General features: G+C 36.1%; 5 protein-coding genes across 8 annotated transcripts in view; 1 reads left to right on the forward strand and 4 right to left on the reverse strand.

Annotated features, from left to right (window-relative positions):
• The window catches only part of LOC112055964 (PRL-1 phosphatase), a 36,986-nt gene extending 36,741 nt beyond the window's left edge, over positions 1 to 245 (forward strand). For all 3 annotated transcript variants that reach the window (XM_024096269.2, XM_024096267.2, XM_024096270.2), the window contains exon 6: positions 1 to 245. This exon is cut by the window's left edge and continues 1,226 nt beyond it. The gene's annotated coding sequence lies outside the window, so the exon portion shown is untranslated.
• A 217-nt stretch (positions 246 to 462) lies between these two features.
• Positions 463 to 11,580, reverse strand: LOC112055963 (deoxyribodipyrimidine photo-lyase). Its single transcript, XM_024096266.2, has 8 exons — positions 11,253 to 11,580; positions 9,871 to 10,035; positions 9,180 to 9,382; positions 7,689 to 7,847; positions 6,830 to 7,028; positions 5,514 to 5,706; positions 4,816 to 5,057; positions 463 to 3,465 (listed from the first exon to the last, which is right to left on the reverse strand). Exons 1-8 carry the CDS (start codon positions 11,491 to 11,493, stop codon positions 3,302 to 3,304), a joined length of 1,566 nt encoding a protein of 521 aa, XP_023952034.1. The 5' UTR covers positions 11,494 to 11,580; the 3' UTR covers positions 463 to 3,301.
• Positions 11,581 to 19,098: 7,518 nt separating this feature from the next.
• On the reverse strand, positions 19,099 to 34,423 carry LOC112055874 (uncharacterized). Its single transcript, XM_052881997.1, has 18 exons — positions 34,266 to 34,423; positions 33,482 to 33,526; positions 25,645 to 25,744; positions 25,011 to 25,184; positions 24,330 to 24,670; positions 24,075 to 24,096; positions 23,829 to 24,029; positions 23,229 to 23,419; positions 22,966 to 23,086; positions 22,442 to 22,625; positions 21,813 to 22,338; positions 21,476 to 21,662; positions 21,181 to 21,396; positions 20,869 to 21,108; positions 20,639 to 20,780; positions 19,985 to 20,192; positions 19,362 to 19,725; positions 19,099 to 19,290 (listed from the first exon to the last, which is right to left on the reverse strand). The coding sequence occupies exons 1-18, from the start codon at positions 34,421 to 34,423 to the stop codon at positions 19,099 to 19,101; spliced, it is 3,612 nt and encodes a 1,203-aa protein (XP_052737957.1).
• Positions 34,424 to 35,766: 1,343 nt separating this feature from the next.
• On the reverse strand, positions 35,767 to 45,413 carry LOC112055875 (uncharacterized). Its single transcript, XM_024096162.2, has 5 exons — positions 45,268 to 45,413; positions 40,198 to 40,395; positions 38,145 to 40,034; positions 37,937 to 38,067; positions 35,767 to 37,851 (listed from the first exon to the last, which is right to left on the reverse strand). The coding sequence occupies exons 2-5, from the start codon at positions 40,382 to 40,384 to the stop codon at positions 37,627 to 37,629; spliced, it is 2,433 nt and encodes an 810-aa protein (XP_023951930.1). The 5' UTR covers positions 40,385 to 40,395; positions 45,268 to 45,413; the 3' UTR covers positions 35,767 to 37,626.
• A 6,208-nt stretch (positions 45,414 to 51,621) lies between these two features.
• Positions 51,622 to 121,676, reverse strand: LOC112055873 (protein eiger). 2 transcript variants are annotated; one of them, XM_052882530.1, is made up of 8 exons: positions 121,074 to 121,676; positions 74,988 to 75,191; positions 70,680 to 70,806; positions 68,958 to 69,072; positions 59,535 to 59,628; positions 57,628 to 57,715; positions 56,440 to 56,594; positions 51,622 to 55,294 (listed from the first exon to the last, which is right to left on the reverse strand). In XM_052882530.1, the coding sequence occupies exons 1-8, from the start codon at positions 121,437 to 121,439 to the stop codon at positions 55,007 to 55,009; spliced, it is 1,437 nt and encodes a 478-aa protein (XP_052738490.1). In that variant the 5' UTR covers positions 121,440 to 121,676; the 3' UTR covers positions 51,622 to 55,006. The 2 variants fall into 2 exon arrangements, with proteins under 2 accessions (XP_052738490.1, XP_052738492.1); XM_052882532.1 differs by having other exon boundaries at positions 55,159 to 55,294; positions 56,399 to 56,594.
• Positions 121,677 to 140,067: the final 18,391 nt, after the last annotated feature.

Below are 140,067 nucleotides of genomic sequence, written 5' to 3' on the forward strand. Positions count from 1 at the left end.
TAGCCACGGTCTGCAAACTATTTCACAAATTTACCTTTGACTAATTAATATTATTAATGTATTGACGAAATTCTAATTAAATTGTATCCCAACAAAAAAAAATGATAAACTTGACTCACAGAATGTTCCAATAAAATAGCTCTTTGATATTATTTTTCTATTTCTAATTTTATGAAGATATCAAAATATATGATTGTGTAACCACGGAACAGTCACATTCATAAATAAAAATATTTATAAGCAAATTTATCGATGTTTGATTTAACGCCTTACCTTTTTAACCGACTTTCAAAAAGGAGGAGGTTCTACATTCGGCTGTATGTATGTTTTTTTTATGTATGTCCAGCGATAATTCCGTCATTTATGGACCGAATTTGAAAATTCTTTTTGTGTTTTGAAGGGTTTGATTCCAGGGTGGTCCCATTTTTTTTCATGGTTATAATAAAATGATAACTCAGTAGGTACTGAAAAAAATTTATTGGAGTTTCAAATGAGGTAGATCAATCGATGTTGTTCTTTAAAAAATGTTACAAATTATTTTCACAACATCATATTCAAAAAAATATTCTCTTGTGAATAACTATCACTTTACAAAGTTATTCAAATTAATATTCTGTTGTGAAATACTATCACTTCACAATGTTATTTATAAGAAAAACAGTTCAGTAAGGCGAATTTAACGTAAACGTTTTAGGACATAATAGGTAAGTAAGTACTGCTACGGCTAAAAAAAAATTAAACTAACTCTAATAATTTTGAAATACCAAAAATTCGATATTTCTGTAAATTAAAACACTTGAAATCACTACTGAAAAAAAAAATTAATCACGTTTTGATATTTCGCTTGACGACTTATATTTTTGACAACACTTAAAAATAGGTTACAAAATTTGCAAAAAAAACTCCAGAGTTTTTTTAAGTAAAAAATTTACAAGATGCTAGAGAAACGCACTTAACGATTGCTGTTACAATATACACGAATGTAATTACAAACCGTCAAGTCTACTAACGCGATGAAAATTCAACAAATAAAAATTTGTAAACAATTCGCTCGTGCGAATTGTTTACAAATTTTTGTAAGGATTAAATTAAATAATTTAATCCTTACTTACATACAACATAACAGGTATTTTTGTTTCTTTTCTTATTGAGTACATCATCACGATACAGTATTTTTATTTTATTACTGTTTATATATATGATAACAGTAGGTAGCCTATATGCTGCTCAATAACCTCTTCTATTCTTCAGTGAAAGTCCCATTAAAATTGGTTTAGCTGTACCAGAGACAACAGACTAACAAAGATTGACAAAGTCTGAAGGCCTAGTGGCAGTTTGATACTGTTACTATCGCGTTAACGTAAACGCTAATTTCTAAGGAATTTAAACAGTGCCATCTCGTGACAATACTGCACAACTGTTTCAATTCCATATAAATTCGCGTTTACGTCAACACGATAGTAACAGTATGAAAATATTGAAAAATCCCACTAGGCACCAGTGGCATGCACTAGTGCCCACATTAAAGTACTAAAAGATATTTTCTTAATACTTTTAAATGCAGATTTTCCCAGTTTGGTTAATTTTTCTTACTAGTGCATACCCTGATCGACAACCTTGGGCACGACACTGCTAGGCACACTGTATTCAATAAGAAAAGAAATACTAAAACGTCAACTGACTCTGAAATAATTCCTAGAAAACGTGCTTTTCTAACATAAGTAACACAAATTTTAAATTAAAAAGATTTAACACTAATAACACAACACACAAAGTAAAATGGACATTGGACTCGACTTGTGAAAATGTCGAAATATGAAATTCTTTAAAACAAATGTACTTAACAAACATACGTAAATAACTGTAATTCTACATTAGGTACTAATTAAAACTTATAAGCTATCAGCAAATTCTATAAATCTAGTAAAAACTATTGAGACAATCAATATAAATTTAAAAATAAAATCCAAGCATTTTCATAGATTTCAGTGATTTAAAAATATATTATGAAATACAATGAGATTCTAGCAGTTTCTAAAATATTGTTTATAATCTATTTAGATTCAAATCTTAAGTGTGCAGGCCTCGACGATCTCAGACCAATTATAGAAGAACCAGTCTCGTACGTAGTCACGCCATTTTCTGAGGAAAACGATCGTAAATATGGTATATATCATAAATTAAACTAGAAGTTTTTGCCCGTTTTTAACACCATTCTACTACAAAAAAAGGTATTTTTACGGAGCTCTTTAACCGACGAACACGATAACAACTATGAAACATCGATACTATAGAGACAGTCTTTATAATCGCATTAGATCATTGATCATATACTTTGACAGAAAAATAATGTCTAGCGAGGCGAGTCATATACAATAATTGGCCTGAGGCTACCATAGTTTATTGATTAGCAATATGTGTAAAATTCAGCGCTGGGATTGTTTGTGATGTTTCGTAATTTAGCAATGGTACTACAGATGGCGCGTTTAAAACTTAACAGTATGTTTCGATTATTTTGTTAACGCATCCAACTTACTCCCCAAGTCAATAGTTCGTAGAGACATTTATGTGTTACCGTACTGTATTGATTAGCAATATGTGTGTCGGTTTAAACGCTGAGATTAATTGTGTTGTTTCGAAATTTTGCAGTGGTACTACAGATGGCGCTTTTAAAACTTAACAGTATGTTTCGATTACACTTTTCTAAACACATCCAACTTACTCCCCAAGTCAATAGTTCGTAGAGACATTTATGTGTTACCGTACTGTATTGATTAGCAATATGTGTGTCGGTTTAAACGCTGGGATTAATTGTGTTGTTTCATAGTTTAGCAGTGTTACTACAGATGGCGCTTTTAAAACTTAACAGTATGTTCGACATTCGATTACACTTTTCTTAACGCGTCCAACTTACTCAATCGTTCGTAGAGAAGTTTAACTTCAACTAAAGGTACTAGCTACACCGGTATCACTATGCCGCGTACTTGTGCGCCTTGCTGCCACGCTGAACTTACGCTTGCAACCGTTCTAGTTCATATAACACATTTATGTGTTACCATACTTTATTGACTGTGTGTTACCATAGTTTATTAATTAGCAATATGTGTAAAACTCAGCGCTGGGATTAATTGTGTTGTTTCATAGTTTAGCAGTGGTACTACAGATGGCGCTTTTAAAACTTAACAGTATATTCGATATTACATTACACATTTCTTAACGCATCCATCTTATTCCCCAAGTTAATCGTTCGTAGAGAAGTTTAACTTTTTTTTTTTAACGAAAGCTACTAGCTACACCGGTATCACTGTGCCGCGTACTTGTGCGCCTTGCCGCCGTAGCGCGCCACGAAGGCGGGCACGCTGAACTTGCGCTTGCAGCCGTCGTAGTTCATGTAGCGCACCTTGCCGAACACGGCGCGCTCCGCCCAGCCCTGGTCGTGCACGCCGCAGATCGACCACATGCAACCTGGAAACATGAATTCAACTTAAATTAAAATATGTATTTAATTACGAGCAGGGTGGTATGTCTACGAAAAATCTGTTTAAAAAAAATCAATTGTTAATTATTCATAATATTTTGGACTAAAATGGTCAAGTCAACCAATCAACCAACAAAATCCAATCCAATAACCAGCTTAACAAAGGTCGTTTTTTGAAGTCGATTCATTATATTGGAATCCTCTGCTAATAGTCATTTTGCATTATTTTATGTATATAGATGACATCAATGGCGGATCCGTGGTTTGACTGTTACGTTATCCACGACTAATGACATGCGGCTAACATAGGTATATATGATAATATATAATAATAATATATTATTGACACCTGCCATCCGTCGGGAGTGACATATTTTTTTCAAACAAATAAATAAAATTAATTTAAATATATACGCTACAAATAAGCCAAATCAAATAGAAACAGTAAAATGAATTTGAATAACATTATAAAACATAGAAAATATACGACGAGTTGGCGGCCAGAGCACCAGCGCACGAAATAACATATCGTTGTCGACGTCGCCGTCGTCGTCTAACGAATTTAAGACCCCGCCAACATCTGCGGAGGATGAGACACCCGTGCGGACGACTCCTAAGGGTGTCACCACACGACGACGGCTACACCAACAACAACAGCAACAACACCAGCAGGACGTCGATGACATACCACTACCGGAAAGATTGGATCAAGAGGGGCTACGGGTTCCGGTGAGTGTTCCCGCTACCGGTGGTGTAGTGCGTCGCATGAGATGGTCCACTCAATGAGAGCGTCATGCGAGCGTAATATGGGGCGACAGAGGGGGAACTAACCTTACTGCGTACCGGTCAAGGATGTTGACTATGTTTCAGACTTTTGAGCCAACAGTGACCGTGACTGCGCAGCGACTATCAGATCAGGTGCGTGCAATCCAGCGACGTCATCTGCTGGATGAAGCTCACCTTGAACGACTGCGCTCTACTTCAATACAAATCGATATCATCCGTAGCTTACCTCAGCAAACATTGCAAACCAACACCCTAGAGGAGCTACAGGATGGTATCAATATGCAAGTAAGTAACCAGAATGATGAGTAACTGAGGAGAACTTTGGAGGATTCTATTGTGACATACAGGTATATGCCTCTTAATTTAAGACCAAAATTGCCTCGTTTACCTGTATGTAGACGAAATATGGCGTTAGTGGGGGTTCTAGATCAGATTTTAGGAGAATATCTCGTAACATCTGAGGACCTAAGTGAGAGAAAAAAAAACATATATTACATATAATAGGTACAGGCAAAGTCAGTCGGGTCAGTAGAAGTATAACATTTCCTTACCAACATATCCATTAGGGTCCCTCCCATCAACACTATAGTGATCGTTCAGATAGATGGCATACTTCAGCGCGTCCTCCGGGCTGGGCGTCCACTCCAGGATCTTCTTGCACCAGTACATCCGCAGGAAGCCGTGCATCTTGCCCTCCTTCACCATCTGTATCTGCGCAGAGTTCCACAGGTCGTCGTGTGTCTGCGCTTTGGATAACTGCTCCAGGGTGTATATGTGTGATCTTTTGTCTTTTCTGGAAAACATGTCATTTTATTAATCCCACTAATTGGACCCCATATTAATTTATCACTATCAGCCTATTTTAATGACCCACTATAGGACCATTCCCAACTTAAAATTCCCATTTACAACTTATAGAGGAACTATTTTAACATAGCCAACTTCCCCACTCTAAGCTGAGAATTATTAAGAAGAGTTTTTTTTTAAAAAAAAAAGAAAAGCCTGATGTAATCCAAAACCACATAGACTAACCATTGATTTTCAAAAGAGCAACTGTTGAGTTTATTGCCGGCTCTTCTCAGCCAATCCTGCCTTCCGAACCGCTGGGTACTATCACCAGTCTTCTCCACTTCCCTGTTGTGTCCCTTACCAGTGCTATAGCTCAATGAGTTAAGACCGTGACGTTTGGAAGTCCTTACAGGAGGCCTATGTCCAGCAGAGAAAGTCCACCGGATGGTGACGATGGTACCTGTGGATGTCGAGCGTCTTCTGCGCCCAGGCGCTGGCCCCCTGGATGCTGTCGTAGTGCTCGCAGTAGAAGCAGTAGTTGTCGGCCAGCTCGCGCCGCACGATGGCCTCCTCGAGGAACGCGTTCACGCTCTCCGTGTACTGCTTCTTGTACTGCTGCACGCATAGCGCCACCCGCTGGACTGATATTTGACCTGCAATTTAACGAAATACACGTTTATCGTTATCAACCTCAGACTAAATACAGAAGGACTAGTATCGCACCCAAATTCACGAACAAAATTTTCTGCCATTTTCTAAGGAAAACTAGCTTAGATTTCATACATATTTTATACTAAACTAGCAGTTTTTGTTCGTTTTTTACACCATATAACTACACAAAAAGGTATTTTTACGGAGGTTTTTAACCGACGGACACGATTTTAAACTATGAAACATCGATTCTTTAGAGACAGTGTTTATAATCGCATAAGATCGTTGATCATATACGTTGACAGAAAAATTATGTCTTGCGAGGCAGGTCTTTATCTAATTAGTCTGAGTTATCAACCCATGTTCGGCTCTCTGCTGAGCACGAGTCTCCTCTCAGAATGAGACGGGTTAGGCCAATAGTCCACCACGCTGGCCCGAAGTGGTTTGGTAGACTACACACACGTAGAGATAAGTATAAGAACATTCTCTGGTATGCAGGTTTCCTTACGATGTTTTCCTTCACCGTTTGAGACACGTGATATTTATTTTTTTAATATACTATAAAACACAGTCTTCCACAGTATCTGTCTGTCTGTTTGCGATAGACTCAAAGATTATTGAACGTATTTTCATGCGATTTTCAACAATAGATGAAGTATTTATGGGGAACGTTTCGGTGTATAAAACGTTTATTACATACTTTTTTTGCTGCGTAAACAGACATAAATTACAGTTAATTTAGTACTACGATTTTTTCATAGTTACACGGAATTGTAAACCTGACGCTCTATCTCGATCAAACGACTTAGATACTCGTATCTCGTGAAGACAAATGTAAACCAATAGCAGCACAAACGGAAATATCGCTCTATCTATGTATGCGACGAAAGAGTTGAGACTGGGACTCCTCCGCCGCCATTGGTTGACACTATGTTTATTTGTCTTTACGACATGTCGTCCGTTGCATGCTAGGCACAGTGAATATGAGGTTTTAATTTTAACTCGACACCTCCACGCGTTTTCGGGATTGGGATGAAAATGACTTGTCACACGGACAGAAAACAAAGTGATCTTACAAGAGATCCGCTATAACCTTTTGTAGTATGTGGAAAACAAAAAACATACCAAAATGGAACCACGGCGAGAGGTTACTCAGTGCGTCTAGCGTGGGGTCGTTCCGCTTGGTGGCGAATATCTTAAGGCGCACGTCGAGGAAGCTCTTCACCACCCGCGCGGCGCAGTCGTAGCCCGGCGCCGCCCACGTGACCGGCCCCACCGACTTGTCCGCCTCGCGGGATTCTATAGCCTCGTCCCAATCTATGGGCTATACAGGAAAAGGTAGTTATTCTAAAGACTATCATAATTATTTAAATATTTGTAAAAAGCGCGATCACAAGAAAAAAAATTAATAATTGTTTTTAAAACTGCTTTTAAAACTTCTTTACGCACGCTTGACTTGGGGAGTAAGACTTGTGAATGCGCTACGGAAAGGGTATTGGAACTGACATGCTGTTGTTTTAAAAGCGCCATCTGCAGTAACACTGCTGAACTACGAAACAACACAAGTAGGTCCAGCGCCAAATCAGAAGGTGTCCTGTATCAAAATTAGTTTGGGGGGCCCAAATGAAGGGTAAATTTCTCACATAAGAAACAAAAATGCAAAACAAAACATAGGAATTAGGATGTTTCCATTTTATGGGTGCTCGCTTAACCCAGGAACAAAAGAAATTGCTTTTTTACTTTTGTCATTTCTGGAGTGAAACTCTAAAGGCAGTTTTTTTTCCGGAAAGCACCAGATTCAGTGTGATTCTGGATTGCATTTTACTAATTTTTGCATTCACACTTAAGGGGCCTCTTGTAGTCTGGGGGCCCGTATCAAACGTATCAATGATATTTATTTAGTTTATTTATTTCCTACAGAAAAACAAAACTTATGCAAACAAAGTCTGTGGTGTTTACTACAAGAATATAATTGCTCAATTACCTCTGGCTCAAACTGACTGGTGTGAGGATGTTTGATGACGGGAGGGAACTCGGTGAGATACTCGTCCAACTTGGAGTTGATCTTGTTCCGGATGGTGCGCGCCGAGTACTCCTGCTTGTCGGACGCCACCCAGCACGGCACTATGTTGTGTGCGTCTACCTTCAAAATACATACATAAAATGTATACGTCTGTTTGTTGGTAAGACTTAGAATGAGTATCCAAAGCTGCTCTAATAGGATCTTACCAAATTTGGCTAGGCAGGAAGAAAAACACGAGCAGAGAACGGGGAGTGTTGATCGATCGTCAAGGAATTCCTTAACCCTACATCCTGTAGTCACAAGTTCAGGACTCTGCTCGGAGATTTTCTCTCTACCACGCGATGGACCCGGCACCCGCACGGTGAATTCATGGAATGCTAAGATATTCATCTCATATTGAACATATAATGCAATGCCTCCAGTTATAGAGCATCTAATTATAGGTAATTTTATGTATATTTTTATGTAATTATGCCTTAACCTAATCTTAATATATAAATGCGAAAGGTCATTCGTCACGAAATCTCGAAACCGCTTTATTTACAAACCTGAAATTTAGCAGGGAGGTAGTTTATAGTTTGTAGGTATCTACTAAGAACGGATTTTGCATATTTGCATAGGGCCGGATTAAAGAGGTCTAGGTACGAAGTGGCAGGCGTCCGCTAGTAGTATATATTAGAAAGTTTGAAGAATGGGGAACCTTAGACCTTTCCAGAGATTTAATTTTCTATCCCCTAACTTTGGACTATCGCCATGGTATATGTAAAAAGACACAGTTAATATTAAAAAAAGGACATAACATGAGTTGCTTAATTTGATGTTTCAAGCTTAACTCCTATAATATTTTTTACGAAAAATTGTAAAATCATTGCAAGCACCTTTGATACATCTATATTCTCAGATTTCGGATTAAAAATATCATACAATCAATGATAATAATCAGGATCAACAGCTAAACTGGCATGTCGCATGGCGACTTCGTTCGTAACACTCCCGATGTTCCGCGCGGGCCGGGGGCGTGTATCGATGAATGAAAACCCACGACTGATACACGTCACTTCCCCGCACGCATGATTTCACACCCGCGCAGTCTTTCCCTTTCCCTGTCGCCCGCATATCATGGGAGTGTTATTAACAAACTAACCAGACTATATAAGTATGACCCTTAACCACATAGGCTAATCTTTTTTTTTTTTTATTCTTCTTCAGGAGGGGAAATCCTCATGGACACCCTAAAGGGTAGTGCCGGACTCCTACCGGCTAAAACCCCTCCTATCGCCCTGTTAGCCGTGTACCCGCCTTTCAGCCTATAACACGGTAACATTTTTGTCTGTCTTAAGTTCTTGTTATTTTCCTCCTCTTTTCCTCCTTTTCCTTTTCCCTAATAATATCCTCAAGGAAATAACATAGGCTAATCTGAACTTAACTAACTTAACTAACTTAACATTATACCTGTATTAATGGTATATTCTTTTTAAATTTCTTCTTGGCCCCTTCCACCCACCCCATGGGAACCCTGAGGGGGTTGAAGTCGCACACCACGGCGCCTATCTTGTGGTCTATGATCCACTGCGGCAACGCGTCTGCTCCACTCCCTTCCAGCAGGTGGAAGGATATGTTTAACTTTTTGCATTCCGCTGCTACTTTTTCTAGACCTGCAAATAAATTTAAGTGATGTCTTTTACTATTGCTGTACTTTAGAAAACTTTTACAGGAGCGATCTTTCCAAAACTGTGATTAAATTTTACAAAATTAAATACTTAATTTGAACAACACAATCAAAGAAGTGTTAGTATTAGTTAACTGTCAAGGATGTCCTTAATCCTACACTATCGCTCACAAGTCCAGGGAATTGCGAGGAGTTTTTCTCTCTGCCACACAATGGACTATGGAAATATACTCTATACTGTCTGTCATTAAAAAATCTAAATATTAACATTCTGTTTCGCGAATAAACATCTGATCCTATTTTAAAATGCTTTGACCAATGGAAAGCTATATTATCAGCGAGTAACATAGGCTATTGTAACTCAGTATTCCCATAGGAACAGAACTATGCAGATAAATCTGTGGGTCTGCTGGTAGAAAATAAGGTCATTTTATTTATACTTACCCAGTCTGCTATAAAATAAATACCAATTACCTTTAATTAAAAAATGGAATTGTCTAACAGAGGCATCTAAATATTTGGCTATTAAGCAGAAGCAAACATGGAGCGGCACTTCATTCTTCAGTGCCAACTTCTGTGCAAACAGAAAAGCCCAGTTGTCTTGCACCCTGCTGTCTCTTGACATCCAATACACTATACCTGTCAAAAAAAAAAAACATATTATAGTCAGATGCAATGTTTATGACGTTTCCGAACATTGTGCGTTAAGCTGCGCAGTAAAAGATTTTAGGTGTCAGCCGCAACGCACAGGGGCGGCGGCAAGGCATTCCTCCGAGCACGTTTATCACCCACCCGCCGTCGCTTATGCGGCTTGACTTTACGTATGACCGGCGCCGTTTTGACGGCCTACGTGGCGCAGTGGTATGCGCGGTGGATTTACAAGACGGAGGTCCTGGGTTCGATCACTGGCTGGGCAGATTGAGGTTTTCTTAATTGGCCCAGGTCTGGCTGGTGGGAGGCTTCGGCCGTGGCTATTTACCACCTTACCGACAAAGACGTACCGCCAAGCGATTTCGTGTTCCGGTATGATGTCGTGTAGAAACCGAAAGGGGTGTGGACTTTCATCCTCCTCCTCACAAGTTAGCTCGCTTAGTGCATACTATACATCTGTTATGATTGGATAAACATTAGTTGATAGATAGATTGTCAAAACTGTTGTACTGTCAACCTATCTTATCTGCAATCTGACTATTGATCAAATACCTCAAGGAACTTGCAACATTTTCTTATCAGTGCTAAAATATAGGGTTGTCAGGTCTTTACTTATTATAAAAATTTTGTTTTAAGATATTATTTTATGTATTACATACTTGACTGGAAGATTAAGTTTCAGCATACTTCAGTACAATTGTATAATTAGAATATATTGAATATGAAACTTTAAAAAGTGTGCCACCCCTAAAATGATATTACAGTATGTTTCAAAGATTACACATTGACTTTTGATATACAGTACTGATAGCGACTCTCTATAAAGACTAATACAGTATGATTTATTTAAATTGGACTATACAGGCTGATCATAAAGATATATTGTGAATACAATTTCTATGTGTCACTCATATCAACAAACTATGAAGCCTTACAGTAAACAAAAGTTTAATGAAATCTTAGATGAAAATTGTAATGAAATTTTCTAAAAATCTCAATGGCCAGTTTTTTTTAAAGAAATAATAAAGAGGTAAAGTTTGTGAGGTTGTAAGGGATAATCTCTGAATCTACAGAACCAATTTTGAAAATTCTTTTACCTATAGAAAGGAATTCATTTACTTATATTTGTAAGTCTCAGTTTATCTCCGTATTCTAACAGGAACGGGATCTACGTGGATGAAACTGCGGGTAATTAATGTTTATACCTTCACAGCCGTCCGCAACCTCCTGCTCCTGTGATATTATGCGCACACGTTTTTTGTTAAAATTAAATGTTAAGATCGATTCAGCGGTCCCTTCCCGCTTCTTTTGTATTTGGTTCATGAAATCACTGATATTATTGTTTTTGCCTTCGGCAGTGGTCGTTGGCGCAGACAGTTTGAGCTTTTTCGCTGATGAAGCCATCTTCGTATTATAGTTTAAAAATCTTACAACACTAATCTTCATTAAACATCTTAATTTTCGAAACAATAAAAACAACAAATTTCAAAGGTTTTGGTGGGTTGTATTTGCTTTTGATAATGCTTTGACAGTTGACGTTGACATTGACACTTGACAGCCGGTACACACAAATAATTGTAAAATATTGCCATTAAAATCCCATGCCTACATTAATAGTCTGATAAATAATATATATTTATCAGATAAACGCTTTAGGTGTCAAAGGATAAACGAGCACAATATGTGCTCTTTAGTACAAAAAAAATTCTCCGTCTCCTATAAAAATGATTGAGGTGTCATTCAATTCGGAATTGAATAAACTTAGTTTTTGAAAAAATTGGAGGCACTCTTGCAAAAATTTCAAAAGTTATAAACAATTAACTAAAAATGAAAAGGGGTTCGGTTTTTGACTCATAACTCAAAAACAATTTGAGATATTTATTTAATTTGACAAAAGATTCAAAAAGAATAAGAAAATTTTCTAACAAAAACTGTAACCTTTAAAAGTCTATAGTCCACAACTTTAGGCTTTTTACACAACAATATCACTTCTCAAAAAGGTTCTTTTAGGGCGACACTTTTCGTTTTGATTCACATACATTATATTTTTAATAATAAGCTTTACGGCTCTGGGTTCTGGCCCTTTTGAGCCCGGATTCACAAACAATAAATTAATTATCTCGGACCAATAATAGAAAGACCTGCCTCGCAAGACGTTACCTCTCTGTCAAAGAATCAACGATCTATTTACCTATATAGAGCGGGGCATTTAGAAGTGTTTGTAAAGTTGAGCGGCTAACGCGTGTATAAAAACTAACAAACGCGTTAGATTGTTCGGTTGTATCGATGTTTCATTGTTGTAATCGTTTTCGTCGTCTAAAAAACTCCCTAAATATTCTTTTTTGTGTAGTAAGTAGTTCAATGGCATGAAAAACGGCCAACGACTTCTAATTCAGTAAAAGATGACGTGACGTTCAATTTGAAAATATTTCTATTTTATTTTTGTTATTCTTAACATGTTAGCCCTTGATTTCAGTCTCACCTGATGGTAAGTGATGATGCAATCTAAGATGGACGGTATGATTTCTACACGACATCATACCGGAACGCTAAATCGCTTAGCGGTACGTTTTGTAGGTAGGGTGGTAACCAGCCAGACCTGGCCCAATTAAGAAATCCTCAATCGGCCGAGGATCGAACCTAGGACCTCCGTCTTGTAAATCCACCGCGCGTACCAGTGCGCCACGGAGGTCGTCAAAAACATAATTATAATTTATAATAAATTTGTAATAAAAACAATATCTAAAAGAAAAATCGATTCTATTCTTCTAACGAACGAACGAACAGCAAAACATCGATCCATTAATTTAACGTTCTGTGTACAGATTATATTATTCTTGTTAAATATTTTCGATGAGTGAGTTTACCTCGTCCCCTTCAAAAAACGACAGGCATTTTGTTTCTGCATTTGGGTGCTATTTCATTTCCATGTCTAATTCGTCTATGTTAATTATTATATAGAGTTTGCACAATGTTGGGCAAAATTTGCCATTTCTATTTCTATTTCATGACAATATTCGTTAATAATGCTGTAGTAAAATGTTGAGCACCCCTGAGTCATATGTTTTTGTTTATTTACATTGTTTAAAATACCTACCCGATCTGACTATAGACAAATATTTATTTAACTAAATATTGCGCTGAAAATGGGGTTCCGCCGGCCGGACATGTCACCCCGCTAGGAAGGGTACCACTCGGATATTTTTATTTTTCGAGTAGTTACTAAATATTAATTTAAAAATCTAAATATCTATCTATAAATTCAGAATAAATTCAAGACATAGCAAAACAAACTACCGTCAACAAAAAAGATTTTCTTTGATTTTTCAAAGAGTTAGTGACTTGTAAACTTATTATGCTTCAGGTTTGTCCTCTAGATTACCACAAAGTATACACAGTAGTAAACACATGGTGCTGCCAGTCCACACTGTATTTGAGATGGATTTTTTTTTTTTTTTATACTGGTATCCCTGCTACCGGATCTGTAATCTTCATTACACATTCTGTGCGTCGCCGGGCTACACGTGCCTACGCGTCAGTTTTTTGTATAACGAAACAAACAGTTCAAAGATTACTTTCCTTTGTTAGTGTTAGAAAAGGGAAAACAAACTCCTTTATCTGAAGAATACGATAATATAGCAAGAAAAATTAAGAAATTGGGTAAGATACTGACGCGCGCACGACACAAAGAAAGGTCGTCCAAGTCTCCAAGAAGATTGTCCACCTCATCAACAGTGTCATCAGAATCGAAAAACTCATCAAGTCATCGCCCGCTTCATTGTCCGCATTGCAGGACATTAAACATTGAAGGTAAAATAAGTTCATATACCCTCATAATCTTTTTATGTCAATAGACATCATTGTTAACCTACGGGGTTATCACTTGAAAAAACGGATGTTTGGAACATAACATCGCGGGTAATCTACGGGATTATCACATTATAAATGACATGAGAAAAAATATGAACGTAACATTCGATAATTGCGTCTTAATAATCATAGCATTGCGGGTAGTCTTAGGGACTTTGCCGTAATTAACGAAAATAATAATATTGACGCAATTAATAACCTGCGGGGTTATCACTTGAAAAAACGGATTTTTGCAATATAACATCGCGGGTAATCTACGGGATTATCACTCTATAAACGACATGAGAAAAAATATCAATGTAACATTTGATAATTGCGTCTTATTAATCATAGCATTGCGGGTAGTCTTAGGGACTATCATTTTTACCGTAATTAACGCAAATAATAATTTTGAAATTATGATTCTTATTATGATTGATTCTAAGGGAATATCACACTACACGATATTAATCATTAGCATTAAGCATAGCGTGGCGGTCTCCGGGACTATCACCTTGTCTTAATTAACCCACGGCAATAAATTCTTGGCTAGTGGGAGGCTTTGGCTCTGGCACCCTACCGAAAAAGACGTACCGCCAAGCGATTTAGCGTTCCGGTACGATGTCGTCTAGAAACCGGAAGGGGTGTGGATTTTCATCCTCCTCCTATCAAGTTAGCCCGCTGCCCTCTTAGAATAGGGGAATAGAATAGGTGAAAACATATTCTGTTTGGTATTTTCTTATCATAAAAGGTGCCAATGCTTAAGGTTTTTCAACTAGAAAGTTGCTGATACCGCCAGTGAATTTCATTCGACTAATACGGTCGTCAATCCGGATACAGCAGCGCTGAAGTACCTACTCGTAGATTCGACTCGTAGAAGTCGACATTATCAGTACTTGACAATGAACTTCCTATGATTCTAGGAGAGAACCCTTCACAACCAAAGTGTTATAGCGATGTCATCCAGCTAGATCTGGCTATTCGCCTACAACACATAGCGGGGTCAGGTGCCAAAATATACGAGCAAGGAGGTTATACACGAATATTAAAAACTGCACCTTGCAACCTGGCACCAATGCTTAATCCGGAAGTGGTAGGTGCGACCACAGAGGCCGCACTTAAGAGATAAAAACAAACCATACAATAGAGCTACCGCAATATCAGCTAAGGAGCTGGCTGACACTACACTAATGTCGTCAGAACCAAAAATTACTGTGCCTATACAAATACTGTTGGATACCCTTAAATTCAGGTGTTCTAGCCATGATTCTATGGTATGAAGGAATTTACTCCTTAATACGCTGAAGTAAGATATCAGAGATCAACATCAATAAACTTCTCTTTGGTTAAGGTTTGGCTGAAAAAAAAAAAATAAAAGATCTGGAGCGGAAATGAAACTCGCTCCTATGAAGCTGTCCTCCACAAAGGATAAGCCATAAGGGGAACATAGAAACTGGTCTATTTCTCCTCAGAATTACAGGTTAAAAGTTACTCGGAAGACAAAGGAGCCTGCCTACAAGAATCACCACGCCAACTCTGACGTGACGACAGTTTGAACTGTCGTCACATGGTCGTCACGTCCGTCGCGACATCGCGATCGAAAGTCGAAACCACCAACAGACAGGGTAAGATATGCCGGCAGGCTTTCAAACTTTTATGATTGGTGGTCAGTGATGCTATTATAATGTCATAGATAAAAGGGTACCTAAAAGATGCCTCTTTTGAGTCAACGACTTTTATTGTTCCTTCGGTACATTCGAGTTCACCAAAACAGAGAAACGTTCCTGTAAGGCTAATACTTCCATGTCGGAAAATATTGATATACGAACGTCCTATCCATGATCTTACATGTAATAGACGCTATTACGGAATGCAAACTTTGCTTAGATCAACTTTTAATTCCTTCATTTTTAATTAGAAAACATAATGGGAAATATAGATTCATACTAAACTTCAAATAACTGAACAGATTTATTGACACCTCTTATGTTCAACTTAAGATTTATAAACAGCACCAAAGCTTGTTTTTAAAACTATTTTATAAGTCCTCTAAACCTGAGGGATGCTTAATTTTTGATTAGCATTAATCATAATAATAAAAACATATACACATGTAGGTATATTCGTTTTAAATTTGGAGAAAAACTAATAATTTAATGTATTTTGGCCGTATTACTGCGTCCGTTGTCTGGATCAAAATAATGAAAGCAGTGACCAATTTACTGAGATCAAGTAGTCACAATATATTTTGATGATATTTTATTATATCTAATAATAGCTTATACTCCCAAAAGGCCTTGGGGATTATTATCAGTACCTACTGTTCATCTATGCTTATAATAAATCTGTTGAGAGGTCAACTTAATAATGTTCGTAAGTTCCTGGGTTTCATAATCAATTCTCAGAACAGAACTACAAATCACTTTACCTGAGGAAAAGATTTTGAAAATTAAAAAGGAAGTCAATAAATTGCAAATATTAACTGTATTATAGCTGTAAGGTCATATCATTCGCTTGTTTATTGGGGTTACTTACTTTAGAATACCCGCCGTCCGATACGGATGGCTCTAAACAAACGAGAAAAAAGAAAAAAAAAAAAAAAAAAAACAAAAATGGAAATATGACAATATTTGAAAGATTACAAATAGAACAAATATTTGACCATCATCATTATTAACTAGTATTTAGTGGTTAATGATATTCATCAAACTGAGTTTTGTATAGAAATCTATAGCGAAGCCTCAACTACGGGTTGGGGAGCGGCCTGTGGAGAGGAACGTGCTAGTGTTATGTGGTCGGACACAGTACGTGAACGACACATCTATTATTTAGTACAATAATTATTTTTATTGGCAGCATTCCGGACTCGACGGAAAATTTTGCAAAGTTTTATCAAAATACTCAAATTATTCTTACGAATTCTCAGCTATTTCATACACTAACCGCATGGGAGGCGGTGAATTCCCAAACCTTACAACAAACAAGAAACTGTATACTGTAACTTGCATCTTACAAGTACATCAGTTCAGCAGACTATTATGTCGCAGATAAAGAACCACGTTGCGTCCATCCAAAAATTGAATGGGAACTATCATGATGCCAACCTTTTGGAAAACCAGAAACTGATTTATTCACAAGGAGGCTGACTAAAAAATGTGCAAGATACATTTCTTGGCATAGAGATCCTGACGCTTTTATTATAGATGCATTTACAATTTAATAGTTGAGTAAAATATTTGATAACAATGCAAAAAGGATCAATGATAGCCCCACTCTGGCTGACACAACCGTGGTACCCCTTATAAAAGAGTCTTTTTACTTTCAGAACCACTTATAATTAAACCACCATAAACGCTGTTTATCTCCCATTCCAGCAACCGAGATGTACATCAAGAGATTGCCCTGGTTACAGGAATGTTGTCTTCTCTTTCCGAGAACTCAGTAAGGCAATACAATACAAACCTAAAGAAGTGGTGTATATATTTTGTAAATACAGTAATATTAATTTGTATCTTGGTACCGTACCAAATGTTATAAGTTTTTTAATATTATTTTATGAATCAGGTTTGCAATATGGAACAGCTGTAGATCAGCTCTTTGACTAATTCTGGGCGAAGAAGTGGTCAATGATAACCATATTAAAACTTTAATGAGGGAGTTTATAGACTAAACAAATACAAAACTATTATACCTGGGAAACATTTATTATACTTACTTTTTATAGCAAATTGGTTCTCCAATGAATCATTGAGTTTCAAAAAACTGAATTAAAATATTTTCTATTTAATAATGATACCCGATTTAATCAAAAGCTCTCGTCCTGAAACATCTCAATTGATTCATCATCTGTATTGATTATTCCAAATTTTCCAGAAATATGTCCTGTTGGTACACTACATTTTTATTTTCATACAACACAAAGCTTGCGTAGTGAAAATAAACTTTTTATAAGACCTAGAAAGTCACAAAAATCAGTTGTGCTCACAGTGTGCCACGACTTCCAAAGCTAATGGGCTGAATATAAATTTAAATCTGATTATAAAATATGCAGGGTGGAGCAGTAACTCCCTAACATTTGAAAAATTCTGTAATAGATATATAACTAAGTATAATTTTGATAGTTTTGTACTTTTCAATACTGTTTATATTAAAAATAATGTTCTAATGATTGATCACAAGACCGATAATAATAATTGATCAACAATTTTAATAATTGTATCTTTTTTCCTCGGGAATAAAATTATTCACTGTGATCTAAAAGTTGATATTTTCACTCTCAACATCTACTGTGTATACTTTGTGGTAATCTAGAGGACAAACCTGAAGCATAATTAATGATTAAACGAACTTACCTGTACGTGAAGTTCTATCATAATTATGCGAAGGTTTGTCCGAATAGATTACCACCCCGCCCACCCCATTGTGCAATTTCCCGAATAATATATAAAGTCTATATAATTTATATATACAATATTTATTATATAATATGATTATATAAGAATTACTACTTGTCTAACTTAATTTCAATTTCAAATTTTGAATATCAACTTTAGTAACTGCATAAACTGCTCTGCTCTAAACTGAATGAAGATTACAGATCCGGTAGCAGGGATACCAGTATAAAAAAAAAAAAAAAATCCATCTCAAATACAGTGTGGACTGGCAGCACCGTGTGTTTACTACTGTGTATACTTTGTGGTAATCTATTCGGACAAACCTTCGCATAATTATGATAGAACTTCACGTACAGGTAAGTTCGTTTAATCATTAATTATATTTTTCCAATGCTCTGTTTTCATAAAAATCAACATAAAAAAATATACATCTATATCACTCAAACTCAAACTGTTCGTGCCGTGTTGCAAGAACCAGCTTTCTTGACTAAGGGCCCCGTATTGGTTCCAAACTAGTCGGCATACTCCGACCTAATATCACGTGAGTTTTAGCCAGTTTTAGCCGTGTTTCATAATCTAAGTCATGTAGTTTGAGACTGAGAAAAAGTTTTGATCTAATTAGCATACGTTAACAGGACTAAGAGGCCGTACTCTAGTATTTTAGCTGAGTACGAACTAGGCCTATCGGTTTAATGTGATTTGTAGCCATTTTAAATTACTAAGAAAAAATTAAAATACTGCGGTTGTTCTATCTACTAATATTTTAATTAATAAAAGGTATGTAAAACTGTTTTTACAAAGAATATGTTTAGCTGCTTTCATTGGGGCTAGCAAAATACTTCTCTTTCAAATAATAGCTACATGGGTGACAATTAGATCGAAGAACGTTAGAACTCATGCACTCGGATGAACAGAAGTAAACTTGTTTGCACCAATTGCATAAAATCTTTCCGCCTTTCAGTGGCAGGATACATTCAAAACACACGTCGTACTTTTTTGCCTGAAAGGAAAAAGTTTAACTATAGTATGTAGTGATCGTCATGAAATTATATATAGCGCGAAAACACTTACGTCATTATCTAATTCTGGCTTCACGTAAGACAGTTGCCATTGAAAAAAAGCTAATTTAAACTTTTTCTCAGACTTGTACTGTTTCAACAGCCGGCCAACGTCTTTATCTATAGCTGTTTTTATTGGTGTAGTAATCTTTGATGCGATAGCTAAGTCGCTGTTAAGTCGATCATAATTCTGCCACGATAAAAACACAACGATGCTCAGTAAATGCGTCATGATACGTTGGTCTTTGTATACCTTCTTCTTAGTATCAGATAATATATCCCATATTTCGAGACAACGTTGTGGGGAGAGCCATAACCCTGCACTTTTTAAATCTTGGCATGACTTTAATATAATTTGCCAGTGTCGGTGTTTGTATCTGAAACATTCAAATCCAATCTATCCAACTACTACATTGGATGAAACCTTCTCAAGTTTCCAGCCAAATTTCTGAAATATTTAAGTAAGTTACAAGTATCTTCTACTTTTGGCATCTAAATAACATTATCAACAAAAGAAGTTTTACGACAAGGATGAAATTTTACGATTGCTTTTGACTTCGTTGTTTTGTGTTGTTACTTTAATTTGCTATCTATGAAGCTGTGAACAATTCAGGGTCTGCATGTGGTCTTACTTACTTATCAATGGATACAATAAGATCTTTCATGATTTTGGCTTGTACCCATCTAACGTAAACGAGCCGTGCACAGTCGGTCACAAGATCAATCGCTTGTCTATAATCTTCGACATCATCCGCGCCTTTTCCAGTTTGTTTCATAGATGACTTGTTGCTTTTCATAGATTTATCACCTTTTTTACTAACTTTTGTTTCTGAAATTTTCCCTGCTGTAAAACGGTATAAAAGTATTATATTTTAGCACGCTTAGTGAAACATTTTAGCGGAGCTTTAAGACCGAAATGAATTAATTGATTATGAAACACGGCTAAAACTCACGTGATATTAGGTCGGAGTATACCCGACTAGTTTCGAACCCATACGGGGCCCTTAGTCATGAGCTGGTTCTTGCATCGCGGCACGATCCAAACTGATCGTGCCGCGAACTAGTCGGGCATACTCCGACGTAATATCACGTGAGTTTTAGCCGTGTTTCATAATCAATTAATATGAATAACACTCACGATAGTTTAAATTCAAAAAACCGAAATGAATTCTTAATATATGTATTTAAAATGTTGTTATACACATTAAGCCCATAATAAGTACCTACTTCAAATCAAATAAAAATGCTAACAACTAAACGAAATTGGCAAAGGCATAGGAAGTCTCCTACCAGGTGGATTAACAGCTTTCGAATGGGAGTTTTCCACTTCATTTAATGTTTGTTTGGCGAAAACAAAGAAATTCTGGAATTTTTCTTCACGATTCTGACATTGTAGCAATGGATCAGCTCCATATAGCAAAAGGTCTGTTAACTGAAATAATGTAATTATTTTGATATGAAAATGTCCTCAATTTAGAATGTATATATCATAGAATACACGTGTAGTGATGATTCTTTACCCTTTGCAGTCGTTCTACGCTCGTAATGTTTTTAAAGTATGGGAAACTAAACATTTTCAAAAGAACACTTTGATTACAATTATTTATAACCGCGTTTAGATTTATTTTAGGATTCTTTATAAAAACATTGAAAATTTCATCGGTTTTGCTCATCGCGACATCTAGCGCAGCACAACCTTTATACAATGCTGTAGGATTGCAATTGTAATCAAGTAATAGTGCCAATAATTGATGACAGATCTGTAATCAACAATTTATATCTGTAGTCATTCTAAATAAGTCCTGTAATTCTCTTTATGTTATACAACGTACATCATCTTCCATTTCGTTTTCAGTCTTCTTTGCTAAAACGGCATGAAGAAGTGTAGGTCCATCAATTTGTTCAGCTGTTAGTCCTTGGAGATCTTGTTCATGGACTAGCCTGTGCTGTGCATCAGCTCCGGACTCCAACAATGCTCTCACAATTTCAAGATTATCGTATGATAATGAACGAGATACAGCAATATCCAAAGGAGTGTAATTATATAGCTTAAAATTAACATAATATTATTAATTTATATTAGAAATCTAAATAACTAAAATAAATTGATTATATCTAATATCTTGCCTGATGGTAAATTTCGTTAATGTTTGCTCCATAATGCACTAAATGCCGTATCAAATCAGGGGAATTAGACATTACAGCTAATAAAAGAGCGGGATGTGGACATCGCACTAACTTTGGGTTAGCTCCGTCTGATAACAATTGCAGAATGGTAGACATTGCTCTTTGTAATCTACAATAATTACAAAAAAGTGAGATATTAGTGAATTAAAAAGTGAGATAGAATAAGCTAGTTGCGACTGTTTTTTAGACTGTTTTTTGTCCTCTAAGCGATTTAGTTAATTTTTATCATAGATTTCAATAATTGTTACATAAAAATATGCAATTATTTTATACTGACTTATTGGACTTTAATATATCTGTTTTAGTAATTGAAATTTCTTCATTTTCTATGTTTTGCCACATAATTTCTTTGCTTGTTTTCCTTATATCTCTCAATATTTTATTGGACTGTGACTTTTTTACACTCTTATCAGTCACTTTCTTGGGTTCGTCGTCGAAAGTGTCCATGTCAACTTCTTTAACCATATCGATAACATTCAGAATAAACTGTACAGGACCGGCCTCCGTTGATAATAAATTAACATCTGATACTGTAGTAGAATATTCACGGGCTATACTCTCATAAAGTTTCTTATTTTCAGAAAATAGATCATCTGATTTCAAAACATCTTCAGGAACGGTACTTTGAATAATTTCAGTCTTTTTTCTAGTTCCCGGTTGATCTTTAATCGATAGAAAAGACTTTATTTTTTTCGAACTCATTATTCTGTTACTTTTACTGGGACTCTTTGTTAACGCACTGCTTATACCAGAAAGGTGTTCACGTGTCATATTCCACTCAATTACTGTCAGTTCTACTGGCCCTATAAAAGTGCAGTACGTTTTGTATTCATACGTTTTCTAAAGTAACTATAATAGGTACATCATTTTACAATCAAGTTGAATTAAGAATTAAAAAAAACTAACCCTTAACTTGATCTATTGCAGCCGGTAATAAAGCTTTTAGCATTTCGCTAGGTGGTATATCGTGAACAATGCAGATATATTGCATTAAGGCCACTCCAAGAGGTGTACAACAGCTGTCATTGTAAGAGTCCACATTTGCACCAGCCTCCACCAGAAAATGTACAGTATCTGGTTTATCTCCAACCTAAAGTTTTGAAATATGGGTATTTGTAAAAGATAATAAAGATAATATTACAAGTATGAACAGTATGCCTGCCTTCCGAATCGGTCGTAGAATCTTTACAAATAGTCAACCGACGTTTCAAAAGTGCTTGTTAACTAAGGCTACTTAAAATAAATGAATTTAGAAATTTGACAAAAAATTTAAAGAAATACAGAAATATCTTTAATAGATCAGAGATCTTATCAATTTCTATATCAGGCAAGGAAATACGTATTGTACTTAGTTTGTATTAAGTTAATACGTAAAAAAGTAATTATTTGTAGGAAATATGATGTAAATTAAAATCATCATAAACTCTTACAGTAGCATACATAACCGCTGAATTGCCTCGGACATCAGCAACGTCTGGATTAACATGGTTATCGTTCACCAACTGGGCAACAACGTCGATATGACCTAAGAAGGCAGCCATGAGTACTGTTCTAAAAGTACAAAAGTAAATTTTATTATTTATAATAATCTCAAAATACACTAGTAAAGTATTTGGTCTGTCAATTACTTATTAGTAAAATAAAACTTACCGTTAAGTCACTAGCGGCAAAGCTTTATAAAAAATACTCTTACCTACAATCTAATTCGTGATTTCCAGCTAGTTTAAACTGTATTCTAGGTCCCGTGAGAATATACTTCAGATCTAATCTTTTATCACATCGCTGTTTCTCGTGTTTATAACTATGTTTCATCATATTTATCACCGTGCTATTGTTATTCCAAGCGTAATAGGTGTTTTCGTTATCAAAAGAATCCCGGTCATTCTAAAAAGTAACAATTTAGCTAGCTAACTAGCAAATCTTAATTTTAATGTCTCTTTTCCCATATCCCACATACGTGGGCTCAGCAAAATATGTCAATCTCCTCAATTCATCTCTATTACTCGTCAACTCATCATCCACTGCCTTTACACACAAGTCATCTTTCACACACTCCAACCATCTCTTCTCTGGTCTTCCTCTGGGAAATTCAAAATTCTTCTTTCTTCTTCTTCTTATTTGAGCTTCTTAAAAAGAGTTTATTTTTAAAACAAATACATTACATTTTTATCTGTAGGCTATCCAAAACCTTAACATAAGCAAGATTTAATTTGTAAAATGCACAATTAAATCATCTCGAATTTAACACAACACCTAAAATATGGCATATCAGTTTAAATAGTAAATAGTTCACTTGTTCCGGGCCCGGTTCCACTTCTTTTAAAGTGTATAACTTTCCTTTGTAGTAATCACGATCAAAAGATTCGGTATAGCAAAGAGGACTATCAAGATCAGTGCAATAACTGGGGTAGAGTTTTCTCCATTTCTCTGCAGCTATCAGCGGGTCTGCGCCGCTCTGTTTGAGAAGCTCAATGGCTTTGTTTGTTTCTCCGATCTAGAAATAATATACCAGTCATGAAACACGTAACAGTACTCCTACTTTTGGATTAGTTATATAGATCCTAATTATTCTCTCCTTGTTCTTATCCCACTTAAGTAGCAAAATATGTCATTCTCCTGGATCTTAATATTTGTTCTAAATATTCATTATCAGACTATTTTTAATGACTTACTACAGGGTTAGGTTAGGTCAGGTGCTTTAATGCGTTATAACAAAAATATATTGGGTATTGATAATTACCTGGACTGGCTTAACGTGTCCAAGCCACAGAGGTCCTTGGACACCTTACATCACCAAATTCCCAATTCTAACCTACTGAACATTTTTCGGAAGAAGAAAGCTTTAAATTTCATATCTCGACCAATGACTCGAAACCACCAAACCACTGGACCAAAGAGGCAGTTAACTATTGCAATAGTACTAACTTTTTCGATTTCTGTACATAACAAAATCCTGTGAGACTCCACAACAGTTCGCCCAATATTTGTACTAACAAACTCTGGCACAATGCTCGGGCCTTCAGGTCTCCAAGCTAGCCTCACTAACTGATTTCCACGCCACAGACCCACATCTTCGTGGGCATCAGCATGAGATTGTATTCCTGGGCCCCATCGTACATCATTTAAAAATAAACCCTGAAACAAAACCCTTATAGGTTTGTTAAGATTGACTTTCAAAATTTGACTGTTGTGGCTATTTAAGAGTAGGTATTTATTCGTAGAACAGCGATTATATCTGAGTTCTAAAATCTATGACTATTAATACTACCTAGTTACTTAGCTAGCTAGCTACTAGTTATTTTAACATAAACTCAGAGAACGAGTGATAACGTAACGCTATTAGAAAACGATTTTTGCATAACTGACAATACTATTGATAAAGAAAGATGAGGACGAATTCGAAAATTATACTGTCGAATTAAGATCGTTTACAAAAACTGATACAAATAAAGGAGGTATGTATGAGAGGAATTACATAAAATGTTCTTCCATCCGGAAATGACAGAGTTCCATAACCATGCATCTTGTTGCAATAGAAGTGTCCCTCGTACGTAATGTCCAAGTTTTCAGAGCCGTGGTACTGCCAGCGGTAGTCGCCCACACCGTGCATAGTGTCCCGAATAAAATGGCCATCGTAAGATTCTATTGACTGAAAATCATTTTTGAAATGAGATTTTTTTAACGAGGTCTTATTGTGGAAATAGTTACATTAGCTATTTCAGAAAAATATTCTAAGCTTTCTATTCGTTTATCACTAAATACTTAACGTTCGTAACGGAATTATTATCTTTTATTTCCTAGTCTGCGACTTAGCTCAGTTTTTTAGCATAACTAATCTCCTTTTGTTTTCCATGAAATTCTGGTTTCAGAATGAGGAATGTATTTACTTTAATAAAATTTAATAAATTGTGTAGTATTCCATTATTACATATTATGTAGGCTTCACTTATTATTATTTGGTTTATTTCCTAGTCTACAACTTTGCTCAGTTTTTAACATTACAAATTTCCTTTTGTGTTCCATGAAATTTTGGTTTAGCTATTACGTGGTTATAATAAGTAAATTTTGCGGATGTTTAATAAAATGTTTGAATAATAGTTTTGGCCTACCTGAGCTCCAGACCAATGGTATTCGCCTTCTCCACATTTCCTGTTTTCCTTGTCCTTTTCTCCCAAGTAATATTCTTGGTATTCCCAATTTTTGTCACGAAGAGTCGGCGGTGGTTGACAGAATGTAGTAAATTTATCAGATTCAGACATTGCTCAGTTTCAAAGCATAATGTATAATGTGTAATAGCTGACTACTTGAATTTAACGTTATTTTTAAAGCAATCTCCAAAATATCGACGTGAATCAGAATAATAAAATACTAGGACAATACATGTAATAAAATATCATTTTGATGTCTATTTTGTCAATCAAGTGATATATAGACGTTAAAATAGAGTTCCGAAGTTATTTCTGTTGCCAATAAATAAAAAATAAAACAATTAAAACTTCATTTGATGAATAATTTGTAAGCTAACAATCGGACTGGATATTGTTTGGTAGTTGATAAAATAAAAAAACAATTAAAACAAAAAACACGTTTAATTAGGTACTTCATACCTGGAATATTAAATTATTTAATCTAGGAATTTGTCAAAAAAATATAAAATGTTATAAAAATCAATATAAAATTAAAGAAAAATGCATTTGGCATTGATCCTTTTAACTAGCTTATTTACAGTTTCGTAATCTTATTCAATTTTACCTTTATTAATAGGTACTTTATTCTTTAGAATCCAGGTATTTATCAAAAAATATATGACTTTTTAGGCATAAAAGTAATATAAAATTAAAACTATTTGCAGTTTTCGGAAATATGAGCCGGTTATTTAGGATTTAGGATACAGCCCCTGTTAAACTATGTAAATAGGTACTTTACTCCCACGGTCCAACTCTCTTATGTTGCGATCATTAGATATATCTAGCAGTTCTAGCACATATACAGGTTGCTCGGGAGTAAGTCCCATAAGCTCAAGGTATTAAAGAGACCACTTATAGGAACCGATCTGCTTACCTAATATTTTATTAACTACAAAAAAATCCATTTTATTACACAAAGTAATTCAAGTAATACCATGTGACATACGCCTTTAGCTAACAAAGTTGCATTTTAAAGTATAAATACGTCATTTATAAGGGACATATTTTAAGATCGATTTACAAAAGAAATATGATTTACTCCGAAAATATTCATTTTAGGACACAAATGTTCCTTGAACATTTTGAAATAATTTTAGTTAAAAAATATAACCCTAGACTTATGGAAAATACTCCCGAGCAGCCTGTATACATTTTCAATAATCTTTATCCTATATTTATAATTTGTATAATCTTGTCTTTGCAATTGTTGACTTGGGTTTCTTAACAGCAACAGCAACAGCTGGATTTTGCGCTTTCAAAGTAAGTGTATTCCTGCAATTAGAGATGTCAAAGTCAGAACATGATTGTGTTGGAAATTAGAAGGTACTGTCACTCTAGCCATGTTACATAGCGATTCTTTTCCTACAATCACTAACGCTTCAAAAATTAAAATATGGTACGACTAGCAAACTGAAGTGGCAGTGGGCGGGCCATATTTGTCGCAGAACAGATGGCCGTTGGAGCAGACATGTTCTGGAGTGGAGACCACGTATCAGCAAGCGCAGAGTAGGACTAGGACTAGGACTCCAGCTAGGTGGTCCAACGATATCAAGAAGGTAGTGGGAAGTGGCTGGATGAGGAAGGATCGTGTGTGGTGGCACGCTCTAGGAAAGGCCTTTGTCCAGCAGTGGACGGATACAGGCTGATGACTGAAGACCAATTCAATATAATCGTTATGAATGTCCAAAATAAAAAAACTTAGATGTTGTAGGTACATACTTAGAAGTCGTTCAATTAAAATTGAAACAATCATAAACTTCGGAATTTGCGAAGAACCGAATTTCGCAGCTTGTCTTGTCGCAGACGTTCGCTACTTAAGAATAAAAATATACTTACCAACAAAAAGGCCGCAGCTAAAATCAATGCCTTGTGCTTCGGTTGCACGGTTTGTACTGGATATCTGATGTTTGTAGCGAAACTGACGAGGTCGCGATCCCACGCGTGGGTAATTCTGCCCACTTGGCGGAGAGAATCGCCAGTTAAGATCTATAATCAAATGTTTAATTGAATAATTGTTTGAGTAAATTCTATTTTATTAATAGTTCATCATCATTATCATCACCACCATCATCATCATCAATTCATCATCATCATCAACATCATCTGATGGACGTCCACTCCTGGACATAGGCCTCTTGCAAGGACTTCCAAACACAACGGTCTCGAGCCTAAGAAGAAAAAAATTACAACCGATCAAAGAACGAATTTAAGAAAAGAAATTCCTCAAATGACAGTATTTTAAAAATACATTGGATATTTCTACATTAACTTGTAAATGAACATAGTCGTACTTATCTTAAATAGGTACTATAACTAATATGGTCTTTTTTTTAACAGAAGAATATTTGCCATATCGTTTTTTATGAAATATGACCAATATTCAAATTCCCCTCCAACTAGTCGGGCAAGACTGTGCTAGGAGTGGGTACGACAATAGACCAACGGGGTGGGGATCGAACCACCACCCCTCGGTGATAAGTCCGACCGCTCTTACCGTTGAGCTATTGAGGCTTATGTGACTAATATATGAAACAATAGATGGACAAGACAAAAATGTCCAAAATCTGAGATCTTACTCTGTTAGCAATTAATCTCAGCTAAGTAAGTAATCTGCGGTCGATTCAGTAATTACTTTGATAGATGGCCGCAAAGTTCCCTCGCCTACGTAGTTAGTGAATATGTTATTGTCAGTCAATACTGTGATTGATTACAATTGCAATTTGCGACTGTAAAACCCAAGTGATTTATCACCACTGAATATCCGCTCGTTTATTATTTCAACAATTTATTCCATTGAAATTATTAATTCAGTACCATTTATTATTATGGTTATAAACACGAAAAAAATTAATCAACATTTAATAATCACGATTAAATAATAATACAAAAAAGTCGATGTGATTTTTGTCAAAAATCAAATCAAAATCAAAAATCCTTTATTTCAAGTAGGCTCAGTTTACAAGCACTTTTGACACGTCAGTTGACTATTTGTAAAGATTCTACCACCGGTTCGGAAGGCAGGTTCTGCTGAGAAGATACCGGCAAGAAACTCAACAGTTGCTCTTTTGAAAAAGTCATACAGTATTATAATTTACAATTGATAACAATTACAATTTCTTATAGCTTTATTTCCTATAAGAAATTGTAATTGTTATCAATTGTAAATTATAATACTGTATGACTTTTTCAAAAGAGCCATACAGTATTATAATTTATAATTGTTTTAATAATACTACTTTTTTTAACTAACGACTAATACTGACATTTTTTTAGGAATTCGGAAGCAATTTCCGTTAATTTATAAAAACATAACAATGTAGTGAAGAATGAACTGACGGCATTGCTTGACGCCTTGGTCTATTGGAATTTTAGAAAAAAAGAAAAAAATATAGTAGCAGTTAGACCTAAGCGTCTAATAATTTGTTTTTTTGTCTCTCATTTATTTATTTGTCATTTTTTAATTTTCAACAATGTTAATATAAAATAATATTGAAAAACTCTTGAAAATTTATAAAAAAAATAAACCCGCAGCGGGACATTTGAGTGCCCAAGCAACCGACGCGCGGTCAGGGCTATACAGTAAGGAAACCTCCTGGAGATGTCTCGTACTTTCTAAGATATCATTTTCATTATTGAAGATTATTTGGAGACTAGATTTAAACTTTTTATCACGATCAGTCAAGGACGTAGCCAGGATTCTATCTAGGGGGAGGGGGGAGGCCATAACAAGCTATACTTACTCAAATTAAGTAATTTTCACTTAAGTAGTCAAGGTCGTAGACAGGATTTTAAACAGAGGGGGAGGGGGTCAGTACGTACGTCACCAATGGTCCCTCCTTCCATCCTGTATCGTAATCTAACCTTAAATTCCGAGAGTTGCAAAGACCGACGTCGCCAGCCCGCAGGCCCTTCAATGACGTACAACACGGTGTCGTTCACGTCTCGCACCAGGTAGAATGGCACCACCCACGTCCACTGCTGCTGTATCCTCCCGATGTAGTCTCCCGGAGGAGTCACTACCTTCATTTCCTGTTATCAGATTAAAGGAAATAGTGTTGTTACATACTCGTAGAACCTAATTAAAATAATCATCAAACTTGACGCATAATAAGTGAGTTCGATAGAGTATTGATGGTTTAGTCACCTATAGGCAATGATATATTTTATTAAAGACATAGACATTATTATTAAAGCACTAGGACGTCAAAACGGAGGCGAGCAAAGGCGTCTATTTGTCTTAATTTCATTTAGTCGCAAAGTTGTAAACAACGAAGGTTTCTTTAATACATAACAATTCTTAAATAATGTTTACATTGCTGAGTTGTGTGATAATTTACCATAACGACAGGTTCTTAAACATTCAGTCGATTTATTTATTGACTTGATGACTCATCGTTCAGTTTTGACTCAGGCAATATAAAACTGTGACAGTTTCTGTTCTTTTTTCAAGCTATGCTTTTCACAGTAATTGACTGCAAATAAGTTTGATGGTGATCCAGAGTATGGTAAAACGAGTTTGCCTCTTAGTCCCATTTACTCTTAACATGAAGATGTTTTATATAAATGGTAGAGAATACGATAGCCGGAAGGACATTCTCAAAGTAATTCTGAGGTACATACGCTTGGGAAACCCGGCCATAGGATATCGATTACGTAGCAGAGCGCTACGATCTATGCTACGTCTATTACGTATCCTATTGGTTGCCCGTTCATTCTCACTCACACAGTTTCCTTCCCAGATTCGGAACTATCAAAACTATTATATTTGCTTATAATGTAGCTTTCCATTGGTGAAAGAATTTTTCAAATCGGTTTAGTGGTTTAAGCGTAAAAGTATAACAAACTCACATTCGTTCGTTCGTCATTTATAAAGTAGTTAATATTGTTTTCTAAGTTTTAGATCTAGTCTATAACTAAAAATATGTCTGTTTTTTCTCATTTACTAACCTGTAATCTACAAGGGAACAAACAAGATGCTGCAGCCAGGCGTCTATGCAGCACCAAAGCTTCTTGTCTTGTATTGTCATGGAGATGCATGACGAAGGCTCGACCTGAGCCACACAAGCACCGTTGTGTCTTATCCGATACCTCACATGCTATGTAGAGAGTTTCCCCTTGTGGGACCTTCACTATGTAACGGTTCTCCGATTCTACTGTTGCAGTTACTGAAATGTAAAATCATATTTTAAACTAAACGTGTTTGCTTAATGACAAGCTGTTATGTTTCTTTACTTTAAATCATTATTTTATACAAAAGAGATAGAGCATAAACAGTCTTGCACATGAATGGCCTCAAATTGATATCACAATAATTCTGTGATTTTTTAAATCCTTTAAGATAATAATAATTAAGAAGTCTATAAGAATTTTTTAATCCGTAATAGTTCTGAAATTCTTACAACTATTCAATGAATATGTTATTTATTTTATTTTGCTATTCTCCGTGAAAAATATCATATCATATCATAATGAAAAATTCTTTTTCTTGGCGTAACCGTCAACACGTCATCACAATATATGCAATACACCAAGTCATCCAGGACACTACCCTGCGATGTGAGGCATAACACTGAAAATGGCCCCAGCTCAGCATACGTGACCATTTGAATTAGGAGTTGTAGCGCTGATTTTCAACTGCAACCACAGATCGGGTACCGCCACAAACACTGCCAACAAAACCTTATAATCTAAACCAAACCTACACTGACATTTAAACTAAAAATGTTTTCTAACCATCAACAAGTTCCACAGTCTGTTGTATCTGTAGACTTGTAGCGCCGATGAGGAAGTCCAGGCCGTGCATGGGGATGAATTGCCCTCTCGCGGCAGTCGATTGCCACCCTGTAGTCGACACCGGAAGCTCGGCCCGGTCACCCTCTGTAAACAATATCAATGCAGCTTAGCATATAAACATAGAAGTGTCTGTTTGTGATTTCAAAATGAATGTGTTTTCTCAAGTCTTTTACACTTTAATTAAGTAAGTAGCTAAGTATCTTTACACGATACTAAAATACATGTTTTTTTTAAATTGTGTGACTGTCTGTTTGTCAAGGTTAATCTCTAGAACAGCCGAACTAATGGATTGGAACTTTCTTTATAGAAAACGTTATTGAGCACCATAAAGACATGTATTGAATATCCACAGTTACCAATTCATTCTAGCAGAGCTACTGCGCGTTTTGGTATTGACTTATGATAGGGTAACCTTATTTATTGTGGATTTAGATTTTCTATACAGTTAATTAGATTTCCTATCATTAATAAAAAGAAGGCCATGGAAAATACAATATTCCCTACGCTTCTGTATGGGTGTCAAACATGGACACTGACCAAACGAATTATTGACAAAATACAAAAATTCCAAAGAGCGACAGAGCGCAGCATGTTGGGCTTAAAACTCAGCGACCGTCAAAGGAACGTTGACATAAGGAATAGGACAAAACTAATTGATGCTGCAGAACTGGCGTGCAAACTAAAATGGCGATGGGCAGGTCACGTGGCGCGCACTAGAGACGGTCGGTGGAGCGAGAGAGTGTTACATTGGTGGCCGCGTGATCACATCCGGCCGCGCGGCAGACCGCACGCTCGTTGGAGAGACGATATCGAAGAGGTCGCAGGTCGTACATGGACGAGGCTTGCTGCAGACAGAGAGCGTTGGGTAGCGATGGAGGAGGCCTTTACCCGAAAATGGGTACCCAAATAAAACAATTAGAAAATTATCAACCTACAATAAATATTTATTATTTTAGAATTAAGTTTTGTTAATTTAATTTAGTTTTAAGTTCTTTATCCTTTTTAATTGTTTGTATTATATTATTTTGTATGTGTGATTTGGGAATAAACGGCTTATTATTATTATTATTATTATTATTATCATTAATATTTTTTTTTGAAACACGTTTCGTTAGTCTAATTCGTTTGAGTGTTTCGTTAGTCTAATCTAAAACAGAGAAAATAGTATAGGTACTTTAAATGTTTTTTTTAAATGTTTGTCTGTGTGAAAGATTTTCGTGCGGTTATTCACAGGTAGATTAGGTAAGTGAAACGACTAAAAAAACATATTAATTTATCCAATAAAAAACAGCATTTAATGTGGACGAAAACGCACTAATTTTAATAGATAACTCCGGCTTTAACAGGTATTAAAGTTTAATCAGACATTTGATTAGATAATTCTGTTTTTCTCCTAAATTGGGAATGAAAAAACTTTTATAATATCTATAGATAAATGCAATATAACATTAAATGCTTAGATAAAAACTTTCTTTCGCTCATGAGTTGAAACAATTACTATGACGTCAATCATTGTCTACTTTTGGAAGTCTGTTTGGCTTTCAATATATGGGTGGTAATGGTAAGGTTTACTGCAGTTGTGTGCATTTTAAGAAATTAAATATCACGTGTCTCAAACGGTGAAGGAAAAACATCGTGAGGAAACCTGCATACCAGAGAATTTTGAAGTCTGTCAATCCTCATTGAGCCAGTGTGGTGGACTATTGGCCTAACCCCTCTCATTCTGAGAGGAGACTCGAGCTCAGCAGTGAGCTGAATACGGGTTGATAATGATGAATGGTAAGCTCGGGGAAGGTGCACACTTCAAACTTGCACAGCGTTTGATAGAGACAGCTGACAGACTGCACATTCTGTAACGAAACAATTTCTATTGTACCTATTTGTGTTGACGGTTACGGAGGTAAGGTAGTGACGTACAGAGGTAATTTTTGTGTAATTTTGCATAACTTCTTACCTAAGGCTGGGGGTTGTATATTGATTACGAAGGGCATTGATCTCGTTGTATGACCCTCTAAAACAAAAACAAAGATGTTATGGTTTTTTTATATTCTAATTGTACTATTTAGCTATCTTAGGCCACCTAGTTGTAAAATGAAAATACATTTAACCGAACCTCACTTCTTAAAGGTTATTTTATATTATAGATATATTACGTGGCTACAAAACCACCGCAAAAAGTGATCCGAATTTAGCTACTGCATTGAGCGCACACATGCATAATTTTGTGTTTACTTACATTATATATTTTCTTAAGTATATATAGTTTTTACACTTCCTGAGCACACAACTCGACATTGTAGACAGTATTTAGGTATTAATTGTTTAAATAACGTTCGTTGTTTAATAACCGTCTATAAATGAAATTAAGACATTTATGACATTTATGCACATTTGTCCGCCTCAGCTTTGATGTGTTGGTGCCCTATCTTTAGTATAAAATATCGTTGAAGGTAGACAATGTTACATTCGGCGATAGAGATCATTTATTGCGCTACCTACTTTTTATAGGTATTATACGCCTGTAATAACACTTGCAATTTTATCATGATAGAACGAACGTTGATGATTATAAAAGAGCAACAGTTGAGTTTATTGCGAACTCTTCTCAACAGAAACTGTGTTCCGGACCGGTGGCAGTTTCTACAACTAGTAAAACTCGAAGTTTTAGAAGTTGTAACTTATACCCACTTGAAATAAACTAATTTTGAATTAGATTTGAGAAACACTGATATATAACACAATCAAAATACTTATCGTTCACTTTTTTGTCACCATAAGGATTAAAATCTAAGTTATTATCAAATAACAATGTACCATTGCAAATTTGTTCATTACCTTCAGTTGCTTCAGTGCCTTCAGATTCTACAGCTGAAGGTACGGGTCTATCGCCCGCTCTTCTGTAAGCCATGGCTGCTAAACCTCAAACACTGCTTAATAATGTGAAAAATCTTTAATTAAGATGTTCTTTGTCATTAGAACACGGCGATACTGTGTTATCGACACGATTCAATCGGCCGGCCTGTTATCAACTGATAAATGTTTGCTATTATCATTGGTGAACATGTTGCTGTGTATGTGGCTTAGTTCATGCAGTTTTAGGATGCCGTAATCACACAATAACATTTGGCTACATATCTTGGAAATGCGTTACTATTTAACCTGCGCTTAAGTGGGTTACCCACCGGGTAGGGGTAGGGTAGGGGTAGGGTAGGGGTAGGGTAGGGGTAGGGTAGGGTAGGGTAGGGGTAGGGTAGGGGTAGGGTAGGGTAGGGTATGGTAGGGTAGGGTAGGGTAGGCTAGGGGTAGGGTAGGGAAGGGGTAGGGGTAGTAGAAGGTCCGCTATTCTATACTAAAATAATAGGAAATGATGAATAGGAAAGATTTCTGACGTTGTAGGGGATAATCACTAGATCTACTAAATCGATTTTGAAAATTCTTTTACCAATAGAAAGCCACAATATTTGCGAGTGAGAGTTTATTGTGTAATTAAACTAATAAATTAAAGTGTAATTAGACTAGCTAATAAATATACAAAATATACCAAAGAGCCATTTACTTTATTTTTTTAGAGAGAGGAAGAAAGCTTTTATTTTTTAACTACGGAACCCTACTTCATTGTACGTTAATGCGAGCTTGACCAATCATTACTACATCTTATCGGATAGATTGAAAAAAATATCTAAAAAAATTGTGTGAGGCATAACCTAATTATTTACAACGCACTTCCGTTGTCTTAGCCAAGGGTTTTGCAGGTTAGGAGTCGAAATGTTGTATCAGGGCTACAAATAATAATTTATTGCGACATCTTTTACAAAATTCTCATCAGGTATTTGGGATGATTTGGCGATGTTGCAATCTCAATCAAAATTTGTTAATTTAAAAAACAATATTTTTTACAACAGCATTATTGACTTCCGAACTAACCGCTAGTTCGGAAGTCAATAATGCTGTTGTTAAAATAAACTGTAATATTATCTTGGAAGCCAGCGAATTCCCTATTTATGAGATAGCTACGTGATACTTACATATCTATCTTGAAAAACACATTAATCAGAAAAGTCGTTTGCCTGATCTCTATATTATCTTCTCTTCCAGTGTTGTCGATTTCCCTACCATCAAACTATCTGTATTTTACTCACTTGTGCACTAAATTGTCTCATGATCTTCTCGACTCGAATTTACGAAATTTATTTGAAAACCATTATTACTTGTCAACGTGCGTAGGATGAATGCGGATAAATAAAACAACAATTTCGAAACCATTTATATTAATATGTTATCATGAGCTTGAACATTTTACGAATAAAGTGATAACATTTAAGTTAATGCTTCCACTTGCAAAACTTCAAATCTTCATCTATTAAGTATAATGACTCATTAAAAGTTACTACACACGGGTAACATTTTAATTACTTTATATAAAGATCTCGTATATATGAATATAATAAGCTGGCGTCATAGGTATCTACGAATACGTCAAACTTTTTGTAATAGCCATATTTTGCTCGGAAGACATAGGAAATAGATAGCGTTTCTTTTCTGCAAATAGAGCAGGACAGGCCAATAAGAACCAATCTATAATGGGAGCCAATATGAAAGGAACACAGATTTTAATCTAAACAATTAATCCCTATCATTATGTGGTTTAGATGCTCTGGTAATTTGTTTTATGCATAATAATTTTCAATATATAGGGCTATTTATATTTGTATTATATTCAAGTATGGTATGAAATTAGTTTAAATTGTATGCAGTGATAAGTAATTTGTATGTGACTCCCATTTGTTCCTTCTCCCCTAACGTTATGAATACGAAATACTCGAAATTCTTTAGCGTTCTTCATAAGGATCTACGAGTCTCCGTCCATCTTAAGACGGGAATTTAGACTAAATTAGTTTTGGAAAGCATAATTTTTATTGTCCTAGTATAGTCTAGAGTGATGTTCTAGTGCTAATTGTGCTTTACCTCGTCCAAGCTTCTTTTCTTCTGCCAACAATGGTCTACAAAGTGTAACTCAATTCTCAGATTCTAGATTTGGTTAGTTCTTTATTTATTTAATTTTGTTTATTTCTAGTAATATAAGTTATAACTTGTTGACCATTATTGATAATATCATTTTATCACCAGAGTACGGCTTAGAAGTCATTGTCCAGTTTTATCTAACCTTAATAGGTTTTATCTAGTCTTCGTTAACTTCCCAAGCTGTATAGTTGTTAGTTACCAAATACCGTAAAACGGAATATATATAAGTACATATAGTCGTTTATTATTATATTTAACGACAATTTATATATATGTATAAATAAAATATTATGTAAATTTACTCGAAACATCAATTACATTAGATGATTTAAAATTACATATATTTTTAGAGTTTGCGTTAATCTTTTTCTTCCTTTATTATGTTCTTATAAATATCTCTATATTTTAATACATATATAGATTTTTAAAATTTAAACATACATTTATTTTATAGTTAGTTGTTATTAATATAATACTTAATCAACGTTGACACACTTAAAGAAACATTGTATATAATGTTAGTAAATATTTAACAACGATAGAGACTTTTCCAAACTCCCTTAAACATTACCTACTAATCCAAAAATCATCCCTTAATATTCCGACCCAAAATGTACATCTAACGTTTACTAGAAACTATCATAATGAGAATGCAAATAAATATTTTAAGCAATACGATTATCCAGACGACGTTGAACAGAAGAACATTTAACAATTAAAGCGTGTGAATGTCGCATAAGATTATTAACGATAGCATAGGGTAAGTATACGTTAGACGGATATCAGTTACAATAGAAAAGTTCAACCTATATGCGCTTATGGCTGGTTAAGCGCACATAGAGAAACAGAAATAAAAGTTAACGTCTGTGTCTAGGAATAAATGACATTTAGAAAAAATACAAATATTAAAATGTATTAAAAATTATCATGACTATAATGTTTATTCGTTAGATTTTTAATATTTAAGAGAGAAGCTTTTAACATCGAGATTTTAAACTCGTATCAATTGGGCTTCGCTTCCGTTTCGGTATATATTAATGAGATCAGTGAACTTGGCTCGTAACTTCGGAATCATCGGTTCCTTTTAATTTATCGTTGCAATGCTCTTTGCCATCCCAAATTAAGTTTCAACGTAGCCGGGAGACAGGGACTAGCTTCGCATTCACCATCCAGTTCATCCGCCAAGTTGTCGTGTAATTCTCTCAGAGCCATAAGTGCGGCACGAGCAGCTCTCTGGCAACTCATATCACCTTCGCAAGTAGAATCTGCTTCAGAAAGGAAAACCAAGTCGCAAGTCGTTGGCGGTGCCTCTCCCTGAAACCATTCATAAATTTAATAATTTGATAATTAAAACTACATATCGTAATATTTTCAATATTCAATTTTAGATATTACTTACGCAAAGGTAACAAATCTGATGCAAACTACACAAAGGCAGAAATAGTTGTCCACGATCTCCAGCCAATAAGTCAACACCGCGGCATCTTTGGACTATCTTTGCCAAAACTGGACATGCTCCAGATGAACTTACTGTAACAAACAATTACAACAGTTAGGTGTTTACTTTGAAAATTAATATAGTATTCGTATAAGAAGCTATTACTGACCAGTTGACATCACAGGAATACGATGTCGTCCACTGCCGCCCATGTATCCTTCTGAGAGTTGTTCTTCAATTTTTCCATTCAAATAATGCCCAGCTCCTTGCTCGTCTTCAAAGTCTTCGTTTTTCTCATTACTGTTGGCGAGTGATGGTATCTCATTACTCAAAATTACTTTTTCTTTTTTAATTGCTACTCTTTTGTCCTTGGGTTCACCTTGTTCAGGGGTGTTATGAGGTCCCACAGAAGTTCTTTGCAATTGCAGACTTTGTTTAAAATCCTTTAGGGCCTTTCGCATTTTTTCCAAGCTATAAGCTGCAGCTAAACGGGAAAGAAGCTTTTCTTTCATCTCCTGGTCTTCTTTTGAATCAGATTCTCCACCAATATTAGAATAGTGTAATGCTTCATCAACAATCAAGCCTTCCATATTCCTTAGTTTCTTGTCAATATTATCAAGTTTTGAGTCGTTGTCAGAACCCGAATTTCTCTTTTCAACATCACGAGTTGCAGGGGGTTGTATTTGATTAGTTTGTATTTCAGATTCTGTGTTGGGTTTAGGTTGCATAAAATTTCTTTTAGCAAAACTGTGCTTCCTGAACGAATTTAAGGGATATATAACTTCTTTATTAAACGTATCAAAGTATTGTTTTTTCAACCTATCTTCATTAAGATTGTTAACAAAAGATTTTTGTAGTCTTTTGTCAATACCAAAATAATCAGACCAGTCAATTGATTTCTTTTGAATTTTAATAGGTTTCTCACTTTCATCATCATCGTGGTCATGATCATGATGAGAGTGGTCGTGATTATGCTTGTGGTCATCAGAATGGCTATGGTCATGATTATGTACATGATGCATGTGTTCGTGCTCCTTGTTAGATATTATAGGAGGATGCATATTATGACTGTGTTCCTCATGACTGTGGTCGTTATGGTGAGTTTCATTAGTAATATCTTTGGTATGGTTATTACTTTCCATCATAAGTGTTGGTGGTTTAGTTTCGTGAGAACCCTCAACATATTCACTACTTCGCTTAACTGGAGATTTTATTATCTCATGGTCAGAATCTCCGAATATTTTTGATAAATCATTAATTATCTTTGGATCTGTTCCTGCACTGCTTCTAAACGTTTTAGAACTGTCATGTTTGGCGTGATCTGGGGCAAATCTTTTCTTTTGGCTATTAAAGTTATAGGGTCCACTGCTACGTTTTGATACTGGAAAACGTTTTTCTATAGCTTCGTATCCATATTGATCCTCGTCTGCTAAATCAGAAAGCCCATCATCGTCGAGTGGTTGAAAAGCAATAGCATACTCTTCTCGCATGTCATCTTTATCATCCTCAGGTACTTCATATGAGTTGTTGGGATCGATCGGATTCAAATTTTCTAATGGTTTTTTAATTGCTTCAGTATCAGTTAAGATTGACCTATCAAACTCTGGGTCTGAGCTGCGCTTACGTTTGAAAGCTATCGGGCCCCAGTTATTGGGATAACGCTTCTTGACAATTTTCTCTTTATATAACTTTACAACACCTTGAGGAGCACTCTCAGCGTTATTATTTCGAGCTTTGTTGTTTTTGTATTTTGACCAAAGTTCTCCTAAAAGCACAGCGTATTCAGCATCATTTTCTTCTTTGTTTTCTAATGCATTATTATTTTCCTCACCTTCATTTCTATCCATGAATAAATCACGAAGTCTGTCATTGTCTGAATGCTGGCTGCGTTCACGGAAAGGGGATTCTTGCTTAATATTGGGTCCGTTATAGGCTGAGTTTTTCTTTATTATCTTATACTCGTAAGCTTCCGAAGGCCTTTCATTTCCTAACACCTTTACTATATACTTTGGTGTCGGTTCTTCGTCCATATCTTCCACGTCTTCTGCATAATCAGGTTCTGTAAAAAGTATGCTTATGATGATCATTTCATTAGATTGACGATTGTATTTTCAGTTTTCGTAAAAAGTTATTAATACTGTAATTAAGATCCATTTAGTTATGATACAAAGTTTATCCATAGATTATTATTCGACATATATTGTACTAAGTTGTTAAGTTACCAGGATAGGCTTGTGGTGGTACGAATTCATAAAGCGACTCGTAGTCCGGCGGAGGCAGTCGTCCTTGCATGCGGCTGCGCTGCCGTCGCTGCAGCGCCTCGAGAGCGCCTCGCAAGGACCCGCCGCGGTCGGCCGAGGCGCTGGCCACCGCACAGGCGACCAACACCAACATCCACAACATCTGCATTTCGTTCGATCCTATAAAATACACTTACATGAATTCTTTACATTAAAATCATTGCAAATCTTACTATGTTTGGATGTATGTTTGGATGTTTGTTACTCTATAACGCCGCTACTACTGAAGCGATTTAGCTGAAATTTGGAATGGAAATAGATTTTACTCTGGATTAACATATAGGCTACTTTTTATCCCGAAAAATCCATGGTTTCGTGAGATTTGCGAAAACTGGTGATTTTGATGATATGAATGTTTGTTACTCTTTCACGCCTCAACTACTGAACCGAATTAGCTGAAATTTGGTATTAAGATATATTATAGCCTGGATTAACACATAGACTATTTTTTATTCCGGAAAAATCCATGGTTCCCGAGGGATTTGTGAAAAACTAAATTCCACGCGGACGAAGTTGCGGACGTCCGCTAGTTATAAATATAGTAGTGCTTATACAAAGGTGTGTAGGATATTTTTTTAATTTTAACGTAGAGGGCCGAGTGACAGGGAGAGGGAAAATATTTACGTGGATGTCACCTTCCCTAACTAAATCAACTCTCAATGATATCTCATTTGATAAATTATGATGATAAGTCCTTTAGAAGTTATAAGGCATCAGATGAACGTAACCTACACACCGTTCGAAATCAATAAGTTAATTATTATCTATCAAGGTTGTCCTGTCTGTCTGAACACGATAAATTGAAAGTCTATTTACTTAACGGATTTTCATATGGTTTTTAAAGGACAAAGAGATGTGAAAATTGACGATTAAGATATGACGATTAAGATATTTTAATAGATATTATGATAAAAATGGATATCAATTTGGAATAAAATAATATTTTTCCAATTAATAAAAATTTCAAAAGCAGAAAGTAAAAACTATTCAGCTTGTAAAATATCAAACTTGAAAAAAAAAACTGTTTAGATAAATTACGAAAACGGGTTACAGATTTAGAATCTACATCTGTAAATTGTTCTAGAATTAGTTCAACAGATGCGCCGCTATATCCAAACATTTAACAACAACAATCTTTATTTAAATAGCCCAGAACATGGAAACGGCAAATCATGTTAACATATTTTTGCCCAAGGGACGCCTTAATGTCTTGACCCTATTACCCGGAAGATGTTTACAGAAAACCGGATAATTCTCGTCGCTTCAGTTTAATTTCAGCTCGTTTTCTACATACATTATCATATTAAATGTCTACAAAGCACCACACAGGGTAGATACTTATATTGCGTACGTTATATTGCTGGAAGTTCTTCCACAAATGAAAATTTAATCCCTCAAAGTGGCGTCGTAAATTGAAGAGGGCTTAGTTGAGAAAGTATATTAAATGCAACTAGTCCTAGCATTCGGTTTCACCATGTTATACTAAGTAGATAATATTAATCGTAATGTATATATTTAGGTAAATAGAATTAAGTTTTAGATTTATAATATAGTACTAAGCTAGCGAATTAGGTGATACCTGTAAGGCTAGTTTAAAGTTATGATGATAATAAATAAATAAATGTTAATGACATAGCAAAAAAAATAAAGAAACTAAAAACATTTTCTTCTGAACGTCACCAGAATTTTACTAAAAATTTCGTGGTTTTAACAAAAAAAAAAACACTAATATCGGTTTATCCGGTTTTTTTATAAATATTAAAAAAATAAGAATTCCTGTACAATCAAAATGACTAAGAACTCTAACTGAATAAAGACATTTTGAGTTTGATCATCTGTTTGTAGACAAAGAGATTAGTCCTGATGCCCCGCCCCCGTAATCGTTAACTGGAAATTCATTTATATTCGAAAAAAAACTTTATTGATCCGTGATTTACCAAATTCCCAGATAAACCCCTATGCATATAGCCTAAGATATAGATCAAAATCACAAAATCGTAGTACCGACGCGGTTTTGTCTTGTATGAAGAATCTATTGGACCCCGATTAGATCAAGAACCCGTATTTAATGGCTATACAAAATAGAAACTTTTGGGACAAGCTTTGATACAATATTAATAGTAGTGTTGAGAGTAATATAACCATAAACAATCGGTTGTTCATTAGCACACGAAATTGTAACATTGGATGTCGCGGTATGACCTTGCCTAAAATTTGTAAGCCGATTAGGCTCGTTAAAAATTATTCAGCCTTTACCGTGTTACGTGTGGGACTCAGTGGGCCGATTAAGTATCCACTCATTAACCAATCCACGTAGAACTGATTTTTTTATCCATAATCGGTCTTAGAATATACTAACGGACGCCGGCGACTTCGTCTGCCCTTAGACCGCCTGAATCGCAAAATCCGTTCTTAGCGCGGATACCTACTATCTATAAACCTCCCTGCCTAATTTGAGCCTTGTACGTAGCGGTTTTCGAGATTTCGTGATGAATGACTTTTCGCATTTATATATTAAGATTTATCGCTACTGTTAATAGTTGAAATATTGAAAACAGTTGATTGCATTGTTAAATTAAGTATTTTCATTAAATTGTTTGGTTTGAATTTTATGTGTTGAAAGGTAAGACTAGTTACTTGGCTATAAGACTTGTATTATTAAAAAAAACATGTGTAACCTTGATAACCTCCTTTTAAGTAGGTCAATTGAAACAAAACAGCTACATGTTTTAGTACAACAAAAATAATGGATTCCTTGAATAAAATTTTACGTTTAGTTATCGCCTATCTACCTGTATCATATGGGATTGCAAATAAACATCAATTTCCTTGGTATAGTCGGTTGTAGACTTTTGTTTATAGAACTAGTTGTTATTTGTATTATTATATAGTTCTTGCTTATCAAACAGTTGTCTATGCACAAAATGCACAGTTATAATGGCCTCGATGACAGTGGCGTAAGATGTGTCAGCCAGGACCCTGCACTGGGCGGCATACGAAATGGGGCGGCAGTAAGCGCCACGATTTTGTCAATCTATATTGTTCATGTTTTGAGTTATATTTTTATAAAATGATTTTAAGCAAATAATTCGAAAACATTAATAGAGGGGGTGTCAATAAGGTAAGGCACCTGGTCAACGATCAACTGAAAACCAGCGCTGCATGCTATTTAAAGAGTATGTAGCATTGTGCCGAGTTGGGCCACTGGGTTATGCAACACATCGCAGGATATTGTCCTGACGATTAATAGAACAAATTGTGTTGTTGTGTGCTCTAATAATTTTCAATTTCTTTCTTTCTTTAAATAAGGGGGTGAAGTCGTGGGAGTCTGCTGGTTTAAAATACAGTAATTTGGAAAATCCAAATACAAACGCACGTGTATGCATAAATCTCATTAGAAGGGCACATTAAAATCTAGCACAAAAATAATAATTATACCTCTTCAATCATCATCATCATCATCATCATCATCATCATCATTATCAACCCATATTCGGCTCACTGCTGAGTTCGAGTCTCCGCTCAGAATGAGCGGGGTTAGGCCAATAGTCCACCACGCTGGCCCAACGCGGATTGGCAGACTTCGCACACGCGGAGAATTAAGAAAATTCTTTGGTATGCAGGTTTCCTCACGATGTTTTCCTTCACCGTTTGAGGCACGTGATTTAATTTCTTAAAATGCACACAACTGAAAAGTAGGAGGTGCATGCCCGGACCGGATTCGAACGGAATCACCCACCGGAATCGGAGGCAGAGGTCATATCACGGCTTTTTAATGCCTCCTTTGCGACCTCTTCAATGCCAGCAGTAATGTTGGACTCGCTCGGTTGATAATTTTTTCTCATAAATGTGTGAAGAAGCACATGAAGCATTTTATTATTAGGTACTTTGATTTTTATTAAGTTGTAAGACGTAACTTTTAAGCAATAATTTAAATAGGGGGGTGGGGGATGAACTTCCAGTCGGCCGCTGGTGCTAAAAACCCACGCTACGCTACTGTCGCTAAGATTGGCGATGACTACCTACTAGTACAGTTACAGTTTAACAGCGGTTTTGTGTTCATTAGCTTTGCCGTGTGATGTCCTGATGACGGAGGTGAAATACCTACATCATTGAACCTTGGACCTCTGGTACCTACTAGGAATTTTTATTCCGACTACGTACTCTCAAGTAATTTCTCGGAGATGGTTAGTTTCTGATCTTTGCCTTTTTAAACTATTTCTAAATAAATTATTTTTGACCGACGTTGATTGACGGGTCACCTGATGTTAAGTGATCACCGCCGCCCATGGGCCAGTCTCACGCCGAGAGGTTATAGGTTCGGTCTCCACCCGCTGGACAATACACATACCTACTTAAAAGATACGGCAACTCTCACCATACGTGTAACCATAAGTGCTTTGTTTATACACCCCTTGAAAATTAACCCAAGTTTTTTACCGATTCAGTGTACATTGTATCAAATTGTATGATATCTAGTAGATCTTATTTAGAATTCAATTTAATTTTCCATGGAATTTATTGAAACTTTTAAAAGGAAGAAAATTTTTATTAAAAGAAAACTCTCACTTACGAATAACTAAACTATAAATATATAAAACAAATTTATCTATAAGCAGTTAAATTTTTATATCGACTATCCGCAGTCCATAAAACCTTTTCTTTATGTCCCCACAGACCTAATAAAATAACGTTTGAATGATACATAATATATACCTACTTTCAACCTCACCCATAAGTTCAATTTAAAAATCGATACTTTAAAAGATTCCAAATGTTTCCAATCGTTAGGTATCTTTTAATTTTAGCAACCAAATAGTCAGGCCGATAAAATAGGTCACCGGCACCGCATAAAATACTCAATTTATAAACCTACTACATAATTTGAAATCACGTTTTTAAATGTATAACAAATAGTAGGTATCTGTTAATCATCCGGTAAAAGAGTTCTGTTTGTTTGGATAGCAAAATAGGTAGATAATGAAGCCTTACCTTACAGCATTTATCACGTCACAACAAACAAGGGGTGAGTTTCTCAGAGTGTGCGAACACTGGGGCGTCTGGAAAACAACTGGGAAATTCAGTGTTCGCAGGCTGCGCGGTGCTTCGTGCGCCGTAGCACTCGGGTTCCGTAGATTTTCAGCAGCTACGAGCTACAGAACTATATGAATGATACTGAAGGATCTCTGCGGGGTGGACAGCAGTGGGGGGGTTATATAACGGCGATCGATACAGGCAGAGAAGCCTAGGCGGCTTGCACAATGTTGCAGGTCGCGTTTTGTTTATTTTTATGGACGATCCGTTGACTTTATAGCTTGCAGTATTGAATTGGCTGCATTTCTTGTTTGTTCCCGCCTTTATTAATATTAGTAGCTTGTTAGAATTTTATATGTATTGAATGCCTATACCTACTGTTTTGTTCTGCCACTGGGGCTTTTTGTTGATTGCTTAAGTGGTAGAGGCGCCACGGTAACACTTGGATATTGTGGTGTGTGGCAAAAATTACTGAGCTCTGTGATGGAATGATAATAATAAGACAATGACGCTTCAAACTTTCTCTCTTCGCCAAATGTCATAATCATCATTACAAACCCATATTTGGCTCACTGTTGAGTGAGTGTGGTGGTGCTAAGCAGGTGTTGTGTTAATTTAAGCCGTTTCTGTAAGAACTACATGAAAGAACACTGGCTGAAAAACCTAAATCTTTTTGATATTCTTACATGGCTTGAATAAATACATCCTCGGGCTAGCACCTCCTTCAAACTGATCATCAGTTAGTACATGTTGCCGTGGAGGCTTGGCTCACTGAAAAATCTATAACCTCAAACCTAACAATTATCATGTTTACTCTTAAGTTATTGCGATTCGACTTATTTTCAAGTAATCTTATGATTTCGCAATCAAAATAATGTCCTGTTTTGATTTAATTAATAATAAGTCTCTCAAGTAATGATCACAGGTGACAGCAGTAGAAAAGAGACTCTTTAAGTTCTATGTTGAGATTTTGCTGTCGTAACGGTTAGCAAAATCTACGTTAATTATTGTGATAATATTAGAATCAGGTTTTCATGTAATTACGATTTAATTATTTACTGTCTAAATAAATAAGACTGTAAAAGGTTGATCACGCGACTCTCTCCAATAGCATCGTCGGTAGCCGCGAAAATGCCGCGTAACCGGTACGCTTGAGAGAGTGAGGCACCTTGCCCGCACTGTAGTCTGCTAGTTGAGCGTTTGAGTTCTAATCGCCTTTTTGAGATGGAATAGTCTTCTTCCATTTGTTAAGTATAGTGAAATAGAGAAATAGTGAAGTGTTAAGTAGTGTTATTAGGAAAAGAAAGTGATTAGTGACTTAGGTTATTAATTGGTTCAATTCTTTGTTGAGCAGCTTGAAAGCGTCATGCTGCTTGCCGCGTTAGTGATTTTGTTCGATAATGTTTCGTAATGAAGTAATTATTGGTCTTAAATTGTTTACTGTGGGAATGAAGAACATGTCGGGCAGGGTTGGTGAGTGTTTATGCATTTTAAAAGACGTCTTTAAACCACACCCTTGTCACAAGTCCTGGGACTTGCTCGATGTGCTTCCTCTACCACAAATAGTAAAATTAAGAGTAGTCTATTGAGTAAGCGATTAGTGAGTTTAAGTATTAGCGTACCTATAGTAACTGGCAGAGCCGATGACCAAGGTCGGGTCAGCGGTTTTGTCCACATTTTTATTAATGACTCTACGTTTTCTACGACATACATAATATGATAATTATATAGAACTTATATAATTATCATATGAACATAAAAATCATAAAAAAATACGGAATATAATGTGATTCCGTCCACTTGTACTATAATATACGCTAGGCATTTGACATTATTTCTTGGGCACCGTGTATTTGCGGGAGTTTGTGGGTAGTTTCACATAGTTATCAGTTTCACAAGCACTCAAGGCGACGTGCAGTGGACTCCATTAGTACTTGAGTAGTTCAAGTTCGTGGACGAGGACACAACTTTAGTAATATCTGTAAATTTAAAGTGCCAACTCTACAGTTGTATGATATTTTATGAACTTTGATGTTGGTATTACCTACATAATGTGACCTATTACTGATTTGAGTCGTTAACAGTCGGAGGATTGGAATAGATAGGTTTTGTCCATCATATAACTTTACATCTCAGGCGCCCCTGTGTATTTAGTGGAACCAAGACACTACTGACTCTAAACTAACTATTATTTTTACTACTATTCCCATTTTAAGAGAGACTCGTGTTCAACAGAGAGCCGAATATAGGTTATTAATACAGTTGATGATAACTGCTATAGTTCTGATTGTCGTTTCAGTTAATGGTCTCATAGCGAAAAGCTTTGACCAACACCCTTCGACCAACACCCTTCGACCAACACCCTTCGACCAACACCCTTCGACCAACACCCTTCGACCAACACCCTTCGACCAACACCCTTCGACCAACACCTTTCGAGCACCGCTGGATCGGATACATAAGGCAATTATTCTTGCTGGTATTGTCAGGAGGTCCTGTTAACGCCACAGGTGAGGTCACAGTTAATCGTTATCTTGCCGGCAAATAAAAAAATAAGAAGGAGTATCTATGTAATATCATAACCGAAATTTCTTTAGCAAAAGATTTCAATATCACAAATGTTTTCCCGAGCACTTTGTGTAATAGAATTGTACGGAGCTACAGAAGACTGAGACAAATTCAATTATACCACTTACCCGTTGAAGTGTATAACAATTTTGTTTTGCCAGAAATTGCGAGAATATCGAAGAAACATGTTTTATGTCGTGATATGTTAAGTATTCTTATAATTATAATACATCATGATATGTGACGGATGGAACGCGGTTTTTTCCTTTGATAATAATAATATTTTTAACTGTAATTCTTAATCGTAATTAGTCTCTATCTAGCTATGATACATAGTAAGTTATTATTTATTTCTACCTCGTCATTTTCGGGGTCATATTTCTGGTGGAACTATCGCAACCCAGCCCAGCCCAGCACTCGTTAATCGAGCTCTCCTGTTTTGTTATTGAGATCGCTTCGGGAACACTGAAAGCGTTACAACTCGAGGACTTATCGGTGGGTGACAGATTCCCCGTATCTATCACCCGGAGGTCCTTGTCAAGGAGGCAAATGACGGTCTTGAACGATCCGCCTGCGTCCGTTTCTCTTACGGCGGAGAGGATGAGAGTCCACGTCGACCTCTCTCAACCTTTCCGCCACCTCTTTCTGTGACATCACAATCTCACAGAAGGAGACCACAGCTTCCCAGGACTTCTCATTTTCCGTTATGGCTTTTATAACGCCTGGCAGAGATAGGTCTCGTCCGAACTATAACGCTAACCTAACCTAACCTATATCTAACGTAATCCTAATCTAACGTTAGTACTTGTACATAATATGTTTTCTGTGGTTAGGTTGACAACCTTTTAAGTTTACTTTTAGAGGTTATTTTAATAGCCTGGTTTTATTATTTTTAAGTTTTGTGTGATTTGATCAAAACAAATCAAATTCATTCTTTATTTTGCCAGAATATGGTACATGTAGATAATTTCATACACAGGTCATAAAGTTGATGCTTTAAAAGGTCCACATTTAGAGATAGGTACACTTAAAAGTCAATTGACAATGTTTTCTTGAACGAAAAGCTTCTTTAGGCATTCGCATCTAGCCAATACAGCTTAACATTTTGGAAAGTGTGTGAAAGGAAACTTACTCGTTGCCAGTTTATTAAAGCATGTTTTGCGGTTTCCCATTCTTGGCGACGGTATTTAATTATTACCGAAGACGCCGGTCGCCTGAGCTCGCGACGTCGCCTCCGTTTCGCTTCGATGTGAAGAATTTCCATCTACTTGGTTCACTAGGTGTAGGTAGGTTGGTATATTTTTCAAAAGAAAGTCGGGTTATTTACACCACCTAAAATTCAAGAAAGGCTGGAACAAACAATATTTTTTGTTGTAGGCATCGGTCATGGTTAATTACTACCCTACCGGCAAAAACCCGTATTCCAACTGATTTAGCGTTCCGGTACGATGTCGCGTAGAAACCATCATCATATCTTAAACTATAACCTATAGACCCGCAACACCTAACAATTTTTCACTCCAAACCTTAAATACTTCTGTGACTGTGTGAGCGTAAAAGCTAAGCTAATACCCTCGCCGACACGCACACAAGCGTACTTATCGTAGCGTAGCGATGCGTCAAGGGCTCCCATTTTGGGGCTCATAAAACGGCTTACGAATCCTGCGACTACACACTATCTATGTGTTACAAATCTATGCTCATAGGTATGGGTAGAATGAACTTGTACCTCTTCCAAGTAATCCCGCTTCTATCTTAGAGTGCATCGTCACTTACTATCAGGTGAGATCGCAGTCGAGCACTAACTTGTCATAGAATAAAATATTATCTTTGATTAGTCAAAGATTCACTTTTAAATCATTCAAGAAAAAAATTATACTTACTATATGAAATATATATCTGATAAAAAAAAACAAGGTGCTACTAAAGTGTGATAGGGATAAAAAGGGAATTTGCTTAGCTAGCTTGCGCCCTTACTATGTTGAAAACTCCATAGTTGCCACTTGCATATGGCTAACTCCGTCAGCCTTTATATAAAACTAGCTGACATCGCGCGGTTTCACCCGCGTAGTACCCGTTCCTGTAGGAATACGGGATATATAGCCTATAGCCTTCCTCGATAAATGGGCTATCTAACACTGAAAGAATTTTTCAAATCGGACCAGTAGTTGCTGAGATTAGCGCGTTCAATCAAACAAACAAACAAACTCTTCAGCTTTATAATATTAGTATAGATGACGAATGTCTGGCTACACAGGGTTGTAGTCTATAACAGCTACTCATATCTATGTAGTGTTTCATTAAACCGCAAATTCATGTTTACGTAAACAAGTCTAAGAGTAAACAAAACAAACTGAAGCGTATTATTGGGAATCTGTTCACCGAGATAAACGCGCTGATTCCCAATCTGATGAATAAACATTCAAATTTAAACGGACTTACCCGCCTATTATTCCAAAAAGCAACGCGGCCTACTGCGCTACTACAGTCTCGCGAGATGTTCTACATACGATGAGATGTAGCGAAGACCCTAAGCATTGTAGCCATGTGGCATGTCGATTCTCTTTCTACAGACGCTATCGCTACGAAAACTAAAAAAATGTATGGAAATGACAATCGAATGAACTGACGATGACGATTGTCATTCTCATACATTTTTTAATTTTCGAAGCGTATGCCATCGTAGAAATAGAATCGACGTGCCACATGGCTAGAGACCCGGTTAATTAAGCAGTTTGGCTTACTGCAATGTAACCTATGACATTTTCTTTTTGCTTCCGTTTTCTCCGCTACTAGCATAATTATCCTCAATTTAACATTTATAATTAAATGTCGAATTCATTAATTAATTCCAATCATCACTTGCATGAGTAGGTAGAATCTGTAGGTTCTTCCGAAGTCTGTTGTTCGTGGTTATATTTCTGAAGAAGCGTGATCGATCTTAAATCTCTTCTTTAATTTTACCATCCAGGTGAGATATCAGATGAGGGCTTGTACTTCATAAATGCATGCATGTACTGCCTACCCTGAGAATTCAGTAAAAACCAGTATTGGCGAAGAAATTTTCCATTTCTTACAATTTGTAAGTATAGTGCATAACCTAGCCAAAAATCTTGTGTCCAGCTTGAGCTTATAATAAAAAAAAAAAACTACAACTTTACAATATTAAGCAGAAGGAGCAAAAGCATTTAATACACTTCACTCACATGTTCTCTCTTTGGAGAAATGGCAGTTAGCACCCAGTCTGAATCCTCTCGTAGGCGTGTTCTTCTATGTACATTGTATGGCGTGGCCTCATTATATTGCCGAATCTAATTTCTACCGACCCCAGCCCATGAATACTCAAACATGAATAACTTTATTTTGATTGTTCCAAAATTACGAGTAAAACGCAATAAGGCTTCGATGTTTCGCGTGATTTAATGCCTAATTACATATTTCGATACACAGTTTTATCGCAATCCCTATTCTGTAAGGTCATGTCACCTTCAACAGGTCTCTGGTCAAAACTGTGATTTTTAGCGTAAGACTAACAGGCGAATGAGGAACAAGAAATATTGACTGCTTAATAATTTTCATTTATTGGTGATTAAAAAATGAATTTTAAAGAAGAGAATTTGAGTTTAAACTTGTTTTTTTTTTGTTAAAAATCCTTACACCGTTAAAAGGACATTCAGAGCTTTAGTCTTATAACTACTCTCCGATAAAGATGCACATAACTATAGCATTTTGTAAATAAAACAGTTATTTTTATTATAATTTTATTCTGACCATATAACATCAATGATCACAATGCAACAGGACATTAGTTTTTTCGTACAAATGTAGTAATAAATTATGTAACTCTAAGTGATTAATATCATTACAAACATCAATATCAATGGCATAACAGATCTTTAGAAAATATTGAATTTGATCTCAGTTAACATCTAACGATGGGTCACGATTGATATAACGAAACTACTAATTAAACAAACTTAAATATAACATAAAAGTTAAATAATTATGAAGCAACTGTATTATACAATACAACGTCATATGAAAAGCGCCGAATTATGTAAATGAAATGTACTAGTGTATGTAAAAATAATAATTATGCATTAAGCATTATTATTATTTTTACACCCAAAAAGTAATAATAATGCCATTATTTTGAATTATTTAGCATAATGCCAGAGGAGACTTTTTTAAAGACCACATTAGAAAATAGTGTCTAATAAAGCCTACAAAAAAAATTATAATGTAATTAAATTTACATCATTACTTTATAGAAAGTAATGAAAAAAAAGGAAAACACTTAAAAATACTTCAATCTTACCAACGTAATGTTGATATTTTTCTTGGCGAAATGTATTTTGCATAATATCAAAATATACACCGCGCTACGTTATTCGTCTTAAACCAAAATCCCACATAATGTACCCAATGTCTATTATCCATCAGTGTTATTAAAAAAAAAAACAAAGTACAATTCAAGGAGTTACAATTGTAATAAACTTTCAAAAATCGATTATTTTAACACATCCTGTATTTTCAAACATCTACCTACCTCCTCGCCGCAGTCACGTCGGCAGCCCGTCGGTCCCTTTGAGCTTTGAGGTCATTCACTTTAACCTATTTCTTTAAATTAAATTTTATTTTATTTACGGGTGTTAACCCGTACTAGACCTGTGTCGATCGCGATTGATCGAATCTCTGATACCCGATCAGTACTTGTGCGTGAGCGAGTGACGCGGCCGTAAGCGCCTCAAATAATCTGCGAACGATTTTTGTTCACCACACTGAATTGGACTTGTAACAATTATCTGGATCGAATACTCGTCGGTCAGTCGTACAACATCACTCTACAGAATAGCAACCTAAAATCCGATCAGTTCGGAATTTTAACGGCCTTCGTAGCGCAGTGGTGTGCGCGGTGGATTTACAAGACGGAGGTCCTGGGTTCGAACCTCGGTTGGGCCGATTGGGGTTTTGGTCCAGGCCTGGCTGGTGGGAGACTTCGATCGTGGCTCGTTACCACCCTACCGACAAAGACGTACCGTCAAGCCGTGGATTCAAATACTCCCCCTAATAAGTTAGTCCGTTTCCATTTCAGATTGCATAATCACTTACTACACTACCGTCAGGTGCAATTGTAGTCGATGGATTACTTGTAACGAATAAGAAAAGGGTTCCGATTCATGTCCTACGGATGTTCAGTTTAAGACTCAAGTAACTACATACTTTAAGTCGAGTCGTAACGATACACAAAACACGAAAGACCCGTGACCCGAATGATCGAATTATTAAGACCCAACCAATCACCTTGCGTTATAAGAAACGATCGAAAGATACATTTCTTACCTGTACCTATTTTTGGACATTGCCGACAATAGTTACGGGTTAGGCGGCGAGCGGCGTTATCAAAAAGGAAACCGCAAATGACTAGGGCTTGCTATTTTTTAAAATATCGGATTCTCGATATATCGATAATTTCAAAATAAAGTTTTCGGCTAAATGAAAACTTTTAACAATTAAGTATTTATTAAACTTCACTATTTTTTTATGTAACTAAATTGACAAGTAAATGAATACGATTAAACATGTTTAAAGTTTTGTCTGAGGGTAAAGTAGTGTATACTATCTGAATACATTACGTTTTACTTATTTCAGTGACATTTTCGATAAAATGCAATTAAATAAACTAAAATATGAAAAACGTAATAAAGTATAAATAAAGTAAAGTAGATTATGTTTGATAATGTTTTAGTTTAAATAATTTGCGAGGGATATAAAAAATTAAAACTTGTTAAAAATATCTAGTATCGATATCTACGTTTCAATATCGAACTATCGATATATCGTCCATAAAAATATTAGTAATGAATACTTATCGCTATTAAGTGATAATGTCGATATTTTGATATATCGATATTTTATTAACAGCCCTAGTAAAGACACTGCCGCCGACTAGGTGTATCAAAAATAGTAGGTATGTAGGTATTAAACAACAAAATTTCTGAAACTAGGTCAAAGTTCATTAACTTCTTATTTCCAAACAGAATGAAACAGGATGTTCTGAAGTTTTTTCATCAATTTTAATTTTTTTTTTCGATAGCGTGTGAATGTGCTTCAGCTTATTTTTAATATTACTATAGAGTTTCTCTTAATGGATACATACATGTCGCGGCGGATTATAGACGCGGCCGGTAGCACGGTGTATACTACTATTGAGATATTTAACAGTAAAGAAAAATTTGGAAAATGAAATTCATGATGAAGATTACAGAAATATATAATACCTATTGATTATATACCTAATGCTAAATTCTATGAAATAAACTCGATTTTCCCGAACATAAAAATTATTATTATTAGTATTAAAACACTTAAACATGAAATGAGTTATTTTCCCGTAATGGCACTTTTATGACTATAGTATAAAATATCACTAAACATTATTGTAAAGCTGAATTTCTCAGCTAGGCAAGAATTAATAGATGCGAACAAGTATATCATTTTATTGAAAAATAATACAATAGGAAACTTAAGCTAACTTATGCAGATACGCGTTATAGAATTTCAAATTCAGTCCCCATGGAAACTGAAATAGAGAGAAAGGCGATCTGCCGTTATTGGTACGAGAATCGATATCATCGGTCCCGCAACCTTATCTACTGAAATGAGTAATGGCCACCTACCAACTGCCATTGGTCCGTGACGTTACTACTAAAACTTACTCGTATTATGAGAGTGAGAAAGGCCGCATAGTTTTATATTTCATTCATTGCGGCGTGAACACTATGCTTCCAAGTTACGGTTCGAAGCATTCACTTCTTTACTTCAGCATTCGAATTCAGAATTTACCTGCTCCTATTAAAATGTCTGAACATTTCGAAGACTTATGTTAACATTTTTATTTAAGCTTTAATGACCCTTAAATACTTTCTATACTTAATTAATATTCGTACATATTCGTACTTTAAACAAAACTAATCATAACTGTAGAGATTTACAAAAATAAATACCAAATTCGGTGCGTAGCACAGTAATATTTTTTTTATAAAAAGATTTTGTACTGATGAATTTCCAGAGACCCTGTAATTTGACAAAGTACTTGGAAAAATATAACTTATGACGACTTATAAAACTACATTTCGTCGTTCGGTTCTTCGGCGTCGGCCAGCTTAATGAGACCTATGAAACTCTTCTCGGGCTGCATCAGCGAGTGTCTATCTCCGCCGGTGTTCCTCACAGCGAGTATGTCGCCTGCTCTCAGGAAGAGAGCAGCGGCAGAGAAGCAAGAGTTGGGCTTCTCCAGTCGCTCTAAGGAGTGTGAAGACTGCGCGCATTGCAGGAGAGTGTCCCGTCCCTCCATGTACCTGTTGCTTCTGTGCAGTACCCACGATATTATGTCGTGACTATCCAAATAGTATATCTGGAACAATACATAAGAAGATAAGTTAAGTCATCGATATTTCACTCTCAGTATTACAATACCCACTTATCTAAAATCCCGAATCTATGTACAGTAAGTTGGCTCTCATCGATTATAATGAAACCCCGTCGTGTCTGTTGGCTAAGAGAGAGGCGGGCGTGTAAACGCGGCTTTACAAGATGACGGGTTCCACAGGTAATGGTCTAAGAGTCCTTAAACCTAGACCCAGACCTTCGCCATTTTATAAAAGCTGAAAGTTTGTCAGCTCAGGCTCCTACCATAAGTCAGTACGGTAGCCAATAATGGAGATTGGACCATGGTGGCTTGGTGCGACCGTTGGAAGTGTAATTTTTTATGTTATATTCCCTGACAAACTATCAGCTTGCATAAAATGACGAAGGTCTGACTGTCGCTGACTCTCCGACTATAACAAATACCCCACGCTTCCGTTTTCTCCGCTACTAACATAATTATCCTCAATTTAAGATTTATAATTAAATGTCGAATTCTTTAATTAACTCCAATGATCACTTGCATGAGTAGGTAGAATCTGTAGGTTCTTCCGAAGTCTGTTGTTCGTGGTTATATTTCTGAACAAGCGTGATCGATCTTAAATCTCTTCTTTAATTTTACCATCCAGGTGAGATATCAGATGATTTGCCTACCCTGAGGAATGAGGATACAGTAAAAAAACCTTCATTTCAAAACCTAGAATTTGTAGACGGGTATCAAACTTCTGTTACTTGCACGTAGATAATGTAGACAGCTTTCACACGTCTGTTACCTGCACGTAGACAGGTTTCACGCGTTTGTTACCTGCTCGTAGACGGGTTTCACACGTCTGTTACCTGCACGTAGACAGGTTACACACGTTTGTTACCTGCACGTAGACAGGTTTCACGCGTTTGTTACCTGCACGTAGACGGGTTTCACACGTCTGTTACCTGCACGTAGACGGCTTTCACACGTCTGTTACCTGTACGTAGACGGGTTTCACACGTCTGTTACCTGCACGTAGACAGGTTACACACGTTTGTTACCTGCACGTAGACGGGTTTCACACGTCTGTTACCTGCACGTAGACGGGTTTCACATGTTGGTTACCTGCACGTAGACGAGGATGACGGGTTTCACACGTTTGTTACCTGCACGTAGACAAGGTAGACGCCGTTGTGGTGCACGTTGATGTGGCCATTCCTGCTGAGAGTGGGGCGCGCGTGCAGCGGCGACGCAGCCGTCCATGGCGACGGGTACCACACGTCGTGATGAGCGCCGTGCGCCACTCGGACTAGGCCGTTTCCTGGGAAATACATCATTATTTATAAATACGTGTATTTTTTCTATAGGGACAATTACACGTATTATTATCATCAACCAATTTTGATAGCCCACTATGCGACCAGGGAAAGGGAATTTAAAATGTAGACCAACTTTGCTCCAATTCGGAATTTGCTACGATCATTGCCAGATTGTTAACATTTTATCAGTCTATCATCAGTTAATAGTAGGTAATTGCGAATATCATTTTCCTTTTTCGGTTGAAGACGGTGGGAAAGGTAAAGACAAAAAACGGGAAAGACGCTTTTTACCATTTTCTTGATTATTTTTCGAATAATAATTTATTTCGTGGAATTATTTTTCAATTTGTTTTGTGGAGGGGAAAGCGGCATTTTAATTATTCTTCTTGGTAGACGGAATTAAATCGCTCGCGGCAAGTTATAATAAATCGAGCAATAACGTCGACCCCTCGCAGGGTTCCCATGTAGGTATATATATAATTTACACATTCGATGTATCTATGGATATAAGTACTATATTGTACTTTTATATTAATGTGTAATTATAAGCATTTTTCACACTATCAATAATTACGAGTACCTACCTATCTATATATCTATACTAATATTATAAAGCTGAAGAGTCCTCAATAAATGGGCTATCTAACACTAAAATAATTATTCAAATCGGACCAGTAGTTCCTGAGATTAGGGCGTTCAACCAAACAAACAAACAAACTCTTCAGCTGTATAATATTAGTATAGATTATTTTAATAGTTAACACATCAATTCACAAAATTATGGATAGCTCATAATCATCATCATAATTATAAACCCATATTCGGCTCACTGTTGAGCTCTTTCTGAGAGTCTCCTCTCAGAAAGAGAGGGGTTATATAGTCCACTTGGCCCAATGCGGATTGGCAGACTTCACACATGCAGAGAATTAAGGTTACCTCACGATGTTTTTCCTTCACCGTTTGAGACATGTGTCACTTGATTTCTTAGCTCATAATACCTATCGGTAAATGAAAAGTTTTTCATATTATTCATACCTTTATAGTGCTCGTGTATCTCGGGGCTGAGATGTGATGTGTTGCCATGGAAATGGGCGGCTATGAAGGCGCGCCGGGGGGCACCCCCCTACAAACAATAAACATATTCGGTATACACGTGTACACGTTATGCAAACAATACACATAATACACACTTTGATACAATACCAATATAATACGTATTGCTACCTCACATCTATACTTATAATAAATCTGTAGAGAGGTCAATTCTGTACATGAAATATATTTACAAAATAACTATCAGGGGGGGTGATTAGTGGTCGATATTTATGCCAAAAATGCAATCAGTAAAATTTTTGTCTGTCTGTCTGTCTGTCTGTATGTTCTTTATAGAAACAAAAACTACTCGACGGATTTTAACGAAACTTGGTACAATTATTCTTCATACTCCTGGGCAGGTTATAGTATATTTTTCATCACGCTACGATCAATAGGAGCAGAGCAGTGAAGGAAAATGTTGGGAAAACGGGAAAAGTTACTCCATTTTTAAGCTTCCATCGCCGTCGCATGGTCCCTACCATAGGGGTAGGGTAAGGATAGGGTAGTGGTAGGGTAGGGGTAAGGTAGGGGTAGGGTAGGGGTAGGCGTAGTAGGAGGGTTTCACGCAGACGAAGTCGCGGGCGTCCGCTAGTATTTAATAAAAGTATTTTGTATATGGCGCCAAAAATCTATAACAACTTGCCACAACAGCTGTCAAACAGAAGCATAAGCAAACCTACACTTAAAGAAAATCTTAAAAAGTTTCTAATAGTAAAATGTTACCACTCCATAGAAGAGTACTTTGCTGATGCTTCAAAAAATAGTATTAATTATATTTCTTTTAAACTTAATGTCATTAAATTTTAATTTAATTAATTAAACAATAAACATTTGTATACCTATTAATGGTGAAACATTGTTACCTAATACATAAGAACATCTTTGTATAACTAAATGTAATGTTTCTTGCAAATAAATGATTCTTATTCTTCATCTTATTCTTAGCACTAGCGGACGCCTGAGACTTAGACCGCGTGAAATTCAGTTTTTCACATCCTGCGGAAACCATGGATTTTTGGGATCCTATATCACAGCCTATATCATAGAATACATATGTAGAATGTTTAAAACTTTAAAAAGGTAGATTGTGCTTTAGTATCCTGTAAATCTATATCTCCTATCTATACTTATAATAAATCTGTAGAGAGGTCAATTATGTACATAAAATATATTTCCAAAATAACTATCAGATGATTTGTGATCGATACAATTATTCTTCATACTCCTGGGCAGGTTATAGTACTCGTAAATGTACTTTTACATCACGCTACGATAAATAGTAGAAGAGCAGTGAAGGGAAATGTTGGGAAAACGGGAGAAGTTACTCTGTATGGATTTTTAAAAGGTAACCCGATGGGAATCGGCCTGTATGAACTCTTCGCCACTGGTAAATCCTTATCGTTATTCATATTATGCAACTGTAATATAATATTTATTACGATAAGTACCTAACAGTGGCAAAGAATGGAATTTTGACATAGGTAAGCCTAAATAAAAGGAAATCCATACCAATACAAACTCCGGTTTCTCATACATACATACATACTCATTACAATAATGATTATGCTGGTACGAGGCTGGACCTAACATACATTAGACTTTTGGATTCCTTACAATGTTATCATATTACGTACCTATACCTAAATATATAATAAACTAATAGTTCTCGAAATCCTTCCAGCTTTACAATCATAATAAATCTCGTTAGTCATGATTTACCTTCACATTAGTTAAAACGTTAGTCATGAGTTGATCCTTGTTAAAGAGCTTTCATTTAAAATTAAAAAAAAATGTTGATAAGGGTAAGTACCTAATATTTTTAGAACTGAATACATGCAGATAATTACCTCATCATTACTGTTCCTCGCAGTTCTGGATACAGTGTGTAAAGCCATTTTGTTATGAGCATCGGCGTTCGGGGAGAATTTCTTTGTCTTGCGTCTGTAATAAAAATATTCATTAACCGACTTCCAAACAGGAGGAGGTTCTACGTTCGGCTGTATGTATGTTTTTTTTTTATTTTCATGTTAGCGCACCGGTTAAACCTTGAACTTCCCGGATTACAACGTAACCTTTGCACCGTTGAATAAAATAGCTTTCATTTAAAAATATATTGACTTAGGTAATAATATAAATGAATCTTTTTTTTATAAAAAAATATTTGTCATATCTTTTATAATATGACCAATATTCCCCGTTCCCCTCCAACTAGTCGAGAAAGACTGTGCTAGGATTGGGTACGACAATAATCCAACGGGGCGGGAATCGAGCCACCACTCCTCAGTGATGAGTCCGACCGCTGTGACCGTTGAGCTATTGAGGCTATAGAACTAAAGAAGAAAGAAGATACTTAAAAAAATCTGTATTTCACTCGTTTAAATAAGGACTAACTATTAATTGATGGCATCAAGTAATAAATCAATATCTTCGGTCAAAGTTTAGAGAATTCATGAGTAGACCCTAAATCAAAAGTTTTAAACAATCTAAACCAAGTTTCAAAACAAGTTATTCTCATTAATTTGCGAAATTCTTAACAGTTTCTCAAATTCGTTGGCCACTCCACCCATTTTGTAACAAAACTTTTAAGGGCTTGGCCTCTGGGTTGTTACATAGTTTTAATTATTATTATTTGTTACAAAAAATTTATATTATTATTTGTTACACGCTGGCCCAATGCAGATTGGCAGACTTCACACACGCAGAGAATTAAGAAAATTCTCAGGTTATGCAAACTTATGCAGTTTTACCTCACCATGTTTTTGATTCACAGGTTGAGACACGTGATATTTAATTTCTTAAAATCATAACTACAATTCGAAACTACACTCTCAGAATCGGAGGCAGAGGTCATATCCACTGGTTTATCACAGCTCGTTATTATTAACCACAATTTTTTTCTCTCATTTATTTATAGATCTTTTTTTTTAATTTATAACAATGTTAATAAAAAATATAATACAAAACACTATTAAAATTTATAAAAAAATAAACCTTCTCGGTGCGGGACATTTGAGTGCCCAAGCAACAGGTGGTCAGGGGTCCAGAGTGAAGAACCTCCTCACAATACCACATTATTATTAACGTCTGGTAATAGTGATTAAAGAGTTAAACATCAAACAAGAGTGGTGGGTGCCTTCAATAAAGAGGCCTATAGTGGGTCGTTAAAAATAGGCTGATCATAGGTAATGAGGTACAAGATGATGACGAATATAGCAAAATTATCCCCATTTCACAAAGGCCTCGAAAGTCGAATAATAATAATCGACTTATAAATCACGAGTCTGAAATAACTTTGGCACTGTTTACATTGTGCAACAATGTTTTCATTATAAAATTGAATTGTATTTTCTTAGAAATTACGCAGCGCTTTGGAAATAGGTATGATGTCGTAAGATAACCGAAGCTTTCCTTTTAAAACTTTATTTTAAGCGACGACATTGTCCCAAACCGCAGCTTATTGGAAGCTTTCTAGGGATTCGCGGTTTCAGCCGCGATCCGAAGTTCAAAGAAGATTTCATCGCTTATGCTTATTAAATTTTTACCAGACTAGCAAAGGTTGTGTAAATGTAGGCTTACGCATATCCTTGACACGTTCCAGCCGAGACAAATATCATGTAATGAGGTGACATGAATACTTAGATGGTTAGGTTTCGGCTGTTTAGTTAAATATATATATTTTTTGTATGTGATCTATCGACCACACTAAAAAAGTCCCTGCATTCTGTAAAGTTACAGCGATGCGACATCGCTCATTTCCATGGCAACTTCGTATTTAGTGAAATTTAATTTTTGGCATTCCATCGAAATGGCATAATCGTCGATTCATTCAATTAGGTGATCGACGATTATGTCATGTGTAAATTTTTTGCTTTAAAACTTTATTACACACGCTTCCGTTGGGGAGCAACGCTGGTGAATACGTTACGAAAAGTGTAATCGAGCGAGGCGAATGGACGTTAAGAGGGAGATCTAAAGATCTTTTACTTCAGTGGTGTGGTCTAAAGAAAGAAAGAAACAAAGAAAGAAAATAAGTTTATTCACTTTTTAGTGTCACAAGCAGTACATCCTATCTTAGATATTATATGACTGTCTATGACACCCTTAGCTACATAGATAATGTCAAAGGTGACACCAAACAGAAAGGGTTTACAGCTCAGCATTAGCCGTTCATCGCAGGAAAGCAATGCCCAGCGCTGATTTTCAGCTGAGACCCGGGTGACGTCACACTCACTAGTTACGCTTGATTGGTTACTACGCAGCATCTTACCGGAATGACATGTATATATTTATAGGTACTTAATAGTACAAATAATATGATCACGTGATAGCCCAGTGGATATGATCTCTGCCTGCGACTTGGAGGGCGTAGGTTTGCGGTCCGGGGCATGCACCTCCAACGCGTTTTTATTTAAGAAATTAAATATCACGTGTTTCAAACGGTAAAGGAAAAACATCGTGAGAAAAACTGTATACCTGAGAATTTTCTTAATATTCTGTGCGTGTGTGAAGTCTGCTAATCCTCATTGGGCCAGTACTAAGGCATACATATGGTACATATAGTACATGAAATCGCCAGGAGATATCTTTATCAGTATGATATAGGTACCTACCTAAATAAAAAATGTATAGGTATATGAGAAACTGATCTAGGACCTTTTCCGTAATATGAACTAGAAAGTAGCACCCACTCAGATGACGAATCCTGTGTCGATCGTGCCCACATTTTCCTTTGTTTCTCTATATCTCGTTCAACTACGAGTACGTAGGCGAAAGGAAGCATAGCCTATGATATATCACATCACACTTCATACTATCACGTCACACATCACACTAATATATAAATGCGAAAGTTTGTCTGTAACTGTGTGTGTTAGTATGTTTGCCTTTGTGCAGCATGTTTGTGTCCTTTGACATTAAGCGAGTCGCACGTATTCGCTAGATGTAGGCGGCTCAGTATCGTGATGTTTGCAAGTCCCTACTAAAGGCCTATGTCCAGCAGTGCAAGTCCATCAACTGATATGATGATGATGATGTGCAGTGGCTATTGAAGCGATTTGGCTGAAATTTGGAATGGGAATATAATTACTCTGGATTAACACATATAGGCTACTTTTCTTTCCGGAAAAATCCATGGTTGCCGCGGGATAGGTGAAAAACTGAATTCCACGTGGACAAAGTCGCGGGCGTCCGCTAGTATATTATATATTGATAATGCGTGTTGTAATCGGAAACCCGGTGAGACGGTAAGCCGTCATATCCTTTCATCAGATTCGACGTGGGACGTGATCGTGTGAGAGCATCTTGGGCTTTCTTTTGTCGGGATGTTGTATTGTACTCATATTACGTGGTAAAGGGTAAAAATAAAAGGTGAATGAAAGGTAATACGATCGTGGTACGATAGTGACCACGTCAATAAGTAGGCGGCTGACGTAGACTTTTATTTATAAAGTCAGCCACTGATCAAGTAAGCTCACATGCCTGCAGCGCTAATGGCTTGTCAGCCGATAAAACTGATCATGTGTTGGTCGCGATGTGAATTACATCATGCCGATCGCGACTAACGCACGATCAGTTTTATTGGAACATCAAGCAGGCATGTGATAATCAACTGATAGGATAAGAGAATGAGGATAATCTGATAATAATACTTTTTAATCCGCCCTGAAGACCCTGTTAATTCGACCCTGTTGCAAAATCGGTAAAGGGGCTGGAGTCTGGACTAATCACAGAGAGGTGGCGGTTCGATCCCCGCCCCCCGAACTATTACTGTACCCACTCCTAACACAGTCTTCTACGACTAATTGGAGAGGACTAGGAATGTTGGTCATATTTAAAAAATAAAGATATGGCAAATATTCTTTTAAAATTCTGCCAAATTTCATATTTGAAATTTGTTGTCAAGCGGTTTTTGTTGTTTCGTAAATCTTTCTCATTGAACTTTCAATTCCAATACTAAAATCTAGAGTTTTCAGAGTTGAAGCGTGTCCAATTTGTGGTGTAATCTAATAAATAATAATTATTGTGTGTGTAACCTAAAAATCATGTAAAAAATAAAAAAGTCTAAAAAATCACTTACATATCTGCCTATATACAACGTGTCCCAAAATTCAACGATAAGCGGGCGCCAAAAGATTGACCTGCTCATGAGCACTTAAGGAAAAATAATAAAAAAAATATACCTAAATTTTTTTTTTAGTTACAAAATAAATTTTAAAATTCTTTGAAAATTTACACCTTGTATGATATTTTGAACTACCGCAGCTACAATTTCTTAAATATGCTTAAGATTTTTTTTGTATCGGAACCTAAGTAGTACTACTATTCACCACAACTCTTAAAAACACCACAATGCCCGCAGTTTTTACACAAAAAAAAATCAAAATATTTTTTTTCCCTCAAATTTTTAAAGATTTTTACTTTCAGTCTACTTTGACTCATGGTCTTGCAAAAAAAAGTATGAACACCGCTATGGCAAGTTATTTTCAAAGTTGACGCAACTAATCAAGATTTCAAAATAGTATAATACCCTAGGATAACTAGTCACAAAAAAAAATATGCGTACCATTTGTAAACAAGAACCAAATTTCTTAATTGTTCTTGTTGTTAGTAATAAATTTTACTATGTTCCAAAAATGTGTTTGTTATTTTAATTACACAACATTAAAGTAAATGTTCGAATTGTTTTCCACCGGCATTAATACAGGCACGACATCGCCTTAAAAACGACCGTTTTATTTTTCGCGCATATCTTCTAGCATTGATATGTGCCGCAGCCTGAGTGATTTTTTGCCGAAGCTCGTCCAATGTCGTAATCGGTTTTGCGTAGATCCTGTCTTTGAGACAACCCCAATAAAAGAAATCCAGGGGGTTTAGGTCGGGTGATCGGGGTGGCCATAGGATAGGACCAAGTCGCCCGATCCAACGCCCCGGATACTCGTGGTCTAGGTATTGTCTCACAGGACGAGCGTAGTGAGCTGGGCAACCATCATTTTGATACCACATATTTTGAAGGTCGCTTAGGGGGACGTCTTCTAGTAATTCTTGCAAATCATTTTGTAAAAAGTTCAAATAACTGTCCCCATCTAAGTTTCCTTGTAATTCAAAAGGCCCAATCACTTTTCCATTTAAAATGCCCGTCCATAAGTTGACCTTAAATTGATATTGGGATTTGTCTTCTCTCATCAGGTGCGGATTCTCATTGCTCCAGCTGTGTAGGTTGTGAAGATTTAAATAGCCATCTTTCTTGCAGGTTGTTTCATCCGACCATAGTACTTTATCCAAGAACTGAGGATCTTCCCGATGCTTTTGAAGCATCACTCGGCAAAATGCGATCCGCAGTGGATAGTCCCGTGATAGTAACGTTTGTACACGTCTGTAATGATATGGGTGTAGCCGATGACGTTTTAGTATTCGATGTGCTGAACTTTTTGGGATTCCCGTAGCTGCTTCTATGGCACGCACTGAGGTAGTTGAATCAATGTTTATTTCATTGAGAACTTCTTCATCGCATTCCGATCTAGGTCTTCCAGCGTTTCTTCTAGCTGACGGCAAACGACCCTCCGAAAACGCTTGATGCACATTCATAAATACCCGATAATCTGGATATCTTTGAGCGTTTGGGTACCTTTCTCGATACAATCTGCTAGCAGCGTTAGCATTGCACCGACATTCTCCATAAATGAGATGCATGTTAGCGTATTCCATCGGCGTGTATGGTTGCGGCATGATAACGCTAAACAGTCCAAAATACACCAAAAGTCCAATTCACAAAACACAGGCACAGTCCAAAATAATGCCAGGTCAGTTCAGTTTGCAGATCACTTAAGTCCAGTCCAAAATGCAAAGCCAAAAGTCGTTAGTACGAGAGCCACGTCAATTGAATACGGAAAGTTGCGCAGTAAACAAAGGAGCAGAGCGTACTGACTTGCTGGGAACAGGATTTTCTTTACCTGCATCATTGTCATTCAACAAAGAACATCTGTCTATCCCTCTCTAACGTATACTTATCGCTATCTTTCTCTCTCTCTCTCTCTCTTATTTTTAAATGTTATCGTTCGTTCCATTAAAATTCTAGGAAATTGCAACGTATGACTCACATCATTTTGTGCATAAAGTAAAAGTGATTTCTAGGAGCAAAAACATTTTAGAAATTTAGTTCTTGTTTACAAATGGTACGCATATTTTTTTTTTGCGACTAGTTATCCTAGGGTATTATACTATTTTGAAATCTTGATTAGTTGCGTCAACTTTGAAAATAACTTGCCATAGCGGTGTTCATACTTTTTTTTGCAAGACCATGAGTCAAAGTAGACTGAAAGTAAAAATCTTTAAAAATTTGAGGGAAAAAAAATATTTTGATATTTTTTTGTGTAAAAACTGCGGGCATTGTGGTGTTTTTAAGAGTTGTGGTGAATAGTAGTACTACTTAGGTTCCGATACAAAAAAAATCTTAAGCATATTTAAGAAATTGTAGCTGCGGTAGTTCAAAATATCATACAAGGTGTAAATTTTCAAAGAATTTTAAAATTTATTTTGTAACTAAAAAAAAAATTTAGGTATATTTTTTTTATTATTTTTCCTTAAGTGCTCATGAGCAGGTCAATCTTTTGGCGCCCGCTTATCGTTGAATTTTGGGACACGTTGTATATCAAAATGATTATCAAAATCAAAATCAAAAATCATTTATTTTAAGTAGGCTCAGTTTAAAAGCATTTTTGACACGTCAGTTAACTATTTGTAAAGATTCTACCACCGGTTCGGAAGGCAGGTTCTGCTGAGAAGAAACCGGCAAGAAACTCAACAGTTGCTCTTTTTAAAAAATTTAAATCATACAGTATTATAATTTACAATTGATGATAACATTACATTACAATTTCTTATAGTTTTACTTTTTGTATGGAGGAAGCTGTTTCAATGGCCTTCAAGCGCTTTTATCTTTAAGGAACTCATCAATGTTGTAGTAACCTCGACAAAGTAAATGTTTTTTAACACATTGTTTAAAGCTATGCATTGGCAGGTCCATCACAGTCTTGGGGATCTTGTTATAGAAGAGTACACCCAAACCTACAAAAGATTTTTTTACTCTTTGGAGACGATATGCAGAAAGAAATCTTATCTATCCCAGTCCCCGAACAAAGGAAGCGATCACAAAAGCGGTGTTACATAACACTTAGTAAGTTAGTACCCGCCACCCGGTAGGTGTTATTATTAGTGAAGTATAGTCTAGGCTGAGCTTATCGATTTCGTCGCGTCCCGAAGTGGTTCATGTTACAGACCGTATTTAGTGTGAGGAGAGTAAGGTATCCGACGGATTCCGTAGAAGATTTTGTTACAGAACGAAATACTTTGTAAGCAGATTTTTAAGGGAGTATTAGGTTTGTGGTAATAGATTTTATACCATGTGTATGATGTAAAAAAGAAGTGCAAATAACAATATATAATCACAGTTTGTGGTGGACCATACATTTTATTATTTATTGGTGTCTAGCTTTAATGGTCTACCAATACAGAGTCAAATAATCAGGCTATTTATAGCTAGATACTTAGATAGAAAAGACAATATACCTCATTATAGGAGTATCTACGTCAAGACATGGTCCGGATTACTGATAATCTGGATGACTCTCATACTTATAATATACTAGCGGACGCCCGTGAGTTCGTCCGCTTGGAATTTAGTTTTTCACAAATCCCGCGGGAACCATGAATTTTTCCGAGATGAAAATTAGCCTGTGTGTTAATCCAGAGCAAAATCTATTTCTAACATACTTACACTCCTTCACACAAACTTTCGCCTTTATTAAATTAGTGTGATCTCACCGTCCTGATCTGTAGACATGACCTTAGCCTTAGCCACCCGTAACCATGACGACGTGGGGATAAAAATCCACCCAGCTTATGTACAATATTATTAAAAGTCAAGAGACGGTACAGTTTCTGAGAAGTTCCTCGAAATAAATATCTGACCACCTTCTAGCGATGATCATTTTGAATTTTAAGTAAAAGTTGTGAAAGCCAATGATTTTTTAGCACAATAAACGAGAAAAGATACACAAAATTTTCCTTTACCAAAATTAATTATACAGCCAATAAACAGTTATTTGACGAAATGTTTTTTTGTTTGGATAAGTATCTCTAAAAGAAATAAAAGTTATATTGAAAAACATGATCTAGCCATGAAATTCTCATAGTGAAACTCGATAGCCATTTGCGGTCGCATTCCATCATACTGATGCGTAATGAAATCGCAAACCTTCTAACAAGTATATACCTACTTCGCTTATAAGGATGACGTCATATTTCATTTTTTTCATATCAGCATATTGTTCGAATATCAGATATAGGATTTCGATGTACTTTCAGGAGAAAATTTGTTTGTAGTAAAGTATACATACAAGATGTTATAGTTCGTTGATGACACTCCTATGATATGCGGGCGTCGAGGGGAAAGACTGAGTGGGTGTGAAATCGTGCTTGCGGGGAAGTAAGGTACATGCATCATATTTTACAATTTAACGGTGATATATACAATATATAATTCGTGCGCATTAATTTGACACCTGGTTACCAAGCACAACCAAAGAAACAGTACAAAAATCATTTGAGCCAGCAGAGTAACGATGATTTGTATAACTCGCAAGTGCGAGTTTCGAATGCACCGCTATCTATCTCATTCTATAGTATCGTGTTAAACAGAGAGAGATAGAGGAGAATTCGAAACTCGCACCTGCGAGTTGTAAAAATATCGTTACAGAATAGCCTCGCAGGTGTCAAGTTAATCCGCACGAGCTGTACCTACGAATAGTATATGTATTATGTACATATGTTTTCTGTGGTAGAGCTTCGTTTTGGTCTAGTAGGTAACTGGTGTTATAAAAAGAAAGACGAAGGTATTTTTAAGACTAACCTAATAAAATTGCTTTTAAGGCTTTATAGCCTTCATGAAATATTGACCATATAGTTTTAAGGCTCCTTTTTCGTACCTACTCGTACTTATTAACTCCTTTCTGATAGAATGAACTATATTTCTTTGCTGAATAGGTATACTTATCTTTAATTACTGGTAAGTTAATGTGCATTGGGCTAATTCTAACGCACAGGTACATTGGTACCTATAGCTATTTACTTCTTACATTACATTCTGATTGGCTTACTATTTATTTATTTTTTTATATTAGACACTTATTGATTTTGATGAAAACGTATGTTCGGCCAAAATAAAAGTAGGTACTCGTTATTAAAAATAAATAAATTAATTTTACAATCCTTACCTCTCCTCCATTTTAGACATGACTTTCGGTGCAGTGAAGTCTGAAACGCTCTCGAGGGTGGTGTCGGGGAATACGCTGCGTTTTTCCCGAGGAGGCTCCGTCGACGGCAGGTGCGCTGAAAAATACACACACTCAAACTAAAACGTTTCTTAAGCTGATTACCTTTTAACAATTTTTTTTTTACTTAAATAAACAATTTTTTTTTGCGTTGCATGAACCAGCTCATGACTAAGGGCCTGTATGGGAGCGAAACTAGTCGCGCATACTCCAACGTTCAGTCGAGCATCACGTGAGTTCTAGCAGTGTTTCATTATAAATTTATATCTATTAGTACCTCTACACTAATCTATACTTATAATAAATCTGTAGAGAGGTCAATTCTGTACATGAAATATATTTCCAAAATAACTATCAGGGGGTGATTAGTGATCGATACTGATGCCAAAAATGCAATCAGTAAAATTTTTGTCTGTCTGTCTGTCTGTCTGTCTGTCTGTCTGTCTGTATGTTCTTTATAGAAACAAAAACTACTGGACGGATTTTAACGAAACTTGGTACAATTATTCTACATACTCCTGGGCAGGTTATAGTATACTTTTCATTACGCTACGATCAATAGGAGCAGAGCAGTGAAGAGAAATGTTGAGAAAACGGGAGATGTTACTCATTTTTTTTAGCTTCCGTCGCGTGTACAGCTTTTATGGTTAAAGATACATAGAAATCATGTATGACGGAAATATTCTCCTTAAAATTATCTATAAAAACACAACAGCATATATATATCGATCTTTTATGGTTGACTCACAATAACACGTGTAACTCCCGATAGCTTAGCAGTTCGGAGCTGTCTAATTATATCTGCCTACTCTTATGTTTATAACACTCATCACTCATCCCTAGCTAAAAAAGTTAACATTATTACCTATTCAATAAAAAAAGAATCATAAAAATCGGTAAAGAAACACCAAAGTTATACAAGAGATACGCTAAGCCATCGCGCGTGAATACTAATTCATGCTATATGGATTATTTTTGTGTAACGGTTGCCGCGCTCGATGCGACTCGCGGGGGGGGGGGAATAAATAAAGAAGGTAGGGTAGGGTAGGGGTATGGTAGGGGTAGGGCAAGGGTAGGGTAGGAGTAGGGTAGTGTTAGGGTAGGGGTAGGGTTGGGATAGGGTAGGGTAGAGGTAGGGTAGGGTAGGATAGGGGTAGTTGAAAGTTTACAACGACTTTCACGCGGACGAAGTCGCGGGCGTCCGCTAGTACTAAGTATAAAGAAAGATTTGTATTTTTGTATGTATCGAATAAATCCAAAAGCTACAGGATCGATTTGAAAAATCCTTTTAGCTACATACCTAATCAGTAAAATAGTCTATAGATTATTCCCGTATGGGAAAAACGCGAGTAAAACCGGGGAGTTCTGCTAGTTGAAGATATTTTAAAAATTTATATTGGAGTAACATACGAGTATAATCAATACTAAAGCTTTTACTTTATCGTAAGTATTTATAATATTTCTTATAGGTTTGTATGCCACCATTCATTACGGAGACAACACTAATGTTGTCCCCATACAAAACAATACAATGATCAGCATCTGGCTCGAATGATGTTTGTATTGCGTTTGTATGAATGTGTTTAGTAGCCAGGTATCAAGTTCATGCTCACGGGTTATAGAAGAGATCTTCAAAACAACGTAGATGAAATAAAAAAATCTTACGTATATCTTGGATCTCTGGGTTCTCGTTGAGTAGTCGCTTGATTTCCTTGATCTTGAGTTGCTGTGCCTTCGCCAGCGTCACTGTGAAGTCTTCCGGCTTCAGTCTCACCATGCTCGCAGTTCCAATCTTAAGAAAAATAAACAAATTAATCTTTACTAATATTATAAAGAGAGAGAGAGAGAGAGAGAAAGAGTTTGTTTGATTAAACGCGCTAATCTCAGGAATTACTGGTCCGATTTGAAAAATTATTTCAGGGTTAAATAGCCCATTTATCGAGAAAGGCAAGGAATAGCACCGTCTTCAAACTAATCAGCAGGTAGAATATAATAATATTATGTTGTTATTTTTCGCTGTTTAGTTTAGTGGGTACGGTTTTAGTTTTTGAAGTCGGTTATACTTTTTTTTTATTTTTTTGTTTTTCAAGCTACAGAAGCAAGGTAAAACGAAGTAATATTATATTATTATAAGTCACGTGGTAACAATTAATCGTGCGGGAGAACATTGTACGTGAGGCATCTTAGAACATGCTATGCGCGTTTGTTTTAATAACATCCAGAACTTTAGCTCGTAATCTATACTTATAATAAAACTGGTTAAATTTTATACATTAATTCGTAATTTGAGATTTTACTTATACCTTTTGTAACACCAAACATTACCTTGAAATAAAGGCCTACTAGCGCCATCTAGAACTTATAATAAAACTGTAACAGGTACACTTTTTACATTCTATAGGTACATTGAAGATATTTTGAAAAATTTTGTCGGGGGGCATTATGTAATCGATACTGAAGCTAAAAATATTTTTTTCGATTTTTTTTCTGTCTGCCTGCCTGTTCGTGTTTTTTGTTATTCGGGCATCACGCTGAAACTACTGAATGAATTCAAATAAAACTTTTGCTCGGTTTGAGACCATAATATGGAGAAGGTTATAGGATACTTTTTATTGCAAAATTAAAATAAGGAGGGGGTTAAATAGGGGTTGAAAGTTTGTATGGAAAGTCCTTCATTTTTAGAGTTACAGTGTTTTTACAGTGTTGTTGGTTGAATTATATTTATAATTCAACCCCTAAAGTGGCGAAATAGGGCTTCTATGTTTACATTGATTTCCACGCGGACAATGTCGCGGGCGTCCGCTAGTAGTATAATATTATTCCTATCACAGTTCCAACACAGTTAATGTTGCAATTTTATTTACCTAATTTAAGCTTAAATGACTGGTATATATAGGTTGATGTATGATATGCACAAATCTCGAGTGCAAGCTCGTAATAAATTAACTGGAAAATGTGCACAAAAATAAATAAATAAAGATAATTCGTAACGCGCGGCGTTATCTTAATGGGACCGTAAAACACCATTAAAACGTTACAAGTAATGGCTTTGGTTAGAATGCGTGATAAAAATCGTTTTACGACTAAATGATGTACTATAGTTCTAAAAAATGGCCAAGTGTGTGTCGTGCCTTGTGGAAAGTAAGGTTCCGTTACTCGAAGAAGTTTGTTTGACCTCCAATTACCATCTTTGTCTTTGCAGATCGATGTTACCATTGCAATGACATGACACTCATAAATATGTAAGTCTGTTCTTAGCGGATGTCTGCTACTGATAAACTACCTCCCTGTAAAATTTCGATTTTAAACGTCAAGCAGTTTTCGAGATTTCGTGATAACCTGTCACTCTCATATACAGGATGCTCGGGAGTATTTCCCTTATCTTCAAGGTGTTGATGAGTCCACTTATAAGAGCCGAACTGCATAACTAATCTTTTTAACTAAAAAAAAACTTTATGTTTTCATACAAAGTTACTAAGTCAAATAATTCCAACTATCCATGTAATACACGTCTTTAAGTAAAATGAAAATGAATTCATTACACCGCGGCTAGTTGCCTCAACTAGTGACAGGAGGGCTGGCCCATTTTTTGCGCAAAGGATCAGTTTGGCTGTCCAGCGCGGAAATGCAGCCAGTATTCTTGCCACCATTCCACGTGGGCATGATTTGTATAATTATTATAATAAGTTAGCTTTAGTTCCTTATTGTATTCTTTCTCAGTAAAAAAATGTATATTTTTTTATTCAATGACAAGTTAAGATGATGATGACAGTACTAGACTACATTTTTGTCGAGAGCGACGACCTCTGTGGTGCAGTGATTTTCTTGATTACTTCAGGACAGGCCTGACTTGCTCTTGCACTTTCTGATAGTGGTATGGATGCAGCCTGATTCGGACTTTGTCGATGTTGAAGAAATACTTGCAACTGGCACTCCGCACTTTACTAATTAGCTACTTCGTAATATGTATTAATAAATAAAGTTTCTCTACGTTTTTTTTTTTTCTTTACAAGTTAGCCCTTGATTACAATCTCACCTGATGGTAAGTGATGATGCAATCTAAGATGGAAGCGGGCTAAATTGTTAGGAGGAGGATGAAAATCCACACCCCTATCGGTTTCTACACGACATCGTACCGGAACGCTAAATCGCTTGGCGGTACGTCTTTGTCGGTTTAATGACGCGTATATGAGGAACACATTTTAAGATCTATTTACAAAAGAAGTATTATTTAGGTACTCCGAAAATATTCTTTTTAGAACACACGTTATTTGGACATATTTAATTAATTTTCCTTAAAAATAGAACAGTATGGAGTATATTCCTTAGAGTTATGGGAAATACTCCCGAGCCGATCACTCCTCTCCTGTATACAGATTTCAGTTTAATAGAACTCTGTAACAAGTACTCGAAATGCAAATAATTAGTAATTTAAGTACGACAAAACCTCCACAGCTAGTCTAGTTAAATATTTTATCACGAAATCCTTTACTGGGTTACACAAAGATCGATAGTGGCTATACGAAGCTGACTTGCTTCCCAGATAATCGGTTCTCAACGTAATCCAATTAGACAGGGATACTAATTGCCTCCAAGACGGCGATGCTGTGATTAGATTTCCCGCGTCTAACTGTATATCGGATTATCGAACTGACATCCAATCATCCTGTAATAATCAGTTTCCTCTGGATATAAATATTTATGTTCTAATCAAAAAGTGTAGCAGCGGCGAAGACTTTATACAAGTCGATTCCCATCGGGTTACCGTTTAAAAATCCATACATATTCATTATTGTAATAAATATTGGATACTAGGTGACGCCGCTCAGTTTCACCCTCCTGGTTCCCGTTCCCGTAGGAATACGGGGATAATATATAGCCTATAGCCTTCCTCGATAAATGAGCTATCTAATCTAACACTTAAAGAATTTTTCAAAACGGACCAGCAGTTCCTGAGGTTAGCGGCTTCAACCAAACAAACAAATAAACTTTTCAGCATTATAATATTATTATAGATTCCTAGTAGGTATGAATATGGGAAACCCTGTCACGCGGTATGAATTTCGTTTTCTTTGGGTTACCTCCGACAATATTCCAACATTCGCCACTGATAGACAGCTTCTTTCTACGAATCAATGATGTGCAGAAAGTTTTTATAGGTGAAAGTTGTAGAAAATGGAAAATTTCTCCTCGAATACTCCGTAATACTTTTTAATGTAGTGTTTTTATAACTATGAAGTTCAGGCTATTGGACTATTAAGACATGCAATAGGTAGACCTCAAACTGTAGGTACTCAGATATGAATTAGCGCCACTAATTTTGAAAGTCTGGACTGAGAATTTTCAAGTTTTCTTGGAAGTGGGTGGTGTTACACCCCCGTACCTCGCAGCGCACGTTAATCCCCCTTCATTATCATTATTATTATTCTGATACCTCTCCATGAAGGTCATCCAAATTGACTGATGAAACAGAAACGGAAAAACCTTATTAAATCTCTGTTCTGTATATCAATTTCAACCCATATTCGGCTCACTGCTGAGTCTCCTCTCAGAATGAGAGGGGTTAGGCCAATTAGTGCTCCACGATGGCATAATGCGGATTGGCAGACTTCACACACGCAGAGAATGAAGAAAATTCTTTTTTTTTTTTAAGTTTTTCCTTCACCATTTGAGACACGTGTTCCACTGGTCTGTATAACCATTCGCTGCCCGCGAGTATTTTATCGAAAAGCCCGTCTGAGTTGAAGAAGCCGACAGTCAGGGAATGCGGTTTTAATCTACAGTTGTGAGCCATTTTAAAAAAATCTTTATATTTCTCTATCGCGCGGAGCATGATACTGTGCTCACCTATTGCCCTAACTTTACTTTATATTTTTTTACATGTCATGTAACGGATACGATGGGCGACCGGTCGTCCATTTAGGAGTCAAGAGGATAATAAGAATTAAAAAAAAACATTAAATAATACTATACCTTTTCTCGCCTATTATCATAATCAGGGTACCAGTCGCCGCTCTCATCTCCATCGTACATGTCTTCATCATCAGCGAGCTCGTTGTCATCCTCCAGCACTGTCAGGTCGTGGAGCTTATCCAGAGACTCGGAGCCCTGGGCCTCTTTGTGTGGCACTATGGCGTCGTCAACTAAATTGACATCTTGGTCGTCGTCTGCGTATATCTAGAAAAGAAAAGAAAGTGAATTAGCAACTTGCTACTACGCTCTAAACTAAAAATAAATTGGTAACATTTATTTTTTTTGTTTTTACGATTTAACTAAAAAAGTGCTTGAACGATTTTACGAATAACATTTTTGCTATATTTTATCGCCGTATTACTCGTGAGAACGGGAATTACGCGAGGGAAGCCGCGGGGCGTCCGTAATATTTTAAATGTGAATGTGAGTTTGTTTTTTACGTTTTCAGACCCAGCTCACTAAACGGATTCTAAAAATTCTTTCTTGAACGATAAGCTTCTAAATACGATAATTTAGGAACCTGAGATACAGGTTTTTCAAACATAATTCAGGGTCCTCAGCACCATTGTAAAGAGACTTCTTTTAGAAATAAATTTCAAGCTAAGTTATCAGAGAGCAATAAAGACAATAATTTTATCCCCTTATTCCGACGGGAACGGGAACTATGCAGGTGAAACCGCGGCGTGCGCTAGTATATTATGTTTGTAAGCGTGCTATGCTACAAATTGCTATAATTAAACGACTAATTAATAAAATTTAAACATCCTACTTAACTAGGTTCATCAACACAAAAAATATTATGAGATCACAACAGGATAAAAAATATATCTTTACTAGATATATTATTTTATAAATATAAATATATTTATATAAATTAGAGTATTTTCTACCAGAGTTTCAGAAGAGTTGTTCGACCTAAATATGATATCACGTCTGTCACACCTTAATATTTTATTTAAGTGGCAGGAAAGGAATACAGCAAAACACTCTCAAAATGTTTCATCTTCATACAAGCATGACATGTGATATGACACGAGATTGATTACATCATAATAATATAGGTAAACATGTGGAAGAAATATCATTTTCGCATTCTTATACACATATATACTCGTATTAAATAGGTTTAGTGTGGACTTGTATACATATATTTTAAAACTGTATATTTGTATATATACTTGATATGTCGAAATATAAGTATAAATATATTAGTTAACACATACCTAGTTTTAAGCATAATAAGTTAGTTTAAAACACTATGATTTATAAAAAAAATCTCATAATTTATTACAATTATTTTTGGTATTTAGATATTATATCTTTTATTAAAAATATGTAAAAATATATTCAAATAAATCTAATTGCGCCTAACTTTTATAATATCTCTTATTAAAATGGTATCAAACAGTAGAATTTTGTAAGTAATATGCACATTAGATACATTAAAAATCTCGTCGTTTTATCGTGGTATATACCCGTTTAAATAAAAATCATAAGATGCACAAAACTCTACTAAAAAAAATCAAGATGAAATGGGTATCTTAATTTATAATATACAGTTAAATCGTATCATTTATAAGAACGAGTGCAACAAACAACCTAAAAATAAAAATCTGTGATCTCTTAATCCGAAAGCGAGGCAGACGCGAGGATATAAATGCTCTTGTGTTTTATTAGCTCTGTGATTGAATAGGAACATTTATTACGAGCAGCTGCATTATTTGATGATCGATCGCTTTTAAAACAGTTTGCCACTGTTTCATTTATTTATAGCGCTTTAAACATGTTATGACTTTTCAGAACATTCGTTTTATCGTTTCTGTATCGATTGAAGATATTTATATTCATTCATTTTTTTACGATTATTTGATTTCGCATATTTGAATGACTTCTTGCAAATTAAAGTTTGATAATTTTAAGCTTAATGGAGATCGTATCGGTATCGGAGAATGTATCGGTATGTCTCGTGTCATTAAACACGAAAATCTTCTAAGCAATGTACCTACCTACATTGAAATGGATAACAGAATAGGCCGTGAAAATACATTATAGGTATGTATTTCTTGTCGACATGATTGATTTCATACAAAATATCTTCAATAACAATGCCACAGTGCAATGGTTCAATGATGTTTGATTTATTATTCCTAGACCAATCATGACAAATACAAACAGTGAAAATTATATCTATACTATACTATAATATTATAAAGCTGAAGAGTTTGTTTGTTTGTTTGATTGAACGCGCTAATCTCAGGAACTACTGGTCCGATTTGAAAAATTCTTTCAGTGTTAGATAGCCCATTTATCGAGGAAGGCTATAGGGTATATATTATGGCCATATTCCTACGGGAACGAGAACCACGCGGGTGAAACCGCGCGGCGTTAGCTAGTATATTATATAATCACTACGTTTTAAATACTTTCGTGTCAAGAAATAGGTAATATCACGTGTTTTGTTACCTATGTGGTCCCAATCCTCTGAAATGACTTAAAGAACTAATGATTTTGTTTTGTATATTTGGTAGCTATGTCTAATAATAATGTCGTAAAGTAATTTTTTCACCCCACTTCCCATTATTTAATATTTTAATAGTATTTTTCTATGAAAGTATGGCAGAACAATATTTTCCAGGTCAGATAATAAATGAATGTTATTAAAACTATTGGTATGTATTTTCGTATCGAATCTAAGATAATTTTCGTTTCGAAATGAAGATCTTATGACGTCAGAAGAAAGATAGATTTCAGTACTTCGCCATAAACGTGCGTCATAATGACGTGGGATGCATAGCTCTGCTGTCATAGATTCTTCGAGCCATATTTAGGCAAAGGTATACCTACCTTCATTGGAGTAATTTGTAGACATAATATACATTGATAATGTTCTTGTAAATTAATGATTGTTATTTTTTATCTTATTTAATGATCAGTTGATATTAATGATACGGGACCGGAACCGAAGGTTTAACATGCTCTTGAAAGCTTGGGGGTGACACCACTAACTTTCGAAGTTCTATAGTCTGGAAAAATCGTTGATGAAACTCTCATGATATGCGGGCGACGTGTGGAAAGACGGCGCGGGTGTGAATTCGTGCGTGCGGGGAAGTGAGGTCAGAGGTGCTTCAGTTGTGGGTTTTTCATTCATCGCTACACGTCCCCCGGCCCGCGCGGACCATCGGCAGTGTTACGAACGAAGTTGCCAAGCTGTAAGAATTTTGGCTGAATTTTTTTAAAATAATTTATAGCTGAATATTTCGTAGCTTCACCCAGCGACCTTTAGAAAAGGCCAAGGCAAACGTTTTTGGACCAAATCCAGGACATTCTCACTAAAGTCAGAGAAAGAGTACTCTAATCGGACGAATTTGTATTAAAGTATTGATTAGAATGATAAGAGGCAAAGGTATGTAGGTTTTGAGCTTGGGCTTAGGGCTTTATTACTACTTTTTTTTACTACTACTTTTTTTATTAGGGCTTGGTCTTGCCTACCCCTATGAGAATAAAACGTGATGATATGTAATATGTAACATGTACCCACCTCGAGATCCGAAACCACAGCCAATCACAGCATTAATGAGTGAATGTCATCAATACAGTACCATATATCTAATTAAATGTGAATGTGAATGTCACCAATATCCATTTTAGTTTTTTGCTTTGATCATTTAGTTGCCAATATCGTAGTAAATAAGAAGAATTTATATTTAGGTCAAGAAGAAAAAGAAGTGTAACAACTAACGTGTAGATTTTTGACGGCCTCCGTGGCGCAGTGGTATGCGCGGTGGATTTTCAAGACGGAGGTTCTGGGTTCAATCCCCGGCTGGGCCGATTGAGGTTTTCTTAATTGGTCCAGGTCTGGCTGGTGGGAGGCTTTGGCCGTGGCTAGTTACCACCCTGCCCGACAAAGACGTACCGCCAAGCGATTTAGCGTTCTGGTTCGATGTCGTGTAGAAACCGTAAGGAGTGTGGATTTCATCCTACTCCTAACAAGTTAGCCCGCTTCCATCTTGGATTGCATCATCACTTACCATCAGGTGAGATTGTAGTCAAGGGCTAACTTGTAGAGTTTGTAGAGATTGATAGGTATATACATATTATAGGTATGTATGAAACATTCATACAAGACAAAACCCGGCATCCGATTCCAAACAGTTGTGATTTCTGCGAAGCTTTCAAGAATCCAATAAGTAGAAGTGGCGACCGAATCCTACTTATTTCGTTTACGACCGGCCGCCACGCGTTTATAACACTTCGCACAAACCTGATTAAATGTATACGATGTATATACAAAGAAAAGAATATATAAAGAACTATAGATTATACAAATAGCTGATGTGAAGCCAACAAAATTAAATATCACGTGTCTCAAACGGTGAAGGAAAACATCGTGAGGAAACCTGCATACCAGAGAATTTTCTTATTTCTCTGCGTGTGTGAAGACTGCCAATCCGCATTGAGCCAGCGTGGTGGACTACTGGTCTAACACCTCTCATCCTGAGAGGAGACTCGTGCTCAGCAGTGAGCCAAATATGGGTTGATAACATGAAGCCAACAAAGGACAAATTTGTATCGAAAATGCAGAAGAAATCATAAACTCGAGAATACAGGGTCACTCATTCAGAAACAGTTCGACATTGTGTTCTTTTTTGTATTATTATTATTATGCAATAGGTTGTTGCCTATCTAAAACACCAAAAACAACCACTAACCACGTAAGTTTTATTTTATAATCCACTTTAAAGTAGAGTAACGCACATTTCTCAACAAAAAGAGAAAAGCCTCTTTTTTTCGAAATCGGTATATTTTTGCCACATATAACCAAATTCAATTTGATAGCTAATGATCTCAACTATCACCCCTTAAAGGGATCGCTATACGTTTCCAGTGACCCTGTATATCGCGTGAATAAAATAAAAAAACAAATCAATACAAACATATGTCGTAATATTGTAACAGAGGAAAAGTAGCGGTCCATATTGTCGATCACTAGCCTGCTCGAGATGCCCTGTATGGCCACGCAAAGAGAATATAATGTCGACCAAAAGCGGCAGAGTTTAATAACGCTCTCTTTTTCGATCCATCGCAATGAAAGAAAGAGCGACATTTTCCAGTTCGTAATTATTGGTTAATTTTTATCTCTCTTTCATCTTGACATATGTCGTTGCAGCTCTTAAGGCCTATGTGTATTTACCAATGCTCCATAGTAATCAGAGCGTGTATTTTCTCTGGCAACGCATCAACGCACGAGGACGGGCGTTGGTCCTTTGTTTTTCGGGATCGTTGAACTTGCATCAAAATATTTGCTAATCCCGATACACGCAAGTCGGACACTAAATACATAACTCACGTCGGTGTGACCTGTTTGCGAAGGAAGCATATTTCTCGCTGTTATTTGATAAACACGCCCTAATTTGCCAAAACATTATTTCAGGAATGTATTCACGAGTGCAAAGGTATAATTTTTCACCATTATCTTTGCTTATTCACGTCTCACTAATGCGCACACTAGTTATCCAGGTTTCAGCGTAGTCATCAACCCACATTCGGCTCACTGCTGAGCACGTGTTTTCTCTCAGAATGAGAAGGGTTAGGCCAATAGTCCACCACGCTGGCCCAATGCGGATTGGCAGACTTCACACACGTATAGAATTAAGAAAATTCTCAGGTAGGTTTCCTTACGATATTTTTCCTTCAGCGTTTGAGACATGTGATATTTAATTTCTTATATTAACTTAATGTTCGAGGTGCATGCCCCGGATAGGATTCGCACCTATATCCTTCGGAATTGGAGGCAGAGGTCGTATCCAGTGTGCTATCATGGCTATGTATATTTATTACATAAACGTAATACCAATTTACATACATAAACGTAAATAGCAGTTGGTTACGGAATGTAAATACGAGTAAAAAATAATAAAGGTTATGCAGCGCGCAATTGCTTTTCAATTAAACGAAATTCCGACACGACGTGGAGAGCAAATGGCTCTAATGGATCGGGCGAGTGGATCGCGGATCGTTTCCTCATTCCCAGCTGACCTACAGCGGGATGGAAAACAGGGACGCATCTAACTAATTGAGTGCAGGTGTTTCGAACTGGGGCTTGTAAAGCTATATATTCACATGATCTTTATGACACTTGAAAATATTTTTGATGTGAAACATCTACTGGCGTGCCTTGGCAGTAAAATCTACATAAACCTACATCTGAAGAGCTTGTTTGGTTGAATTCGCTAATTCCAGAAAATACTGGTTCAAATTTTGAAAATTCTTTCATTTTTATAGCCCATTGATTGAGGAAGGCTAGAAGCTATTTAACAGTATATAGGCTTTACAATATAACGCGAGTGAAACCGCGTAAACACACCTACTCCACTCCAATGTCGTGATGGTAAACAGCGTCCCCACTACGCCGCCATTATGGTCGGACCCCTTTGTGTGTAGAACTGTAGATGTTTCGATTTTGCCGACCGTCCCGTGACGACTAACTTTTATGCGAAATATATTTCAAAAGGAATAAGCTTTTGTATAATTAATTATAAGCCAACGTTCATACACTTGGATATATTAGTAACTAACAGACGCCCACGACTTCATCCACTAGGAACTCAGTTTTTCACAAACCACAATTTTTGATGTGTTACAAATCTAACGGAAACCATGGAGTTTTCCGGGACGAAAAGTAGCCTATGTGTTGATCTAGATTAAAATCTATTTCAGCCTAATCATCCAATTTTCTATCCATTCCAAATTTCAGCCTAATAGCTCCAATACAGGAGGAACAAACATATACACTTAGGTACAAACTTTCGCCTTTATAATATTAGTGTGATAGTATGATATAAGAAGAGGGGATGAAATATTAGAAGAGTCCTTAAAAATAACATGATATTAATAATAGAAAAAAAAGTATTTTCAAAATCGGTCTATAAATGACGGAATTATCGCTGGACATACATAAAAAAAAATACATACAGCCGAACTTCTACGTTCGGCTGTATGTATTTTTTTAAATTTTTTTTTATGTATATCCTCCTCCTTTTTGGAAGTCGTTTAAAAAGATCAAAATAATCAAATTCGTTTAATTCAAGTATACTTTGTATAAAAGCACTCGTTTGTAAGAAACGTCTATTTTGACTATTTGAGTTCAGAAGGCAGGCAGCTGTAAAAGCTGTCTAAATAAACAAAGTATTGTTACGAGTTAGTAATGATTCCGTTTCTCTTTGTTCCTGTTAACCAACCACCAGGACACCAGGAGACATATACAAACGGCGCTGGGTTTTAGTGGGAATTCCTACTGTCAGTGTCATTAGGAACCCACTTAAATAACCCCCAATTTCCGAATGGGCAATTCTGTGAATCTATATTAATTAATATTATAATTATAAAGCTGAAGAGTTTGTTTGATTGAACGCGCTAATCTCAGGAACTACTGGTCCGATTTGAAAACTCCTTTCAGTGTTAGATAGCCCATTTATCGAGGAAGGCTCTAAGGCTATATATAATTCCTGTATTCCTACGTTAACGTGAACCACGCGTGAGAAATCGCGCGGCGTCAGCTAGTTCTGAATAAAAAACCCTTCAATTTTTTTTAGAACTTCAGAACTCGGTTATTTGTCGAACCGAAAAAAGGTTCAATATACATAAAAGAAAATACAGATTGTTATTTCCTCGAGAAATCTTGCAGGCGACAGACTTCTTATTTGATATTTATTATTATACCATTTATAAATGCTATATGAAAAGAGCCTTTGAAGTATCACAGAAATGCGAAACTAATTTCGTTCGAATGCGAACTTAGACCTCTCATTTCCATCCAAAGCCGCACGCCCACACGTCTCATAACGTAAGGGTTTGACTAGGGCTATCACCGACAGAACGAAGATAAAACTTTGTTATTAAAAAACTTTTTTAATTAAGTTCCTATCGAACTCTCATCAGTATTGAAAATTAAAAGCTTGCCTTATAACAAATAAATATCTCTTGAAATATTATGTTCAATGGATAAGCAAAATAAAATATGACGTCATGGAATTTTTAATATAGATAATAATATAGTACATCTTGATCTGAACTTACTTATATGACTAAATATAAGTGAGTTTTCTTATTATAGTGAAACTTTATAAATTGAACTAAATTCCACCTGAACAATCGAATTCAGCGATCTAGGTTATCGTCAAATAATATATTGTAGATGCTTTGTCCTATAGGTATTGAAAGATATAGGATATTCTCAGAAGATTTAGATCTGAACGGTCGTGAATTCAACTACTTTATTTGTTTCGTTATCTCATTATTATAAAGGCGAAAGTTTGTGTGTAACTACCTACCTATGTGTGTTCCTCTTTTACGCTGTGGTTACTAAATCCATTTGCCTAAAAATTGGAAAAGAAGAAATTTTTTTCTGGATTAACACATACTATTCAGCCCGGAAAAATCCATGGTTCCCACGGGATTTACGAAAAATTGAATTTGATGCGGAGGAAGTTGCGTCCATTAGTCTTTTATAAAAAAATATTTTTGAAGATATTTTGCAGATTTTATTATGAATTGAAAATTTATATCTTTTTTGTTTTTTTTGTGAGATTTACACATTCAATTCTGATGAGCAGATTAACGCTGTTCTGCATTCTTCTGTATTTCCAGATTTTTTCCATTATTTTTTTTATTCTGATTTTGGTTATACACAGAAATGACTGTTTAATTTAGAGTTTTTTTTACAAAATATTAATGTGAGTGAACAAGTGCAGACCTATGGAAGTGAATTGGTCATACCTTTTACCAGAAAACAAATACGTTTCATCTCGAGAATTTCTCTGGAGAAATAAAAGTGAGTAAATTTACAGTTCACTTCACTTTTACAAGTCATACCTACATTTTCCTTAAGAGATAAATTGTTCGTATTAATCAAAGTCAAGGCAGATTAAGGCACATATACCAAAGACTATACTATAGATATGTCACTGAAACTGAGGCGGCCAATAGTGGCTAATTGTCTTAATTTCATTTAGTTGCATTGTAAACAACGAAAGTTATTTAAACAAATAATAAGTACCATAATATTGTCTACAATGATGAGTTTTGTGTTCAAGAAGTGTAAAAACTATTTATCATCATTATCAACCCATATTCGGCTCACTGCTGAGCCCGAGTCTCCTTTCAGAATGAGAGGGGTTAGGCCAATAACGCTGGCCCAATGCGGATTGGCAGACTTCACACACGCAGAGAATTGTGAAAATTCTCTGGTATGCAGGTTTCCTCACGATGTTTGTCCTTCACCGTTGATACACGTGATATTTAATTTCTTAAAATGCACACAACTGAAAAGTTGGAGGTGCATGCCCCGGACCGGATTCGAATCCACACCCTCCGGAATCGGAGGCAGAGGTCATATCCACTGGGCTATCGCAGCCTTAAAAACTATTTATACCTAAATATAAATAGGTATAAGTAAACACAGTATTGAGCATGTGTGCTCTCAGTAGTGTGGCTATCTAATAGTAGAAAATCTTTGATATATACAATGTTTACCGAAAATCCGTTTTCCACAGTCCTTATTCATATTTCATGAAACAGATATCCCTAGCGGTGAAGTAGGTAGGTGCAATGCTGAATCGAATAGAAAACGCTTTGCGCTGCATTCTACCGCCCACGGGACATTCATGTGAAAGGGCGTGAGATACGAGAAATTCATTTTATTTTCAGCTTGTATTGAGTTTATTTCTGTACTTTATTTGATGTTTATTTTCAGCTCTATATCAAGAAATTCTAATGTAAAATTATAGTAGATAAATCTACGAGTGATTTATCTAACTTAAAATAACAAGACATGGGGATCGATTGCGGGATGAAACCTGTATTTATCAAATGGTACATTATCAACCCATATTCGGCTTACTGCTGAGCTTGAGTCTCCTCTCAGAGTGAGACGGGTTAGGCCAGTCCACCACGCTGGCCCAATGCGGAATTGGCAGACTTCATACGCAGAGAAATTAGAAAATAATCAGAGGCCTTTTGTTCTCTGGTATGTAGGTTTCCTCACGATGTTTTCCGTCACCGTTTGAGACACGTGATATTTAATTTCTTAAAATTCACACAATTGAAAAGTTGGAGGTGCATGCCCCGGACCGGATTCGAATCCACACACTCCGGAATCGGAGGCAGTGGTCATATCCAGCAGTGATATGACCACTGCCTCAATGGTATGTTACATTACCTACAGCATTTGTGAGTGTTGCATATTTTCAGACTTGTCGGGGATTCAGTCCAGGTTGTTGGACTATAGTCGTAACAAAGTACGAGTATTTACTACTTATTGCCCCCCATATTCAAATTTTACCTATTCACGATACATCCCTGTATTTGGGTCACAAATGATATGTGTACCAAATTCCAACTAGACTGATCCAGTACATTTGGAAAAAACAGACAGACCTTAAAATGTGCGCAAGTGATATTAAAATGGTTCCGGTTTTGTACTACGTACGTTCGGAACCCTAAAAAGGACTTTCATATTAAATGAAATGTGCTATTAAAGTCAACTTACTCATATTTCGATGAGCCGCCTTGATGAGCAAATTCTCTACGAAATTTAAAATAAAACTGTAGCTTTTTTTTTTTTATTGTTTTCGACTTAATATTAAATATTCCAGGACAGGAAATTTTTATTTACAAATGGATAAATATTTACACGCTTTCTATTGGAGTAAACGAGCCTGCGATTTTGTGTTATCAATTTGTGGATACGAGTATCATGTCTCCAGATGGCAGACATTTCGTGGCAACCCTTCCTTTCCAAGAAGGATCTTTATCATTGACTCATTGTCAGTGTTAGTGAAGTTTGATTGGATATTTCTACACGAGGCCGGAGAAAATATAAGATTATTTGAACAGTCGAATGTCTAGAGTTCTACATGACAGACCCTTGTAACCTACAGTACAGGACACATGAAATCTACTATCCGAATGTTCTCACGGTCCCCAAATTCCTCAATTGCCTGCTGTACTTGCCAATGGTAGTAGCATGGGTTTCGGTAAAAAATAAGAGTTTTCTTATAAAAATAAAGGTAGTACTTGGGAAGGTATCTCATGTGGTCTCAGGTTCTGAGGTAGAGGCCTTATTCTGCCTCCGATTCCGGAGGGTGAGGGTTCAAATCCGGTCCGAGCAATTCAACTCCAACTTTTCAATTGTGTGCATTTTAAGAAATTAAATATCACGTGTCTCAAACGGTGAAGGAAAACATCGTGAGGAAACCTGTTTATCAGAGAATTTTCTTAATTTTATGCGTGTGTGAATCTACCAATCCGCATAGGATAAGAGTAGTGGATTATTGGCGTAACCCCTCTCATTCTGACAGTAGACTCGAGCTCAGCAGTGAGCCGAATATGGGTTGATAATGATGATGATGATTATTTAAATGTCGTTATCTGAATTATCTTTTCTATAGGATTTCAATTTGTGAGATCCGATTTCTTCAGGGTTCGTAGAGAGAGTATCTGTTAACATTTATACCCACCCAAACATAAAGTTGGAATTTAGGTTATTGGTTACGGAATATATTAATGTTTTCCACACAAATGGTAAGTGTTCGCAGTCCTACGCTAATATTTACGTAACAATCCAATTTCACCGGTTCATAATACTTACTACGTTTTAAAGATGGCGGAGTTTATTTAGGCTTACCTGTATTAAGTGTTTATCGTCTACGATTCTGACACATTTGGAACAAGAAAAAAGAAATGAAATAGTTTTAAAAAAAACTAGAACACCATTCATTCGGTTTTCAGTAAACTATGTTGAGGGAAAAGGGAAATACTAATGTGTTTAAAATCGCCGTACCTTGCCTCTGGGTGACCGGTGAAAAATTAAATTGTGTGTATTTCAATTATTTTATTTATTATAAATATAAGTTTAATTTATTATAATTTAATTACTAAGTAATAAGTATCAACTATACTTTGAAGATTCATTTATTTCTAATGTATTGTAGTGAAATGTATTAGAAATAAATGAATCTTCAAAGCTTTTTTTAGCATTAAGCTATGGCTATGGCTAACGTGTTTTAAATGCCTCGTTCGTTCACTAGCTTATGCCACTGTGACTCCGGATCTTAAGTTTTTTTTTTGTTAAAAAAAATCTCAGTAAATATTTGGTGGTTTACACCGCGTTCCATTAGTGTTAAACAATATTACCCTAAGCCTGCCAATCCGCATTAAAGCAGCGTGTCTCTAAGCTCCAAATCCTCTTCTATGAGGGTAAGGCCAGGCCTGACCGTTTAAATAGTCTCATGAGAAAAAAATACAATAGGAAACATACACTAACTTATCTTAATAACTATACACATCTTGCCTACGTGGAATGATGGCAATAATACTAGCTGCATTCCCGCGTTGGACAGCCAAACTGATCCTTTGCATGAAAATTGTGCCAGCCCTTCTGCCAACAGTCGATGCAACTAGCTGCGGTGAAATTATTCGGAGACTGTTTTTTTTTACAAAATAGGATGTCTCTATTATAGATAGAGTAGTATTATGCCCTTTTAACCTTAAGGGTACATTTATATCTATTTTCCATTGCATCGTAGTTATGAAAGTACGAAATGTTGGTAAATTGCCGGTATTCCTGCCACGTCGCATAGCGTTGAGGCACAAATATGCATCTTTCATTGACTTAACTCCCGAGAGCTGCCGACTGAATAATAATTGAGTTCAGGGAAACTCACTCCACAGGACTGGCTGTATTGCATGAAACTCGGAAAATTATTTACAGCATTCAGGAAATAAATTTACAATATCTTTAAAAGCTTTTAAAGTGTTTTCGTATTTTGTTGTCTTTCATCTGATATGTGGTCCGACATGTTTGTAAGTCCGCCATATTATATTTTCAGATTTTCCGATTTAAGTCAATTTTACTTTTAATAACTTGACAAAAGCCTTCAATATACGGTATAATGGGGCCGCTTTCAAATCCAGATATCATGTGTATGGTCTTTAGTCGATCACCATTTTCATACCAGCCGAAGCCTCACGGTTTCACCAGCAAAGTTTTCTTTTCCATAAGAATACGAGGATAATATAAAGCCTGTGACACTCACAGATAACGTAGCTTTATAGTGGTAAAAGAATTTTCAAAATTGCTTTAGTAGTTCCAGAGATAAACAATACCATAAACTTTACATCTCTATAATATTAGTATAGATTTATTTAATTGATATACACTACGCTTAACTTACCACCCTTTATTAATAAGGTCGTGCCCGCAGGATATCTCTACTTCAATGCATCTCATGATAAATGTGCTCGAGTATAATAAGGGTCGAGCCTTTTCACCCAGCAAAGTGCACCCTTTGTAGTCGCACTGTCGGGGTCTTACCCAAGTACCCAGTACCCACTTACTACGAGTAACAACTACATTCAACTAGTTTAATGCTGACAACATAATCCTTAACAGGTTTGTTGCGATAAATCATTCCAATACAATTGAATGGAGTATGTCTGAAAGATTTATGTCCATATTCGTTTTTTTCTAATTGCGTACACAGACTATAGAAAAAGGGGATGATTTCCCCCACAGAAACGGAGAGGAGGTTCATATGCTGGTTGGCTGGCTTAGTAAGGTGATAATATTGGACTAAATATCGGATCTGTTCAAAAGAACCAAAGTCACTGACATAGCTCAACGAGTTGAGAAGTTGCAGAGGCAATGGGCGGGGCACATAGTTCGAATGTATAGAAAAATGTATTGTTTAGTTAAAAATTAAACTTTAATGTACTTAATCAAAAGGAATAAAGTATAAACTGAGTATAATTGTATAATTAACAAGTACTCCAACAACTAAATTCTAAAGAAAGTAATCTGCTTCTGTTTAATATGTCCTTTCAACCAAATCCTGTCCACCGCGGCAAATCTCAACCTACGAGTCTTCAAAGCCTACCAAGGGAAAAGATTATTTCCCTTGGTTCGAAAACGCACCCTTACTGCCAAGTTTACGAGGATGCCTCATAATCATAACTCATAAAGAAATATCACACTGCCTGAAAAGAAAGACCCTTTCATAATCTTCGTGACAAACAGAAGCTCGCCTAATGTAATTTTTCTTAATTTATAAACCATTAAAGTGATAAATGTAAGTAACAAAAAAACCGCTCACTTTACGCAGATGGATGCTCGCTTTGATCTCGACGCGAGGTCGCTCACTTAGCAGCTAATTGAGCGAGCGAGTCGTGCCGGTTGATGTTATCAATGTCTGTGGCTTTCGCTTGGCTTTTTACTCCGTGATAACGCATATTTTTTATTTTACATTTTTTTTAACTCTTTCCCTTATGCCTTAGTAATGAAAAGCTGTTCCACGGTGTTTAATTGAAGGAAGATGTGAACACATTTCAATGCAAGACGTTATACACTTATTACGCACGGTGACAGTTTACGTCACCGCTAACACAACACGCAGTTGGAACACAACAATGTTGCTTGGTCACAGAAAGTAAGTAGGTACATTGTCGAGTTAAGTACGGCTGTAGTACTTGTAGGTCTCACTTAATCCAATCAAAACATTGTATTCAAATCTATACTAATATTATAAAGCTGAAGAGTTTGTTTGTTTGTATGTTTGATTGAACGCGCTTATCTCAGGAACTACTGGTCCGATTTGAAAAATTATTTCAGTGTTAGACAGCCCATCTATCAAGGAAGGCTATAGGCTATATATTATCCCCGTATTTATACGCAAACAGGAACCACGCGGGTGAAACCGCGCGGCGTCAGCTAGTACAATATAAACATTCATTATCAGTCTGTTTTCACGGCTCAGGGGCAAGAACTCCCTTCCTATTAAGAGGGTATATGAAGTTTAGACCCACCACACCTAGTTAGTGGACCTAGAGGATAATTTTATTTCAAAAACCACACTCACAGGGATCAACGGTTTAACGTGCACTCCGAGGCATGAGGTATAATTTTATTAACTTATTAACTTATCGATTCCGGACAGTGAAAACTGAAAATTTCTTAAAAGAACGAAAGTTCAGAATATTTTATACTCCTACTGGTCCAGGTCTCGAACCCGATACCTCGAGTACCAACAGACCAACGAGGCAGTTAAATTGAGGAGAGGATCATCATCATCATCAACCCATATCCGGCTCAATTTTTAGCACGAGTCACCACAATGCGGATTGGCAGAGTTTTCATTTATTTATGTTTATGTATGCCTATTATATGTAATGAGTCAATAAATGAATAATACGTTAAATTTATCTTAAGCAGAATAAAATCAATGTTTCCTGTGCAATGACGTTTTCAATGGACTCATGAAACCGCAACACGCACTAGGCCAGCGCAACAACAAACTAATAGCTAATTAGTTTATTTATATAGGCTATATGATGTGTCATATTTAATAGGCTGCCGAAAAATATAAAAGAAAACAAAAGTGCATATAACTTTAAAAAAAATATATATTTTACTCTAAGTCAAGTGATGCCAGCATACATCTATGTACAGTGGTATATACATCTATGTATGTACAGATTTTCCAAATATATTTTATTTTTATTTGACAAAGCCATGGCGCTTCAGTGCTGTCGCCTACCTATGCCCCCAGGGGCCCCTTTGCATTGGCGTATCTAGGATTATTTCTTAGGGTCGGCCTAGCCCCTCACATCAAGTCTATTATTAGTATAATAATAGAATTCCATATCGGTAGCCTAGAGTCCTAGGGTCGGCATAGGTCTATTCTGCCTATTCTAGGGTAGGCACAGCCCACCCGCTATTTAACGGCCTCCGTGGCGCAGTGGTATGCGCGGTGGATTTACAAGACGGAGGTCCTGGGTTCGATCCCCGGCTGGGCCGATTGAGGTTTTCTTAATTGGTCCAGGTCTGGCTGGTGGGAGGCTTCAGCCGTGGCTAGTTACCACCCTACCGACAAAGACGTACCGCCAAGCGATTTAGCGTTCCGGTACAATGTCGTGTAGAAACCGAAAGGGGTGTGGATTTTCATCCTCCTCCTCACAAGTTAGCTCGCTTCCATCTTAGATTGCATCATCACTTACCATCAGGTGAGAAGATTGTAATCAAGGGTTAACTTGTAAAGAGTAAAAAAAAAATACGCCTATGCACCTTTGCCCCCACATCGCTACGCCAGTGCAATTTGGTGTTTTAATATTCTTGTATGTTCTGTTTCTGGCATTTCACACTAATAAAGTTATTATTGAAATGCAAATTAGTGAATATGTTCTGTGTAGTGGTTTGCGGCGAGGTGAGCACAGGCGGCCGCCGCGTGAGCATAATTACGTTAACCCACATATGCGACTGAAATAGAATCGCTCGCGAATGTTTCGCTTTAAAATTCGGTTTTGGACTCCGATATGCAATCTGCACGACCTATTTTAGGAACGAATGTAAACACGCACGACGTGATTGGAAACTTGATGACGGCTAATGAAAACATTACTTGTACATCAAACTTTCGAATGCTCAATTAAAATTCTTGTGTTGTTAGATTACAAGCAATCCTTCGCTAGGAGCCATTAAAGTTCTCTTTAAAAAAAATACGGCGTTTCTCGAAGAGTTGCCAGGAACCTAAGTGACTGACAACATGAAGACGGGACATGATTTCTTCATCATCATTATTATCAACCCATGTTCGGCTCACTGCTGACCTCGAGTCTCCTCTCAGAATGAAAGAGATAAGGCCAATAGTCCACCACGCTGACCCAACGTGGATTGGCTGTCTTCACACACGCAGAGAATTAAGAAAATTATCATGTATGCAGGTTTTGTCACGATGTTTGTCCTACACCGTTTGAGACACGTGATATTTAATTTTCATGATTTAAAAAATCCGAGATAAATAGAAAATAACACGCTTCACACTGGACCCTTGAACCAAAGCCACTAAAGTCCAAACCCCATAATTGGCTACAGTACTTAGCTTCATAAGGACCATGTCTGACAAACAACATTCCTAAAATGAGGCTGGCTATCGAAGGCTCTCGGTCTAAAAGACCCATCAAATCAAATTCTTTTATTTCAAAGACTTGGTTATTTAACTCAACGTCAAGTTTGTTGATTTTTACGGACTCCACGATTCGGATGGGGAAGGTAGATTAAAAAATAAAAGAAAACAGCTTTAGTCTCGATTTCTCAAAAGTCTGTGGGCGGTGGCATAATTCCTTTTTTTTAGCAGAGTTCCTGAGTATTCAGTAGTCATAAAATTAAATTTTAGTTTGATGTGTAAATGGGCTTGTTAATAAAGAGCGACTTCAAAAGCCGAAGTACAGTTTAACAAAGTATTAAATTTTTATTTGTACACGTGTTCTGAAAACAGTATCTTCATTACTTTTTTGAGCCCAATTCATTACAGAAATGCTTTCGAGGTCTTATTTTTTAAACCTTATTTGCTCAGATGTTTTGGATAGATTTTATTACGCCATTATTTTTAAAAATGAAAGTTATCTAAACTAATATTAGAAACAGTAAAGTTTTGTTTGTTCGTTGCGAATAGGTTTGAAAACTAGGCACTGTATCGATTTTAAATAGTCTTTCACCAATAGAAAGATCGGGCCATATTTTATTTTATTCCTGTATCTTAAAGGGGAATTACGCAAGTGATATCGCGGGGCGTCTGCTAGTATATAGAAACAACTGAATCATTAAATCATAATATTAATAGGAAAATAACAGTAATTATGCCATTAACATACACGTCAGATAAATGCACTGCCTAAGCACGTATTACGAATCTGTATTAAAAATAATTTTAGATTTGCCTGGTTAAATCGGTTAGGTAATTAAACGCCGGCATAAAACAACTAGCCAAAACATTAATAACAACAATTGCCCAGATATAGCCTACCTCAGTTAAAACCTTGTTTGCGCCAATTCTAATATAAAATAAAACAGAAAAGTAACAGATTTACGCTTACCTATCCGATATGTTTATGTAATAAAGTAAGTTATTTATAAAAATTATAAACATACAATTATGAATAGCGTAACACAAATATTTAGTTACATTCCTACTAGATATAAATAAATAAGATTTACGAGCACCAAGCGGATGTGGCCCGCAATAAACATTTTGCAATCCAAATATAAACACGTACGACCTTGAACTATATATTATAAACATTTAGAACATCTTTAATGACTAGAGGAAATATGGTGTTTTAATTTACTAATTAAACTTTGCTACTACGGCTATTAAAATGACAGTTTATTGGCATGTTATAACTCAATTTATAGAATAAACCGTGTCAGAAGTGGGATCGTATAAATATGACGGGAAGAAATTCGATCGTAACTGGTATAAGTAATATGTACATAATATTAAACATATGATCACCGACTCGTACACAATGGCGTGCTCAAGGTTTTAAACCAATGTATGCAAAATACATTTTTTTTTTAACAAATTATAGAAATGAAAAAAAGTGTATAAACCATCTATGAAGCGCACCACACTGCTCGTAGATACATGAGTCGATTCGCTTTGATCTGTTTATGTAATGGGTTTGTAACCTTAAGTACATACTACCTATCATAAATGAGTATAGAAAAACTCACAGATGTTTGTGTTTTCAAAAGACATTTGCATTCAACAAAGGACTTTATTCAGAGAAACTGTTCACTATGAATCGAAAACATTTAGACCGTAATCCGGAATATAATCTCGGTCTAACCATCCAAATATAAATAAAACATCAAAATAAAAGCTAGTTATTTATGCGCTTTGGTAGTTCAAAGGAAAGCTTTGCCATAAAAAAATACTTTAGATCCTTCTGTTTATATTATAACAGATTCTTAGATAAATATTGTACATATTTGGATCAGTGTAGGCGACCTAACTGGACTAGAAATTGTATATAGTTTACAGAACCACAGAACGTTGCGTAGGTTCTAATGGGTGTTTGTTTCAACTTTGAAATAGGTAAACATTGCGGTGGGCAGAGCTTAAAATTATCTCGATATTGGTTTTCAGTTTATATTCAATACTGTTGCGTCAGCTCTTGTTTTACGTAAGTAAATTGTGGAATATGTTTGATTTTCATAAACAAGTTTCACAGTCATAAAAATGCTTACAAACACGATTACACACACATCACGAATTCCAAAAAGTGGGTAGTTTACCCTAGTGCTTGAACCATCAGCAGGCGAATTCACTAACTTTGACGTATGTTAGTTGATTCAGGTGTAACAAATGTCATCAGGTGCCAACCCTTGGTGGATATCATACAGTAGGTAGATAGCATTTCTTAGCTGATTTGATGTTTATTATATCATTGATTTTAATAGGTTGTAAATGAAGACGAAATTAGTGAATAGAAATTAGTGAAGACGAAATCAGCAGCACAATGAACTTACTGAAACTAGTAATGTATACAAGAAATTAAAAAAAAATGTCCTTATGCCACCTACACACTATGCAACTTCCTGTTTAACCTATTTATACACGACAAATGACTAATGCTTAAGTGGGACCACCTGCACCCAACATAGTGTAAAACGGGATAACGTAAGAACTATAACATTCATCAAAATCTGGTTTCGTACCGCCAAGCGATTTAGCGTTCCAGTACAATGTCGCGTACAAACCGTCAGAGGTATGGGCAGGATAAAGTATCACTTCTTCCTCCACTTCCTCAGATGATATCACATTTAAGGGATAACTGGTCATTAAAAAAAAATTAAAAAATCTGTGCGAGCATTTATAAACTAAAGTGGAATATAGAATCTGATCTAGGTTAACTTACATAATATGTATTCTGTGGTACATATATCAATGAATGAACACTTTTATGGCCAAAGTCAAACTTATTTTGATCAAGTTTGTATTGCGGCTTCACCTAAAAGATTACGTTCTAAACTTTGATTATAGTGAAAAGTTCTAAGTTATTTATTAAAATTTCACTTTTTATGTTATCACTGATATAATATTGTTTTTGTTAAAGTTAAAGCATTAAATTATAAGCAAATAATATAACAATTGTAACCTGTCGTTGTTACCTGAGAAACGATTTTTTACCACTCACTCATAAAACAATCGTCCATTTAACATTAAGCTTTTCATTGTTGTGTTACAGTTGAATTTCATTAAAAATCAAACTGGCAGTGTTTTTAAGAAAAAAAGTCAGGTAGCTTCATTTAGATTGTGAGATAAAGAGATTGTTATGTATTTTTTGTAAAGCAAAGTCTAAATATACCACCTGTCCAGTGATGCTTTCATATTGTTATATATCTATCTTAATATATAAATGCGAAATATCGACAACCGCATGATGTACAAAGATGAGAATTGGCAGTTTATAGAGAGTAGACATCCGCTAAGAACGGATTTTGCGACAGGGCCGGATTAAGGAGGTCTAAAGGCGGACGAATTCGCGGTGTCCGCTAGTTAAATATAATTGTGTATTTAAACCTAAAATTAAAGCCAGAGATCCTCATTTTAGGATGTAAAGTGCCTTTGTCTGATGAGAAGAGCCCATAACCTCAAATTATTAAGCTTCTCGATTCTGAGCCCATAATAAGCAAAGCCAAGCTTTTTTCTTAAATGTGTTTTCTTAAATAAAATATTGTACCTATTAAATAAATGTAATTCAATGATTTATCATGATGATGGTGTAACCACTTCTAATATCCTTGATGTTACCACTTTAAATTAATGCTAATTATTAATATATATGTTTCATTTTATAATATACTTACGCCATTTTTTGTTACCCGTCCTGAAGGTTACCGTCAAATTACCCCAGGGAATTAAGACCGCCTTTATACAGTTCAGTATAATAAGCCTTGAAAATAAATTGCTTTAATACCTACTTATTTTGATAAAATTAGGTATATACAAGTAATATAATGTGTTCTGTGGTATACTCGACTTACTTTGACATTACTAACTCTATTGATACTTTTTAGAGCTTTCGCATAATTAACTACGTACTCATAATTGGTATGTTAACGAATGTACGAGTGATAATGTCTGTTAATTACGTTTTAAGGACTCTGTTAAGGGCAAATTAAATAAAACAACGAGGACCTGATTAGCCAGACATTCCTCATTTTCAACTGACGAAATCCGCAAAAAAGCTTATCACTTCGACGAGGACTTTTTTTATGTATGAACACTTGTAACTTTTTAGAGTAGTCCGATTTTGATAATTATTTTTTTATTAGAAAGAATATAACCTCGAATATGGTCCCATATAAAGTTGAAAAAAAAATCCAATTCTAAGGGTAGGAAAACCGCGGGTCCTTGATTGTATACCCATACAAATTATTTATAAAGTGAAACCACGCATAAATTTTTATGGTGTAGTTCAATTTTGATAGATATTTTTTTAGGGCCTCAAAGTAAGCTCCATACTAAGTTGAAAAAAAAGTTTCTACCCAAAGAGTGGCGAAATAGGGGTGATATATTCATTATTAGCCGACTACGCACCGATTCACCGCGTAGTTCCCGTTCCCGCAAGAACACAGGGATATAGTATAGCCTATAACAATCACAAATGATGGTGCTTTCTAGTGATAAAAGAATTTTCAAAATCGGTTCAGTAGATGCAGAGATTTCCCTTTAAAAACCACGAACTTTACACATTATCACACTTCACACTAATATCACACTAACACACTTCACACTAATAGGTATTATAAAGGCGAAAATTTGTGTGTAAGTGTGAAAGTGTGCAAGTGTGTAAGTATGTTTGTTCCTCTTTTACGCTGCGGCTACAGAAACGATTTGGCTGAAATTTGGAATGGAAATAGATTTTACTATGAATTTTACTATTTTTCATCCCGGAAAAATCCATAGTTCCCCGGATTAGTGAAAAACTGAATTCCACGCGAACGAAGTGGCGGGCGTCCGCTAGTTTATAATATTAGTATAGACAATATAGGAGTACACATGTAGCGTATAAAGTTGTACATGTTTCTCATGTCCCGCTACAAAGTCGTACCTAAGGGTTAATTATAATTTGACGACGCGGAGCACGCACCCCTCTAACATCACTGCCAGACATTTTCCACTTCGTCACGTTTGAGTTCTCGACATTCACTCAAAATTACCTAAATTTAAGCACCCTGTAGGTTTATTGGAGGGTTATGACCGAAACTAAACACGCATAACGAACATTCACTCATTATCTACGAGATAGCGCGTTTATTCGTCTCAAACTGCCACAGCCAACACATGAAATATTATTTTCTTCTTCCAATAAGACCATTTTTCCCTTGTGGAAGAAGTGGAGGGGTCCACTAAGCGGAAAACATGTGCACAAAAGTGATAGACAACCTAGTAGCCGGGAATCGAATTCTGTGCCTCTCGAACTTTCTGTCTTAAACAAATACGGGTATGGGCGTTATTGGTAAAGTAAATTAATAAAACAACTCTATGACCTCTGCCTCTGATTCCGGAGGGTGTGGGTTCGAATCCGGTCAGGGACATGCACCTCCAACTTTTCAATTGTGTTCATTATAAGAAATTAAATATCACGAGTCTCAAACGGTGAAAGAAAACATCGTGAGGAACCTGAATACCAGAGACATTTTTTATTTCTCTGCGTGTGTGAAGTCTGCCAATCCGCATTGGGCCAACGTGGTGGACTATTGGCCTAACCCCTTCTCATTCTGAGAGGAGACTCGAGCTCAATAGTGAGCAGAATATGGGTTGATACTTAATGAATGAATTATAGTAATGTTTGTCGAACCCTCAATAAGTTACCACGGGGGAGACTACAAAAGCTATAGGTAGCCCAGGAAAACTTGGTTTAGAATTCCATATTATGCTAATATTACGATGACAGCGATAATGATAAATAACGCCCTCCCTGTCGTGGTTTTCAATCCAGATTGTAGAAAGAGAATCGGCGTGCCACATGGTTACAGGACAAGGTACCAATGTTTGGCTATCGTAGGCTCTCTGTACATATATACATATATATCACAAGTAGAAAAAGAAATAATTACTTACTACAATTTAATTCAATTTAAGGATTACTAAAGTTGATAAAATTCATAAAATTGACTTAAATTGATCACCAACTAATCGAACAATTTGTAATCTCCATATAATGGAATCGAGTCAAACTCCTGGGAGTCAAGCAATTGAATACAACTGGTCTAATTCATTGCAATCAATGGTAATGGAACAATTGCATTCTGCAATTATACATTCAGTTAATAGTCTGTTTTTAGAATTAAACGAATCGCAACTAATTGAGTATTCACAGAGATCGATATCAAGACTCACGTGATACATGAACATAAATAGCCTTTTTAACCGACTTCCAAAATAAAGGAAGTTTCCAATCTATAATATTATTATAAAGCTGAAGAGTTTGTTTGTTTGTTTGATTGAACGCGCTAATCTCAGGAGCTACTGGTCCGATTTGAAAAATTCTTTCAGTGTTAGATAGCCCATTTATTGAGAAAGGCTGTAGGCTACTTATTATCCCCGTATTCCTACGAGAACGGGAATCACGCGGGTGAATCCGCGCGGCATCAACTAGTTAGTCGCATAAAATTTTTATGTTTAAGGGATACGTACTATATAAGGACAAAGCTGCCAATTTCATAAATCTGCCAAGAACCCCCCTTAGTTAGCTGAAAAATAAGTCTTCTATTTGAAAACAGAACGCGAGTTTTTTATAGTTCAAGAACAAAAGTATTCCTGATTCCTAACTAAAAGAAAGATTAAATTCAAAGAAACTCGACCTCAATAATTTTATCGACTCTATGAAAACACACTCGTGAATTTAGGTCGACGGAATATTTTTGAATAAAGAGAATTTATTCACAAAGCGGGCTTTTATGAAATAAGTTAAACAAGCTTCTATCTACGCAGCAATGCGTCGCTAATCTGCTTATATACTTTTTAATGTACGTTAAAACCTTAGACGCCCGTGACTCCGTTTACCTGAAATTCCGTTTTTTTTTTTTTGCAAATCTCACAGGAACCATGGAACATTGCGTTTCAACTCATCCCATAACTTAGCGTATGTTATTCTACTCTGATCTGTGAAGCTGCATGCATATTTGTTTAGTATTTACGGAGATTAGCATGAACAGGCAGACAGAAAAACTCTCTTAAAAGCGACATTTTGTGTTCTCCTTTTCTTGGATCCTAAAATTATGTAACGAATTGTACTCGTAATATCCTTATAGCTTAGACATGAACGAGGATAATAATGTAGATAGGTATTCTGTCCTCGTTTCGACCGGCAATGGCCCTGGCTACTGAAGCGTCGGAGATAATATCAAGGAACCTCTACGTGCAGTTATGTGCTATGTGTTATGTCCAATATCGCCTCCGACGGATTCGCACTTTAGGAGCATATTTACAAAATAGAGGTAAGAAAGCCTTCCATTTATGTGTACGGAAACGTAGAAATGAATACACAAAATGACCTAACTGCTAACTTCCATACCATGTCATACCATTTTACGGCTTCCGTGGCGCAGTGGTATGCGCGGTGGATTTACAAGACGGAGGTCCTGGGTTCGATCCCCGGCTGGGCAGACTGAGATTTTCTTAATTTGTCCAGGTCTGGCTGGTGGGAGGCTTCGGCCGTGGCTAGTTACCACCCTACCGGCAAAGACGTGATTTAGCGTTCCGGTACGATGCCGTGTAGAAACCGAAAGGGGTGCGGATTTTCATCCTCCTTCTAACAAGTTAGCCCGCTTCCAACTTAGACTGCATCATCACTTACCATCAGGTGAGATTGTAGTCAACGGCTTACTTGTAAAGAATAAAAAAATAAAAAAACCATAATCATGTAAATCATGGAGATCTAACTTTTCCATGTATTCTATCTCGATAATATTCAAAAATAACATTGATGATAATATCTACTAATGAAAATGAAAATGGAATGAAAATCTGTCGTTTCCGAATTTGGATTTTGTATGTTTTTTCCTCTTCTTTGATGCCAATAAGTTATCTTATGGTATATTGTATCGTCTAAAGCGTTAAAACTCAGCTAGAATATCCGCTGTAATTAAACACGTGACTTACGTACGGGTATCTATATCCGTAATGATATGAAATAAAACTTAACTGCAGACATTGTATTACATATTTTATTGCTATAATTAAATAGTTAGTGATTGTTTGTATATGTAATAATTTAGTTTACAAGATAAACAGTGTTTGCAAAGATAAGACCGACCATTTTGTTGACTATAATATGTTGATGTATATTTTCTTTATGTCCAAGTTCGCGACAGCCGTTTATTTGATAAAGATCGCGTGTAACAGCGACAACTCGCGCTGGACATCTAGTTACGTAAACCTTCAACGTCTCTGAGTAAATTTTACCGTTTCGTTTTATTGACCAAACAAAATGTGTACTATACATACAAATGCAATAAGATATTCTTATTTGTTATACTCATAATATCATCATCATCATCGTTCGTTATCAACCCTTATACGGCTCACCCCTGAGCTTGAGTCTCATCTCAGAATGAGTGGGGTTAGGCCAATAGTCCACCACGCTGGCCCAACGCGGATTGGCAGACTTCACACATGCAGATAATTAAGAAATTATCTGGTATGCAGGTTTCCTCACGATGTTTTCCTTCACCGTTTAAGACACGTGATATTTAATTTCTTAAAATGCACACATCTGAAAGGTTAGCGGTGCATGACCCGGTCAGTATTCAAACCCACGCCCTCCGGTATCGGAGGCAGAGGTCATATCCACTGGGCTACGGCTTCTTCATCATCATCAGCTTACTTTTATGGAACACTGTTACTTCTCAGAACAGGAGCCTTAACTATGTAGCACGTTGATTCTCTTTCTACATACGCTAACGCTTCGAAAACTAACAAAATGTATGGTAATGACTGATACGATCGACAACTTGATCACGTGACCTGTCGGTAGTGAATGCCATTCCTATACATTTTTAACTTTCGAAGCGTTTGTAGATAAAAAAATCGACGTGCCACATGGCTACAAGGCTTTAGCTCTCCTGTGGAGTTTGAAACTCATGCAAATACATACAAAATGTTAATGACAGATTCGTTTTTTTATCGTTTGACAAGTTAGCCCTTGACTGCGACACACCTTATGAGTGATGATACAACCTAAGATGAAAGAGGACTCACTTGGAAGAGGCACATATTTATTCTACGGTGTACCTGTACCTTCGACGGTACCTATTGACTGGCACCTACAGCTTATGGCGCTCAAGACACGAGGGCGTTACACAAGCAACTTTATAACTCCAGGCAGCTACTGAAAATTACTTCGAAAAAAGAAAAATTTGCATCATTGCACGGATACCGGCTAATGATGATGATTTTAACTGAGAATCAAACAAAGGATCTCTGTTTTATAAAGCTAGACATTCACAATACACCAGAGGTCGTCGGACTTAAGTAGATAATATAGAAGAAGTAAAAAGTTAACGCATAAAATCTTAAATCCGGTTGACATTATAAGGCGACGTTGACATCATCAGGTCATCAGAGTCAAACAAAAAAATTTTTTATTCAATTCCATTTAAGCGTCATAATAATGTCTATGTAAAATATTGAAATAAATATAAAGGTGGGTATAATAAACTAACCACGACTTTGACTGTAAAAATATCTAATATCTTGTTCAATTGTCACACTCTGCCCGTGAATAATAATTTTTGCCAAAGGTAGCCGCTAGAGGATGATCAAATCAGAAATGAGGAGATCCGCAGAAAAACCAAAGTCACTGACATACGAGTAGCTCAGCGAGTTATGAAGCTGAAGTGGCAACGGGCAGACCACATAGTTCTAAGTGCTAAGAACATGTCGTGCTCTTACTCTGTGTATGCCTTTCCATAGGAGTAAATTTTACAAGTGTTCATTTGTTGTACGTGCTATTAAGCTATGGAATGCACTCCCAGTCGACATTCGGAAATCCAAATCCCTTGATATGTTTAAAAAATCCGTTAAGACATATTATCTTAGTCACTAGTTACATATTTTATTTTATTAGAATATTTATCATACGACATAATGATATATTATATATATTAGTTTATTTTATGATATTTATAATTATTGTATAATTTGTGTATTATGGTTTATGTATTAGTGTGTAGTTATTTGTATGCCATTCCCATGTATATATGTACATTATTATTACGTACACACCACCTACAGTTGTCCTAATAAGTTCCTAAGCCTAAGGTTGCCTGGAAGAGATCGCTACTAAGCGATAAGGCCGCCTTTTGTATTCTACTTTTTCTGATGTTTCTGTTCTGCTTGTTTTCTTTTATTTTTTGTGGTGTACAAATAAAGAGTATTAAATAAATAAAAAAATAGTTCGAAGAGCCGATAAACGTTGGGGTCCCAAGTTTTGTATTAGTTAAAGCAGTATTGGCTAAAGCGCAGTAAATCACTGGATGCTGGTGACCGGTGTTTGGAAGACCATGCAAGAGGCCTAAGTCCAGCCTTGGACGCCCATCGTCCATTATATCAAATGCACTGCACACTGCTATGTGTAGATTTTTGGGTATTAATAGATTTTCCCTTGGGCTATTATGTATTCTGTCGAAAGCTACATATGTAGGTATTTAAACGTTATTGTTGTTCGGTTAGCATATCATGCATCCGGAACAACTCAGAATTAGTGCGGCATTAGCTCAAATGAAGCATGATTCATTGACACGGAGGCAAACAATAGACTGCATTAGGCAGTAGGCGGCAGTTTATTGTGATGCGGGCGGCCGCTGGTCACTTTCAACCTCAGACCAATTATAGAAGGACCTGTATCGCACTCATAGTCACGAACAAAATTATCTGTCATTTTCTGAAGAAAACGAGCTTAGATTTGGTATATATCTTATACTAAACTAGAAGTTTTTGCCCGTTTTTTACACAATTCAATTACACAAAAAGGTATTTTTACGGAGCTCTTTAACCAACGAACACGATTACAACTATTTAACATCGATACTATAGAGACAGTTTTTATAATCGTATTAGATCGTTGATCATATACTTTGACAGAAAAGTAACGTCTAGCGAGGCAGGTCCTATACAATAATTGGTCTGAGCTTTGAACTTATAACACTAGCGCGTCATGTATACGCTTTATCTCTTATCGTACTATTTTCCTAAGACTCTGGATTGTACCTACCTACGTTAATACATCCTACGGCTTTTTAATCTTGGAAGTTATACTGAAGATTGATTCTACTCGAATATATTTTGCGTAGCTTTGGTGAGAATGCAATATGGTACAATGGAATTGAGAAAACGGTAGCTGCGGGATATTCCAAATATTATCATATTTCTGTTGGAATCTAATTACCTAATATGTATCTACCTGTAATTATTATTTAACTTTATTTTTTTTAAACTAAGCATTAAGAAATCATGAAAAGGTAGAAAGTGAAAACTTTAAACGACATGTGGCGCAGTGGTGCACCCTGCGTTTTGCATCCAAAGTCCTGAATTCGATTCCCAAAAGTGTGCAAAAAGATATTTGTGTGATAAGCATGATTGGGTTGATTTATATATTAAATAGGTATAATGCTCAGCTATCTTAATATCTAACAACACAAGCTACGCTTAAGTTGGGGCTGGATGGGGATATGTATATTGTCCAAATATATTTATTTATAATGAAGGCAGGAAGCCCAGCATTGTCTACATCTGTTCCAATAAGGATTAAAATGTTTTCAGCTAGGCTGCTTCTTCTGCTAAGTTGTTTAGCTCCTTCAGCTCGTTTGAGTTACGTCGGAAGCAGCAATGTGGAATGTCCCATTCGATCCATTGCTGCCTCATTTAAGACGCGGAGTGGTGTTTTAGTGGGTATTCTGGTACTGGCCGGCGAGTTCCACATACCTTCCCGAAGGTACCGCGGCGTCTCTTCCGCGACACCGTCGGGAGGAATGCGTAAAAGCATTTCCCAGCGAGAAAAAAAAGGCAATGCTTCTTCACACGCGTTTTACGTACGCCAGTGTAATCTTAATAGGATCTGTGCGCGGTATCATGTAATCCGGGCTGTTAACTCGATTGTCGCACCGACCACCGGCACAGTGCCTCCTGCGATGACAATCACAGGTCATGACCCGGTGACTCAGCGTGACAGATATCTGAGTGTTCGTAGAGATGCGATATCGTTTTTACGACTAATCCAATTAGGATTCTTTGAATATTTTATTTATGTGTGCTATAAAATGATAGCTAAGAAATCTAAGAAACAGATGATGAGTAAATAAACTAGTGATTATTATTTGCTTGATCCTTTCGTGGCGCAATATGCGCGGTGGATTTACAAGATGGTGGTCCTGGGTTTGAACTCCGGCTGGGCTGATTGGGGTTTTCTTAATTGGTCGAGGTCTGGCTGGTGGCCAAGCGGTTTAGAGTTCCGATACGGTCATGTAAAAACTGAAAGTGGTGTGGATTTTTTTTTTTATTCTTTACAAGTTAGCCCTTAATTACAATCTCACCTGATGGTAAGTGATGATGCAATCTAAGATGGAAGCGGGCTAACTTGTTAAGAGGAGGATGAAAATCCACACCTCTATCGGTTTCCACACGACATCGTCCCGGAACGCTAAATCGCTTGACGGTACGCCTTTGTCGGTAGGGTGGTAACTAGCCACGGCCGAAGTCTCAGACCAGCCAGACCTGGACCAATTAAGAAAACCTCAATCGACCCAGCCGGGGATCGAACCCAGGACCTCCGTCTTGTACATCCACCGTGCACACCACTGCACCACGGAGGCCGTCAAAGTTTTCATCCTACTCCTAACAATTTAGCCCGTCCATCTTAGATTGCATCATTACTTACCATCAGGTGAGTTTGTAGGCTAGGGCTAACTTGTAAAGCAAAAAAAAAGAAATAAGCTCTAAGACTCGTCCGCTGAAAGATCTTCTGCACACTGTATCTATTAAGAAATCTACAGTAATAATACCACAATCAGAATATGTTATCCTTTTTACATAAATTTCGATTAAATTATAGGTAGCTATGGTGTTAAAGTACTGTCCATGTGGTAGCTACTAGCAAGTTTAAATATCAAGCAAAATCCTGTATTTAATGGCACAATAATTTAATTTTTTTATTACTTCCTCTGACTTTTCATCAGATTGGACGATATTATAAGGTTTTTGGCATTTGGCATTAAGCTGTAGGTACCTAATTATTGAAGGTACAGTCGTCGTCAAATTAGCAAGTTTCTACAGTTGAATCCTGACAATAAATGTAGGTATGTCTGATTTTATGATTTCATATGATTTTCATTCAAACGATGTCGTTCGTTCGATGTAAATAATCTTCAAGATCTTAAGAATGGAATCCAATTAATTTAATTTGAAATGAAATCTATCGAAGAAAACGAAAAACGAAAAGAAGTCATAAAAAATTACCTAAAAGAAATGTTAATATTCACGACGCCCACTTGACTGGTGGTAGGAATAATATAATGTTAACATTTAGATAAAATACTTCATTTCAAGTTTTAGTTATAGACTAGAGATTAGACAGACATTATCCAAAGGTCAACCACCATTATGACATCTACATCGAATATTCTAAAAGGATCCGCATGGTCCTTTGTGCTCTAAGTCTCTACTGAGGATTATATTCATAAAAGTATTATTATCTTTATTATAGAATTTAATATGACTATAGATGAAAAAAGTCTTTGTTCTTTTTAACCGACTTCCAAAAAGGAGGAGGTTCTACGTTCGGCTGTATGTATGTTTTTTTTATGTATGTCCAGCGATAATTCCGTCATTTATGGCCCGATTTTGAAAATTCTTTTTTTGTTTTGAAGGGTTTGATTTCAGGGTGGTCCCATTTTTTTCATGTCAGGATTTGATGATGGCATCCTGGAGAAATCGAGGGGAACTTTCAAAAATCGTAAAGACGGCTTGTGCGTTTGTTGGTGTTTCCATAAGGTATTTTAAACCACTACAATTTTTTGAAGGTCTGGAGTTGGTCTGATGATGGAGCCGAAACACAGACAATGGAACTCGTCAACGATTTACAGCAGTTACCTTTTGTTTGGGCTTGATTAATTTGTATTGATGAGAACTTTCCAGTTCCAGGTGCCAATCCAGTGTCATGTTTTAATTAAAGCCGTTTCTGAAAGAACCACAGAAATTTTGTAATTTAAACGGCTTGAATTAAAACATCACTGGCTTGGCACCGCCTTTATCATGACCAGTTTGCGGACTCTACGATTAGGTACCTAAACTGTTTCTTACGCAATTCCCAATACTTATGTGTATTTAAATTGTTCATTTTTAGGCCCACACGTTGAGAAACTCTGCTGAGGTCGTTGAGCATGGTACTAAGGTCATCCAGAGTCTCTGCCATAATGACCACATCGTCGGCAAACCGTAGTTGAGTGATGTACTCACCATTGATGTTGATGCCAAATCCGTTCCAGTCCAGAAGCTTAAAGACGTCTTCCAAAGCGGCGGTAAATAGCTTCGGGGAGATCACATCTCCCTGTCGCACTCTTCGCTGCAATTGGATTGGTCTCGTAGTCTGATCCTGTATACGGACTGACATAGTGGCGCTTTCATACAAACACTTCAACACTTGGATGTACCTGTAGTCGATCCGGCATCTCTGCAAAGACCTTAGCACAGCCCAAGTCTCCACCGAATCGAAGGCTTTCTCATAGTCCACAAACGCTAAGCAAAGTGGCTGGTTATACTCTTCGGTCTTCTGTATAACCTGCCGCAGCGTATGAATGTGGTCTATGGTACTAAAGCCTGCTCGGAAACCGGCTTGTTCGGGAGGCTGGAAGTCGTCAAACCTACATGAACATGAGCAAGACGAAGATCATGTCTAATGCTCATGTAACGCTCCACCCAGTTATTGTTGAGGACTCTGCGCTCGAAATTGTAGACGCCTAGGACACACAGTCCAGTTAGGAAGGTCCAATTTCGAGAAAGAGGTAAATCGCCGAATCCAGCTCGGCTGGGCCGCGTTCGGAAAACTCCGCGACATCTTTTCGTCCGAAATTCCTCAGTGCCTGAAGACGAAAGTCTTCGAACAGTGCGTGTTGCCAGTGATGACATACGGATCCGAAACCTGGTCGCTAACTATGGGCCTCATTAGAAGGCTCAAAGTCACTCAGCGGGCGATGGAGCGATCTATGCTTGGAGTTTCTCTGCGTGATCGAATCAGAAATGAGGAGATCCGCAGACGAACCAAAGTCACCGACATAGCTCAGCGAGTTGCGAAGCTGAAGTGGCAATGGGCAGGCCACATAGTTCGAAGAGCCGATGGACGTTGGGGTCCCAAGGTGTTGGAATGGCGACCCCGCACCGGAAAGCGCAGTGTTGGTCGACCCCCCACTAGGTGGACAGAGGACATCAAGCGGATTGCAGGAAACCGCTGGATGCTGGCGGCTCGAGATCGTTATGCTTGGAGGTCCATGCAAGAGGCCTATGTCCAGCAGTGGACGTCCATCGGCTGAAAATGATGATGATGATGATGATTTAAATTGACTGTGTTACATTTTGCTGTGATAGGAGAATCACTAGTACAGTACTATTATGGATCATCATGCTAAACTTAAACCTATCACTTCCCAGGGAGACAATTCTACATTGATGTATCAATCTATATAAAACCAATAAAACCAAAATGTGTGCTTGAAAATCAATTTTAAATAGGTACTATCATTTCTTACTGAGTAAAACTATAATAGTTGTATAGAAATAAAACGTAGAAGTAAATTAAATAAACCTGCACTTCAATGATCTTAACATCCGACCGATCGATCCGACAACCTTATTCTGAATTCGGCTTTTATTTACTTCGACAAAAATATCACCAACATTTATGTGGTGGAGATACCTCGCTAGCCAATTACTGGCGTTTTTCCAATGGACATTTGTAAACTCGTGGCGAACAGGTCTATATTTAATTCAGTTCGGCCAATATGTGCCACTACGCTGTAACTTCGTGTCGTTGGACGATTCAAATAGTCCAATCGAAAAACGTGGACTGATCTCCGGAATGACGCTACGTTTTGCGACTATACTATGTTCACTGGTACTAATTAACTCGAACGCAAAGAAAAGTCGACGAGTTATTTCTCTATGCACGTTTCATTTTTGTTAGAGTGACTGATATTTTCCTCAATGGTCGAGCAAATGAACTTCAGGCTACAAACTTGAATAATAACATAGCTACAAAAATATACTTAATTTGTGCGCTGTGTGACCGCATAATTCAATTAAATCCAAGTTAATTCCAACTTAGTTTACAAGCACTCTTGAAACATCAAGTTAGTATCTTTATGAAAAGGCAGATTCCCCTGAGATGAGACAGTAAGGACAGCATTAAAATACCTTCTTAAATTTTCAAATTTAAGCAATTGATTTATCTGCACCGTTTTTTAGTTGAAGTAGACATCAACGTAATGTAAAAGTTGATGACGCCAGAGTTCCCGAAGCCCATTTTTATCGCTGCCTAATTTCTCACGGTGTGGTCTGAACAACATTATATTTTAATAGCTTGTTTAGATTTTAGATTCCTAATTACGGTCGCTAAATGGAGAGTCATAATGAGTCACACGTGGTAATGTTGTGTCAACACATTAAATGTTCTTTGTATCTATAATAACTCATTCATTGGGGTAATCACAAATACGTACGTTGGTACCTATTTATATACAATTAATGTTTCTTGGTATACTTTATACGTTCTGTAACCGTTCGTTTTATTGTAATGAAACTTTGGTAATTTGTTGTCTATGATCCCTGAATAATAATAATAATGAATACTTGGAACTATTTTGCAATAAGTGGCTCTCGAGAATTTCTTAATATTTTCATGTCACTGAATTGCATATTCCCACATACCACCTACATTCATGCATTTAACCTAATAACGACGTGGAGGTTTTGCAATATCCAAACACTCCCTGCACTGTTTCGTAGATGATCAGGTAGTAAACGCTAATTTGGACCCGAAAATGTCTGTTACCTATCACTAGCTTATAAATTAGTTTGATATTCTAATTAAAATTGTAGGAATATAATGTACTAGCTGACGCCACGCGGTTTTACCCGCGTCGTTCCCGTTGCCGTAAGAATATAGGGATTGTATATAGCCTATAGCCTTCCTCGATAAATGGGCTATCTTACATTGAAAGAATTTTTCAAATCGGACCAGTAGTTCCTGAGATTAGCACGTTCAATCAAACAAACAAACAAACAAACTCTTCAGCTTTGTAATATGTATTAGTACAGATATCTTTACCCATACTTTGCATTTACCTACTTCTAAATTATACAATATCAACATTGTGAATAATACCAGGAAGAGTGAATTCAACTTTCCAGAATCGATCGTTCGTACTGAGGACTCGTATTTGTAGAATAAGTACACACTTTATTTGTTTAGTTGTGGTTATCAATCCGACCCTTTGCGTTAATGATAACGTTTTAACTTAAAACTATCTTCTATTTTGGTAGGTAGCTCTACATTGAATCAACAGTACCCATGTTCTATGGTAAATACCGAAAATTTTCTTTATAATTATTATGAAAACGCCTTTACGATGCGATACAAGCACTTGCGTGCTTAATTGGTGTTGAAAGCATGACATCAAAAAATTTTAATAAAAAAAATTCAACCGACTTCCAACTCAAAAATTAACCTAAACTAAAAAGCAAAAAATAACATCTTACCTATGTGCTACCTTCTGATCAGTTTGAAGGCGGTGCCAAGCCAGTGATGTTTTAATTCAAGCCGTTTAAATTACACAATTTCTGTGATTCTTTCAGAAACAGCTTTAATTAAAACATGACACTGGATTGGCACCGCCTTCAAACTGATCAGAAGGTAGCACATAGGTAAGATGTTATTTTTTGCTTTTTAGTTTAGGTTAATTTTTGAGTTGGAAGTCGGTTGAATTTTTTTTATTAAAATTTTTATTTTTTAATTTTTAGTGTTAGCACACCTACTGAGTGTGCACTGACTGACCTCCGTCTTCATCACCAGACCCCCTATGCAGTCACAATCCATATGGGTGGAAAGTTCTCATCAATATAAAATTTATCAAGTCCAAACACAAGGTAGCTACTGTAAACCGTCGAGGAGTTCCCTTAACTCTCCTTCATCTTCATCACCAGACCTCTAATACAGTCATAACCTATCCAGGTGGAAAGTTCTCATCAATACAATATTATCAAGTCAAAACACAAGGTAGCTACTGTGAACCGTCGAGGAGTTCCCTTAACTATCCTTCGTTTTCTTCATCAGACCCCTAATACAGTCACAACCCATCTAGGTGGAAAGTTCTCATCAATACAAATGTATCAAGTCCAAACACAAGGTAGCTACTGTGAACCGTCGAGGAGTTCTCTTCACTGTCCTTCGTCTTCATCATCAGACCCTTAATACAGTCACAACCCATCTAGGTGGAAAGTTCTCATCAATACAAATAAATTAAGCCCAAACAAAAGGTACCTGCTGTAAATCGTGGACGAGTTCCATCGTCTGTGTATCGGCTCCATCATCAGACCAACTCCAGACCTTGATAAAATTGTAGTGGTTTAAAATACCTTATGGAAACACTAACAAACGCACTAGCCGTCTCTACGATTTTCAAAAGTTCCCCTCGATTTCTCCAGGATGCCATCATCAGATCCTGACATGAAAAAAATGGGACTACCCTGGAATCAAACCCTTCACAACAAAAAAAGAATTTTTAAAATCGGTCAACAAATGACGGAATTATCGCTGGACATACATAAAAAAAAAAAAAAAAAAAAAAAAAAAAAAAAAAAAACATACATACAGCCGAACGTAGAACCTCCTCCTTTTTGGAAGTCGGTTAAAAATCACAAACTGTCAACAAATTACTTACTTGAATAAAGTTTGCGATAACTATGTTCCTAATTTAGGTTAGGGCAAGTGATATCTCTAATTCTATTAACAATGATGTTACTGTATATACCTACTTATTAATTTCTCGAACAATAATGATAATTATTTAATTACTTTTACTACTTTCAAAGGTATAACTCGGGAAAATATCATAAGGCAAGTAATAGCTCATTCTTTTTAACCTTTATTTACTCGTACTCGTAGTTATTAGCGGACGTCTATTAACTGTACACTACCTCTCTGCCAAATTTCATCTTTGTACGTCAAGTGGTTTTCGAGATTTCGAGATGATTGACCTTTCGCATTTATATATACTATGCACAAAAATTAAGGGAGCAGAAAAATAATCCAAATTTTTGGGGAATTTTCAACAGGCTGTAACTTATACAATAATGGTCGTACAGCAAAAAAATAGAAAACAAATTGTAGCTCTAAGTGTTTAGTTTTTGGATCTGAGTTTGAAAATTTTTTTTTGAAAATATTTTTCGAGTAATCATAAGAAAACCAACGAAAAAAAATTTTTCGAAATTTTTTTGGGTTTTTTTTTTAATTTACGGACGTGGAAAAAAATTTTTCGACTCAACCTCCATATGGACCGAATAGCTTGTTTATTCAGATTTAATTTCGTTTTTTTTAAATCTCGATACGAGCATTTCTCGCTGAGATATCGATGTTTGAATGGAAAAAGATCATTTTGTCTTTGATTACCAATATCTCAGCAACCAATGATCGCACAGAAATTTTGAGGTTGGTTTTAAAAACTTGAATAAATCTTCTACAAGGATTGGCAATTGAATTTTGAAGAAAAAAAAATTTTTTTTAATCATTACATGAATTTGAAAAAGCATCCAAAAAAGGGCTTTTTGTCGTTTTTTGGAAAATCAAGCGCCCAATCAAAAATATTGCGGAAACCACTGACGTTAAGTGTGCCTTTTACTGTTCAATATACCCACAAAAACCCTACAAAGTTTCAATTCAATCCAGCCAACCGTTTTTTTTTCCCACTTGATCGATTTTTTTAAAAAATTAAAGGAGCAAGAATTTCGCTCTGAAAATGTCATAATTTTTTTTTTTTCTTTCATTTTTCAAGTCACTAAGAATTGAGAGAAAAATTAAAAAAAAAAAAATTTTTATTTTTGATAAATTATGACATTTTCAGAGCGAAATTCTTAATTTTCGTAATCAAAGACAAAATGATCTTTTTCCATTCAAACATCGATATCTCAGCAAGAAATGCTCGTATCGAGATTTAAAAAAAATGAAATTAAATCTGAACAAACAAGCTATCCGGTCCATATGGAGGTTGAGTCGAAAAAATTTTTTCCACGTACGTAGATTAAAAAAAAAACCCAAAAAAAATTCGAAATTTTTTTTTTCGGTGGTTTTCTTATGATTACTCGAAAAATATTATCAAAAAAAAAATTTCAAACTCAGATCCAAAAACTAAACACTTAGAGCTACAATTTGCTTTTTATTTTTTTGCTGTACGACCATTTTTGTATAAGTTACAGCCTGTTGAAAATTCCCCAAAAATTTGGATTTTTTTTCTGCTCCCTTAATTTTTGTGCATAGTATATTATATTAAGATGATAAGTACATTGAATTTTATGTTGGTTGGTTGGATAGTAGATAAAATCTTTTTATTAAATAAAAAAGCTATCGCAAAGGATCAGCCTGGCTATCCAGCGCGGAAATGCAGCCAGTATTCTTGCCACCATTCCACGTGGACATGATCTGTATGTAGTTAGCTTATGTTCCTTATTGTATTCGTTCTCAATAAAAGTAAAAGCTATAAATCTATAGAATATAATATTGCTTTCATTAAAATGAATGGAAGCAATCATTTCAGAAGTGGGATCTCTATATTCTATTGTCTAAACACCCCTTCCAATAAACCTCGTTTGATGGTCAATAGGTACTTCAATAGTAACGAGTAATGTAACTGTTGTCGAGTTATTATTAGTAATTTGTAACTGGATTAATCAACACAATTGAATGGTTGTTTACAAAAGCTTTTCTGGAAACTCGATTACAAATAACCGACTCTTATACCTACTAAAGTCGAAACATTTAATGGTTTGTTTCGTCGGCATACTTTGTCCATCGTAAAAGATAATAATATTTTGCTCGCTCGTAAAACTACTTACTAATGTTTTTGCGTTACACAGAAAGCTATTTAGATAGTTACCTATGGATTTTTCCATTAACAACATCTAAAATTGAATACATATCTAAAAACTAACGTCCTATGAATAACATACAGAATACGGTGTTTTATTTAATCATTAATTTACACCATACAGTCAATATGACGGTTAATAGTTTCAAGATTTAATAGGTACTTATGATTAGCCGGTGTTGTCTTAATTTAAGCCATTTCTGACATTGCCATATGAAACAACTGTCTGCAAAATCTAAATCTATAAGATATTCTCACATGGTTTGAATTAATTCATCACCGGATTAGCACCGCCTTCGTACTGTTCAGCAGGTAGAACATATTATGATGTTATTTTTCGCTTTTTAGTTTACTGGGTACGTTTTTAGGTTTTGAAGTCGGTTGTATTTTTATCATTAAATTTTTTTTCCTTTTATTGTTATTTGTTCTATGTTATTTGCGTTAATTATTTGCTTGATAACAAGAAAAAATATAAAAATTCTTTATTTAGTTTTAGCTTAGTCTTGCTAAAACTAAATAAAGAATTTTACGATATTTTCAATTCATTTAAACCAGTAAAATATTAAAAATATCATATTATTGACTTGTGAAGCTGTAAGATTTGGAGTAAATAAAGTTACGTGTACTTATGGGTACCTATATAAAATTTGGCAATCAAAATCGCTTGACCAAAAGCAGCAGCGGACGTCCGCGGCAGGACGTAGAACCGGTCCTGTTCGCACAAACCGGTTCGGATTGTAAACAAAAACGGATGCAGCACCCCGCACCCCGCACCCCGCGCCCAGCTTCGTTACGTAACGACAGAATAATATAGTAAGTATAACTCAACAGTAAGTAAAGATTTTAATCCGAAATGAAGTGTGTTGCCTCGCTAAATCACCTTAACTCGGAAACGTAAGAAAAATTAGGTACTATTTAAGACATGGTGGCTAAAATGGTCTTTTAAACATTACCATAATTTCCCTTTTCTTGCTATTCAGTGAAAACTGCTAAGAATGTGCAGGAGAATAGTCCATTGGGTGGAAATCGAACCTATACTATAGCATTTCTTGATAAGTATCAAGTTGGTAAGTAACAAACAAAGAAATTAGAAATTAAGGTAGAAAACGTTGTCATTTTATAATTTATTTATTTTAAATGATGTATGGTTCGATTATAAAATGTTAAAATATGTTACCCATACCTAATTGTTCTGAGCTTATTAATCAAATTTATTTTCATTAATTTAAGACCAAATTAATTATTATTAGGTTGAAATGTGATTTTTACCCTCATTTTAATTGTTGGTAAACAATACTCATCAATAAAGGCTGGAGTATAGGACATCTCAGCTTTAAGTCCGGCCTTTCAAATGCTATTGCTACTTAAAAGGCTAGCTTTTGTCAAGATTTTTAAATAAGCTCATGCTCGATCACAATCACAATTTAAACGGGAATTTTAGATTTACTTTCTAGTGCAATTTTCAATTCGTTGATAATTTATTACGTATGCCAGTTTGGTAATACCCAGTAAAGTCTAAATTAGTTCTCGTCTAGCCTAATGACTGCGGTCAGATATCCAATCATCAAAGACGTACCACCAAGCGATTTAGCATCTTTCGAAATCAGCTGGTGGAACTGCTTGCATCATCACCTAAAACGTATCGGCATTTAACATTTAATTAGATCGCAGTCAAGTTATTGACAAATTAAAAGAAAGAGATATAAATCCTACATAGAAATAAGTCAATAATACTAGCGTTATCTACAATATGAAACAGATTCTGAAAACTCAGTATTTTATGTTTTATTTAGCTGAGTACACAATATATACTAGACCTATTCCACATAATATCTCAAACACGAGAAATTATACAAAAGCGGAAGCGTAATCCATGTTTAGAAATACTAAGGCGGAAAACCTATGTAAGTAATCAGATTGAATTACCTGTTGGGAATGAGAAAACATTTTCTCGTGAGGGCGTGAATACACTACTTGTACGCTTTACATATAGATTTGCTACAAATATTGTGTTGTTATAAACAAACCACATACGAACAACGTGGTATTCCATCCCTATACCTAACCTCTCCTATACCTCGCTTATGCCTAACGGGAAAAAACAACAAAGTATAATTTTCGCAGAATCAATTTAAAATTGAATGTAATATCAATATCAATATTGACACCAAACAAAGCTCAAAAATGAAACATAACAATCTCTACCTTGCTACTTACAACGTACGCAGTCTATCTTCACACGAACGCCTACTAGAGCTCGATACAGCATTAAAAAGAATTAAATTTGACGTTATTGGTCTATCCGAAACTAAGCGCCTCGGGAACTCAATTGAGGAATACAGGAATTTCATACTGTTCTACATAGGACAAACACCCGGGCTTCATGGTGTCGGCTTTATAGTAAAAAAATACCTTAAAGAAAACATATTGAATTTTAACGGATTGTCTGAACGAGTAGCTATCCTGAATCTCTCATTTGACAAATTAAAACTATCCATTATTCAAGTTTATGCACCAACGGAGGCAGCGCCTGATGAAGACATCAAAGAATTTTACAAAACTTTAAATACGGCACTCTCGATGTCCAACCGAAATGTTATAGTCATGGGCGACTTTAACGCAAAAATAGGCCTAGCAAAGTCGGGAGAAAATTCGATAATTAAATACGGATACGGTACCAGGAACGGCAGAGGAGAAATGTTGATAGAGTTCGCATTTGAAAACAACTTGCCCATCTTGAACACTTTCTTCAAGAAAAAAGACAAGCGCAGATGGACCTGGAGATCACCGGATGGCTCTACAAAAAACGAAATAGATTTTATACTATCAAATCTCAAAGGCAATGTCACTAACATCGAGGTGATCGACTTACCGTTCTCGTCAGATCACAGACAGGTTAGAGCAACCCTGCAGCTGCAAACAGCACATAAAAAATCAAGAAAAAATTATGGCAACCAACCAAAAAGTTCATTACTACAGGATGACGAGATAAAAACTTACCTAGAACTTCTTAATACATCCATCAATAATTTAATGATAATTAACGAAAATACAGTTCAAACATTTTACGACAAACTAATCCACGCTATTACCACGAGTCAACAACTGGCATATAATCCAGCGAACCAATCAAAAAACAAAATTATAAATGACCGAACTATGGATTTATTAAAAAGAAAGTATGAACTACAGAAGATCAAACCTAAAACTAGAAGTATGAAAAATGAGTTAAGCGCTCTTTACAAACTTACTAGCAAATATCTCAAAGCAGACTATGAAGAACATAGAAAAAATATAATAGAAAAACACCTAACAAGTAATAGCAGCATGAAAAAGGCCTACAAGGAACTCAGAACTCACAAATCATGGATTACGAGCTTACACGACTCTAATAATATGGTCCATAATCGAAGAGATATACTTAAAATAGCGACAGCTTTCTATAAAAAACTATACAGTGAGAGCCGTGTAGAAAACGTTACGCACATGAACGATATAGCCTATAATGAAGAGCCATCGCATACTGAATATATTCCCTTCGATATAACTGAAGTTTTAAGCGAAATAAAGAAGCTGAAAAATGATAAAAGTCCTGGTTCTGACAAAGTATCAAACGAAGCAATAAAAACTGCGGGCTTATGTCTAGCATGCCCCCTGACAAAATTATTTAATGAAATTATAGAGAAAGGTGTCGCCCCCAGACAGTGGACAGAATCTACAATAATACTGCTATACAAAAAGGGAAACCCACACAACATTTCCAACTACCGTCCAATAAGCATACTACCATGTCTTTATAAGCTCTTCGCCTCTCTCATAGAGAAAAGAATAAAAGGAACAATAGAGTCGAGTCAGCCAATAGAGCAAGCAGGCTTTAGATCTGGATTTTCTACAATAGACAACATACACGCAATCGAAATATTGATAGAAAAATTCCAAGAATACCGGAAGCCGCTCTACATAGGCTTTATTGATTACAAAAAAGCGTTCGACAGCTTGACTTACCAGGCTATATGGAAAACATTGCTAAACTTAAATATAAACCAAGAATACATAAAAATACTGAAACATCTTTACGAAAATAGCACAAGTAAGATCCAACTAGAATCAACAGGTCCACCATTTGCTATTAAACGCGGTGTAAAACAAGGTGACCCCCTATCTCCGAAAATTTTCATAGCCGTGCTCGAGTCAGCCCTAAGCACTCTACAATGGAAAAATATTGGAATATACATTCGAGGAAAGTACTTGAGCCATCTGAGATTTGCCGACGATATAGCCATTTTCTCAGAAAGTAGTGCGCAAATGAACCTCATGGTGAATTCACTGAACGAAGCAAGCAAAAAAGCAGGATTAGAAATAAATTTTAGTAAATCAAAAATAATGACTAACCATATAGAAACTCCAATAATAGTAGAAAACACGCAACTGGAATTCATAAATAAATATATATATTTAGGCAAACAAATATCCTTTCAAAATGATAGGAACGAAGAAGAAATAGAAAGGAGAATTAAATTTGCATGGAACAAATTTTGGAGTATGAAAGAAGTATTGAAAAGCCAAATGCCTATGAAGCTGAAAAGTAAAATAATGAACACCTGCATCCTACCTACTTTAACTTACGGCTGCCAGACTTGGAAATTTACCAAGAAGGCTAAAACAATGATTAGGACTTGCCAAAGAGCTATGGAACGAAGCATAACTAATATCAAAAAAAATCACAAAATCCGTCACTCCATCATCAGGCAGAAAACAAAAATAATCGACGCCCTAACCTTCGCACTTAAAGCCAAATGGAAATGGGCCGGACATGTCGCTCGACTCACAGATGACCGTTGGACTGTCAGAATAACGAAATGGCCGGGACCTAAAGGATCACGAGGCAGAGGCAGACCACGTTATCGGTGGGTCGACGACATCATAAATTTTACCGGCAAAAACTGGCTACTGAAGGCAAAAGACCGATCAAAATGGCAGCACCTGGAGGAGGCCTTCACCGTAAAGGGTTCTTCATTTAAATAAAAGGGAAGATATAATAAATAAACATTTTAAAATTGTAAAATTACTTAATTTATCAATTAACAAATTAAAATACTTATTACCTAATTAATTGTAAATAAGAAGAAATAAAAGGCTTTTTTATTTTTTTTTTTTATTTATTTATTTTAAATTCAGATATATGGAGTTTGGATCATGATTACTGTCACAGGCGAGTTTTACAGGTCCTGATCTGACGGATAAATTCTCTAAATATTTATAGAAAGATTTTTTATGTTTTCTTCGAGATTAACTGAGTACTCTTCTTAGGACACTTAACTTTATTGCAATCTTAACTTTCAATATAAACTCAAAGCCAAAGAGTTAAAATTTTCATTACCGAAAAAAGTTCTGTTCCTGTAGGAAAAAAATATTAAGACGAATGTCTTGCAAAATATTTTTAAAAAGTGATATTTAATTCCGACGAATTTACGGTCAAAATTTATGTTCGTAGATAAGAGGTCAATGACGTAGATACATTTGAATTTGAAGAAAGCGCTCAGTTCAACATTTGTTCCTGCCTTCGTCATCTCAGATTCGTTTCTGAATCTAGCCTTCGTGTACTTACGAGTAGCCAAGTAAACAAGCATTAGGCACGTACTATTTTGAGCAAAACTTGCGTAAAATCACACACGTATACAAAATAATTCACCGCCAAATATTTACTGTTACGTCGTTAGCAATTGGCACGGCTGAGTAAACTCCTTTAAAACATGAAATGTGAATATTATTATTTTGTTGAAAATAAAAATAGATGTTGCCACTTTGCCACAAAATATAAAATCGATGTTGACGAAATTGGCAACATAATATTATGGTAACTTGAATAAAAAGAAAACTAGGTATTGTATTCTGTGACAGAGGCGAAATGCGAGACTTACCTAGCTTATACCTTTTAAAAACGTGAACCATTATTAACTTAGCTCAAGGTTAATTGATACTTCTTAGTTTACTAAGAATGCTTTAGCCGATAAATTTTCGAGCCTCGATGTTGGATTGCGAACAACAAATAATTTGAAGGAAAATTTGCGAAATTAACGCTTCTTTGAACTTTTTACAAAATGACTTGTGAAACAGTTATAGCTTTCTTAATTATTTTAAATACGAAAAAACCTATTTCGTGTGTTTTTACACTGAAATCAACGTAGGTATTTACCATCTAATTTGTATAAAAAATACAAAGATTACCTGCTTAAGCACACATTTTTAACTGTTAAAATTTGAAATAGATACTCGTACATAACGAACCCACTAAGAAGAATGATTTTATGTTTTAATTCAACATTAAGCAGAGCGACTGCGATCTCAATCGAAATTCAGTCTACCCATTCAGTCTGATTGTAATACAGAGTACCCCAAACTTCTTTAAGACAACGTATGGGAACGTGAAATTGCTCAAGAAACATCTTTATGTAGGGTGGCAACTCGCAGATCCAGACAAAGGCTTATATCAAGAGTGTGAGCGTCTTCTAGGCATGTGTGTTCCACATGAGGCCACATCTACACTTGTCACTTATCATCAGATGATATCGTGATCGCTCAAGTCTTTATCATGTAATAAACGTTTTTTTTTTATTTTCCACTAAACACCTGTCACAGTCATTTGACCAATAGAGTTAACAACCGTTTACAAGCGCTCAATGTAAAAATTTAACAATATATGACAGTCGATTATGAATTGAATTGCTTTATACGGCTGTCGTCACCTCGTCAAGTCAATTGACTGTAATCATCGCGAGTTGTTATGGGGCCTTGACTAGGTCCGACAATATTATTATCATAAAGCTAGTAATTGTAGCTGTTATTTAAAGTTATACAATGGTTTTCCTTAGAACCATGCAATATGTGCACCTTCAACCTTTGCTTATAGCTAACTTCTACCTTCAACTCCTATCTCACTCAGGTTCTATCACTTTGACGTCGGTGGCTTACTATAATATGGCACTATAATCTGGCAAGTTTGTTGATAACACTCCCATAATATGCGGGCGACAGGGGGAAAGACTTCGCGGGTGTGAAATCGTGCGTGCGGGGAAGTGACGTGCATCAGTGGGGTTTTCATTCATCGCTACACGCCCCCCGGCCCGCACGCAACATCGGGAGTGTTACGAACGAAGTAAGCCAAGCTATAATTTCATGATTTTGTTTTGACGAAATTCAAACAGACGTTATAGTTGACAAATTGTTAGAAGAGTTTCGAAATTCAACTTGCCTTCCCAAGATAATTACTGCATTAAATATCACACTGCGATAATAAAAACCCTTTCGGAAATCTTTAAGCTCATAGTCAAAGACGTCTGCAACGCCATTTCTCGTAAAAATCTGATAATCACAACAGACTATTAGCATGGATTCCAGTCAATTTCTAATTTTAGCAAGTTGCAATAACCTAATATTAAAAAATAATAATCTAGAAGTAAGAATTAAGATGCATAGAGCAAAAATTATAGATGTTTAAAAAACAAATAAGTATTATGAACGTCTTCAGAATTATGAAATAGGATTCTAATGTAGTAAGCTTCGCTGTTTCTTTGTAAGTGAATTAATTGAATGGAGAGATTTTAAAACTTTCTTAATCCGGTTCCAGTAATATTCTAATAAATATTACTCTCTCATTAGTCTCTCATAAAATGAGGCACTTAAAGTGCAAGTTGCAACTTACGACTGGAGTTTTTAAGACTTTTCAAGTAATGAATCAGTTCCTTTAAAAAATATACTTATATGACTATATTCATATTATTAATAGTCTAGTAAAATTATCTATGCACATTTACTTCATATAAACAGTACCTACCTAGCCAACTTCCTTGAATTTTATAAGTAAGGAATCCATTACTTAACTGAATACAATATTAAGGCAGCACTTATCCAAAAACTCGTTTCTTTCAAGTAGACAGTAAACATACTATATTTGTTTGAGCTTCAACATTATCTATGGCATGTTTATATATGCACACATTATCTTCTTATGGAATACCTCTATGTACAAAGGTAAACAATACATGCGTACTCACCGTGTCCTCCAAGGTTTTGAATTCATTGAAGAGCCTGTTGTTGGTGAGCTTCTCGTTCAAGGACTTGACTGTTGCTGACATCGCGATCATATTAGCTGACAGCTCTTCGACCTCTCGTCGCAACCGGGTGACCTGCACCTCGCGGACTATCGTGAGGACCAGCAACCAAACCGCCAAAGCTCCGACCGTCACCCCAAAAATCACACATCCCCGCCGCTTTTTACCACCTTTCTCTGTTATATCTTTCGCGTACTGCCGTTCAAAGTCTCCGCTCATCAAATTCTTGGACAAGTCCTTCACATCTCTCAACGCTTCCGTCTGCGTGTACATCGTTACGGGTTCAGGTATGAGCGCGCAGTTTTCCATCACACCCTACTGGACACTGCACTCGCGATCTACACGATAGCAAACGAGCAATTAGCCGTTATCGGCCCATTGTCGAGTTCTCGGAAGGCCACGCCGGGTCGGGTGAAAGACGCACGTGCTGAGAAACGTCCGATAGACAGGGATATACGCGTTGCCGGCGAGACGGACTAGAGCCGAGTGGAGCAAAACGAAGCGAAGCCGGCGCACGCGCACGCCTGCACTCAAGTCTCAACGGCGATCAACTATCAGAATGCAGCGTTCAGTCGCCAATTAAGAAAATTAAACGTAGTAGGTAACAAACAATTGAGGAAATAAAACAACCAATAAAGAGATACTCTACCGATAGGTGCTACTTATTATAAATATTCGTATTCCAGTTTTATAATTATCTATTTACTATTGTGTCTTTGCTGACTCTTCATATTCTGACATTGCGGGATATTTAGTTACCCACACAGCATTTTTGTTGGTATTGAAACTAATTAGGCGTAAAAACCAAATTTAGGAGCACAAATTTAGAAGATCATTCAATCATCATTGCAATGCACAATGTTTACGGTGCATTGCATCCCCATATTGTATGAAATTATTATGTACGAGTAGCAATACTAACCTTGAAGTATTACTTAGTTATCTAAGCATACCTTTGAGAAGAACAGACTTGTGCTTATTAGCTACAATGGCAATGGCATTAAATATAATTATATGTTGTCCTCAACTGCCTATTGAACTATTATGTATTGCTACGCTACAACAACAAAATAATTATTGACTAGGTATGCATAAATACATGGAAACCACATTGACTTAATAGATTCACAATAAAGAATGATTACTTAGATTGTTGTTATGCAAAATAGACTTGCACTTGACTATAATTATAGAAACACAAAGATGAGATCTAGATCTTGAAGAGATCTTGCAAAAATGGGCGGTTCAAGTCAAGAGTGAGGTAGTTGCTAAAATCATATTACCTAAGCATAAAAGAAGTCTTCTGATAAAATTGACGTAATAATTTTATCTTCAGAGATGATAATTTCATTATGAAAGTAGGTATTAAGAAATTGAAACGTTAAGCAAACTAAAATGTTTACATAAGAAACACGTGGGTGTGAAACGTAATTATTACACGAACAGTTAAATAAAATTCTAAGAGGCTGTTAAATAAACCGAGAGCCTGTAAAATACAAGTTAACATAATCAAAAAAATCTTTACAACTGATAAGTCTTTCTGGAGCGAAATACCAAAAAATTAGATTTTTGGTTGCAATAATAAATCTTCATCAATCTCATTTAAGAATACAGATTACTGAAATATGAATAAAGTTAACTCTATAGTCTTCTTCTTCTTCTTTCTTATAGTTTTTCTATAAGTACGAATATGGGTACCTCAACTTGGACAGGACATAAAAGTTACGTAAGGATGGGAAGCTAACAAAACGAATTTCAGAATATTATCAAAAGAATATACGTATAGCAAAAAGAATATAGGAAAGTAGATGAAAAGATGGGAAGAAGACGATTTCAAGAAGATCGCTGGTCCTAGTGGGTTAGGATGGCGAAGAAAAGAGAAAAGTGGAGATCAATAGGGAAGACCTATTTCGAAGGACAAGTTGCTAATAAATTAAGAATCATGCATTTAAATAGATGTAAATATAATCAACCAGCAGAAACAAGGGCTTATTTTATTTAAGTACCTACCTAGTATAAAATATTTCATTAATACTATAGTTCTACACAACGTTTACCAAAGAAGCTGAGAAGTTTAGCGGAAACTGTTCTGAAATTTAAAGTTTATAACTGAAATTAAGTTAATTTAAGCTAACGCTTGCTCCGAAGCGTACCTTTAGCTTCTCGTTAAAAGAACGGTAGAAACTAAATTAAAATCAGTGGATCAAAGTACAAACTACAAAGTAAGTACAAATCATGATTGCACCAATTTGTACAAAAATAACACTCCATTAAGAAATGACACAAATATCTCGACTGTTCCAAGTGTTTTCTTTAAATATAATTGATGACGCAGGCGGGCACAGGCCGGTTCAAAGATCACTTCATAAAGCATAGCGTACATTACAACATTAATAATTTAAATTGACTGATACAAATTTTTTCAGCTTTAATATTTAGATAGCATGGATTGTATAACTAGTGGGCAGATAAGATAAACAAACAAAGAAACGAGACGGAGAATGAACAAAAGCTGGAAGTTTTAATTGAAATTAAATGTAGGAAACTTTAATATCTGGGACATATTATGCGACAAGACAAATATTAGATCTTGCTGCGTAACATAGACGACAAGTTCAAAATTAAATTTAAAAAGTTTGCTTTCAGGAATAAAGAGAATGGAATGGAATAAGATGCCGCCTCTAATAAACTTAGGATGGCCAGGTCGCAAACCTGCGAAGAGGAGATGTCATTAGAGATGAAGAAAATACTTACTTATATTACAAAATGCACTGAATATAAATAACAGAAAACTTTTGATAAAAAATAAATAGACAAGGCAATTAATTATTAATCATTAATCTACTGATGTAGTATAGATACATTTACTGATATTGTCCAGTGACAATGTTAGTAAATGTAGTAGATCGTTTTAGAACCAAAATTCAACACACATCGGTTCAGTACTGGATATTTACCAATGGCAGTTAGGCTTGGCGATAGAATTAAACATTGTGTTAGTGTCTACTCTCCCGGATTACATCTAGCACAAAGAGCTCTGCTACTTCTAGATAAAATCAAGAAAATGATCAGAATCAAACTCTGCTAAACAGTGCATGCATCGCTACAGTGCTATAACGTGTTTAATGCATTCAAAGAATTCTTAGAACGCCTTGTTCTGAATAACTAGAGTGAGATTTAAATTGGCACACATTGCAACCAGTTAACCAGTGGGTCATACCTTAATAACACATCGCAGGATTCGTGTCAGCTATGTATACATTACGAATACGTACGTATTGAGCAAAACCACTTATAATTCCAGACAAACATTACATACATCCAAACCAGAACACCTAATTAAAAAGTAATTTTAATTATTTTTGTCGGGGAGGATAAAAATCCCTCCAGACTTCTGCTGGCAGCGCGGTATCGCTTGGCATTTCTTCGCGCTGACCTTCCAGAAATAATCGCTAGCTCTCTCGCTTAATTAAAAAGTAATATAATTATTTAAGTTCATATCTACAGTGTATATTCATACTTTAAGTCCTTGAAAGTTTATACGTGTCGAATACAAGTAAAATACATGAGATTCAGGCTTCGATGCTTCGATGCTTTCGAAATGTCTTAAGGTACGAACGCTTTAGTCTTAGCTCTTTTTAGCTTACATGAGGAAAATAGAAAATGTTAGCACGAAAATCTTACGATTGCCTGTTGTGAAATAAAAGCAATTGCACAACCAAATAAATATCCATTATTCTAACGCCTAGTGTTTCAACAACATTTCTTCATTGTGTGAATTTGCCGCATACATTATCCACACCTCGTGCATTGGTTCTACAAGGCAAAATACAGACAGTATATTTATAAAGTAAATATACTTTATACTTAAATATACTGTCTGTATTTTTATTTTAACAAAATTTTCTAAGGAAGGAACTATTTTAAATTTTACGAGGTATTCCACGTAACTAAGGAATAAGGACCATAAAAAATTACACATATAAAAACAAGGGCGCCGCCATGGGGATACAGGTTGGGTTACAATTATATCGTGCTCAAGATCCTTTTAATCTTGTAAATCATATTTTTTCTTATACTCTTTAATATCATTTGTATTTTACATTTGAGCGAGCGGGAGTTAGTTTCCTTGGATGCCTTCCAAAGAAACCATAGACCAAACTACATAGTTTCGTATTTACGAGTACCTGTGGATGAAGCAAGAGTTGACAAACTTTCAGCTTTTATAAAATGGCATATGCTTTATGATACTGTAAGCTAGTCATCACATCACTCGCTCTATCATGTGATCGATCACATTTTGTAAATTAAAAAAAAAAATGTTCGCGAAGATACTGAGCTTTAGAAGCCATCAGGCTATCTTTTTTTCCAAATTTAGCATACCTACCTATATTTGCTTTTCCAATACAGGTTATTATGTCAGCTATAAATCTATTACAATAAACATAGTGTTCTAAACCATTGGCCAAAAGAATCAAACATACTGCGAGTAATTAGGTCAAGGCTCATTGTAACTTAAATCTTGTACAGATGTTCTTTTTGGTAATGTATCTCGTTGATAACATAATAAATGTCATAGAGAAGTTAATAATTGACCCAAATGAGCCTCGTAGTTAATATCGTCGTCAAGATACGTTATAATTTGTGCAATACCTACCCACAAAATTCAGATCTGCATCGGTACGTCCAAAGATTAAAGTATAAAATCTTTTGGTACGTCCCTATCACTGAAACTCAGTGGATGTAAGAAACTAATTGATTTTCTACATGCAGCCTTTTTTGACTTAACTCATCTGCTCTCGGATACTATGCTTATCTCTGCCTCCAATCAAAATAAACGTATTGCTATTTAGAGTATAGTAATCCGGTGAAATTACTATCTAACTAACCTATAAATAAATATGCCTAAAAGGCTGTACCCTAAAAGGTGATGCTCTAATTTAAGATGGTTAATGTTTTCTAATTAACATCAGATGTATCATGTGTGTTAACTATTTAAAAAAAACGGACAAGTGCGAGTAGAACTCGCGTGACGAGGGTTCCGAACGATGTTAAACTATCATGTTTTTAAAAACTGACTTTTAAGACCTGAAATTGTACCTAGAGTGATATTATAAGGGTTCCGTTTTTGTACTACGTACGTTCGAAACCCTAAAAATCTTTTTTATATTACAATATGATACAAGGTCTTGTGTGGACTGTCAGGTACAATAATTGTGCAACACAATACGAGCTCTATATGTAAGAACATCTCAGGGATCCCAACGATCTAGACCAGCTACAAAGGGGTCAAACAATGAAAGTGTTCAATTGACACAGATACCCGAGTCTCGCTTTGTTTTAAATAACCTTGAGCATTCGACTTTATATGGAAGTCAACTCTAATGGAAACTTGACACATCTATTGATCAAGAGCGTATCAAAGGAATTTGTTCATCATGCTTTATCATTCGTAATGTAATTACTGTATCATCGCATGCCTTTTGACGACCTCTTTGGCGCAATGGTTCTCAACAGAGGTCCTGTGTTCGATTTCCAGCACGGGTAAGTTTCATCATCATCATCATCATCATGTCAGCCGATGGACGTACACTGCAGGATATAGGCCTTTTGCAGGGACTTTCAAACATCACGATACTGAGCCTCCTGCATCCAGCGAATATCTGCGACTCGATTGATGTCGTCAGTCCACCTGGTCAGGTCGGGTTTCTGATTCGAGCCCCAATTCCAGCACCTTGGGACCCCAACGGCCCGACGGCTCTACGAACTATGTGCCCCGCCCATGGCCACTTCAGCTTTGCAACACGTTGAGCTATGTCGGTGGTGACTTTGTTTCTTCTGCGGATCTCCTCATTTTTGATTGGATCACGCAGAGAAAAGGTAAGTTAATTGCTTAGGTCTGGTCTGGTAGTAGGCTTCGGCCGTGGCTAGTTACTATCCTACGGGCAAAGAACCGTCAAGCGTTCCGGTACAATGCCGCGTAGAAACTGTTAGAGGTACAGAGTAGAGAGGTAAGGGTAGAATCACGGATGTTCTTTGGGTAGAATAATCTTGGACGTCTTCCAAGTAAGACGACTTCCATCTTTAGACTGCAACGTCACTTAACATTAGGTGAGAATGTGAGATCTAAGTAACTTGTCATAGAATAACAAAAAATGTAATTTTTAGACGAGTGATAATGATGATTTGATTTAATTAATGTCCCGTTTCCAAAAATAATGACTTAATTAGTGAATAAAGCTTTTATAAAAGTTATGGTATTTAAAAATTTATGTTGAATCCACAACAAACAACAACTTAACCTAACCTTTTGAAATTTATTAATATTATACTCTTGAGCAAAATATCGTATTCTAATGAGGATCCTCATTAAAAGTCTTAATTAATGTAATGCAAGATACTCGTATCTACACTTACCTTCCTTCCTATCGGCTAAGGCTAGGTTCTGTAGTTATAGGGTAAAAGCCTATTAACGTTATACGTTTAACGTATGATGTAACGTTTTTGACGCCCTTCGTGGTGCAGTGGTATGTGCGATGGAATACTAGACGGAGGTCCCGGGTTCGATCCCCGGCTGGGCCGATTGAGATTTTCTAAATTGATCCAGTACCGCCAAACGGTTTAGCGTTTCGGTACGATGTCGTGTTGAAACCGAAGGTGGTGTGGATGGTCATCTTACTTCTAATAAGATCGCTCGCTTCCATCATCACTTACCGTCAGGTGAGATTGTAGTCACGGACTAACTCCCCGTTCCGTAACCCGGTTCGGCCGTGGCTAATTACCACCCTAACGGCAAAGCTGTACCGCTAAGCGATTTAGCGTGCCAGTACGATGTCGTGTAGAAACCGAAAGGGGTGTGGATTCCAATTGCTCAGATAGCAATTGAATTGAATTGAAGCATTTGCTCAGATAAAAATCAGATTCCATTTCCATTTTTATCCTTGATTTCTGTGACAAGAGAGATAAGTAAAGCGAGAGTAATTCAGCATTATTTATCGCAAACAAACCTACTCTCAGGTAAATAGGAAGTATTACTTAATAATTATATAGAAACGGAGTCTATAAGCCAGACTGTATGTCTGTACCATTGACATATTGACCTGCATTTTTTTTTCAGTAAGTGCAAAATATCTACTCATACATCTTGCTTATTCAGAATTTTTACAGTAAACACTTTTTTTTAATTTGTTGGGTAAATATAATCGTCGTAAAATAGGCAAAGACCTAAAATTATACTATTATATTAGGTAGACCGTCCTGTAATATTTTTTCCCGTTGTGTACGAAAATACACTTTTCAATTGTGTTCTACTGGTACAGTTTTTAAAGTGTTTACCTAATAAATCTTGCCATTACCAACAGTACAACCCCCCCCCCCCCCCCCCATAATCTATTAGAAAGATGTTTCAATGGAAAAAGGAGTAGGGTGGTAGTCCACCTAAACTTAGCAGGATAGTAGATAGCCTTCTATAAATGTCACAAATAAGCACTGTTCTTTTGCTTCCTAAAATAGACATATTATTGGCATCGTATTCGTAACTCGAAACATTTTCCTCGGTTTATTTTCTGCCATATTAAATTTCTCCTAACGTCATAATACAAAAGCTATACACGAATGTGTTACGGCATACCTACATACAAGTGGCTTTGAGGTCGGCTTCAAAATTTTGTAGTGGTGGTTTTTTTTGCACTTGACTTTCTTGTTTCATAATACATATTATGTAGGTTGGTGTTATTTGTTACGACCGTCCTGATTCAGACAGACAATTTTGATTTTATAATATTAATCGATTCGGATCCAAAGTCTACTTTCCTATAACACTATACTAATATTATAAAGCTGAAGAGTTTGTTTGTTTGATTGCTTGAACGTGCTAATCATAGGAACTACTGGTCTGATTTGAAAAAATATTTCAGTGGTAGATTCATTTATCAACGAAGGCTATATGTAGGCTATATATTATCCCCGTATTCCTACGGGAACAGGAACCACGCAGGTGAAACCGTGCGGCGTCGGCTAGTATGATTATACGAGTAAATATGGCCAAAAAGGTCTGTAACGTTGCCACGTTTCTATACGATTGTTACGAAGCTAAGAGTCAAGCGACTAGAGACCTGATAACCCGTAGAAAGTGTAACTGTGACAATCGTGGACTTCAAACTTCCTTGTAACCTGCCTTAAAACCTTCCAAATCCACTACTGTCTAAACTCCGTAATTAGCTACCGTATTTAACTATGGTAGGAGCATGGGCTACCAAACTTTCAGTCTTCATAAAATGAGGCATGTGTGGCCGCCGCATGCTCTCGATCTATAACTATTCCCACGAAGAATGTATCCCTAGATTGACTGAGGTATCTTGAACGTAGTCCCGGACTTGTGGTCGATGGAGGGTTAAATTCCTTTAAATAGTTACCACTTCCCTTCTTCGCTTTAGGCATTCGCCCCAAGTCCTCACCAAGCCAAACCTGGCAAGATCCCTCCAGAGCAGCCTTGGACACCCATTCTCATATAGAACTAAGCCAAGCATAGCCGAACACATTTTCTCAGACTAGATTCTCCCAACAATACATTTATAAATATCATAACGTCAAAACAAAATACAAATAATGTGCTGAGTGCACTGTCTGAATATACAAAGATCTACGTAAACTGCAGTGCCTGAAAACGAAACAAGTCTTATACAATAGCAAAATAAACAAACCCTTTAGGTAAATACCTACCTAGTTTACCTTAGTTTAATCCAACGTAATTAATTTTAGTCACGTTTCTAATTTGCGTAGTAAGATTAGATTAAACAGAAAACAATGTGACCTCGCCCTGCCTAAAAAACCTTATTCGTATTCAACTATTTACTTTAATGTAAACAAAGTCTCGATATCAAGGTGTCATATTTCATAGATCTCACACAATTTCCAATAACATTCTTATGATGTACTAAGGAGCCTGTCGTAGTCAGATCTTCGTTGTTTTATAGAAACTGAACGCTTGTCAGACCATGCACACACTTTACATATTTAGATAAGTACGGTTACTATGGAGCTTGGACCGTAGTGCTTATAGGAACTAGCGACCTCCTAATTTGCCCAAGTATAAAACCTATCTTTAATACTAAACCAAAATTTATTATGTTTTTATTATATTTTATCACGAGAAATTACGTCCCAAGTCGCACGACACTTAATAGCTTCGTGGAGACCCTCTGCTAAAAACCCTTCGAGTTTATTTTAAATGAAGAATATTTTGCCATATATTTAAAATATGACCATTATGCCCGTTCCCCTGGAAATACTCGGAAAGACTATTAATTATAGGTTAGGAGGCGTATGGGTGTTAATAGTCCAGCGGGCAGGGATATACTCGTATAACCTATGACCTCTCGATTTGAGTCGAGCCCTTTTACCATGGACCTGTTGAGGGTTCAAAGTTCAAACAGTGGTTGACAGGAAGCTAAGTAAGTGGTGACTGCAGGCTATATGAATTCTTATATTATGGAAATATATAAAAAAAATAGATACGCTCTATACTTCGACTGTTGAGGATTTTATTCCTAAAAATTTTCTACCGCCCAAAGCATCTACATTTCGGGCATCTAGATCTGCATGGAGATAGATAGATCTAAATGCCCGAAAAACGTCCTTACGATCCTGACGATGACATAATGACCGACAACGCTTTCCAGACAACACAAACACAAGTTACACAGCCGGCAAAGACGAGGTCCCTAATGTTTAACGTCATCCAGACGTGGGTTTTTTAACTTATGATTTCGGGGGCGCCTAGACTGTTACATTCAGGCCAAAATACCTTCCAGAACTGCCCTCTGAGCCGATGTTCGAGTCTCAGAAGAGGCGCCCTTAGAGAGTCGTTCATGCCTGCCTTCGGGCCCCATCAGGCGACGTTTCTGCGTTTGTCAGCCCATAGGTACCTTACCTATAACAAACTTTAAGCTTTAATAGCATAACGAAGGTCTAACTAACATAGGCTTTCAATCTACAAGTAACTGCAAGGAAATACAGCAGAGTCATTATTTATTACATAACTGACGCAGCCTAGGTTAATCATAGAATACACAGAAACGCTTTTTAGTTTGATAGAAATTTAGCCTGTAACTCTTTGCAGGTAAGTTCTATAATAGTGTGTAATAATAGGTGTTACGTATGAAAATTGTAAGGATGTACGCTAGACCAAATGACGTGTGGGAAATTTTCCAATATGTAGTTATTAATAATGTGACATAGTTTGTTTGAATACAGCAGTCAGCATCCGGCATTTTGTGTCAATTACGCAATACATCCACAAAATTAGTAAACATCATGAATAAAAGAGAAAATATAACAATCCTTTTTGGGAACATACAAAGGAAAAAGCTTGGGAAAATAATGGGATTAGTGGAATGTTAGGGAGGTGTCCGAAACGGGTGGGAAAACAACGGCGAATTGGTTTCTGTAATATTACCTTAAAAACTTAAAACGCAGTAACCTTTGGAAATAAGTTTCAAAAATAAAATTACTAAATGAAAACGCCTCTGGAAATTACCTACTTTTTTGAAGTTGGTTATAAAAAATAACACAAGTTTTAAAACTTCTATTGTATTCTGTGTAAGGCAGATATTACAAACTACAACTTACAAACGAAGTATAAAAATTTGATGTAAATATTTGTTATTCCTTAAAGTTTTCGTAATAATATTATAATATTGAAGAAGAATAGTCGAGGTCATTCAACTGCAAGATTTTCCACTGAAGGAAAATGTGGGAGAATTATCAGCTGACGCGGCGTCTCCTACCTTCTCTGAATATTTAAACGAGGAATCCTGAAGGGTATGTTGTAGTGTAGTGAACTGCATTACGACAAATATAATTTTAATTTTTGCACAATACATTATTTATATTAAAAACGAGTACTTAATAATAGATATCTATGGTATAGTAAAGAGTACAAAGTAAGAATTTCATTGTATTTTTTCTCAATAAAAAACAATATAGTAAAGTCCCTTCTTTGTCTCTTTGACTGTAGACATTCTAGAAACTGGCATTTCTGATTCGCACAGCAAAAGTCTGGAATGCCCTTCCGATGTCTATGTTTTCCGCCACCTACGGTCTGGCAACCTTTAAGGCAAGTGACCACTTTGGGAACAAATGCTTTAGAGCCTCAATACCTCAAAGGTTAAGCGGTCGGAGTTTGGACACATCACAGAACAGACAACGGTAAAAGCTAACGCTTGTCGTACCAACTCCTAACCGTCTTTCCCGACTAGTTGGAGGCGGAGAGGAATGGAAATATTGGTCATATTTAAAAGATATGGCAAAAATTCTTTTAAATATAAACCTCCCGTTTTTAAAAAGGTCTTGCTACTATGTAGTGTCCTTTTCATGAAAGAAGTCCCGCGGCTAAAACCGGAACTAAAATTGACAGCTCCTTATAGAAATGATAATAAGACCGCCATTACAAAATGACAATGAACGACATTAAGACATTAGCGCCGCGTCTAGAGACTTCTTTCATAAAAAGGACTATACCAACTATACCAGCTTTCTCTCTCAAAACATAGTTTTCTCAACTCCTGTCTCAAACAATCTATAAGTACCAACAATAAAGTCACGTGTCGAGAACCGTGCGAGGAAAATTGCAAGAAAGTGTTTTCTACGGCTTCTACCGATGTTGTAAACAACCCGAATCATACTAAATACGCTGGAATTGACGTAGCACGTTATACTTTTTCTTGGGTTAGGTCAACTTCCAGCTTAGAGACGCATTCCTATAGTCACGTCTGCATATCATCAGGTTATTTCAAACCTTTACAGTCTACACACATTATGTAAGGAGGTACATACCGCTCGTATTTCGTTATGTTTAAAACAATTGTAATTGTAATGTAATTGTAATGTGTAATTTTGCATGTAATTTCTTAAAAGAGGAAAGAAAGGAAGAAGAAATTAAATATCACGTGTTTCAAACGGTGAAGGAAAAACATCTTTCATCAGAGAATTTTCTTATTTCTCTGCGTCTGTGAATTCTGTCAATCCGCATTGGGCCAGCGTGGTGAACTATTGGCCTAACCCCTCTCATTCTGAGAGGAGACTCGAGCTCAGCAGTGAGCCGAATATGGGTTGGTAATGATGATTTAATTTCACTCTGATAAGGCGCAGTTTGGCGCCACATATTTTATATTTAGTGTACCTATTCTGTAACCCAGATTCGCGATAAAAATTATTTGATTCGATTTAATAACCCGTATTATCGCAAAAACAACTGAACTAATCAGTTTTTTGTCCCAATAATTAAAAATAAAACCGGCCTGTGTTGGGTTCCGTAGATTAAGTTAAGCATTCTAATCCCTTATGTAATGCACAAAAATACTGATAAATATACCCCACACACACCATGGGATAGTTTTTTAACTTTATGTTTTTAATTAACAATTCAATTTTGATTTCATGTCATTCTCTCACACTATGAGATAAACGAGTAAAAAAAAACATCCTCACTTTACATGTAGGGGAAACTATATTTTTCAAGTTTTTTTTTTACTACTTTTTATTGTACATAACTGTTTTTAATGTACATGATTATTTAAATTTTTATTAATGTACCTACATAGTCTCTGCGCTAAACCGCTTACATACGGACGGGCGGACGGGCGGACGGACAGACAGACGGACATGGCGAAACTATAAGAGTTCCTTGTAGACTACGGAACCCACAAAATTAAAACCCCGAGACTAAAAAAAACTACGATGTTTCTTGGAAATTTTTGGAACTCTCATTAATAGCTTTAGTTTTAACTTGACAAAATCTACTACTATATACTATTACAATGTATTTCTTTACTACTTTTATCATGATCCAGGCAGTATAATTTTATGATCACATGTGAGTGCGAATTCCTCCATTTTTGCGTCCAATACGTCCTGTGATTGTTTGGACGTCGTTGGACGCTGGACGTTAAGCCAATCGCGGACGCATTGGCGCCAAATCTGAATTATTTATCTCACTATGTAAATACCGCATCGCTTTCACTGCCCCCGTTAGTCGAAGGACTATTGAAAAACTCTAGTAACGGTCTGCCGTCTGACCCACATGGCACAATAACTGTTAAAATGAAAATCCCGGTCAAGTGTCTGATTCACAAATCTCAAAAGCCTTTTATACCATAACTTGTGAAATTCTCAGTAGCAGCAGCCAGGAGTTGATAAGTATGTTTATAGTGGCTGGAGCGATTTAGCGTTCCGATACGATGTCGTATAGAAACCGAAAGGGGTTTTGCTTTTTATCCTACTCCTAACAAGTTAGCCCGCTTCCATCTTAGATTGCATCATCGGGTGATATTTGTAAAGAACAAAAAATAAAAAACGTAGAGAATTAAGAAAATTCTCAGGTATGCAGGTTTCCTCACGATGTTTTGCCTTCACCGTTTGAGACACGTGATATTTAATTTCCTTAAATGCACATAACTGAAAAGTTGCAGGTGCATTGCCCGGACCGGATTCGAACTTACACTCTCCGGAATCGGAGCCAGAGGTTCTGGCTATCACGGCCATCTTCGTCTAATTTATACACTATTTATTTATATTTAAAGCCAAATCAGCTCCCAGTTAACAAAATAATAATATTTTAATGAATATTACACTAATATTACCATGTACCTCCAACCTCCTGAGTATGACTTTAGTACTGACTCCTGACAAAAGACCCAGGAATTCTCGGTGCTGAGTCCATGGAGCGAAGGTTTAAACATTGAACGAATGCCTAAAATAGCGCCATTGCGGGAAGCGTTAGTAAATCAATACCGTTTGTGATCCCATTTCAAGGCCAGGGGTGAAGTCTAGAAAAACTGCGAGTCTGGCGGAGTGCCAACGAGGGGAAAGGACTAGCCGACTGCCGAGGGAGCGAGGGCGGCTTCACTTGCGGCATTGCCAGTGAAAGTTCAGGCTATAAAAGTTGCTAGTTACCTTACCTAATTACCTATTACTACTTTGTTAACTTACCTAGAAAGTTATAGTTAGTTAAAAAAGATTGGATCAGCGGTTGCCATGTCTAAATTGTCTTGATAATAAATATTGTAAATGTATCAGGTAGATAGGTACGAGTGTGATCAGGTATCGAGTCAGTGTTTACTCCGGATTGCCGTTGAAAATAGTACAACTTGGAACTGATTCAGCTTTTGACTGATTTAATACATACCTACCGGGACCCTAAAGTGCATTGGGATACGTCCTTGCCGTCTTGATTTTGAATAATGCATAGCGATACGTGTTTGCCCTCTTGAGCTCTTAATTTAATAACTGAATACCTAAAGATATCCTGCATCCAAAAATTTAAATGCGAATGAACTGTTGAGTAATTCAAAAATAATTCTCAAGATTATGTAGAGCTTTAAACAAAAGCACAGAAATGTTGACAAAGCAAACAATACATTTAATAATTTTTTCAATGTTTTTGATTTAATTTATAATATCTTTAAAGGTCACTGACCAACCGCATAGGTAGACGTGAATAACGGAACGTTTTACGTAAATACATACGAGAAGCCTGAACTTGAGGTTCGTTGAACTTTTTTGTATTCTGAACTGTGAGTCATACGAATCACAGAAACTATTTTAGATCTTTAACTAGTAGTGAATCTTTAAAAAAACACTTCGTTTAGTTCGTTTAATACATATTTGGCGACACACGTCATTTTCCTAACTCTTATAACTATAAAATCATTCACCTAACTCTTATAACATTTAAAATATGGTCCTTAGAGCGACCCCGCACCGGAATGCGCAGTGTTGGTCGAAGGCGGACCAAAGGCATCAAGCGTGTCGTAGGGGGCCGCTAGATGCTGGCGGCTCGAAACCTGGGAGTTAGGAAGTCTATGCAAGAGGCCTATGTTAATGATGATGATAATCATGATAATGGTGAGTCCTTATAGTATTAACTGTCTCATTAGTATCATGATCAACTAGTAGGATTATGTAATGAGGTTAGGTTAGGTTAGGGTAGGTTCTGGCAGACAAAAAATTTTGTTACAGTTTATGATTTTTCTTTCAAGAAAAAACACAAAGCAGTTTGGAGTTGTGAAGTATAAAAATTGATATTATTATTTCTTTTTAACACTAAATTTAATACATAAATTATTGTCCTTATAATGAAAATACTCGATTCTGATTTACGCTAATTAATTGATTGACTCTACCTCTAACCTACTTCCTCCAATGATTCATAAGACATGGCACGCATTTTACGCTTTCTCCGAAAAGCTGCGAATGTTTCGTTATACTGAATAATATATGATATCATTAATAGGGCAAAAAGATGTTGAAGTTGCATAGTATAAAGATTCCTTAATTTTATACTTTACAAATTAAGATTATTTCAAACATAACTTAATAAGATTCTAGCATAAGTAATATATGAGGTTTATACTCGTACAAAACAAACATTAGAAGATCGATATTTGAAAAAAGTTATTCGTAAATATGACGTAAGTAGTAGGAATGTATGATTTCGATGAAACTCTGAAAACACAATTTAAACATAAGACGCAAATTCAGGTTATTAACAATATAATTATTTACACAGTAGATATATTTATTATAAATTAACACAGTATTTATTACAAATACTGTTTTATTGAGCACAATAGTCAAGTATATATATAAATACATATGTATTTATTATCTATGGTCCACCGGGCGGGGATCGAACCACGACCTCTAGTGACGAATCCAGCCCCTTAGTCGTGAATCTATTGGGCTTCATAATACGGAAGCATTTATAACAATTGTCTAGATAAAAATGTATCATAAAGCCATTGTTAAGTATGTATTTGCTAAAAAGGAACAATGTCATACATCTGAACTCGCTTTGTGTCACTGTGCAAACACTGTCGACCTACTGTAAGCGGACTCCGTAAGCCCTCATTCGCACGAGAGTTTTTTAACGGACGTTAAAAAAGCGCTCAAACACAACCAATGCATTACCAAGTATATGTTCACACGACAGCGGTTTTAAAACGCGACGCTTTTTTTCGAGCGGTGTTGCTTTTTCAATTCTGGGCGTTGGAAATAGATCTTCATTTAACTTACTATATTTACTATACTATATTTGAACTATTTTTTATTACTGTTTTGTAACGTCCGCTAAAATAAATCTCGTGCGAATGAGGGCTAACGGTAAGACGGCGCCGGTACATTGACAGTGTTACTCATTAATTATTACGATCCCGGAAGACGATTAGCATACTTGCGTGAATGCCCACACGAAATGTGCGCTTAGCACTCTCGATTCTGCATACGGAGATAAAATCTTCCTTTCATCGGTGTGTATTTATATCAAAGGTTTGTGGAATTTTTTCAGCACTCTGATCTCAAATTCTGAGAGTAAATATTCTACACCTACTCAAGAAAGTTTCCGAAAGGCTTTTCTTAACTTACCTGTACTGCGAATAACTCTAAATTGTAAACTACTAATTTACAGTAGGTACAGTATTACGAGTAGGTGCCTTTTTTATGGTTCAATTTAGTGGATCATAGTACGGATTTTTTTTCAATTATCCAGAAGAATATTTGAGAAACAGAATCTATTTCCCGTTATCACCTTTTCACGGAAAACACAATCATTTTGCCTTATGATTTAGGGAAAAAGCAACTACCCTCATTTTTTAAATGGAAAACCATAGCATATAAATTGCCCTTTTCCTGAGCCACAGATGTTTTTCAAGCCAGCATACACTTCCGAAATAAGGTGATACGGCATGATAGCAAAAACCAGCATCACAGGAATATCTCACGGGACGAGTTGTCACATAGAGACCTACTACTATTTATTTGCTATGGCTCTAATTGTCTCTTCTATATTTCTCCATCTCCATCGCTGTGAGACAGTTTTATATCAAACGCCGCGCGGTTTCACCCGCGTGGTTCTCCTTCCCGTAGGAATACGGGGATAATATATAGCCTTTCTCGATAAATGGGCTATCTAACACTGAAATAATTTTTCAAATCAGATCAGTAGTTCCTGAGATTAGTGCGTCAATCAAACAAACTCTTCAGCTTTATTATATTAGTATAGATTTAGGTAACGCATCCTGAAATATTGTTTTGAATTACTTATAGAAATTCAAAGGAACGAAGATTCTATTGTATTTATTTTATAATACATAGAAGTTAATTTACCTACTCTATAAAGAATTCCGTACATGAAACGGAAATAAATGTAAAAAATGACCCAAATATCTACTGAAACTAGAATTACCAAGTAGTGTCTGACACGATGCACGTAGTGCCTTCCCAATTATGTAACGCAGTGATTCAGAAGGTAAAATGTCAATTAGGCTTTGTTCCGCTTCAACAATTAATCAACCTACAATGATTAATCAAAACAAAGTACACAATTTTATCTGTTTTCATAATCAATGCATGCAAAGTTTGCATTTTTTAAAACTTTATAACTATGAATCAGGGAAGTCCATAATAGGGCTGGCACATTGTGAAAATAAATTTGAGAATCGTTTAAATTAATTGTTGTGTACTTAGATTGCCAAAAATTTTGAAGAATTGGGTTAAATACATCCAATTCAGCGATTAGCGCGAACGGACAGATTTTTCTAATTAGTACATTCTTGTAATTTTCATCGTTTCATCTCAATTTCCGGGATAGTTGCTCGGTTTCTATTCTTTTTTTTACTAACTCCTGAAGTAAAATATAAACGAATGGTGTCATTCGTTTGACGTATCAATCTGTTTAGGTACTAGTACGTCCGTCTATTTTTGTTTTTAGTTTGACGTGATCGAGAGAGTACTTAGTTATAGGTATATATTTAAGCGATGGAGATCTGGTAATCCAATCCGTAGACATACACATACGATGGAAAGCTTTTCTTTCAATCACAATAGAATAATTCAGAAATTATTTCTGACATACATGTTGTTTTATGGAACTTAAGTTAACTTATACTAAAAACTATATAAATCATGCCCACGTGGAATGGTGGCAAGAATACTGGCTGCATTTCCGCGCTGGACAGCCAGGCTGATCCATTGCGCAAAAAAATTGCCAGCCGTTCTGTCACCAGTATCTAATAAAAATGTCGTTAATCTAGCTAAATTCAAGACTGTCAGAGTCAAGTTGAAGAGAGTCAGTGTTTTTAAATTTTTAATTGTTGCACGAATATATACGGGAGCGAACTGCCAACCCTATGGCAGTGATTCATTGCCGAGGCTCCAATTTCTTCAGCGTGAGTTCGTGATACTTCACCAGTCACTTATATGTTTTTCCAAGTATTAAATAATGCATGTACGAATGCACGTGAGTGTCTCGAGGAAGATGCTTCATTACTTTCAACCGAAATTCATGTGAAATTTTGCGGAAGAAAAACGAGATCTTTTTTCTTTATGAGATGTCTCTTAGGAGTGGCCTTATTAAAGTCAGCCTTTATAGGAAATTCCCAATAAATATTTTAATAATAAAAACTATATTAACCGTTGAATTGAGAAAGAATAGAATATGGAACATTATCCTTATCCTAATAACTATACAAATCATGCCCACATGGAATGGCGGGTATGATTTGTATAGTTTATTTAATATTTAATAACAGTGATATTAATTAATTAAGAATTGCATACCTACCTAGTCTACCTAATAACTAGTTCGGTTAATTAACCTTTTCGGTTGCGGTTATTGTTGAATTTTTTTTAAAGCAATATTTTGAATTGAACCAGAAAATAGAGGCAGATAAAATAATTATAATATATCTACAAATATTCAGAGAATTCAAAGTTGATTCGGGAGACTTCGCACAATCGAAAATTTAATTTCCATACAAAAATATTTTCCATATTTTGTTTTCCACTCATCATCATCCACCCATGTGTAAACATAATGCTAAAAGTTTCATTTTAAATTTTCGTTTGTTTGAACTTTTATTTTTTGTACTTGACATAGACT

Source organism: Bicyclus anynana, chromosome 1, assembly GCF_947172395.1.
Source record: "Bicyclus anynana chromosome 1, ilBicAnyn1.1, whole genome shotgun sequence".
Taxonomy (NCBI): Eukaryota; Metazoa; Arthropoda; class Insecta; order Lepidoptera; family Nymphalidae; genus Bicyclus; species Bicyclus anynana.

Bases quoted from the DNA above. Each gene is read 5' to 3' on its own strand.
- LOC112055874 (XM_052881997.1), bottom strand. From the start codon at position 34,423: ATGGCTTACAGAAGAGCGGGCGATAGACCCGTACCTTCAGCTGTAGAA. The intron at 24,097-24,329 runs GTGATGTAAGGT...GAGAATAATTAG, and splicing joins AGGTTAGAATTGGGAATTTG to GATCTATATAACTAATCCAA. The intron at 21,109-21,180 runs GTACGTTGTATA...TGTTGATTACAG, and splicing joins AAAACGAAATGGAAGATGAT to ATCTGTCATCAATTATTGGC.
- LOC112055875 (XM_024096162.2), bottom strand. From the start codon at position 40,384: ATGCAGATGTTGTGGATGTTGGTGTTGGTCGCCTGTGCGGTGGCCAGC. The intron at 40,035-40,197 runs GTAACTTAACAA...TACTTTTTACAG, and splicing joins ACCACCACAAGCCTATCCTG to AACCTGATTATGCAGAAGAC. The intron at 38,068-38,144 runs GTCAGTAATAGC...TGTTTGTTACAG, and splicing joins TATTCCTGTGATGTCAACTG to TAAGTTCATCTGGAGCATGT.
- LOC112055873 (XM_052882530.1), bottom strand. From the start codon at position 121,439: ATGGAAAACTGCGCGCTCATACCTGAACCCGTAACGATGTACACGCAG. The intron at 59,629-68,957 runs GTAAGGATTGTA...TTTTTATTACAG, and splicing joins ATGTCTAAAATGGAGGAGAG to ACGCAAGACAAAGAAATTCT. The intron at 55,295-56,439 runs GTAACAAACGTG...GTATTGTTCCAG, and splicing joins TCTACCTTGTCTACGTGCAG to ATATACTATTTGGATAGTCA.
- LOC112055963 (XM_024096266.2), bottom strand. From the start codon at position 11,493: ATGAAGATTAGTGTTGTAAGATTTTTAAACTATAATACGAAGATGGCT. The intron at 9,383-9,870 runs GTAATTGGTATT...ATTTATTTGCAG, and splicing joins ATTCCATTTTTTAATTAAAG to GTCTAGAAAAAGTAGCAGCG. The intron at 5,058-5,513 runs GTACCATCGTCA...CATGTTTTCCAG, and splicing joins AAGACGCTCGACATCCACAG to AAAAGACAAAAGATCACACA.